The following is a 137,609-nucleotide window of genomic DNA, read 5'->3' on the forward strand; positions in this document are numbered from 1 at the left end:
AGCGCCCCTAGTTGGAAAACCAGCATAAGCGCCACAGGAAAGCGTCAGATCCCAGCCCAGCCACCCAGACCCCGAGACCCATCTGAACCTGGTACAGGTGCCCAACACCCCCCACCACCTCCCGTCATTCTGGCGGGGCTGCCATGGTGACCCCAAGGCCATGAGGGGCTTTGTGGGCAGTGAGTGTGGTGTGCTGGGACCTCCCCAACCCCCTCACTCCCCTGCCCCCGCCCACCTGGTCTCCAGGCCTGGAGGGCTGCTCTGGAGGTGTAAGCTGCCCAGGAACCCACACCTGGTGTCCTGGGTCGGAAGGGATGGCTCCCATCCACCTCCAGGGCCCCTGCTCCCAGAGCCTCGCGTGGGGGTTGGGGGTCTGGGGAGGAGGGAGACAGAGGGCTGGATGGGCCCGTGGCTGTGGAGGCGGGGCTCGGACAGTTCCGGGGCTGTAGGGAGGCTGTCCTGCAGGCCTGCCTGCCTCTGCCCAGGCAGGGAGCTGGCCCAGATGAGGCCTCTGGTGCCTGGCACGGGTCCCCAGGCTCTGTGCCTGGAGGAGAAGTCCCAGTATCAGACAGACGCCAGGGTTTCTCTGGCAACATCAGGGCGGCTTCCCTCCCAGCCTGGCTTCCCTCCCAGCCTGGCACCTGGCCTCCCATGGGCCCAGAGGCCTGGGTGCCCTGGCCCCCGCGTTCCGCTTGCCGCCCGCCTCTGGGCCGTGGACACCGGCTGGTGCCCTCCCAGCCTTCCAGCGGGTGAGTCCTCGGGGGCTCCGCCTGAGCCCTGCCCGGCCTCCCCAGGCCCTTCTCCCTGGGCTGGGCCCAGTGCAGACCAGCCTCCCCTCCTCCGCCCTGCCCCCAGGAGGGGTCTGCGTGCCTGCGGCCCCACTGAGGACTGGGGGCCTCCTGGGGGCCGAGCCAGGCTGGGCGTGTCACGTTCACAGCTCCTGTCTGGGGTCGCTGGCGCTGCTATTCTGAGAGGGAGGTGGTGCCCAGGCAGGCAGGTCTCTGGGCTGTGTGGCCGTGGGCAAGGTGATAGCGCCAGGTTGCCTGGGGGACGCACTGGGCCTGTGTGTGTCATGCGTGTGTGTCTGTGTGTGGTTGTGTGGTGTGTCTGTGTATGTATAGTGTGTTGTCTGTGTGTGTGTTATGTTGCTTGTGTGTGTCTGTGTCCCTTGTGTGTCTGTGTTTGGTGTGTGTGTGGTGTATGTCCATGTGTGATGTGTGGTGTATCTGTGTGTGAGGTGTGTATATTGTGTGTCTGTGTGTGCTGTGTATTGTGTTTCTGTGTGTGAGGTGTGTGGTATGTGTGGTGAGTGCTGGTATATGTGTGTGAGGTATATGTATTGTGTGTCTGTATGTGAAATGTGTATATTGTGTGTCCAGGTGTGCAGTGTGTGCTGTGTTTCTGTGTGTGAGGTGTGTGGTGTGTGCTGTGTGTCCATGTGTAAGGTGTATGTATTGTGTGTCTGTATGTGAGGTGTGTATATTGTGTGTCTGTGTGTGTGTTGTGTTTCTGTGTGTGAGGTGTATGTGTTGTGTGTCCATGTGTGTGGTGTGTGTCTGTGTGTGGTATGTGCTGTGTGTCTTGTGAGGTGTGTGTATTGTGTGTCTGTGTGGTGTGTGTGTCTGTATGTGAAGTGTGTGTGTTGTGTGTCCATGTGTGTGGTGTGTAGTGTGTGTCTGTGTGTTATCTGTCTGTATGTGAGGTGTGTGTGCTGTGTGTCTGTGTGGTGTGTGAGTCTGTGTGTGAGGTGTCTATGGTGTGTGTCTGTGTGTGTGCTATGTCTGTGTGGTGTGTTGTCTGTGTGTGAGGTGTGTGTGCTGTGTGTCTGTGGAGATTTGTGTGTTGTGTGTCTGTGTGGTGTGTGTTGTGTGTCTGTATGTGTGTTGTGTGTGCTGTGTGTCTGTGTGTGAGGTGTCTGTGGTGTGTGTCTGTGTGTGTTGTCTGTATGTGAGGTGTGTGTGCTGTGTGTCTGTGTGTGGTGTGTGTCTGTGAGATGTGTATGTTGTGTGTCTATGTGGTGTGTGTGTCTGTGAGGTGTGTGTGTTGTGTGTGTGTCTGTGTGTTGTGTGTCTGTGTGTGCTGTGTGTCCGTGTGTGGTGTGTGTCTGTGAGATGTGTATGTTGTGTGTCTATGTGGTGTGTGTGTCTATGAGGTGTGTGTGTCTGTGTGTTGTGTGTGTTGTGTGTCTGTGTGTGCTTTGTGTCTGTGTGTGGTGTGTGTCTGTGTGAGATGTGTATGTTGTGTGTCTATGTGGTGTGTGTGTCTGTGAGGTGTGTGTGTTGTGTGTGTGTCTGTGTGTTGTGTGTGTTGTGTGTCTGTGTGTGCTGTGTGTCCGTGTGTGGTGTGTGTCTGTGAGATGTGTATGTTGTGTGTCTATGTGGTGTGTGTGTCTGTGAGGTGTGTGTGTCTGTGAGGTGTGTGTGTTGTGTGTGTGTCTGTGTGTTGTGTGTGTTGTGTGTCTGTGTGTGCTGTGTGTCCGTGTGTGGTGTGTGTCTGTGAGATGTGTATGTTGTGTGTCTATGTGGTGTGTGTGTCTGTGAGGTGTGTGTGTCAGTGTGTTGTGTGTGCTGTGTGTCTGTGTGTGCTTTGTGTCTGTGTGTGGTGTGTGTCTGTGTGAGATGTGTATGTTATGTGTCTATGTGGTGTGTGTGTCTGTGAGGTGTGTGTGTTGTGTGTGTGTCTGTGTGTTGTGTGTGTTGTGTGTCTGTGTGTGCTGTGTGTCCGTGTGTATGGCGGCTGTCCGAGGGAACACATGTGTCTCTGAGCCTCAGGGCAGGCTGTCTGCAGGTCACTTCCTGACGGGCCGGGGGGGCCTGGCTCAGCCTCGGGCCGGCCTCCTGCAGCCTCTTGGCTCCTTGGCCCTCGGCTCCCCGAGCCCCCGACCTGCTCCTGGGGAGACTCTCGGGCCCCTCGTCCCCAGGGCTGGGCCGGCAGCTGGCTATCGGGTGCCATGGCGACGTGCAGGGCTGTGTCCACTGTCACCACTGCGCCCCCTCTGTGGTCTCTGCCCGGGGCCCTGGGGGCTGTGGGCGTGGTGGACCATGGGCCGCAGCCTGCTCGGGCTTGCTCGGGCCAGCGGTCCTGGGGACATAGCGGGGACAGTAAACAGTGCGGCTGTAAAGAGCAGAGCCAGGCCGGCTTCCAGGAGACAGCGCCTTCCCGCCCTCTGCCAGCCAGTGGGGCTGCTTCTCACGCTACAGCGGGCTGCGGGGGTGGTGACCCCGGCCAGGGACAGCCCCTGGTGGCAGCGAGGGACGGAACCAGCTGCGCGGGCGGGGCGCTGCTTTCTGGCCTGGCTGCCGGGGTCAGGCACGGCAGGGGGCCTGGGCTGGCCCGAGTGTGGACAGAGGCATCCGCTCTCGCTTCTCAGTGGGTGCCTGGCCTGGGGGGGCACTGAGTGCAAGGTGTCTTCTGCCACTCATGAGAGCCCCACCGAATGAAGTGCTGTTGTGCCCACTTTCCTGATGAGCAAACTGAACGCCCTCCCCGAGGTCACCAGCAGGTACCTGACGAGCCTGGAGTTGGGGCCCCACCGCGGCAGCCACCAGGAGCCAGGCAGGGGGATCCGGGGCCGATGGGCTTGCTCTTTGCACCAGCCCCTCCCAGCCGAGAACCCCATCCCTCGTGAGGCCACCCAGCTCTGATCAGACTCAGCGTGGCCCTGGGGAACCACGGGTGCTGTCTCTCCCAGCTCCGGGGGAGCAGCCGGTCATAGAGACTCCTGCCCGGCTTCCGGTCCTGCCGGGGCCAGGACACGAGACTCCGGCTGAGCCTGTCTGAGCCACCAGAGCGGGGTTCCTCCCAAGGGACCCTCAGTGGGACAGCTGAGATGGGACCCCCACGCCTCCACACGGGGCCTGGCTGGGCTGGGGGCTCCCGCAGCCATCTGCATCTGCGTTCAGGCCACCACCATCCCATAGTCGTCCCCAACCCAGGGGAGGGGAAGCAGTCAGACAGGGGCCCCCACTCCCAGGGAGGGGAGGGGATCTTCCTTGGAGAGAGTGCATCAGGCCGGCAGAAGCCAGGGAGGGTTCAGGAGGGCGGGCTGCGGGCCCCACACCCGCTGGAGGGGCTCAGCTGAGATGCTTCGGGCACACCTGCCAGGGGAGGGTGGCTGTCCACCCCACACCACAACCTCTGCCCAGTGGCCTTCTTGGAGCCGCGCAGAACGTTACCCCGGGGAGACCTGACACTGCCACTCGCGGCCATCCAGCTGCAGCCCGGCGCAAAGCCCGATGGCCGCCCCCGTGGGAACGAGCGATGTGACATGCAGGGGTGGCAGGAGAGGGGTTCCTGGGCAGGGAGCAGCCGGTCTCCCCAAGTAAGAGGCTGCGTCTGGAAGGGGTTCCGCAGCTGGGTGGGCAGGAGGAGAGGGAACCCGCTCAGGGCTTGTCAGAGCTCACAGGGCAACAGAGCCCATTAGGTTTCATTCCAAGTTCTTCTGCCTTCATGTCTAGGATTGTGCTTTTATCGCCAGCAGCCCCAGTGGCTCGAGAGGTAAAATATCTGCCTGCAAAGCAGGAGATGCAGGAGGTTCGATCCCTGGGTGGAGAAGATTCCCCTGGGGAAGATTTGAAATGGCAACCCACTCTAGTGTTCCTGCCTGGAGAATCCCAGGGATGGAGGAGCCTGGAGGGCTACAGTCCATTGGGCCGCACAGAGTTGGACATGACTGAGCACACACAGGCATGTAGTATGCACACAGAGGGTTTGAAGTGACTGCCCCGCCGTGTTTATGACTCAGCTTCTTCCTGGAGAAGTTGGTCTCCGCTGACCGCTGGGGGTAGCTCAGTCCCTGCTGATGGGAACAAAGAGTCACCAGGCTCATCTGTTAGGAGAAACTTCTCATATTGGGGCTCCTGCCACTTTCTCTCAGAGTGGCCCTTTCTCTCTGCCCTCCAGAGGGGGCTGGGAGTCCAGAGGATGCTGGGAGGATGTCCCCCCACCCCAAGGACCCCAATTGATGGGGAAGCCTGAGGGCCTGGCCGAGGGAAGTCGTTCAGCAATGGGGTCAGACTTCTGCTCGGGTGTGTGATCCTGCGGCCAGAGCGAAGGGGGGCTGGGAAGGGCTTTCATTCTTGCCAAGGTCGCAGGGGGATTTGCCGGGGGAGGGGGCCCTTTGGGAATGATGGAGGTGGAGCTGTCTGGGGGTCCTGTCAGCTGTCCAGGCTCTAGGGGCTATGTGGGGGACACCATGGTCATTCCTGATGACGTCCCCCCACCACCCAAACTTGCAGCCACGTCCTAAGACCTGCCACGCCTCCTGCGTGTTGGGCACTGTGCCACAACACACCTCTGCCTGAAGCCCTCCTGGAGGGGCCTGCTGTCCTGTGCAGACCCGGCTTAGTGTCCCGGGGCCCCAGCCACTTGCAAACATCCTGAATCTATTTCAATTTCACCTGGCGATGTCTCCAGGGGAGCGGGCCAGCCTGGGCAGGGCAGGGCTCCAGGGCAGGGCAGGGCTCCAGGCCAGGGGCACGGGGCAGAGCTGACCCCATGGGGCTGCTGGCTGAGGAAGCTGACCACAGAGGGATAGTCTTTCTGGGCTGCTAGTGTGCTTGAGGGCCCCAGGGCCGGGGGCTGGATCTGGGGTCCGGGAGGCTCTGTACCTGCCCCAACCCAGTGCAAACGGCAGGGGAGGTTGAATCGGGGCGGAGCAGGGCACCAGGCAGGGTCCATCCTGGGCCACTCTTGCTCTGACTGGCAGTGCAAGCTGGGACTGTGTCCCAGTGACCAGAGCCCTGCCCTGCATCCTGCCCAGACGGCAGTGTCTCCAGGTGTCCCTGGCTCCCCAGGGCGGGCCCCTCAGAAGGAACCTCTAGGATGGCTCTCCATTCTCCACGCCTGCCTGGAATTAGGGGGTCTGGAGGTCTTTTGATGCAGACCCCTCACTTTCTTAGGAGCCATTCTGGAAGGAGTGCCTTCAGGGCTATTGCTAATGCTGATAAATATCGTAGCCCCTCAGCCATTCCCAGACGGACCGCTGGTGAGTGCTGGCCACTCTGGAGGGCCCTGCTGTGGGGGTGAACTCACCAGAGCTCACAATACCCGGGGCGGGGGTGGGGTCCCTGGTTGCCCAAGGTTACCCTGCTGGCTAGGGCGGAGCTGGATTTGAACCAGCTCTCCTCCTGGGGGACCATGCCTAGCCCAGGGCCAGTGGACCGCAGAGCCCGCGTCCTCTCCACCGCGCCGCCCCACCAGGATTGTCAAGCAGGTGACAGGAAGCCCACTGGAGGTAGCCAGGTGGGAACACTCAGGCCTCTGCGGCGACCATTTCTGTGGTCAAAGGGGTGCACTGAGCCTGTGCCGGAGAGCAGGATGCCAGACCCGCCTCCCTGGACCAGTTCACAGAAGCCAAAGCATCAGGGCCGGAGCTCTCAGCCCCTCATCCAGCTGCTGGCAACGTGCCCCGGGCTGGCTCCTCTCCTCTGCCCAGACCCTCAGACTGACCCCAACCCGCAGCTGACCCTTGAGCCCGACACCAGTGTGAGGCTGAGCCCATGCCTGCCCCTGCCCACCCCCGGCCCCAGCCCTCACGTCATCCCTGCTCTGGCCCAGGCCAAGCCTGACCCCAGCCCTGGCCAGCTCACCACATGGCAGCTGCTGGCCCTGGCACCCTAGGAGGACTGGGGTGGGCGTGCTGCCTGGGGGCCAGCAAGAGCTGCAGGCCTGGCTCTCTGTTGCTGCATGACACGAGGTTATTATGCTGTCATGAGGTCACCCGGAATTCTCACCCTCCACTGAGGGTCACTGCATTGGGAAGCCCCCCGCCCCAGGCTTTTGCCAGTCCAGGGCCTGGCAGCCCACTGTGCCCACCCCGTTTCCGTGACTGTCCTGAGAGTTTCCAGCATGGGCCAGGGGACAGGGACAGGCCAGCACCAGGAGCCAGGCAGTGGCCAGCTCACCTTGAGCTGGGGGGACCGCCAGGCAGCTGTGGACCTGGGGCTGCCCCGTGAAAGCACCATCTGGCCCCAGGCCAGGCGGTGACAGAGGCTCACCGGCTCCACCTTCGCTCCCAGCCCTGCTGCCATGTCTGCCTCGGTCATGGTGATGCTGCCCACCTGCCAGGGGGACATGATCCAGCCCCGCCCCAAAGAGAGCCAGAGGCTGTGCCCTGTCTCCCTCGGGGCCCCAGGCGGATGGGCGTTCCGGAGGGCCAGCGCCAGGTCCGGGCCGTGTTTGTGCCAACTTAGGTGTGCGTGTCAGCTCACAGATGTTGAGGTGCCGTCAGGGAGGTGGCCACGCCTTCCCTGGAGGGCAGCTGAGGTGGCGTGGGGAGTGAGGTCATGGGCCAGGGTGCTTCTGTGTGCCTTCTCCCTGAGTCTGTAAATTGGGCTGACGGTGGTGCCCCCCCGAAAGAGGTATGGCTGGGATTCGAGACAGGGCGTCGCTGCACTGCCACCCACGGAGGGGGGTGCCTGTTATTGGCCCCTCATCCCTTTCTCCAGGGATCAAACCCCTGGTGGCTTAGACGGTAAAGCGTCTGCCTGCAATGAGGGAGACCTGGGCTGGGAAGATCTCCTGGCGAGGGCAATGGCACCCCACTCCAGTGCTCTTGCCTGGAAAGTCGCATAGACGGAGGAGCCTGGTGGGCTGCAGTCCGTGGGGTCGCAGGGAGTCGGACACGACTGCGCGGCTTCCCTGTCACCTCTCACCTTTCTCAGTCTGAGACAGGAAAACGGAGCGGGAGGCACTGGAGACCGTGTGCACGGGGGGCGCATGTGACACATTTTGCTCAGCAACACCACGTCTCTGCACCTGACAGGTTGTGTCTGCCTCTCTCCCCCAAGGGAAGACAGGCTCTGTCCACCGGCAGCCGAAGATGATGGCATGGCGGCCATGAGGTGGCCCGAGCCCCGCCGGCAGGCAGGCGCCCTGCAGGAATCTCCCCCCGCCACCTGGTCTGACTTCATGGAGGAGCCTGGCCGCCGGGGGCAGGCCTGCAGTGTCCCCACGTGGTTGACTGATGAGGAAGCCAAGGATGGGGACAGCTCCGTGTCATCGGGCCGCCTCTCTGGCTCCTCGGGGGGCCACGAGTCGTGCACCCCCCGCCACAGGACTTGGACTGAGAGGGCCCCCCAGGTGCCAAGGCCACCGCGGCAGCCGAGAGAGAGCAACCCCCGGCTGGAGCAGCTGAGGGACAAGATCCGGGCCCAGGCCCAGCGGCAGACAAGCTGCACCTCGCTGGGCACCTCGACACCCTCCAGCGCCTCACACCTCTACAAAGCCCCCACACCAGCGCCTCGGAGGAAGGCCCGAAAGCCGTCAAACCCCCCACCAGCCCCGGCCTACCCAGGTCAGTGGGGCAGCTCTCCCCGGAGAGGGACAGGCAGGGAGAGGGGAGAAAGCGATGAGATTGGGCCGCTGCAGGCCGGGCCCCACCTGGGCTGGTGGCCCCCTGGGAGGCTGGGGCAGTGTGCCCCGCAGCCCTAGAGGGTCTCGGAGTCTGGGAAGCTGAGTAGAGATAGAGTCCTCCTGGGGCTACATTCAAGCTGGGTTTAAGCACGAGGAAGCATTCACTCATCCAGGACATGGAGACCACCTGGTGGAAACAAGAGGGAGGGTGGGTGCAAGGGCAGGTGCAGGGAGGCTAGAGGGTGTGCAAGGGGCATGGATGGGAGGAAGGCCTGCAGAAGGCCCCCGAGGGGCTCTAGGGCCCTCAAACCAGGGACTTTTGAGCGGCTGCCAAAGGAGGACCTTTCCTTGGACATTTCCTCGTGGGTTCACAGTCCTCACGATGCCCCTTCTGCTGCTGCGCCGGGCTCAGGCATCCTGTCTGTGCTGTTCTCAGTCGCTCAATCATGTCTGACTCTTTGCAACCCCATGGACTGCAGCCCGCCAGGCTCCTCTGTCCGTAGGAATTCTCCAGGCAAGAGTACTTGCCTCCTCCAGGGGATCTTTCCAACCCAGAGATTGAACCCAGGTCTCTCGCTTTGCAGGCGGATCCTTTACCAGCTAAGGCACCAGGGAAGCCAAGGCCTTGGACGTGGACTGTATAGTCCATGGGGTCGCAGAGAGTCAGACGCGAATGAGTGACTCACTTTTGCTTTCACTTCAGGCATCCCGAGTGGAACTGAAAGTGGAGTCGAAGAGAAGGCAACCTCTGGCCAGGGGCGCGAGGCCTCCAGGGTCTCCCAGCACCAGGCCCCAGGTTAGTGGGCCTGTGGCCAGCCATCCCAGCACCCCCCACACCCCTGGACACTCAGGCCAGGTGTGGGCAGCATGGTCATGGGGCCAGCAGTCTCCAGGCAGCCTCTCTGTCTGTGGGATTGGCTCTGTTACCTCCCTACTCACCGAGGAGGATACTGAGGGTCAGAGAGGACCCCAGCAGTGAAGGGGCCAAGCAGGGATTTGCTCTCAGCCCGCCATTCTCTGGAGACCACTTTCCAGTCACCAGGGAAGGAATCCAGATGGGCTCTGCAGGGCAGGCTGGGGCTCAAAGACAGGGGCCCTGGGCAAGGACACCCACTGGCTGAGCTGCTCTGCACAGCACAGTCACAGGCCGGGCACAGTCTGGGCTTGAGGCTGTCAGCTCCTGTCAGCTCCTGGGCTTGCTGGTCCATTCTGCAGGCAGGAGGCATTGCCGACCTGCCCCACAGATGGCCTTGCCCAGCCTGGGAGGAGCTGAAGGGTCGACAGTGGGTTGGCAGACTTCCAGATGGGGGAGGAAGGGTCCAGGGGCTCAGGGAACCAGTAGACTGGCTCACTCAGCAAGTAGGAGGGGTGAGTCTGAGTTGGGGGCTCGACTGGAGCCACTCCCAGGGCTAAGGAATCTTGGCATCGCTGCCGTAGGACAGTTGGAAGGTTCTGGGCAGGGAGACCTCAGCAGGTCTGGGCATTGACTGCTTGCTCAGTTTGTGGGGTGGGCACCAGGTGGAGGGGCCGTCTCTATAGTCCAGCAGGATTCTGGAGACCCCAGAAAGGGGCAGGGAGAGAGCTCAGGAGCTGAGGTCAGGCTGCCCTGGAGGCCCGAGGCTTTGGGGGTCTCTGGCCAGGGTTTTCAAGAGTCAGGCCCTCAGGGGTCCGTCACGTATCCTAGCGGCGCTGTGGTGGGTGGGGTGGGATGAGGGTTGGTCGACACCTGAGTCTACATCCTCTAGCTGGCAGCCACAGACCCGCTTCCGGTCTGCCCAGCCAGAGGTGCGAGCCAAGTGCAGCCCCAGGCAGAGTGAAGGGCGCCGGCTGTGTGAAGCCAAGAGGCAAAGCCTCTCTCTGACCCGGCTCTGGCCCGATCGTGGACCCTGGAGGCTCCCCGGAAGTGGCAGTGGCTCACGTGAGCTCCCTGGTCTCTCCCCTTGGGGACAGAGGACCTCGATGGCCTTGGCTCATCCCACAGGGCACTGTCTGCGTCTCCCCACACAGAGGCCGCTGGGGCCTCTTGGCTAAAATCACGACCCGGCCATGATCTCTCAGGGAGCTCAGTGCCCAGTGGCATCAATCATTAGCCCCTCCTCATTTTAGAATCCTCTGGAAGCAGGGCATGGGTCAGGGCCTGGGTCTTTTTTTTATTTTAATTGTGGCAAAATACACATGAAGTTTAGAGATGCAGGTTTGATCACTGGATTGGGAAGATCCCCCTGGGGTAGGAAATGGCAACCCACTCCAGTACTCTTGCCTGGGAAATTCCATGGACAGAGGAGCCTGGCGGGCTACAGTCCATGGAGTCTTAGAGTGGGACACAACTGCACACTCGCGCATACACACACACACACAGTTTCCCATTTTTACTATGTTTATGTACAAAGTTACTTTGTTTCCAGGGGTTTGACCCCTCTAGGGACTTCATATGAGTGAAATCCTACTGGGTTTGTCCTTTCGTGTGAACCTGGGGCTTGAGGCCGCTCCTGCTGAGGGAGTGGTGGAGTGCCAAGGCCGGGACCCCGCTGCTCTGCAGAGGCCTGGGAGTCCCTGGGGCCTGGCTCCTCTCTTCGCATGCTCCCCAGGCCTCCTGGGGGCCCACTGGGCCGGGCCTGGCTCTCATGGCTCACCAGCTGGGTGGCCGTTTGGTGTTTCCCAGATGCTGCCCCCACCCAGCAAGGGACAGAGACAAATAAGGCCAAACAGAGCGGGGCCTGGCCAAACACTGGCCTTTGGGCAACCAGCCCCTGTGCCTGCTGGGGGACTTGATTCTCCTGTCCCCGCCCATCCAACTGGGGCAGCCCCGCCGTGCCAAGGCCCCTCTGGGTCTGGTGCACACTGCTTTCCCTGAACATTCGGGAAACTAAGATCATGGTTTCCGATCCCATCATTCATGGCAAATAGATGGGGAAGAGTGACAGACTTTATTTTCTTGGGCTCAAAAATCACTGCAGATGGTGACTGCAGCCATGAGATTAAAAGACACTTGCTCCTTGGAAGGTTTGTCTATGACAAACCTAGACAGCATATTAAAAAGCAGAGACATCACTTTGCCAACAAAGGTCCGTACAGTCAAAGCTATGGTTTTTCCAGTAGTCGTGTACAGATGTGAGAGTTGGCGCTTAAAGAAGCCTGAGTGCCAAAGAATTGATACTTTCAAATTATGTTGCTGGAAAAGACTCTCGAGAGTCTCTTGGACTGTGAGGAGATCAAACCAATCAATCCAAAAGGAAATCAACCTTGAATATTCACTGGAAGGACTGATGCTGAAGCTGAAGCTCCAATATTTTGGCCACCTGATGCGAAGAGTTGACTCACTGGAAAAGACCCTGATGCTGAGGGTAGGAGGAGAAGGAAGCAACAGAGGCTGAGATGGTTGGATGGCAACACTGACTCAATGGACATGAATTTGAGCACACTCCAGGGGATAGTGGAGGACAGACAGGCTAGCGTGCTGCAGTCCATGGGGCCGCAAAGAGTCGGACATGACTGAGCAACTGAACAGCAACCTCTCCCTGATGAGCTGATGTCCCATCTGGCTAGCTGCCTGCCACAGCTTTGCTCATGGGCTTATGCAGCCATTTATTCACTCAACAAACACAAGTGCTGTGGGCCAGCTCAAGCCAGGTGCTGTGCTCAGGGGCTCTGGGGATTGGTGCATGGTCAAGGCTGTGAGGGAAGGCGAGGCGAGCCCAACCCTGCAGGGAACCTCCCCGGGGGGCAGGGGGGGCGGCATGCAGGGACAGTCGGTCTGGAGAGCAGGCTGACCGTGTGCTGTGCTGCTACTCAGCCTTCTCTCCCCTGCTTCCCTCTTCTCCTCTCGGTGAAGTTGCACAGGAAAAACCCAAAAGGATGAAAAGTAGTTCTTGCAAAACAGAGAAGGCCCCCAAGACGCCTGCCCCTAGGAGAGCTGCCAAAGACACAGGTAGGGTTGGCCCAGGCAGGGCCCGGCAGGGCTTGGGGACAGGACGTTACGGTCCAGGCTCAGGAGGCGGGCACATGGCTCGTTTCTGGAGCCCGGACGGCGGGTGCTGCACTGGCTGTGCCTTGGAAAGGCGGGCATGAAGCGGGGGCAGGCGAGGTGCTGGTTGACGGACGTGCTTGCTTTCTCGTGACTCAGCGTCACCGGGCAAGCCATGGCCGTTTTATTGTCATCAACGGCGGGAAGCATGACTGAGAGATGAGTCTCCCTGTCGCCTGGTTTGGAATGTAGACACCAGGCAGTGAGCCTGGGAGGCCAGCTTCCCCTGGGGTGCCTGGAGGGAGGAAAGGCAGGGCAGTGCCCACTTCCGATGATCCCTCGGAGAGGACGCGTCAGCTGCCTGAGAGTTCTGTGCAGGGGTCTTGGTGGTGCTGGGCCGCTCGGTCACAGAGAAATTCCTAACTCAGGAGTCTCCCCTGAGGGTGCGTCGTGAGGTTGTGTCCAGCGAAGACCCAGCTGCCCACCCTGGCCCCTTCGTGGAGCTTGTGGGGTGAATGAGCTGGATGTGGGCTGTGGGGAGCAGAGCGGGCAGCCTTCCTCTGGGCCTTCCTTCAGAACAGCCTGGGTGGGATTGGGTGACATGCTCAGGGCTGGGCTCCCTCTGCCCGTGTGTGCCAAGCACGCAAGTGACAGCGGCTCATGTAACTTCGCACAGCGCTCCTCCGAGGCAGACAGGCTTGCTCCCATTTTGCAGATGAGGAAACTGAGGCTCAGAAAGGTTCACCAGCCTGCCTGGGGTCACACAGGCCAACCACGGTTGGCTCCAGCCCTGTGCTCCCCGCCTGAGAGACCCCAGCTGTGCACACTTGGACGCACGCCTGGAGGCCTTCTCCAGGTCACCCTCAGGGGACCACAGACTTTGGGGACACCAATGGAGAGCCCCCCTCCAGGTGGGGAGAGCCCTGGGGGGCTGAGGCCTGCTCTGTGGGGACCCCTGGCCTTGCTCGGATAAGCAGCACTGGCGCTGGAGCTGTTTTCAGTTTCCCCCGGGCATGATATCACAGCCCTGGACGGGACTGCCAGTGTGAGGCCTGCCCACGCCTTCAGATTCCTGCCGCCTCTGCCCTTGGGCAAACCCGCAGTCCCGGCGGCCTGAGTGACTGTCCTCCTCCTCTGCGCCTCAGTGGAGGTGGGCCCAGAGCAATAGGGAGACACATTGGCAAAACCCCCACTGGAAAGACGGTGATACAGAGAAGATTCCAGAAGGCCACTGAAAAAGCACAAAACATAACAATTTTCTGCATCATGCTTCCCCCTGCTCCTGGACCTTGGGGTTTGTTTTATTTTAATGGCTCCTTTGAAAAATGACCTGCCTCCTGCCTGACACTGGGTCAAAAGGGCGTGCCACGGGCTGCATCCATCACCGCAACCGCCGTGTCACCCGACGGAGTTGACCATTAGTTTCTGTCAGTGACGAAGTCACAGCTGGGCTAAGAAGAGATGAGTTTGGGTTCAGAGGTCAGAGCCACAGGACTTGGGAATTGGATGAATTAGAAATTTGCTGTAGTTAACAAAAAATTAAATCACAATAGTTATAAAATATTCATCCATCCGGGCTGAGGGAAAATGAAGCCCGATATTTAATTTCAGATTATAGCACCTCACTTTGCATTTTTTATCATAGATTGGGTTGGCCCTGGAACTTTGACAGGGCACTTGGGGACTTCATCCATTTCCACAGATTAAAAATCCTCTCATAAAAAAATTAATTGCCATTAAACTGCTCTGCGGAAGGAAAAACGTGCCCACCAGGGCCCATTTATTGACCTGGACCCCTCTGGCTGGCTAATGGGGAAGCCAGTGATGTCGGGGCCTGTGGGTGGGGGTGCTCAGAGGGGCCTGCGGCCCCCTCCTCACCCAGTGTGGTCCCTGCTCAGTGCCCCACCCAGCGAGTGTGGCCTTTTTCATGCAGTGCAGCAGCTTTGGGATCCAGGGTGCAGGACCCGTGCTGGGGAGCCCACCCCGCAGGTGCCCCTCATAGGTCAAACGTGGCAGGCAGGTGGGCAGTCCCGAACTCAGCCCTGGTCAGTAGAAGCCTGACCTTTCTGGGAAACTCCTGCAGTGGGGGTGACTGCTTCACTTTTTCATCCTGTGGAGAGACGCGTACAGATGGGGAAATTGAGGCACAGGAAAGTGGTCACTTGCTCAAGGCCTGTGGCTGGAGAACGGAGGAGCGGGGATTTAAACCCATGTCTTGTGGCTAAGCTGGTAAAGAATCTGCCTGCAATGCAGGAGACCTGGGTTCGATCCCTGGGTCGGGAAGATCCCCTGGAGAAGAGATAGACTACCCACTCCAGTATTCTGGCCTGGAGAATTCCATGGACTATACAGTCCATGGGGTCACAACGAGTCGGACACGACTGAGCGACTTTCACTTTTTCAGTGGTTGGACAGGGGCTTCCCAGGTGGCGCTAGTGGTAAAGAATCCGCCTGCCAAGGCAGGAGACGTGGTTTGATCCCTGGGTCGAGAAGATCCCCTGGAGAAGGGAATGGCTTCCCACTCCAGTATTCTGGCCTGGAGAATCCCATGGACAGAGGAGTATGGCGGGCTACAGTCCATGGGGTCGCTGAGAGTCAGACAGGACTGAGAGCCTAGCGCTTTCACTTTCCTGGGACTCCGCCTCCGCTACCCCAGGAGCCTGGTGCGGAGGGCGTGGTCGCAGAGCGGGGCGTGTCTTGGAGGACTCTTCCAGGGGCGTGCCTTTGCAGTGGGCATGGCCACGTCTCGCTCCTTCCTGGGGCTTGGCCTCTGGAAGGCGTGGTCTCTGAGGGCGTGGCTCTGCGTCGCCCTTCCCTTCCATGGAGCTGCATCCTCAGGCCTGTGACCCAAGTCTCAGTCTGGGCTGGGGAGGGCGCCGAGTCTAGGGAGCAGGGTGTGCTAGGTGGGTGATCTCTGCTGTGAGGCGCCGTCTTCGGGCAGAAATGCCCCCAGGACAAGCCTTGGTCTGGGTGGTTTTGTTTTCCTAGGGCGCTGCCTGGGCTGGCTCCCTGCCGTCTGTGTGCGTGAGCCGTGTGTGTGTGTGTGTGTGTGTGTGTGTGTGTGTAAGCGTGTGCGTGAGCCGTGTGTGTGTGTGTGTGTAAGCGTGTGCGTGAGCCGTGTGTGTGTGTGTGAGCGTGTGCGTGAGCCTTCAAGGCCGGTCACTGCTTCCTGCCTCTGCCTCTGCCAAGGCCCTTGTGGTTGGGTCTGTAATGATGGTGGGGCTGTTTATGGCATTTGGTGAGGGTGATTTGGGATTATGAAGTAAAACCTTGATAAATGATGTTTATGACGTGATAGCATTTATTAAAGAAAGTGTTTATGTTTGGGATGTGGCAGCTGTTTGTTAAAACACACTGTCCGGACCCCTCATCCTGCCACCCTGGGTGGCTTTGCTGCTGCCAAAATCTTAGCTTTCTCTGCCCAACAAAGCCAAAGAAAAACAGACGGAGCCAGTTTGTCTGGAGGAAATGGAAGGGTGGCTTTAATCCTCAGCGGGGGAGGCGGGGAACACAGTAGGTCTGTGCCCCACTTCCATGAGAAATCTGGGGATCAAAGAGGAGGGCTGACAGTCAGGGGTCGGGATGAAGAACAGACGTGAGGATCCTGTATTCTTGCTCCTCTTGCATTGTTTCAAAAACAGTCGCAGGCTGGCGTCAGGTGGTCCAGTAGCTGGGTCCTTTGTCTTTCGTGTGTCCCACTGCGACCTCCTTCCTGTAATGTGAAAAGAGACCTCCAAGAGGTGGTCTGCACGAGAGTGCTGTGAAGGGGAACACCCAGAACAGGAGGCGATCAGCATAGAGTTAAGGGAGAGCAGGGCTTCCCTGGCGGCTCAGACAGTAAAGAATCTGCCTGCCGCGCGAGGGACCTGGGTCCTGGGTTCGATCCCTGGGTCAGGAAGATCCCCTGGAGAAAGGAATGGCAACTCCCTCCAGTATTTTTGCCTGGGGAATCCCGTGGACAGAGGAGCCTGGTGGGCTGCAGTCCATGGGGTCACAGAGTCGGACACGACTGAGTGAGTGACGCTAAAGGACAGTAAGTTCAGAAAGAGCTCCTGCAGAGCTAGAGGCGGAGAAGCAAGCTTGGTTGCAGACTACAGACTAGGGACCGTTAAGAACTAGGAGTGGCCATGCCCGCTCACCATTCTCTTTATCTTCTTTGTTCTCAGGGAAGAAAAGAGAAATTCAGCCTTCTGTTTCCCCTTTTCTCGGCAACAGCTTCCTTGATTCCTACCCTGATCCCTGCTCTCACCAGTTTAAAAACAAACGAGTTTCCTCTGGTTCAGGGCAAGTGGTTATCGACAGGGCCGCCCCCACCCTGCGAGCTCTGTGTGTGCTAGTGATTGTCTTGGCTACTGAGCAGCCTTTACGGAGCGTGTGCGGTGCTCCAGGGCCTGTGTTGAATGTTCCACAGAGAAATCCACAGGGAGCGTGTTTTATTACCCCTGAGGGTCAGAGAAATCAGGTCACATGTCCGGGTCATCCTGAGACTCAACTTTGCCCAGGATGCTGGCTAATGGCTGGGGTATGGCCCAGCACCAGAGTGGCCTGCACCCAAGGGCTTTCACCCTGTCCCGTCCGGGAGCATGTGACCTGGTCTCCTGGCTCTGCGAGGAGCTGCCAGCCTTCCCCTCTGGGCCAGCATGCGGAGGGCCCTGGCCACCTGGCTGTATATTGTGTTTTCTCTTTAAGATTCTGAGTTGGTCGGTGTTCATGCCTGGAGGAAAAGACAAGCTCTGGTGAGGGTGCTGCTGGGGCCCCCACCTGCCCTCCCCAAGCTCCAGAGCAAGGCCCCCTCGAGAGACCAGGCCTCTGTCGCAGAATTAGGTATCTTGTGCCTCCGCCTTGACTCTGCTCCACTCCGTGTGGCATATTGGGGTAGGGATTGGGCACCGGGGGAGAGATGCCCAGGCGGCAGTGGCATCGGGGTGCAGGCACGGCACCTATTCCCCTGGAGACCTGTCAAACGCCCGCCAAACCTGTCAGCAGACAAGGGCTTCGGGGAGTCGCTGTGTTTAAAAAAAAACAAAAAGAGGATTTCTGTCCCTGAGAAGCAAATTTCTACTCCTGGAAGGCAGGGCACGACCACCAAGCTGTCCTGACTTAGAGAATGCAGGCCTGCAGCCACAGTGGCTCCCAGGAGACGTCTGTCACCAACCCCTCACACACACACACTCAATTTTTGACATGTTCAGAGAGGGTGACTCTGTGCCAGACGCCTGGGCACAGCCGTGAGTCACCCAGATATGGCATCTGCCCCCAGAGGGCTTCTGCGAGTGGATGTTGAGTGCAGAGCCAAGAGGGGGGTCTCTGGGGAGGCTCTGTTCCTCCTGGCAACCCTGCAACTGCCTGTCTTTGCAGATCACAGCAAGAAGGTTGGAGCCGCCGAGAGCTCCCCTGTCCACCCCCGGATGCCAAGTCCAGCCTCTGTCCGCAGTGACCGGCAGATGCCCTCAGCCAACGTGCCCACCCTGGCTTCCCGCGATCCACCCGTGAACGTCCAGGCTGCTATGGCCGTCCTTCGAGACCTTCGCCAGCAAATCCAGGCTGGGCTGGAGCTGGCCCGGGCCCGCCACCCAAGCCGAGGGCTGGAGCTGCACGACTTGGCAGGGAGGAGGCGGCCAGACCCCTGGAAACCCCCAGATGTCCGGAGCTCCTTCTGGAAGAGTCCTGGGGCCCCGATGGATGGGCTGCCCACCTCTGAGAGATCTGGGAGCCTCCCTGCCGGACAGCGCTGGAGCCCTGTGGCCGGGTGGGAGTCCTATCCACACAGGACCTGGGCGGCCCCAGGACAGGACACCTCCTTCCAGAGATGTGTGAGCCCCACTGAAGGGCTGAACTCCTTCCCCCAGCGGCCCTGGAGTGCCTCGGCCAGGCATGTCTCCTGCCCACCGAAAACCTGGGCGTTCCAAGGACGAGACCCCTCCTTCCAGAGGCCTGGGAGCCCACCTGAAAGGTGGGTCCCCTTCCTACAGCGGTCCTGGAGCGCCTCGGCCAGGCAGGCCTGGGGTCCACAGAGGGCCTGGACTGCTTGTGAAGACCCGGCGACCCCCGCCCTAAGGCCATGGAGCCCTCTGGAAAGGCCGAGCCAACCCACTTGGCGGCCCTGGAGTGCCTCCTTCATGCAGGGGCCCAGCCCCCTGTATCAGGGCAGGGGTCCACTGCAGACGCCCTCGGGGGCCAAGCTCGCCTGGCCGAGGCCCAGCCAGGGTGCCCTTCGGAACACGCCTGAGAAGAAGAATGAGGTGCGGCCACCTCGGCCTTGCCCCAAGCCCCGGGGGGCCCTGGGCCCCCTCCATGGCTCCGAGTCCCTGCGTGAGTTCATGCGCCAGAAGACTGCAGCCTGGCGGCGGCAGGCCCTAAAAGAAAAGGCCTCAGCCATGCACTCGCTGGAGCTCAGAAACCAGAGGCTGCAGGGCGCCCACAGGAAGCAGAGGGAGGCTGTGCTGGGCAGAGCCGTCCCAGTGATCTCCCAGACAACTCCTGGCATTGTGACCTTCGTCCCGAACGCACCACAGTCCCGGGTATGCGGCAACTCGGACACCCACCTCCCCTGGCCTCCATGGGGCTTTGCGGGGACCCCATTGCCTCTGTCTCTGCCCACCCTCCCCCCGGAAGGGACCAGCCTGTGATTCCCGTGGAGGCCAGGGCCAGCTCCGAGGCTGAGACAGGGTCTGGGGTCTTGTGGCTGGGCTGGGCTGACAGCATCCTTCTCTGCTTTAGGATCTGGAAGCTGCCGCTGGGCCAGGGGCGCCAGTGCTGCAGTGGAGCAAGGTGACTTCCGGTATGGTGCTGGGGGACCAGGAGGCCCCGGGCAGGTGGGTGTGCAGGGGCCGGGGCTGGACTTCCTGGGGGGCTCTCCCGGGCAGGGGTTGGCTCGCTCTGTCCAGAGCCTGTGATCAGGGCTGCGTCGGTTTCCATTGAGGTGGGATTGCTGTCATGTAACGTTAACCTTTATAAGCTGAACTATTCAGGGGCCTTAGCACATTCACAATATTGTGAAACCAACCACCACCTCCGTCTAGTCCCCAAACATTTCATCACCCAATAGGAAACCCAGTTCCCGTTCGCAGTCAGCACCCCCCACTCCTCCCCTGAGCCCTGAGGCATCCCCAATCTGCTGTCCGTCCTTATGGATTCACCTGTTCTTTTTTTTCCCATGTACTATGCAGGAGGTCCTTGTTGGTTACGCATTTTAAATGCAGCAGCTGTCCATGTCCATCCCGAGCTCCCTAACTATCCCCTTCCCTCGTCCTTCCTCTGGGCAGCTGTAAGTTCATTCTCTGGGGCTGTGAGTCTCCTTTTCTGTCAGTGAGCTCCTTTGTGTGACTTCTTTTCAGACCCCTCATATGAGGGACGCCATTCGACCTTTCTCCTTCTCTGTCTGACCTTCGCTCAGCGTGACGCTCTCCAGGTCCGTCCACGTTGCTGCGAGTGGCATTAGTTCATTGTTTTTAGGCTGGGTGACATTCCATTGTGTATACATACCACACCTTCTTTACCCATTCCTCTGCCGATGGACATTTAGGTCACTTCCACGTCTTGGCGACTGTAAATTGAGCTGCAGTGAACACTGGGTTGCGTGTATCCTTTTGGATCACGTTCTTTTCCCCCAGATTAATGCCCAGGACTAGGGTCGCAGGGCCATATGGTAGCTCTGTCCTCAGTTTTCTGAGGAACCTCCGTACTGTGCTCTGCAGTGGCTGCAGCAATGTACATTCCCACCGACAGTGGGGCAGGGCTCTCTTCCCTCCACACCCTCTGCAGCGTTTACCGCTGGATTTTGTCGATGGTGCCGTTCTGGCTGGCTGGATCCACCCTCCTGATGTCTCGTGTCAGCTGAGACAGCGCAGGGCCTCTGTGCCTGACTCCTTCCCCTGAGCACGGTTTTCAGGCTCACCTGTGTTGCAGCTGGAAAAGACTCTGATGCTAGGAAAGGTTGGGGGCGGGAGGAGAAGGGGACGACCGAGAATGAGATGGCTGGATGGCATCACCGACTCTGTGGACATGAGTTTGAGTGAACTCCGGGAGTTGGTGATGGACAGGGAGGCCTGGCGTGCTGTGATTCATGGGGTCGCGGAGAGTTGGACACGACTGAGCGACTGAACTGAACTGAACTGAACTGTGTTGCAGCCTGCGGCAGGACTTCCTTCCTGTTCGTGGCTGAGCCGTACTCCGTTGGGGCACCTCCCTCAGTTTGCACACCCATGGTCAGCTCACGGACTTGCGGGCTCTTTCCCCCTTTCGGCCGCTCTGATTGACACATCTGAGCGCCTGTGCTCCGACCTCTTGTGCGCGCACCCAGGAGGAGAGTTGTCTGCTCACGTGGCACCTCTGCGTCTCACTCGCGGAGGAACTGCTGGGCTGTGCTGGCTGTGGCCACAGCGTCTCGCGCCCCCACCAGCAGTGCGGGAGAGATCCGGCCCCTCCCTGTCCTCGCACACACGTCTGACCCGCGTTTCCCCTTGCTTTCATTTTCTCTTTGCTTTCACTGCCCTGTGTTTTCCTTTCCTGGGGGCAGCTGTTCTGGCGGCGCCTCCCCGGCAGCACCTTCAAGTGCAGGGTGGCAGACCGTCCGCCGCCCTTCTGGGGGACTGCGCATCCAGGCTCCCTGGGGCTGCCCTTCCCAGTGCTCGTCCCCGTGGTGAAGGGCTGTGGGCAGCACCTTGTGGGCTTCAGGCCAGGGTCAGCCACTTCCTGACCACCTGCCTGATGACGAGGGGAGGGCAATGTGACAAGGAGCTCCCAGCCGGGTTCCGGGAGCGTCGTCCGCTTGTGGCCGGCGGGGGGAGGAGCGGACCCAGAGGAGCTGAGGACAGGTGTCCCCGCAGGGCACCACCCCACCAGGAGCCGCCTGCCCTGGGCTCGCTCTGAACCTGCGTCCTGGGTGCACCTTTGGCAGCCAGTGTTCTGGGAGGGGGTTTTGGGCTGAATCCCTTGGAGCTCAGCACCCACCCCTCTTTGCAGCCACTCACCTCAGTGGATTGGACACCCTCCCCTGACCCCTGGCTCCTGGAAGTTTCTCTCTCTGGCTCCTTTTTGCTTCCTTCGTCTTAAAAGTGCGTGTCTCTGGGCCACTTCCCCAAATCCGGGACCCACAGGGCAGCCCGGGGTCTGCATCTCTTTTTAACTTCTCAGGGTTGGTGACTGGGCACACCCGGACGAGGACACGCGTCCAGAGTGTGCACACACCGTGTGCACGTGTCACCTGCACCGGGGCCGAGAGACCCATCACACCCCGAGGGCAGCCCCCATCAGAAAGGCTGCAGGGTCCTGACCGTGCGGCCCCGTCGGCTGGACACGGCGCTGGGGGGGCAGTCATCTCTGCGGGTGGGGCGGCTGTCGGTCCTCCATCTTGCTTCGCTGTGTCCTTTGTTTACGCTTACACACATTTCACTTAAAATACACATAACACCACCCTTCATGGATCACAGCCTTGTCATGGTGAAGAGACTTGCAAAACTCAGTGAAGCTATGAGCCATGCCGTGCAGAGCCACCCGTGATGGACAGGTCACACTGAAGAGTTCTGACAAAACGTGGTTCACTGGAGAAGGGAATGGCAAACCACTTCAGTGTTCTTGCCCCGAGAACCCCATGGACAGTATGAAAAGGCAAAAAGATAGGACACCAGAAGACGAGCTCCCCTGGGTCAGAAGGTATCCAATGCGCTACTGGGAAAGGGCAGGTACTAACAGCTCTGCAAAGAATGAAGCGGCTGGGCCAAAGCAGAAACAACACTCAGCTGTGGATGTGTCTGGTTGGTGAAAGTAAAAAGTCTGATGCTGTGAAGAACAGTATTGCATAGGAATCTGGAATGTTAGGTCCACGAATCACGGTAAGTTGGACATGGTCAGGCAGGAGATGGCAAGAGTGAACATCAGAATCTTAGGCATCAGTGAACTAAAATGGACAGGAGAATTTAACTCAGATGACCATTCTATCTACTACTGTGGGCAGGAATCTCCTAGGAGAGATGGAGTAGCCATCAGCGTCAACAAGAGAGTCTGAAATGCAGTACTTGGAGGCAAGCTCAGAAACAAAGATCTTGGTTCGTTTCCAAGGCAAGCCATTCAACGTCACAGTGATCCAAGTCTATGCCCTGACCACTGACGCCCAAGAAGCTGAAGTCGACTGGTTCTGTGAAGACCTACAAGACCTTCTAGAACTAACACTATAAGACGATGTCCTTTTCTTCAAAGGAGGTTGGAATGCAGAAGCAGGCGGTCGAGAAGGCTGTGTTTTCATTCTGTTGATTGGGTCTTTTGACACATGCATGTTTTTAGTTCTGAAGCAGCCCGAGTTGCCTGTTCGTCATTTTGTTGCCAGTGCTTCTGGGGTCGTATCCAAGAAATCACTGCCAACCGGTCTTCCTTCTAACAGGTGCGCGTGCGGTCTGTCGTGATGACCGCGGCCACAGATGGACTCAGTGAATAGACACTGGTCCTGGCCCGGAAGCTGCTTCCATGTGCATCCCTGCCCATGCGTGTCTGCCACGCGCATGGGGATGGTCACGCCCCCCCCAGGCTGACCCCTGTCCCTTCTCTCCCTGCAGCTTCTGCCTGTGTTTGAACAGAGCCTTGAACCCCACCAAGACTCTGGAGGTGGGAGGCCCCCAAGATGGCTGGGAGGGCACGCCCATGCTGATGCCAGCCAGCTCCTCCCTGGGGCCCCTGAAGTTCCAGGACCTGAGTACGCACTGCCGGAGCCCAGGGCTCTGCATCTACCTGGACCCTGAGGAGTCGGAGCGCCTGGGCATGCCGGGCCCCCTGCACTTCCGGTACAAGCAGGCCCGGCTGCAGGCCCTGGAGACCATGGCCAACATCCTGAAGCAGCGGATCGATGTCCTGACGGACAAGCTGCGCTGCTCCGAGGCAATGGACACGCTGGTGGGGCCTGGCCCGGGGCTGCTGCCCTCCAGCTCCAGCACACCAGCCTGCCCCAGAGCCCTGGTGCCCAACGTGGGCCAAGGGGTGCCCTGGGACTGGGCAGGGCTGCGGGCCAGGCCGCTTCTCTCCGCCCCTGGCTTCCCGGACATGGAGACCATGCGCTGGAGCCCTGGCTGGGAGCGGCCGCAGAGCGCGAGCCCCAGGGCCCGCCACGCCAGCGAGCCCATAGGTAGAGCTACCCCCAGGCCCCGCCAGCATCCAGGGGACCCCCACTTTCTCCTTGCCCCTGGGTCTCTTCCCCTCGAGGGGGGATGATGACTAGACCCCAGCCACTGTCCCTCTGTGCCACCTTGCCTCTGGCGGGGGAGGGGTGGGCCCGGGCCCTGAGGTTGACATCCCGCCCCCTCCCCACCCCGCCTCCACAGAGGGGTGAGAGCGCAGGGCCCCTGTGCCTCCTGCCATGGGGATGCGGGGGGACCACCTCACTCCCTGCAAAGTGGCGGCCCCTCCCCACCCCACCGGCCTGTAGGCAGTGAAATCCCAGTGCTCCTCTCTCGAAAGGCTTCACGGACAATGGACGCTCCGAGCTGGACGGGAGGCTGCCAAGAAACGTGGCTTCTTTCCAGGCCCTCAGCCCCGTCGCCGGGAGGTAAGGCTGGGCGCTGCCCTCGAGCACCCTCGTGCCCCTGGGGCGGGCGCAGCCAGGCCGGCAGGGCGACACAACTCCTGGCCTGTCCCTGGGGAGACGCAGGCCTTGGACGCCTCTGGCTGGGCTGCGCACAGTGGGTCACGTGGGGCCCCAGTCGCCCAGGCGTCCCTGGGGGGTTGGCAGCCTGGTCGTGTCCGGGGTGTGTGGAGGCAGGGGGCCCTCCATCTAGGTCTCTTGCCAGTGTCAGATCCTCAGGACCACCTGCCCATTAGCCCTCGAACAGGCCCGTCTCCAGCCCTGACCTTGTCTGGGGCCACTTCACACAGGTCCCTTTTCATCAGTGGTTATGGATGGATGACCAGCCTGGGGCAGGGGCACTGGGGGTCCTCAGCAGCCCCACTGTCTACCAGCCCAGCCCGGGCCTGTGAGGCCGCCTTAGCAGTCACCATCCCAGGGATACTCTGCTGGGCCCAGCCTCACATCAGGCCCCCCAGCCGTCCAGCTGCGGCCACCCCTGGCCTCTCTGTCCCCCAGCTCATCGCCCCCCAACAGCCAGTGTCGCTGCCCAGTGCCCTCAGCCCTGGGGCCTTTGTCGGCCCCTGGACTTCACTGAGCAGCTGTGCCGCATCTCCTCCTGCAAGGACTGCCCACTCCCACCCCAAGAACCATTCCCTCAGCCCAACTGCCTGGCGGCTCCCACAGGCAGGGGACCCTGTCCAACCCTCCTCCCCAGTCAGCAGTGCCCTCCTGGCCCCCAGCCCCACCGGCTGCCTTCCCGGTGCTGCCCCAGGAGGGTCTCAGACACCCCGGCCCCGCCCCCTCTGTCCTGGAGCAGCCGTCCCCCCCGCCCCGCCGGGCAGCCCCTCGCAGGATGCCTCCTCACCTCATGCGGCCACAGGTCCTCTGTGACTTCAGGCTCCACAGCTCAGAGCCAAGGGGGAGAGGGGGTTCCAGAGGGGGACAGGCCAGTGGGGGGGCCCAGAGGGGGCCAGGGTCTGGCCAGAGACACTGGGAGGGGATCCTCACCACCTACTTCGCCAGCTGTGTCCTGGGCTCGGTGCCCGGGTTGGGGCCCCGGGGGCCGCCTGGGGGGTGCAGTGCTCGTGAACAGAGAGGATGGTGAAGGGTGGGGACTGTGGCTGTGGTCAGAGAGCCAGGAATCCAAGTGGGGCGGGGGGCCCTCACAGGGGGCCTGTGCTGAAAGCATACCCCACCCCCAGCCTGCGTCTTCCCTTGGAGGTGGGGGTTGCCCGCATCCCCCCACTCCCCCAGCACTGCCTCACCCTCCTCCCCTCCCCGGCCCAGCCTCAGTCAGGCTGCGTATCCTCTGTGTGTGTGCTCAGTCGTGTCCGACTCTTTGTAACCCCATGGGGTGCATCCCGCCAGGCTCCTCTGTCCATGGGACTCTCCAGGCAAGAGTACTGGAGTGGGTCGTCCCGACCCAGGGATCCAACCCAGGTCTCCTGCATTGGCAGGCGGGTTCTTTACCACTAGCGCCACCTGGGAAGCTGGAATGGAATTGTTGCCACCAGTAGGGGTCAGCATTGGGCCAGACTTGGCCGCCTTCAGCCCCTGCCCTTCCCTCTCGCTCCCGGTCTAGACCTTGAGAAGGGGAGGGGGGATGGGAGGCTCCAAGGTGGACAGCCTACATCTGTAGGTCCCGCCGCTGGATGGCCAGCAAGGTTCTGTTCTCTCATCAAAAGTCTCAGAGCCGGGGAGCCTGAGCACCCGTGGCACCCCCCAGGTCATAGAGCCTTCCCACCAGGCACACGGTGGTCCCCCTCCCCAACCCTCCCACAGCCTGCCCAGGCACAGAGAGAGCGCAGAGGTGGAAGTCATTCAGAGTCATGCCCTGGAAGGCCCAGTGCCCTTGGAGCCCAGGACTGGGGCCTCCACGAAGGCCCCTGGCCCGACCCCGCCTTCTAAACTAGCGGTCGCCACTCACTGCTCCCCGGGGGTTGCTTTGCGGCTGTGCCTCTGGCCACCTCCCTCAGTGCCCTGTGAGACCTAGGCTGCAGGGCACAGCTCCGCTCCCCAGGGCCTGGCCCATCCTGCCGCCTCTCAGGCCAGTTCCTGAGTCGGGATGGGTCTCCTCCACCAAGTTGTTTCCTTGCTGGGAACACGGTGCTCAGTGGCCAGGTGGGGATGGAGCTTGTTACCAGCATCACGTGGTAGGGACATTAGGGCTTCCCGCCCTGCCCCCCTACCCCCTACGGAGCTTGGGCCCCTGATGCCCAGTCCATCCCCAGCCTGTCTGGAAGGAAGGATGGGAGAGTGCGTGGCCCAGCTGTGTACCTGCCGTCACCCCGCAGGCCTCCCTGAACCTCAGACAGTGCTTTCAGCACCCTGAGGGGTGTGTGCTCATCCCTATTTTACAGATGGGGAAGCTGAGGCTGGCGGAGAAGTGACCTGCTTAGGGGGAGGACAAACCGAGGTTCAGATCCAGGGTTTGGACTCCAGAGCCCATGGTTTTTCCACTACACCCCTTCTCTGGCCAGTGCTTCTCAAATTGTTCCTCAGGAATTCGTTAGAAAATGCAGCATCCTCCTCCGTCCTGGCCCTCCTGAGTCTGATATGCTGGGGGTGGGCCCCGTGATCAGGCGATTCTGGTGAGAACCACTGCCCTAGAAAAAATCTAGACCTGTGGTCAGCAAGCCACCACCCCCAAGACCCACCAACAGTCTTTGTAAATAAAGTTTTATTGGCGCACAGCCACACTCATCACATTTACACAGTGGGTGTGGCTGCTTTCCTGCCACAAAGGCAGAGCTGAGTGGTTTCCATGGAGACAGAGACCCGGGGGCCCACAGAGCCTGAACACGGATGGTCTGTCTCTCTGCGGGAAATTCTGCAACATGTGATCTAGATAATGGAGGGCGACTGGCTTGGGGACTGATGGCCTTGGAGGACGTAGTTCCTTCCTGCCCTTTGCTGATCCCAGGTGGGGGTTACTGCGGCCCCCAGTACTGGGTTGGGAAGGAGGGAGCGAGAGAGTCTGGAAAAGACCCTGCAGTGGCCTTGCCCCCCATGCCTCCATGCCCACGCATTCCTGGAGCAGCCCCTGTCGCCACTGCCTCTAGGAACCCTCCTCCCCTGACCATCGGGGAGCCTGCGGTCAGTACTCCCGCCCCTTCTCCCCTGGAACCATCCTGAGATCAGCCCCTGGGCCAGCCCCTCACCCCCACAGCATCTCTTGTCCAGTCCCAGGCCTGCTGCCTCTTTGTGGAGCTGTCGTCTTATGTCAGGGGCTAAGCATGGCAGATGCTTGGCAAACACCTATGACTGTGGATCCGGCGGGGCTGGAGGAGGCCACGTCTCCATGCCCCACATGTGTGGCCGTGTCTTCAGTCACCCGAGGGGGTCCTGGGCTGCTAGGTTGCAGGAGGGAGAGGCGCATACGCTGATGAGACGCGAAGCAGGTGGGCTGTCAGCACTGCTCGTCTGAGCCCAGCACACACGTGTCTGGGCCGCAGGTCCCTAACCCGGGGAAGCTGCCGCCCACCTGTGCTCAGCGGCTCTCCTGCCCGACCTGCACTGCTACCCTCTCAGGAGGGCCCAGGGCCACGCCTTCCTCCTCTTCCTGAGGACAGACATGCCAGGCAACTCGCCCTGATGGAGGGCAGGTCTCTGACTCCAACCAGACCAGTTTGACTCCAGCCTTCTTGGTCACCCAGCCAGCTGAGGTCCCTCTCCGACCAGGGCGGCAGTGCAGGGCACAAGAAGACGGTGATGGAGTTAGAGCTCGGCTGTGGGCCCTGCTCTCCCATGGGCCTGGTAGACAGTGCGCCCTGGTCAATGGCCGAGGGGGCGGGGATGAAGGACGTGCCCGTCATGAAGCAGATGAAGGACTGCCCGTCACCCCAGAGCGTTTTGAGCGAGACTCAGGACGGGCGAGGGCTTTTGGGCGAAGGACATTCTGACGCGGGCCCCGCACCGGACAGTGACCGTGGACACCAAGCGCTCCTGCCAGGAGCTGGTCCTCCCGCAGGAACGAGCACTGAGCCCCAAGTCACTGCTCACAGATCAGGCCCTGCCGAGCCAGGAGATCCTGCGGGTGCAGCTACCCGCCTGGGTCTCCGGTCACAGGCCCAGCCCCTCTCTGGCTCTTGGGTCTCCCTGGATGCTGGGCCTGCAGGAGCCCAGCCTCCTGGCCCTCCCCGGCCCCCCAGCTATCTCCTGCCTTGAGGGTGTTTGCTGCTCACACAGGTGTTTGTATGTCTCCAGCTCACTCGGGGTGCCGGCCACGCCGGACTCCCGCGGCGGCTCCTTGCAGCTGGAAGAGATGCACTCGGCCAGAGGGGCGGGCCTGGTCGCACCCTGGACCTTCCGGAGCTGTGGTAAGGGCGAACCTGTGGATAGGCCCTGGGCTGGCTGGTCGGGTGGCCAGGGAGGTCCTCTGGGGACCCCCTCTGCTGCCTGATGTTCGGTGAGGCTCTGGGTGTCGAGAGGAGCGTATCCACACATCGGTATTAAAGCTTTTTGGAGGCTTTTGGGGCCCAGCTGCTTGCTCTGTGCTGCTGCAACGCCTCTGCCATGACTTGACCCTTGCCCTCACGAGTGTCGAAGGCTTGCTTCATCCACAGCTCTGCTCCCGGCGCCCAGCCTTCTGCCTTCTCTTCTGCTGCCAGAGGGTTTTCGTTTCCAGTTACAGCTGAGACTTGCCCAGAACCCCAGAGCTGGTGCATAACTGGGGCCATGGGGGTGGGGCGCCCGCTGGGCACCCTCCTGGGTTCAGGCTTTCGTCCTGGCAGCGTGCAGAGTAGGGCATGAGTTGGCCTGTGGGATGCTCTGCCCAGTGGGGGCTCAAGAAGGGGGACAGCTGGAGGGCTGTGGCCTGGTGCTGGAGACCAAGAGCTGTTCTGAGAGGTCTGGGATGCGCATCCGTTTTATCTTCATTTTTCAGTTGGTTTTCTCCAAGATAAGAATAAGACATGCTCACATCTGTAGGAGAATTGGGCTCTTGCAGGTGCATTCAGAGTGAACCCCGAAACCTGCCCCACTCAAGAGCAGCCCCAAATAAAACCTGCACCTCCTTATGGGCCTGGGAGGCGTTGCCCGTCTCACAAGGAGGGTGGTGAGGCCTGTGGGGTCCGGTGGCCTGTGAAAGGCCTGGGGGGGGGCAGTTAGCAGTTCCCCAGATCCCCCTGGTGCCTGGGGGAGAGGCGGGCAGGAGGAATTTCAGCCTTGCGATCTGGCGTCCCACTGTCCTGGGTTCAGAGCTGCCACCAGGCAACAGCGGGCATGGGGGACCCCTCATGGATGAGCAGCTTCCCAAGAGGTTGCCCGCAGCAGTGCCCCCAAGAGACACCTGCCCCTCCCTGGAAGACAGAGGGCTCCTCAGGCCAGGCTGGGCAAGAGGCGGGGAACAAAGCCCTCTGCGGACCAGGGGTGGGCACGTGTGAGCGTGTAGACACACGTGTGTGTGTAAGGGGGTCCCGGGTCCTCTGAGAAGGAGGGCTCTGTGCCACTCCACCCTGCAGTCAACCTCCCCTCCACTGCCCCAGGGTCTGGGAGACTCTCCCGGCCTGGGGAGGGGGCTGCCTGGGAGCCCGCTAGTCTCTTGGCTCACCTTCCCTCTGCTCACTCAGAACCAGCTCACTGAGGACCTGCCAAGCCTGGCATGGACCAGGCACCAGGCCCTGCCCTCAAGCAGCCTGCCTTTTAGGAGGTGGTCACTGGAAAAGACTCTGATGCTGGGAGGGATTGGGGTCGGGAGGAGACGGGGACGACAGAGAATGAGATGGCTGGATGGCATCACCGACTCGATGGACATGAGTTTGGGTGAACTTCGGGAGTTGGTGATGGACAGGGAGGCCTGGCGTGCTGTGATTCATGGGGTGGCAAAAAGTCGGACACGACTGAGTAACTGAACTGAAGCAATCAAAAGATGCCCCGGTGACCACCTGCAGCTTTCAGATCCTAGGCAACCAACGCCCAGGGGGAGAGTCTGCCCAGAAGTGGGTGGACGCTTCCAGCACCAGTTTCCAGGAAGTGTGGCCCAGTGAGGGGCACGAGCTGCCTGCGGTGCCCAGGACAGGCTAGGACCAGGACTTGACCTCAGGTGCCAGCTGTCCACCCCTCTTCATTGTCTTGGCTGAGCAGGAACTGGGAGCTGGAGCACCTCTGACTCGGGCAGCCCTGGCCCCTTGGGACCATCAGCTGTGCCCGGTCTTTCAAACAGGGTCACACTGGGACTCAGGGGCCGTGACAGAAAGCAGGCGGTCCGGGCAACAGCAGTCCCCTTGGACTCCACTCCTGCCGGTCCGCAGTGCCAACCCACTCCATCCTCTCGGGCTACACAGCCCCCGTGTGCCCTGTACTTGTGTCTGCCCATGCAGGGTGGGCCATGCCTGGGGTGGTGGCAGGGAGGTGTCACAGTGTCTCTGGGGATGGGCAGACCCACCCGGATCCCACGGGAGCCCACCTGGATCCCACGGGAGGTGTCACAGTGTCTCTGGGAATGGGCAGACCCACCTGGATCCCACGCGGAGGGCAGACACGTGCATCCTCCTCTCAACATCCCAAAGGGAAGGGCCATCCACTGCTGGTGGACAGGATGACACGCCTGGATGGTGGACCACACGTCAGGGGTGGGGGCGGTGTGAGCTTTCCCACGAGTCACCCCTCGAGTGGGTGGCCTGGGTGGGGTGACAGGGGAGGGCAAAGGAAAACAGATCAGTAGGTCCTTTGTGCCGAGCTGCCTCTTCCCCAGGGGTGCCTCTTGGTGGGCAAGGGGCTGGGCCACAGACCTCCCGAGGAAGGAGGGGCCTGGCGCAAGGGTGCCCAGCTGCAGCCCGCCAAGGGGCCCCCGCTCCCCCACTGTGCCCCCTAAGTAGCAGAGTCGAGGCAGAGTGCTCCTCCCCACCCCGCTCCCTCCCACAAAGACGGCCTCCTGGAGCCTCTGAGGTCTGTGTGGGCAGAGTTGTGGGCCAGGCCCCCATCCCCCACTCAGCTGAACCCTAGCAGGCCAGGTGCCAGGCCAAGTGCTGGGTCTTCCAGAAAAACCTGCTCCTCTCCCAGCTCTGCCTGCAGGCCGCCTCGCTGGGAGGCCGGGAGCCAAGCAGGATCTTGGGAGCCCGCCACCAAGCAACAAGCACAACCCAGAGTGCCGGCACTGGGCACTCCCACCAGATGCCTCCTCCAGGAAGTCTCCCGGATAACACTTGGGCTGGGTCAGGAGCTCCGCTCACCCATCTCAGCGTGCTTGGTGGGAGTGAAACTCGTGTGTGTGCCTCTCTCTCTGTGGGCCACGAGAACCTGAGGGTCTGGCTCTCCTTGCAGCCCCGGCTCCTGCCCGGCCAGGTGCTTGGGGAATATTTGCTGAACACATGAATGATTTCCTAAAGGCCCTGAGGCCCCTAGGCCTGTCTGTGTCACACATGGCAGCTCACTGGTGTCACCCTGCCTCCAGGCAGGTCCCAAGCTCATGCCCCTGTTCACGGAAGACGAAGCCAGTGCTCAGAGAGGCATAACCCCCACCGCCCAACAGTGAACGGCAGAGCGGGGACTGGGGCCCCGCCTTTCCCACTGGCAGCAGCGCCGGCCCAGCAGAACTTTCTGCAGTGACAGAGATGTTCTAAATTCTGGGCTGTCCGATCTGGTGCCCACCAGCCACGTGTGGCTGTGGGGGCCTCTGGGACGTGGCCAGTGCTACTCAAGAATGAAGTTTTACACTTGTGTTTCCTCTGAGTTTAAATGTGAGCAGCAAGGGCGGCTTGCCATTGGACAGCGAGGCTCCGGCCCTCAGACACGGCAGCCTCTCGCCCGGGCAGGGCCCCATCGGCTTTGTTCTGGTTTGAGGCTGCGGGCCCCCAGCCGCAGTGCGGCCAGGGAGAGCACACCTGGTCCTCATTGTCCCCATCGCCGCTGGCAACAGTAACAATTGCCATGTATGTGTTTAATCGTCCCGTTGGAGCCACAAGGCCACCAGGCGCTCTGGGGTGGCAGGTCATGCTGGATTCTTGGGGCCCCTCCCCAATGGTCATCAGGAGTCGGGAAGTGAGGCCAGTACCATCCTCTGCTCAGCAGGGCAGCTGCTCGGTTGGCCCAGGCCGCATCCGTCTCAGGGAACACTTGCTTTCTCCCCGATCGCAGCTCAGAGCTCGGGGACACACAGCCCGGGGTCTCCCTGGTGACCTGTCAGGGGTGCTGGCCTGGCTAGGGATAACCATGAAAGGTCGCACCTCTTGGAGCAGCATCTCTGGGGGCCTTGGCTCTCTGAAGCTTCCAGGCTCCTGGAAGAGGATCTGCAGGAACTCAGTGGAGGACTGGGGCACCTTCTTTCCAGGCCACAAGCAAAAATAAAGGAGGAGTGGCCCCTTCTCCAGGGAACTGCCAGGCAGCTGGGAGCACGGGGGAGCACACCAGGCATCCCCCAAGTGCCCCGCACGCCAGCTGGCCAGAGCCCCCGCCCCTCCCCGGGCTCCGTGCTGCAGTGCCCTCAGCGACCGTAGAAGCGCCCGGGAGCCGGTCTGTTGTTCACAGTTCTTTGGCCGCTCTAACGTGGGATGCTGAGCCGCTCTGTTCTGGGAAGCAGGGCACCATCCTCCTTTCTGCACAGTCACCAGGGATGACCCAGGAGCTCGTCCAAGAGCCACCAGGAGGGCTTGCCGTCCACAGACCCGAGGCCTCTCCCGGGGTGGGGAAGCTCCCATTCTCCTTGCCCTCCTCTGCTGGCTCTCACGGGGGTCCAGCCAAGAAGACGGAGGGCGGGGCCAGAGGAAGCGACACTCGCCGCCCCCATCCCTGACTACAGTCACCCCCCGCCACCCCCAGGCAGCCTCCGAAGGGCCAACCTGGGTCCCTGGGGCTCCCACCGGGAACCAGAAGCCCTCGGCCGCCCGGGGAGCCTGAGGTTTCCGAGCCTGCACTCTGGACAGTCCCAGGGAGGCCGCAGGGCTGTGCCCTTCAGCCTGGGTCACCGCACAACCATGGGGCTGCGACCCTTATTAGGGCGGCCACTAGGTATCAGAACATCTTACCACAGGGTGTCCCTGCGGAGGCACTCATGGACTAGCGCTTTTTCCAGGGCACCTGGCAAGTGAGCGATGAGCCAAGGCCTGTCTGGCAGCAAAACCTGTGTTCTTGGACCCGGCCATGTGTCTGCAGCCTGGGGTCCCTGCTCCCAAGGGAGGGTGGCCAAGGGTCAGGCAGGGAGAGCCCCCCCACCCCTGTGGGGGGGTAGCAGGGTACGGTAAGGCAGCAACCTGTCTCCTTGCCCCTCAGGCTGGGGGCCCTGCCCACCCTCCCTGGACATGCAGGGAAGGGGTCCTCTCCCAGTGTGTGTCCTGCAGGCCCAGCACTGAGGCCGGGCAAGGGGAGGCTGCCCAGCCACCCCTTCTTGTGGTTTCTACAGGTCTGCTGTCTGACGTCCAGCAGAAGTCACTGAGCTTCCTGGAGTCCCTGAAGGTGTGTCATCTTTAGGCCGCTTCTGTTTGGGGGTCCACCGGGAGCAGCTTTCACCCCCTGAGGCTGAGTGCCAGAGGCCCCAGAGTTGAGAGCGAGGGAGGGGACCCTGGAGCAGGAAGGAAGCCCAGGGCCCCAGCCGGGCCGAGGCGGGGAGGCTGCGGGCTGGGGAGCAGGGTGGTGGGCTAGACGGAGCGGTCCTCCTGGGGGGATGCTCTGTAAGGGTCCAGTCCTTGGAGGTGACACCGCCTGCCCTCTGAGGTGGGGGCCTTGCCAGGGAGTGGGGGCAGCAGGAGGGGACAGTAGGCAGGGGCCCCAGGGAGTCCTGAGGCTGCTGCTCTCCTCCCTGTAGATGGACCGGCGGGAGCAGGGGCAGGCACTGGCCCTCCTTCGGCGGCAGTCAGAGCTGGAGGTCTGGGAGACGCAGAAGGCCCTGGGGGAGCTGCTGTCCAGACCCAGACATGAGGTCAGCCAGCCGGCCCGCCCCCTGCGGCCTGGCCCAGCCTGGGGAAGGCTGGTGGGAAGCATGGGTCAGGTCAGCCTGGGGAAGGGGGGCCATGGGTCCTGCCCAGGCCAAGGGCCTTCGAGTGCAGCTGCCCTCAGGGAAGGCCCTGAGGTCGGAGACTCACGTGGCCTTGGCTCCTCCCTGGGACCCCGCCTGGTCCACCCTCCACAACACACGCCTTCCTGTCTTTGCAGCGGTTGCAAGAGAAGCACTCGACCCAGGCCAGGCCAGGGGCGGCCTTGGAGCTGGAGCCGCCGCAGGTGCGTGTGGATCCGGAGCCGAGGACCTCTCAGAGAGCTGCGGCAACCAGGCCCAGGTGTGGCTCCCTCCCAGCGTATGAGGGGGCCGGGTGGGGGTCTTGGGCCACGTGGACCACAGGATGCAGCGCTCTCTTACCTGGCAGCTCTCACCCACTCCCGGGCCGAGACGCGGCTGCGCCCTCCCCGAGTCCCCAGGATGGAAAGAAGAGTTGGGTGGATGCATCAGCTCACGCGGGTGAGTGGTCTCAGAACCGACCCCCAGCCACCCGGACAGCACAGCTCGTGCCCCGTGTGGGCCCCGAGGGGGTGGCTGGGTCAGGTGCCCAACAGAGGGGCTGGGGAGGGGTAACGCGCCCACGGCCTCACGGGACAGGTGGAGCTGGGATTTGAAAGTGTTCCAGTAGTCATGCATGGATGTGAGAGTTGGACTCTAAAGAAAGCTGAGTGCCAAAGAATTGATGCTTTTGAACTGTGGTGCTGGAGAAGACTCTTGAGAGTCCCCTGGACTGCAAGGAGATCCAACCAGTCCATCCTAAAGGAAATCAGTCCTGAGTGTTCATTGGAAGGATTGATGCTGAAGCTGAAACTCCAATCCTTTGGCCACCTGATGTGAAGAGCTGACTCATTTGAAAAGACCCTGATGCTGGGAAAGATTGAAGGCTAGAGGAGAAGGGGACGGCAGAGGATGAGATAGTTGGATGGCATCACTGACTCAATGGAAGTGAGTTTGAGTGAACTCCAGGATTGGTGATGGACAGGGAGGCCTGGCGTGCTGCGGTTCATGGGGTCACAAAGAGCCGGACACGACTGAGGACTCAGCTGAACTGACTGATGCCACAACACACCATCAGGTATCGCTGCCTCCTGCTCGTTAGGGCAAGCAGGGAGCCAGCAAGCCAGTTAGCAGACACACCACACCCACCCACCCAAACCTGGGGGCAGTGAGCCCAGACTACAGCAAGAAAGCTTTTGGGTAGATGCCTAGAGAAACAAACCAACAGCGTGGGGCGTGGCCAAGTAAGGAGGTGTGGTGGGTGGGTCATCCAGCCCCGTCTGTACTGCTCTGGGCAGACCTTAAGGGTGACCGTCACTGTCCCACTGAAATCTTGAATACAGCTCATCTCTGTCCCTTGAGGAACAGGGAAGCCCACATTCTTCCCAGGTCTGCCAATATGCCCACCTTAGTCCCTATGAGCGGTCATTCCTTGAGGCCTCTCAGTGGCTGGCCCCGGGAATATCCAACAATCTCTGCCTTTCACCTGGAGTGCTGAGCTATTTCCATTTAACAGAATTATCATTATTGCTAGAGTTTTTAAAGGTTTTCTGTGTGGGCCACTTTCTAAAGTCTTTGTTGAATTTGTTGCTATATTGTTTCTCCTTTGTTTTTGGAGTTTTGGTCACACAGGCAGGTGGGATCCCCAACCAGGGATTGAAACCCCATCCCCTGCATTGGAAGGAAAAGTCTTCTTTTGTTGTTTTGTTTCTCTTGTTTAGATTTTTTTGGATGGCACAGTCTTAACCACTGGACCTCCAGGGAGTCCCACTGCTTTTAGGCTTTGAATCGGTCATCCTGCTATTGTCTTTTGTCTCAACTGGGGTTTTTTCCTTTCTCTTTTTCTGCCTTCTTTTGGGTCAAACAAGTATTCTTTTAATCATTCCGTTTTCTCTCTGCTGTTGGCTTCTGAGCAGTAATTGACTTCAGTGGCTGATCTAGGATTTACAGCGGCACCTGTGGTGTGCCTTCGCATGGCATTCTGCTGGCTCACCCGGAACAGGAGGACCTTACGGTCCTCCATTTCTTTTTCTCTGGACTTCAGGCTATGGTAGTCATGCATTTTACTTTATAACTCCACAATACATTGTTGTTTTTTTAAACATTCAGGGACCTTTTAAAATTTATATGTTTATGTATATACCCATACATACACACGTATTTATGCCCATACGTGTATACGTGTGTGTATACGCATCAGTTCAGTTCAGTTGCTCAGTCGTGTCTGACTCTCTGCGGCCCCATGGACTGCAGCACGCCAGGCCCCCCTGTCCAGCACCAACTCCTGGAGCTTGGTGAAACTCATGTCCATTGAGTCGGTGATGCCATCCAACCATCTCATCCTCTGTCGTCCCCTTCTCCTCCCGCCTTCAACCTTTCCCAGCATCAGGGTCCTTGCAAATGAGTTGGTTCTTCGCATCAGGTGGCCAAAGGATTGGAGTTTCAGCTTCAGCATCAGTCCTTCCAATGAAAATTTCTGTATTTTCTTCTCTGATTACATTTATTCTTTGATTAAAGTCTTTTTTAGATAAAGGCAGGTCAGGGACACGACTGGGATTGGGGTGTGTGTGGTGGGGGAGTGGAAAAACCATACAGTCCTGCTCCGTTTCATGGCCTCTTGAAGATTTGGCTGAAGCTATGTGTCTGGGGGCGGGGTGAGCTATGGTGGTGTGGTAGATTAAGTTGCTCAGACACCCTAGCTCGGTGAAGACTTCCTGTAAAAAAGGCCCCTGGAACCTTATATGACCAACCATGCCTGTTTTTTGTCCTCAGAGCCCGTGCAGGAAGGGAGACCAGCCCAGACCCCCTCCCAGCTGCCCCCAGCCAGGCTCTACCCCTGGGAGGAACCCAGGCTCCAGGTACAGAACCCCGGGGAAGGGGCTCACAGAGGGCCCCAGGGGAGGCACTGGCACGGGGTAGGGGACCCAGTTCTCCGTCCCTGGGGACATCAGGTGTTGAGACCCACCCCTCCTACAGCCTGCGCCCAGGGGGCCTCCACCGCAGGTCCTGTGCGGAGGGAGGCTCTCCCTGCCATGGGTACCACCCACCCTTCCAGCTTACATCTGCTCAAGCCCCTTCCTCACGGCTGGGGTGGCAGGTGACATCGGTTTGGGGCGAGGCTGGCCCAGGCAGTGCTGACTGCACATGTCAGGGAGGGGGGCCCAGTCTTTCCTAACCCGTCCAGAGCACAAACAGGTGGCCGGCTTGAGTGCAGGGCCAACATGACAAGGACCCCACCCTGCCTTCTTCGGGAGCCACCAGCTGGGAGGAGGATAGTAACGTGTCCCGGGGAAGAGGGGCACGACCTGGAGAACGATGGGGTGGCCAGTCCGGGAAGGCTCCCTGGAGGCGGCGGCCTCCTCCCCGGGGAGTCGGGTGCTGCTCCAACTCGGAGATACGCAGTGGTGGTGACACAGCCCCGGTCGGCCTGCCAAACCGCAGGGGAGCCGGACGAGGCCCCGGAGCGCGGCGCCGGTACCCTTCAGCCGCTTCACGATCCAGATGCTGGAGCAGAGCCTGCGGGAAGAGGACCTGCGCGCGCGCCACCAGGCCGCGCTGCTGCGCCTGCGCGAGAAGGCGCTGGAGGAGAAGACGCGCGCCGAGCTGGCGTGGCTGGAGCATCAGCGGGGGTGAGCGCATGCGCGCCGCGCCGGCCCCGCCCCGCCCCCACGCGGTACCCCCAGGCTGGAGCGCCGCTGCCTAGGGTAATGGGCGTTTGCAGAAACTTTGATGCGACCAAAAGTACCGAAAGGTGAATACAGTGGCATTGAAACCTCCCCTAGCACCACGTCTGTGAAATCCTCTCTGCCCATTTTCCAGGCTGTCTTGGCAGGTCATGTTTAGGGAGATACACACATAGCTTTTTAAACAGCATTTGGAGTAGACCAGTCCATCCTAAAAGAGATCAGTCCCGAATATTCATTTCGAGGACTGATGCTGAAGCTGAAACTCCAATCCTTTGGCCACCTGATGCGAAGATCCGACTTATTGGAAAAGACCCTGGTGTTGGGAAAGATTGAAGGCGGGAGGAGAAGGGGACGACGGAGGATGAGGTGGTTGGATGGCATCACCGACTCAACGGACATGAGTTTGAGCGAACTCCGGGAGTTGGTGATGGACAGGGAGGCCTGGCGTGCTGCAGTCCGTGGGGTTGCAAAGAGTCAGACACGACTGAGTGAACTGAACTGAACTGACACGCCGTTGTAACTTGAGTTTTTGTTTAAAAGTCGAGAAACCCTCTCCCCGTCCCAGCCTGAGCCCTGCGACACCCAGGGCACCCAGCGCAGAGATAACATCCCCTCACCCAGCCCCTCTAACTGGACCTCTGGGGTGTCTCCAGCTCCGTGTCCTGAGTCGTGAACATCCCAGAGATGAATTCCCTAAGGTAAATTTCTGGAAGTGGAATTGACGTCAATAAGGACACATTTTTTACAGCTTCTTGTTATTTCCGTATTGGTCTCCAAATAGCTCATTTCAGTTAAGATCACCGGCGGTTTGCAATTGTGCCAGGCTGGGGGTCTTCTATCATGCTGACTCCCACCTCCCCCAAAGGGCCCTCTGGCTGCACTGGGGTGCCAGCATGGGAGACACGCTGTCCTCCCTTCCTCGCTCAAGCCCAAAGGTGGTCATAAGGGAATGGGAAGAGTGACAGTCTGGGCTGGGGCCACTGGACCGCCTGCCCACGCACGGCCATCAGGAGGAGATACAGGGACAGTCCTGTATCTCCGTGAGAACCGGGCATGCCAGGTCCACCTGGATGGCTCGGGCTGGCCAGGACTGCGGTTTTCCACACCCATGGGCAGGCCCCAAGATCAGCAGTCAGTCCAATCAATCCATCTCCTCTGCCAGGTATCTGAACAGCATTGGCAGCTACGCAGCGCTGGTGGCCTTGGCGGAGAAGCAGCACCAGGCCCTCAGCCACCTTGAGCGAGAGCTGGTAAGGGGGGCTCCCAGCGGGCGGCCCCAAGGGGCTCCTGCTGCTCTCCGTGGGCTGGGAACACAAGCACCCCCACCACAGAACTCCTGGGTGCTTGGCACCCTCCAGGGCTGCTCAGGGTTGCATGGGGAGTGTTCAGAGCTGGTGGGGGCAGTGCGGTGCTCTAACCCCTGCAGCCTCTGTCCAGTGGCTGGGCCTCTCCGAGCCTCATTAGGGGAGAACTGCAGCCATGAGTGTTTCAGTGGGGTTGTTGTAGGGCTTGGCCCAGCTAGCACTGACCTCTGACCTCAGAGGGGACTTGCAGCCTCTCTGAGCACAGTTTCCTCATCTGGGGTCATGGGCCACTGTGCTGGTGTCCTTTCATTTTGGTCTCCAGACACCCCTGTATGGGGTGAGAGCTGGTGGTCCCTCTCTTCATCTGGATGAAGAAACCGAGGCTGGGGGCTGGGGGCTGGGGTCCCTCAGCCACGAAGGGAGGGGTGGTGGTGGACTTGACCTCCATCCTAGAGGATCTGCGTGGACCAGGGAGCTGGGGTGGCGGGTGTGGGGCTTTCCAGGCAGAGGGGGCAGCGGGAGGAGCCCAGGAAACCATGAGGAAGGGATGGAAGGGTTCCAGCTATCAAATGAGGCGGGGACCCTGGGGTCCCTTGCTGTGGGTGGAGACATTGGTGGACTCTGGGTCGGGGCCCTGACCACTGGGGTGAGGGGCTAGCTCTGCCGAGCCTCAGTTTCCTCCTCTGACCTGGACAGGTGTCGCCTCCCCTGGGGGGGCGTGCTCCCAGCAAGGTGGTTCTGCCAAAGGGTGGCCATCAGAGACGCAGCAGGAGACAGGGGACAAGTCAGGGACAGAGCCCAGGACCCGGTGACAGGGAGGACGGTGGGGACTGGCGGGGCACAGCCAGCCAGTGCCAGCCTTGCTTGGAGGTGCCTGAGGAACGAGCACCCCAGCTTCCCTCCTGCCTTCCACCAGAGCCCACTGACGGCCAAACCCAAGGTGTGGGGAGGCCAAAGTGCAGGGTGGGGGGGCTTCCTGACTGAGCAGGATGAGAAGAGTAGGGACATCTGCAGGGGCCAGGGGCCCCTAGCGCCAGATCCGCCCCGCCCCATCCCCGGGTGCTGACGTGTGCTCCTCTGGTTCAGAGGGGCATCCGGCACCTGTGGACCCTTCACCTGTCCTCCCACCGAGAGAGGAAGCTGCTCTTGCAGCAGCAGAAGAACATCGTCTCCGTGCAGAGGTCCGCGGCCCTCCTGCAGCAAGAACTTCAGGACCGGACGCGGCTGCCTCAGGTGGGCATTCTCACCTGGCCTGGGGGCTTGGCCCACGGCCAGAAACGCTGCTCACTGGCCGCTTCCTGGGCACATGCAAGTCCTGTGTAAAACACCCGTGACCCAGGGTGGGAAGGGATTCGGAAGGGTCAGGCGGGAGGGGCGGCAGCTGCTGCGGGGGCCAAGGGAGCTTTCCTGGCCTGGGCTGCCTGGCTGGGCCCGGAGAAGGAACCAGACTCCCCGGGGTTGGAAAGTGCTCTGGCCCGGAGGTAGGGAGCTTAGTGAGCAGGGTTGGGGTAGTGTGGAGAGGGCTGGTGGGGCCGGTGGGGGCGAGGCAGGAAGGAAGGAGAGGCCCAGGCCCCTTGAGAGGCCGGACCCTCGGGAGCTGAGTGGTGGTGTGTCCTTGTTCCTGAAGCCTGTCCCCACCATCACAGGGAGGAGGCGGTGAGGACAAGGTTGGGCGCCTGTCCCCAGGCCGAGTGTCTCTCCCACAGGCTGGGGACGGTGACTGTCTCACCTGACGGATGGCGGAGGGTGGTGGACTGGGTTCTGCGGAGCAGCTGGGGTAGTTTAGCAGTCATCCCAGTCATCCCATGCCAGCCTGCAGGAGAGGGGCCCAGGGCTGCCAGATTCCACAGCCCCCACCTCTGTGGGTTCCAGCCTGGCTACCCGGGCAGCCTCAGGCGAGGGCTCCCCCAGCTCTGGGCCTCTTGTCTGCACATGTCGGGGACTGTTAGCAACAGACCATGGAGCTCCTGCAAGTTGAGGACCCCTGTTTCAGCCAGCCTGATGCCTCCTCATGGGAGCAGGCTGCCTGCCAAGCTGCTGGTTGCCCTGCTGTGGCGGCTGCTGCATGAAGCCACCTCCTGCTTTTCCTAAGGGGAGATGGACCAGCTCGCTCTGTGCTGTTTCTCTTAGAGTTCCAGTCCCGAAGTCAAGGCCAGGCGGGAGGAGGGCCCCGAGACAAGGCCCCAGCAGCCGGAGGGGCTGACCCAGGGCTCTTCACACGCTTGGGACACGCCTGGCAGCCCCCTTAGCCAGCACCTGCAAAGGAGCGAGAGCCTGACAATCCCACAGTGAGTCGTCACGGGCGGCCCTGGCCCTGGCGCTTGCCATTAAAAGCCTTGCCTGCTGGGTGGCCATGGTGTCATAGCCGCTGGGCCCTGAGCACCTGGCCACAGGGAGGAGTGGCAGGGATGCTGGGGGACTGGGAGGGGATCCTGCCCCACCGGCTGGCCCACGGGGCTGGCGACTGAGGCCAGAGCCTCCTTGGCCTACTGGGAGAAGTGCAGGGTTCCGGCTCATTCCCAGCCGGGCCACTGGCCGGGGTGTGTCCTCCCCGCTTGTCTGCTGAATGGGGAAGGGGTGCCACCATCCCCAGGGCTGCCATGGGGCACAGTGACACAGGGCAGGTGGACCGACCTGGGTGGGTGGTGTGTGCGTGGGACCCCTTAGCTGCCAGGCACCCCTTTCGAGGCTGGCGTGGGCTGTTCCCCCGGCCGGGGCGGCTTGGCCCTTTCTGAAAGCTTGGATGCGGGGCCCCTGGCCTCGGCTTGCAGCTGAAGGCCCCTGGGGCCGAGTCATCTGGGGCAGGGGCCAGAGTCTTGGCTGTGGGTGGGAGCGGGCCACTTTGTTCCCATCAAGAGTGTCCTGATGACCCCGCACTGGGGCCCCTCCTCCTCTTCCGTCTTCATTAAAATGGCCCTTGAGAGCCCACAAGGCCCCCTTTCCTCCTACCAAGCTCCCAGCTCCTCCCCCGAGGGCTGGCCGCCCACCAGGCTCTAACCTGAGCACCTCCCACCGAAAGCCACAACCTGGGGGTGAGGCCTCAGAGGTGACCCCTAACCCTGGGAAGGGGCTGGCCCCTCAAGAGTGGCCTTCTCAGGATCCCTGCCTGCCCTTGGGGGCACCACTGACGTCCAGTGGCCCCTTCCAGCAGGGGGGCACATTTTCATGCCTCTCCCAGGAAAGGGGGTCATCGCATGCTTGGCCCGGGACCCGGCTCCACTCTGGGCCCTCTGAGAGCGCTTTTCACATGCTGATCTATAGTTCACGTGACTATTGATCGCCTAGCCCAGGAATCTCTGACAGGCTCCCTGGCTGACTGGACCCTCTTGATACCAGGAGTTTGTTTAGGGCACTGGGGCTGGCTGCTCGCCCTGAGGGTGGGGGGTGTGTTCTGGAGTCGAGGTCCTGGGTGGGGGCACATGGCTCCTCATCACACCAGTGATGCAAGTCAGAAAGCAGAGAAAAGCTGTGTCTACGAGAGAGGCTTCAGAGACCTGGAACCTCCCTGGGAGGTCCTGCCACGTGGAGGGACCGCTTCGTACTTTCGTTCCCTCGAGAGAAGCTCAGTGGAGTGCTGAGCTGCTCAGGGCTGGGGCGCATTCCTGACCCAGGGCCTGCGGGGGCCCTCGCTGCCCTGGCTGGGGGCTCCAGGCTGAGACTCGTGTGCGCTGGGGAGGGCTGGGAGGGACGGTACTCTTTAAGGAGGCAGGGGGCGGGGCCTCCCATTGTGGTTCTGTTAGACCTGGTTCTGGGCCGGGCACACTCCCTTCCCGTCCTCTGCATCCTTGCTCCAGGGTGGGCCGGACCCTGCGTCTTGACACACTGGTGCGGACAGGTGTCTGCTGCTTCCTGCCCCGTAGGTCAGAACTCCAGTCCCCCAAGAGGTCTCCTCCTTCAAAAGCCCGAGACCTGGTTTCTCGGCTTAGATGGCCCTCTGACCCTGGTCTCCAGTCCACACCCTGCTATGGGTGTCAATTCCAGGGAGGGGGACACTCAGGGCCGCCCTGGGGGAGCAGCTGGCTGTGCCCAGTTACAGCGAGTGCCTGGGAAGAAAGGGAACAAAAGGAACACCCTGCTGTACCTGAGAGGGAGGAATGTTCTATAACAAGGCTCCCCGTGGGCATGACCTTAAACCCAGAAGGAACCAGGAAACCTGGCAGTCCTGTTCCCAGCTCCCCGCCTTGGGGCTGTGATGGAGGTGCTTCTCCTGCCGTCCATGTGCCCAGAGCTCAGTGGGACCCAGGCACGTTGAGTGCTCCCTCAGGCTGGGGGGGGTCGGGCTCCACGCAGAGGTCCTGAGGGAACAGGGGCACAGACAGAGTCTCCCTCCCCGCACATCCCCCGCCACCCCCAGCAGTGGCCCCATTTAAGGGTGCAGGCAGGCCCTGCTTGAGAAGCTGCCGGGCAGGGAGGGGCCAGGGCCTGTCTTCCTTCGCGCGGTGCTGACCGCTTGGCCACTGCACGCAGCTGTCCCCTGGATGTGAGGTGATGTTCCACTGGTGGAATGTTCCGGTCAGGGCTGGCCACTGGGGAGTGGGGGGCAGCCGGGTGAGCAGTCACCCCACCCTGCACTGCCTTGCAGCCTGCTCAGCGAGCCGCAGGATGGGATACCCCCTCCGGCAGCTTCGGCTGCGGACGGTCACCCGCTGCCTCCGAGGCTGGCGTGGGACGAGGACGCACCCACAGCGGCCAGCCGACCTGATGCCGGAGGCCAACCCCCGGAGAGCCACAGCTACACTGGCCAAGGTAACCAGGTGGGGCGGCAGCGGTGGCAGCTGAGGACAGATGCCACCCCCTCGGGGGCCCCGGCAACTCATGCCCGCTTCGGACTTGGGGTTGGCTCAGGATTGGACACACCTGCATCCTGCTGGGCGTGGCCAGAGCTGTGTGCTGGGGACGACCCGGCCTCCCTGTCCCTGTGTCTGGGCGCTCAGGAGGGCTACCTTTCCAGATGGCGGGGGCTGGCTGGGGTGGGAGAGGCCACCCAGACCAGCAGCTCTTCCTTCTGGTGATGAGACGACTCAGAGCAGCCGGCCGGGCTGCGGAGGGTCACCAGGCTAGTCCCCAGAACCTCAGACCTGCTCAAGAACACCCCAAGACACACTGCCTGGCTGAGCCCAGATGTTCGTGATGCTGCCTCCACCAAGGGTGCAAGGAGGGGCCCGCCAGGCCTGCCCCAGGCTCAGGGCTGGGCAGGCTCTTGGGTCACTCAGGCCTCCAGGCAGGGGCCCTGTACAGACAGGGAGCTGGACATGCCCCCAGGCTGCCCCCATCTCCCGCACTGTACCCCCCAGCCCACGGACACCTGGGGAGCCCCTGGAGCAGCTGGTGTGTCCCCCGCCCAGCAGGGTGCCCCATCCGGCTCCTCGCCCGCCCCTCTGTGCAGTGAGGGGCCTGTGCCCTGACAAATCACCAACTTCGGTGGCTTAAGAGGACAGAAACTTCCTGTCTCTCAGTTCTGGAGGCCACAAGCCTGAAATCCAGGTGTAGGCAGAAGGCGCTCCCCCGTCTTTTCCAGTTTCGGGGGCTTCCAGGCCTCCTTGGCTTGTGGTGTGTTTGCATCTGCAAATAAGGGTTTGCAGGTGCTGAGGGTTAAGACTTGGACCTGCCTCTTAAAGGGACAGCCTGCCCTCCACCCCTGTCCCCTAAAAAGCCCCGTGACTAGAAGCCCTGCTCTTAGCACAAACCGCATCCCTGATGACACAGGTTTGCCAATTCCTCAGCGCTCTCCAGGCAGCCACACTAATGTAGAGGAGGTTCTGTAAGCAGACAACAGGGCGAGGGGGTGGGGGTGAATTTCAGGGGGGCTCCGAGCTCCTCCGGCCCCCCAGGGTCACCCTGGGAAACGTCTCGGAACCCCAGGGTGCCCTGGAACCCCGTCTGGGAAGCACGGGGAGGAGTGCTGAGGGGCCTGTGCAAACAGACCCGCTGGGCAAGTGAAGGAGAGGAAGGCAAGGAGGGGTTAGGAGCGCAGCGCTGAGGTCCCAGGGGAACAGTGGGGCGTGGGTGTGTGTGGGACTGGTCTCTGAAGACAGAGGGGCAGGAGGACTGGAGCGTCTGTGAGACCTTTCCTTGGACACCAGCTCTGCTTGCTCTGCAGGTCTGGGGGCTCCCCCACGCTCTGGAGGGTTCTCTGGAGGGTTCTCTAGAGTTTCTGGGGTTCCCCTCAAGTACTGAGGGTTCTTCCCAGGTTCTGGGAGCTTCCCTCGAATACTGAGGGCTCTCCCCAAGTTCTTGAGGACCCCCTTGAGTACTGAAGGCTCTCCCCAGGTTCTTGGGGGTCCCCTTGAGTACTGAGGGCCCTCCCCAGGTTCTTGGGGGTCCCCTCGAGTACTGAGGGCTCTCCCCAGGTTCTTGGGGGTCCCCTTAAGTACTGAGAGCTCTCCAGGTTCTTGGGCTCCCCCCAGCTCTGGAGGGCTCTGCCTGAGCCCGGTGGAAGCCACAGTGTATGGGTTTGTATGTCTTTTAGAGCCAAGGGGGCAGCCTGGTGTCCCTCTGCTGGGCTTTCCGCGGGCGACCTCCCTGGACACAGGACGGCCACCAAGCCCAGCCTTTCCTGTACGCACACCCCCAGAAAGCCCTTTCACCTCTTTGCCTGCTTGGGGGGACCGCCCCTGTTCTGCCCACCTGCGCCTGATCTTGGTGGGGCCCCGGGCTCAGTTCCTATCCTGATGGGTGGTCCTCAGCGCCCTCCCCGCAGGTAATTCCTGCAGGATGGCTGTCTCCCGGCCCCCCTTGTAGACACAGGCGGGCGAATTGGAGGGGAGCCTCCCTGCTGCTCAGATCCGGTTCCTGCCAGTGAAGGAGCCGCCCCCAGGTAAGTCCTCCCATGCTTAAGCCTTGCCAGAAGCTCCCCCAACTCAATGTGTCTCCCCCCAAGGCGGTGTCAGCCCCCAGACAAGGACAGGGAGGCCTGGGGGAGACCACTCGAAGCCTGGCACAGGCGGGAGATGCCCCTGCTCTGTGCCTCTTGGGGCAGCGTGGCCCCTTTTCTGCTGAAAGGCAAGCCCTAGCCTGCTCTGCTTGTTGTAGTCCCAGCTTGGTTTATCCGGTACAGACCTTTAATGACGTGGGAACCGGTATGCCGGAAGTGTCTTCTCAGGTAGAGAGAGCTTTTTGCACGCACTGATTCCCAGGGTGGAGCAGACTCATTCCTGGCTCTGGCCAGCCCCAGTATTGTGTTGGGGACAGCAGGCTGGACAGACCAGGGGGGATGCCCTGGGGCCCCGCCTTGTCTCAGTGCCCGGGTGCCGCCTCGGAGCTCTGCTTTCAGGCCTGAGTCCATGCCTCAGGCTCAGAAGCCCCTCTCAATAGCCACCCTCGGGAGCAGCAGAGAGGTTGTTCAGACCAGCCAGTGTATGTACCTGGGGCTCCCTGAGGTCTGGCCTGGGAGAGAGTCCTCAGGACAGATCAGGGCGGATGGGAGGGGGCCGGAACCGCTCTGGGGCATTGGCCTGCCTGGAGAGCTCGTGGTGGGGGTCCAGGGCTGGCGCTGACTCTGTCTGACCTGGCACTGAGCCTGCCCAGGCTCCCTGGGTGACACCCAATCACAGTCCTTTGGCTCAACCCACAGCACCTTGCCCTTGCAGCTTCCCAGATGGCTCAGTGGTGAAGAATCCACCTGCCAAGCAGGAGATGCAAGTTTAATCCCTGGGTCAGGAAGATCCCCTGGAGAAGGAAGTGGCAACCCACTCCAGTGTTCTTGCCTGGGAAAGCCCATGGACAGAGGAGCCTGGCGGGCTCCAGTCCACGGGGTCGCAAAGAGTCAGACACGACTGAGCGACTGAACAGCAACAACAAGCTTGGCCTTCACCGTGGTCCACGGACAAAAGGGAGGCATTCCACAAATCTAAGCTTTAGCCAAAGAGCTCTGGTCCCCTCGGGCCTGTGGCTTTGGGACCAACATGGATCCCCGGGCCTTACTGTCCCTGCCGGGTCCCAGCGTGGAGTGAACGTGGAGGAAGATGGTAATTCCCTGGGACTTCTTGGCAGAGACCCCACTGCACCACCCCCTGGCCCGTCCCCACTTTGCCGACCTTCCAGCTGTGCGGTGGTGACCTTGACACGTCCCACACCTCCTCCCTCCTTCCCCCGGCCCAGCCCCCAAAGAGTGGATGCGGAGGAAAAGAGCAGCTGTGCAGACTGTCTGCAGGCTCCACCCAAAAACCACCATACAGAGGGTTTTAAAATCTACCTTGTAAATGCTGTCTCTATAGTTTTTTCTGAGTCTTCACATCTGTAACTATCCAACAAGAGGGTAATTTTAGGAGTAGCTAACCACATATTTTTCTGTCTTCACTCTAACCATACACAAGCAGGTGTGGTGGCTGTTTGGGATGCTAAGGCTGTTTGCACGGGGCTTCGGCGTTCTGGGACGCTGTGCCTGCCGCGTCCTCTGCCTTCTGTGCCCGGCAGCACTGATCACCTCTGTGTCCCTTAGGAGACCCCCAGACCAGCCCCAGCCCCCAGCCAGTGGTGGAAAAGGCCCGGGCTCTGACGGGAAGCCCAGCATCAAGCTTCCAAGGCCAGAGTCGACCCTCCCTGAGTGCAGGGCGTCCCCACGGCCCCCAGGAAGCCCATGTGAGTCTGGGCTTGGCCCTGTGCTCTCTGCAGGCCGGGCGGGAGCCCTCCTATGTGGCTTTGGTGCGGGGGCCCCTAGTCCATCAGATGCAGGCTATTGATGGGTGGGACCTCTGAGCCTTCTCAGGGGAATCTTGTCTGCTGACAGGTCTTCGGACCCCTCTGGGAGAAGGGAGATCTGATGGGTGGGTCATCGTGGCCCTCTTTGGGGGATGGTCTTTGTTCCTTACTATGCTCACAAGAACACAGGGGCTATGTCCACAGCTAAGGGACACGGCCTGAGGTCCAGCAGAGGCGGCCCCATCCTGACCATGGCGTTTCTCCAAAGTGTTTCCAGCAGGTGGCTGAAGGCAGCGGGAGTCCAGCAGGGCCCGAACCAGGGCTGGACTTTGCTGGCAGCTCCGTGGAGGGGCCTGCCACCATGGAGGCTGCTCAGAGCTGCTCAGGGGAGCAGAGGTATGGGGGGCCTGGAGGGCGGCTCGGGCTGGCAGGGGGGCCCTGGGGCCTGGAAACAGTTTGGCCAGAGCATCCTGCCATCTTACTGGGAGACACTCACCTGCTCCTGGTGCCCTTCATCCTGGGCTGGGGTCGCTATGCACCCCAGCCCACCTGCGTGCCCTCTTGAGTCTGACCCCACACCTTAGGAAACAAAGATGCCCCAGGACACTGGGTGGAGCGGCTGTAGGGGTCCCTCGAGGGAGCGCTGCCTCTGGATCTCTCCGATGGTGACTCCTAGCTGCCTGATCCAGCGGGGACTGAGGCTAGAAGCCCCTGAAGACAGACCCCGCTAGGGGAGCGCTGGCCTCTGACAGTCACTTCCCCTGGGGAACAGACAGCTGGCAGGAAGGTGTTTTAAGCATCTGCGGTGGCTGAAGGCCCCCTGCGGAGACTCTGGGCCCAGGGGGGGAGGCTGGAAGATGGGGCTTCCTCTGGGGGCACCCCAAGATTTCACGCTGTGTTTACAGGGTAGCGACCTGTCAGCAGGAGAACCCCCACGCCCCTTTCTCCTGCCCAGAAGCTGCCCCACCGACCGTGTCTCCAGGTGACGCCCCCACCCCTTCAAGGGCCCCCCACCCTTGCGTGAGGCCCAGTCCCCAGGTAATGGACCAGCTTTCCAGTCAGAGCCAGTCCATTCCCACAGCCCCTGCCCTCCCCACTGCCTGGGCACTCTGTCTCCGCCTGGGGTCTTCTACTTTTGATCCATCGGCTTGGGGGCTGTGGGATGTAGGCTGTATCCTTCCCAGGGTTGGTGGAACGTCCTCAGCGTAAAGGTGGTGACGTCGTCCCTAAACTCTCCTTTCTCTGCAGCAGCTGAGGTAGCGGCACCCCCAGCCCCGCACGAGAGCAGCCCCCCGGCCCGGCTCACGGCCCCTTGGGACCTGGGCTCCGAGCCCAAGTCCACCCCCAGCGCCTACTCAGGGGCATCTTCTCCACGGTCCACTGCCGCCTCCTCAGGGAGCCTCCCGTCCTGCCCTTCTCTCCAGGAGTTTCAGAAAGCATCCGCCATCCTGGTCCAGCTTTCCGAGAGCCCCACCTCCCTCTCGGATGGGGAAGCCGGGGACACTCCGGACACAGACCTCAGCTGGGCTGGGGGGCTCCCCGTTCCAGACTCCTGGGGGCTCCACCAGGGTGGAGGGCTGGAGACCTGGGAGGAGCTGGAGGGCACCGAGGCCCTTTCCCGGCGTGGCTCTGGCACTGGGGTGGGTGGCCTGGCCCCGGCAGGAGGTCTCCCCGTTGCCCAGTCCCTGCGGTTGGGGTCGGAGCAGTCCGAGTTGTCCAGCAAGGTCTGGAGCCAGGAGAGCCCCTGGGACCCTTGCGCCGGCGCCAGGCCAGCCCCAGGCTGCTGGTCGCCTGCAGGACGCGCATTCCACTTGGGACAGGCTGGGATGCCCCTTGCCCTGCCTCCCTTCCTGGGCCCAGGGGAGGGGCAGGAAGATTCTGGAACCAGGGGGAGCCCGACCAGTGGATCAGACACAGGAAAAGCCCAGAGGAGGTCCCGGGAGGCTGTAGGAGCAAGGCTCCCATCCCAAACCTCTTCCTCGGGTGATTTCCACTTGACCCTTTCCTTCCCCTCTGGGACCTCGGCCTCTGAATTTGGCAAAAGAGGAGAGACGGGGCCTCCGCAGGCCTCAGGTGGCTGCCCAGAGGGGCCCTGGGGTGCTCACCTGAGTCCATCCACTGATGGGAAACCTCTACGGACCTCCTCAGAGCCTGAGGTCCTCTTGATGCCAGGGGCTCCTCCTGGAGACCTGGGTGGGCAGGCAGCCCAGACATCTGAGAGCCGGGCCCCTGGGCATGGGGGGAGCAGAGCCCCCCCTGTCCTGGAGGAAGCCTGCACTCCTCTGGCCGGCGGTGTCTTGCCTGAGATCCTGTCCCCGGTGGACAAGTTGCTGTCCCACGGCAGCTTCGATCTCCTGTCCTCCACCCAGAGGGACACTCGCCTCCCTCCTCTGCCTCCCATCCTCCCAGCAGACGGGGAGGCCGACCCTGCCAGCCCCCAGTCAGAAGACTTCCCCACCCCGCCCGAAGTTGCTGTGTGTCCTGGGAACTCGCTGGACACCCCAGGGGAAGCTGCCTCCCTCATTATGGGAGACTGGTCCTCCTTGTCTGGGGAGGGTCTGTCTGAGTCACCATCCCCGGGGCCCCAGGAGGAGGCCGGGCTCTGCCTTGGGGTGGCGGGACAGGGCAGAAGCCTTGGGGAAGAATTGGGTGAACCAGGTTCTGTTGGGAGGGACCAGGCCACTGACAGCTGGTTGTCTGAACCAGTCAGCTTGGGGTCTCCCTGGTGTGGGGGAGCAGGGGATGCCCCGGGGTGGCTCCCAGTGCTGTCAGCGCAGTCCCCGACCCCGTCCAGAGTGGCCTGTGCGTCTGTGGGGAGTCTGGCGGCTGGAGACCCAGGGCTGCCTGACTCCGGGCAGGGGGACCCTGCTCCAGCTCTGGGTGCCAGACCGCGTGCTGCCCTCCTGGGCGTGGAGAGAGCTGAGGTGGTGGACTTGCTGTCTGCCCAGCTCAGCAGCAGGATCCTGAGGGACACCCTGGCCGTGCTCTCGGAGGCAGCCCCAGCAGGCAGCCTGGCGACAGAAGGGCCTGCAGGGGCCAGTCAGGTCACGCGGGCTCACACGGCAGCCACTGGGTGGTCGTGGGGAAGCCTGGACTTCTGAGAAGACAGGGCGGTGGCGGGGGGCTGTGGGGACACAGACGTTGTCTGTGAGAGCCCCCTGCCTGGCTGGCGGTCGAACGAGGCGGCCTAGATGCAGCGAGGCCCTGGACACGATGTTGCCACATGCCTGTGCGTTAGCATGTATGTCTGTGTGGGCGTGCCCGGGGCTTCAGGAAGCCTGGACTCTCCCTGGGTGGGGCCACCTGTGGGCGGCTGGCTGACACAGGGCCATCGAGTGGACGTCAGCTGCAAATTGGCTCTGACCCAGAGATTAAGGTCAGAGGGTGAGTGGGACGCATGCAGAGCTGGCCGGCCAAGAAAAGGTGAGGAGGTCACCGACCGGAGGGAGACAGTCCCAAGGAGAGGGGCAGGGAGCAGCCCCCAGGGACGAACCTAGAGACCACATGCCAGGATGGGTTGCTGTGGGCCTCAGGAGAGGCCAACAGGAGGAGAGCGCGGCTTTGGGCGGTTGGGGAGGCCAGATGCTGAGGCTGGGGGTTACGTCTGCACTGACACGTCCTCTCAGATTTGCCTCGTTGGGAAACCGTCAGTGGGGATGTTTGCCCGCCTCTGATTTCTGAAGGATAAACCTGCCACCTCCACGGTGTCCAGCTGGCGACTCCGGGCTGGGAGGTCCATGTGCGCCCCCTGTGCAGATTAGAGGAGACGGCAACTCAGGGAGAAGGTCATTTCGCCCGCAGCCAGGTGACCCTCCGCCCGGCCTCTGGGCTGGAGTGGACCCCCGCCTCCCCGAGGGTGCTCAGGACGCCTCCCGGAAGAAATGAGAGTCCCTTGCCAGGCTGGCCATCGAACAGGCCCTCCTGGACGTGGCAAGGCCCCAGTGGGTTCCAGAGGTGGTGGCGTGTGGGCTCCTGCACAAGGCGCTCCTGCAGGGACGGCCTCGCAGGCGTCCCCTTACGAGAGCACCTGTCTCCCTCAGCACCAGACTCAGGTGGGCGTCCAGGAAGTGGATGCTGAGCCAAGCGTGAAGAAGGGTTCCCGTGGGAAGGAAGTGGGCAGAGACTGAGACGGGAGGATGGGGTGAGACCGCCGGGCACAGGCCCGCAGGGACGCGGGTCTCAGTAGACTGGGCAGGGGGAGCCCTCGGGCCACCTCAGGGTGAGACCAGGGCAGCTGACCTTTAGGGGCTGAAGGAGGGACTGCTGCAGCACTGACCTCTCCCCACAGCAGCCGCCCCACGAGCCACTGATGGGCTCTGAGGGGTCCCTGCGGCCCCTTCTCCCCCAGAGCCGTGTGGAAGCACCGTCGCCAGGGCACAGGCCGGTTCAGCCTGCCCCCACGTCCTGTCGCCAGTTCCCTAGCGTTTTCTGCAGCGACAGTGAGGGCCTACGCCCCGCCCTCCCCAGGAGCAGAAGGCTGCTCCTGTGTGTGTGTGTGTGTGTGTGTGTGTGTGTGTGTGAGCCTACGCCCCGCCCTCCCCAGGAGCAGAAGGCTGCTCCTGTGTGTGTGTGTGTGTGTGTGTGTGTGTGTGTGTGTGTGTGTGTGTGTGCACTAACGCGAGAGCGCCTCAGAGCCAGCACAGTGTATTCCCAAGCCCCTGCTCTGTCCCTGTTCTCATGGGGCTGTCTCATTTCAATATTGTCAGTCTTTCTCTCCTGAATTGCTGTCATCTGTGCACTGGGAGAAGTAGCTCTTCAATGAACCCAACAATCAGCTCTTTCATAAAAGGTAGCAGGGACTTCCCTGGTGGTCCAGTCGTTAGCGCTCTGCACTTCCACTATGGGGCGGGAGGGTGGTGTGGGTTCAATCCCAGGTCGGGGGACTAAGATCCCACATGTCACATAGCGTGGTCAAAAATTAAACAAAAGGAACCAGCTTTCAGATCGGCTTCTAAACTTCTGACGTGGTTAGGATTTCTTGAGATAAGGCTCACTTACACTGTGCTTGATCTCTCAGAAGTTACCCTCCGTGTCCTACAGCAGTCTCTCTCCCCGTCTGTCATATAAACCGTCCATCAGTTATCCGTATGGGCTTCCCAGGTGGTAAAGAATCTGCCTGCCACTGCAGGAGACACGGGAGACCCGGGTTCAATCCCTGGAAGACCCCCTGGAGGAGGACATGGCAACCCACTCCAGCATTCCTGCCTGAGAAATCCCGTGGTCAGAGGAACCTGTCAAGCTACAGTCCATGGGGTCACAGAGAGTCGGGCGTGGCTGAGCGCACACACACTTATCTCCCATCATCTATTTATTGTCTGTCCATCGTCCATCATCCATATCATCCATCACTCATCTGCCCGCATCAGCCATAGCATCCGTCCAGCCATTTCCAGTTTTCAAATTGGAAAATAGCCGCTCAACAGGAAGCCCAGAATCAAGCAGTCGGCGGCGTGTTGGCCTAAGGGACATCGCTGTCCTGGTGCTGGTCCAGGATATGACCCCCATGAGATCCTGGGAAGTCGGCTGTCAAGTCAGAATGACAGGAGCCCCCATCTCTTGCAGCCCTCCCTGCACTTTAGGAGAGGAACTCATTCACTTAGCATTTATAGGACCCAGGGGAAGAGACCCAGACTTTCCAGCACTTGTTTAGAGTGGGCGGCGTCTCCAAAGCTGGCCTGGCAAAGCCCCCAGGTGCTGCCTCTCAGACCCCGTGGAACTCTGCAGGCCAAGGCAGGAACTGCCTACTGTCGTCCCCAGGCTCCCACTCCGGGGCAGCCACTCCGAGGGACCAGCTCACCGGCCCAGCCTGAATCACACCCCAGCTAATGCAGGACGGGGTCACGGTCCCAGGGAGCAGTAGTCATGACAATCCATGTCGACTTGACGCCTGATGTCCCCAAGCCTGCTTGAGAGCACAGAAGAGGTTTGGGTCCATTGGGGGGAAAACGTGTGTGCATACTCTGTGTACATAATTTCAGAACAAATTTTGAGCTACAGCTTTCTTATTGATTTCCCCCTAGTTTTCTGAACAAATTAGTCTGTGATTTTTTTTTTTCTATTTATCGCTGACCCTTTTGGATTTACGAGGCCGTGTGAGAGGAATTATGTATTTTACACATATCACATTCGGTCATAAATCTTCCACATCGAAACCCAGCAGATTTGCCTTAGATTTGATAGTCCTGGGTCTGGCTGCTACGGGCGGGGGCTGATAGCTGAGCATCAGGCATGGCCATGCCCACAGCTGGACTCGGGGCCTCCTGGGTGCCCAGCAGGCACGTGTGTCCTTGGAGTCACTTTGTGGCCCCATGGCCCCTCGCCCTTGAAAGGAGTCTGGTCAAGGAGGACTTATATGAAGACCCTGGCCTTCTCCTTCCCATGAGAGCTGGATCCAGGGAGCCTGGGGTTATCCAGTGACTGGCCAGAGGAGGAAGACTGTCCACCGATGCTGTCGGATGTGCTTAATCTCCGCCGACATCATGTGTGTGGAGCTGAGGGCTGTGGCATTCAGATATATTGACCTGAAGCAAGACTTCAATTTCAAGATTGCTCTCTCCAAGGTCTCACCGTGCTCGCCAATCCCTGTAGCCTCTTGGGCCAATAAATCTTGATACCAGCCTCCAGAGAAGTCATTATCTTTCATAGAAAATGATTATTTCTCAGTTAAACCCCGCACGGAGTTTTCCTGTGATCTGTCTCCATCAGCCTCCCTGCTCAGCCGTCCCCTCCTGCGTCAAACGCCCAGGACCCCCAGTGCCTTAAATTCCAATCACCAGACGAGCTTTACGAGTCCTTCTGATGCCTGGCCCTGCGCAGCCCTAAGAGCCACATCATAAACTACAGACGAAGGCCATGGCAGCAGCTGGGGGAGGCCGCACATCCGCAGGAGCACGCGGGTCCTGTTGGATGGTGCCCGCCCCACCCCCTGCAGGGGCGCCTGGCTCCCACAGGGCGGGAGGTGAGCGTGCTTCCAAGGGAGCTGGGGCCACTGGGTCAGGTTCACCTTCCGCTGAGGGACAAGGCCGTCCTGTGAGTGCTCGACAAGTGGCATCTTAACACTGACTCCCCTGCAGCAAGAGGTCCCAGAGGGTCTGCAAGCCCCACGTCTGTCCCCCGTCCCATGTCCTAACCGCCCACTCCACCCCAGCCGTCCACTGCCAGACTGCTCCTCTGCCTTGGGCCCTACCCAGCGGCCCCCTGACCCCCAGCCCAGTCTCTTAATGCCCGTAAGCGCAGCGAGGAGTAGACGTGTTTGCAACACGTGACTGCAGGCCGAGGGGCAGGGCAGAATCACACATGCACCCGGCACCCCAACCTCCCTTGGGGGCTCCCTGGGTCCCCCCCAATCTGTCCTGCCTCTCACCTGACAGATTAAGGGGTTTCCCCTCAGCCATGTCCGTTCAGGTGGTGACGTGGACATTTAATGCTGGGGCCAGCTCCATCTGTCCCTGGGGGTGTGGCAGGGACGCCCACCCCCACGCCTCCATGGCTACAGTCCCTGCCCTCTTCACGGCGTCTTTGTGAGGACACACAGGCCTGTCCCGGCCAGGCTCTCTCCCCGACACGTAGCAAGCACTCAGGAATAATCCTCCCGTAAATTTGCTGGAGAACGGCTGGTGTCCTCAACCAGCTGAGCCTGAAACCAGATGCCAGCCGAGGGGTGTGGAGGCGGCACCCGCTCTGGGGCCGGGCTGCAGGTGGAGTTCGCCTGTCCCTTCGTCCTCCAACCTCGTGCAGAACCTGCCCCGTGAGGGGGCGCTTGGAGAAGGGACAGCCGGCTCTGACCGCCAGGGCTCACAGCCGGCATGACGGGACGACTACCATGGGGGAGACTCGGGGTGGGGGGACGAGAGTTCTGCCTTTGTCCCGTTCAGGGGCATCAGAAGAGCCCCTCCCAGGTGTTGGAGGCACCCGGGTTGGAGGGTCCCTCTGCCACATACGTGCTATGGGTCCTCAACCACTGCCCTGGGGCCTCCGAGGCCCAGATGTCCCCTTTGTAAACAAGAATGTGCACTTCAGTCGTGTCTGACTCTTTGTGGCTCCACAGACTGCAGCCCGCCAGGCTCCTCTGTCTGTGAGATTCTCCAGGCAAGAATACTGGAGTGGGTTGCCATGCCCTTCTCCAGGGGATCTCCCCGACCCAGGGATCAAACCCGTGTCTCTTATGTCCCCTGCATTGACAGGTGGGTTCTTTACCACTAGTGCCACCTGGGAAGCCCTGTAAACAGGAATACCAATACCTCATTTCATCAGCTCTAAGATGCAAAACTTCCTGACATTTTACTCCCTTTGAAATCAGCGTGCATCTCACAAATCTGAGAATCACCTCTGGAACGTGCCGACCACCTGGCAGCACAGACAATTGCCCAGGTGGGTCTCAGTGTCCCAATAGCAGGCACCCCCTCCCGCTGGGAGGAGGGGCAGACTGAGGAGGGTATGGGGTGGGGGCACCCGGCTTCAAGCAGGGAAGTGGGGCCTGGCTAATCCGTGGAAGCTGGTGTTATGGTTCTCAGACACAACCCACCACCTCATCTGAATGTGTGGCTGTATTTTGCAACTGAAGCATGCTTTTCCTAAGAACTTTTCATTAAACCAATTGTGTGCTGCGGATTGAAGACACTGTGGTGGTGTTTTCAAGGTCAGCCTCCCAGTGCTGGGCTAAGCCAGCACATATGACCACTGGCTGCCCCAGAGAGCCGGGGTCCCGGAGACCCTCCCTCACCCTCCTCAGCACCCAGACGGGGGACACAAGAGCCCTAGAGGAAGGGCTGTGAGTGACAGTGGGACTTACACCTGGAGCTGGAAAGGGCCACAGTCCTTCCAGGGGACTTTGAGTGTCTGCTAAGGCCCAAATTGGATGGCATCATCGACGCAACGGACATGAGTCTGAGCAAACCCCAGGAGATCGTGAAGGACAGGGAAGCCTGGCGTGCTGCGGTCCATGGGGCCGCAGAGTCAGACAAGACTAGCGCGTGAAAGATAACAAGGCCTGCACTGTGTCCCCGCCCCAGAGCCCTAAGCCCCGACGGGATGGCGGCAGGAGGCACCTTCAGGAGGTGATCAGGGTTTGATGGGGTCACGAGGGTAGGGCCCCCACGATGGGGTCGGTGACCTTGCGAGACGAGACCATGGAGACCCCTCCCTCTCTCTCCACGTGCAGCACAGTGGAAGGGCCAGGTGAGCACAGGCAAGAAGCGGCCACTGTCTGCAAGCCAGGAGTTGAGTCCTCACCAGAAACTGACCATGCCCGCCCCGATCTTGGACGTCCAGTCTGTGAGAGCTATTAATAGATGCCCGTCTGTGGTTTAAGCCACCTGGCCTGCAGTGTTCTCTCACGGCAGCCTGAGCAGACGGACGCGGTGTTCAGAAGCTAAGCCCCGCCTGCTGAGGGAAGCAGGTGCGCAGGTGAGCTTAGACTCCCTCCCGACAGCCCAGCCTTGACCGCCTTTGCCAACCGTGCGACCAGATCCTGGTCTGTCTGCCTGACAATCACTGTGCGACCGGTGGTCATGCCTGTGGTCAGTGGTCTGGGAGGGAGGACAGGGAGAAGGAAGCCTGGGCCGCCAGGGAGCCAACCACCCCACCCAGACCAGGCCCACTCACCGCGTCCCTCCCACCCCGGATTTTCACTCTTGATCTCTGCGTGTCCTTCCATCTTATCCCGCCACCCTCCCGCCTCACTGTTGCTCCTTCCCGCCCGCTCCTCCTCAGCCCGGCATCTGGAGGCCCGGGGCTCAGCGTGCGGCCAGCCCTCTGCAGTCCTCACTGCCTCCCGTGGGGACATCTCAGCCCCCACTTACCGCCTGAGCCCCATACTCATACAGCCAACCGGCGGCCTGGTGCCAACCGCAGATGGTGCCAAGGTCTGCGGATCTCAGCAGGTCCAAGCGCACCTTGGCCTCCACTCTCAGCCCTTCATTGCTCTCCCAGCGCCTCCCCTGCAGTCCTTCATCTCAGCCAAGGGCGGCCGCATTCTTCCAGCTGCTCGGGCCGAAGCCTGCAGCAGGTGTGACCTCTCTGTTGCGCGCCCTGGATTGAAGCCACTGCCTGTGCCACCTCTCAGTTCAGTTCAGTCGCTCAGTCGTGTCTGACTCTTTGCGACCCCATGAATCACGGCACGCCAGGCTTACACATATGCGAAGTCCCACCCTTACCACCAGCACTGCCGCCCGCCTCTTGGTGGAGCCCCACCATCTCTTGGAGGGCTGCGACAGCCTCTCGGGGGGCTCCCCCTCCCGCCCCTTCTAGCCAGCAGTCAGGGCAGAGCCACACAACCCTGCTCAAAATCCTCCCTTGACCACCTTCACATTCGGGGCCAGGGCCCTCCTCTAGGGAGGCCTTGTGGGGTCCTGCTCTCAGACGCGTCTCCAGCTCCACGCCCCCCTCCACTCGCTGTCTGTCCAGCACACGCACCCCTTCTGCCTCAGGGCCTTTGCACGTGCAGCCCTCTGCCTGGGCAGCTTCCCTCTCTTCTTACCGCTCTCACCCACAGTCTCCCTCTCTGGGGGGACTTCCTGACCCACCCTGTGCAGCGGCCCCACCCTACTCTACTGCTTTTTATAGCTCTTATCTCCACCCCACAGGCTTGTTTGCTTTGGGTCTCTCTCCTGGCCCAGTGACACTTGGGCTTGGCTTTGTGTCCAGGGCTTGACGTGTCGTAGAAGCCCAGAAGTATTAGTCAACAATGAACGGGGAGGGGGCACACGTGCCTGCACCAGGGAGCTCTAGTCTGGATCCCCTTAACCAGGGTTTCCTAACCTTCAAAACACAAACAAAACCCTTTTCAGACAAAATCTTGCACAGCATCCCACAATGCAAAGAGCAGAGGGATGACCGCATGGCTATAAAGTAGTTTGTGTTCAAATCATATCATTTACGTATTTAACTGTTGATCCCCTATGATAGCAAGGTGGCCTGGAACATGGGAATCTGAACTTCCAGGCCCACAGAGGACGGATGCTGACTCATGTCCGTTCTGTGGTCCACTTCCTTTCTTTTCTGTTTTCGGTCACACAGTTCAGAGAAAATCTGATATGCGCAAAACAATTAGGAATAGCAATAGAAAAAACAGATCTCGCGTTAAATTAAGCAAACAAATCATAGGACGCTTTCTTTCCTAGGTTTGCAGGGCGTGAAGGTTCTCAAGTTTAGCTCTGTAACACATCCGCGGGGTTTGTGCGGTAAGTTTTGCAAGTTTTCTAAGAGTCAAAAAATCTCAGATTAAAAAAAACAAAGTCAGGGTTGCAGACCCTCCGATGCCCCAGGTAGGGTTGCCAGATATAACACAGGAAGCCCAGTAAAATGTGAATTTCAGTTGAACAGCGAAGCGTTTTTAGTCTAAATGTGGCCCATTAAATTTGCATTTCAGGTAAAATACATATTTAGACTTACAAACACCTCGCTGCTTATCTGAAACTCACATTTAACGGAGCTTCCTGTACCTTCATTTGCTAAATCTGGCGACCCTAACCCGGAGCAGGGTGGGGCGGAGGGCGCGGTTTGGGGGGTGTCAGAGGAGCCGGTGAGGGTGGGGGCGGGGCGCGAAGGGGCGGAGCCTGCGTCTCGGAGGCGGGGGGGAGTGGGCGGGGCCTTGTTTGGTGGGCGGGGCGGGGCGGGGCAGAGCCTGGAGCTCGGGGTCCGAGGCCCAGGGGCTCCTGGGAGGCGGGGCCGAGACGCGCGGGGGCGGGACCCGGCCGCCGGCGGTGGGGGCGGGGCGGGGCGCTGGAGGCGGGGCCCGGCGCGCGCGGCGCTCGTGACGGCGGTTGCCAGGGTGAAAGGTCAGGCGCGGCGCGGCACTCCCAACATGGCGGCGGCCGGGACGGCGGCGTCGGCAGCGCGCAGCCCGGGAGCCCCGGCGGCCGCGGCGGCGGCCCGAACCCGGCGCCCGGCCCCGGCGCGGCCCGCGCGGCTGCCCCCGCTGCTCGTGCTGCTGGCGGCGGCGGCGGCGGCGGGGCCGAGCGCGGGCGGCGCTGCGCGGCTGTACCGCGCGGGCGAGGACGCCGTGTGGGTGCTGGACAGCGGCAGCGTGCGCGGGGCCACCGCCAACAGCTCGGCCGCGTGGCTCGTGCAGTTCTACTCCTCGTGGTGCGGCCACTGCATCGGCTACGCGCCCACCTGGCGGGCCCTGGCCGCAGACGTGAGAGGTGAGGCGCGCCTGGCGCGGGGGCCCGACCCCGGCCGCTGGCCTGGCGCCCGCGACCCGCGGGTTCTCTCCTCAGGCCCCTCTCCCCTGGCCCTCTGGAGGTAGTCCGCTTCGGCGGCCGCTGGCCTGCGCCCCGGGTTCATTCCTCCTATGACCCCCCGCCCCGCACCATGGAGAGCTGGGAAGTCGGCTGTCAAGTCAGGGTGACAGGAACCCCTCTCCTGCCGCCGCCCTCACTCAGCTGGGGACGTAGAGGCCCTCCCCGTGCGTCCCAGCCCTCCAGACCCTCTTGTTGAGCCTCTGAGAGCTTCAGTAACCGTCTCCGCCCCAGCTCTTTATCCTAGCTGTGTCCTGACGTTCATCTCGTCCCCAGTAACTCCACCCGGCCGCCTGGAGCCCCGGTTCTTGAGACTCCCCGTTCCCGCCCCGGGCCGCTTTCCCTGTGGATCGTTTTTCATTCTCCTTTGCTGTGGAGAGCTGAGCATATGTGGTGGCTACTCAAAGAGGTCCAGCTGTGCTGCAGACTTCTCTGTGGAAGCAGAAAAAGACCTTCCACATTTCATTGGTTGGTTCCTTGTGCGTGGACACTCAGCCTTGGATCAATCTGTCACCCACCAAACTTCTGGTCACGTTCCCACACTTTATTGACGCTTGGCACTATCTCATCACGGTGCGAATTGCCAATCAGCCACTAAGTTCTTGGCGTGCTCTAAACTGCACAGTTGTAGCCGTTTAAGGGTTTTGCAGCAGCCTTCCTACAAGCCGGCCGCGCTTCAGAAGAGAACACGAATTGCTCTGAAGTGGGAGCCTGTCCCCAACAAGAGCAGGGTTTGGCAGGACTTTGCTGAGGCTGAGCTGACCTCTAATTATATATTTCAGAGGGCGAGAGAGTAGCAAATGGGCTCTCTTCGTGAACTTCAGTTTTACAGCCAACCCTGTTGTGATTTTCTCATATCTAGACAGATTCTTAATGAAACCAAAAAATAGTCTAAATCGGGCTTTTGTACGTGATTGTGATTATCTTTAGCGGCTTCTCTTGCCTCAGAGTATTGGGATTTCTAGATTCTAAAGTGTCTGTTCTTTGATCTAGTGTTTTCTTGAGCCTTCGCCGCTGGTCAGAACTGAAGTCAGAGACTTCATGAAATGGACAGTCTGCTCCATAATAGGTGTCCTTTAAGCCTTTGCTTTGTTATCAAACAAGTACTTCTAATAATAAGAGAACTTTTCAGTTTTGTTTTGTTATTGGGAGGCAGAAACACAGATACGTAAATTTTAATGCTCGTTGCTCTGGCAAGATGTTGTCATCATTTGTTTTGTGCATATTTTGATTTTTTTCAGCTTAGTGTGTGAAATACAAAAGTTGTAAATAGGATTTGAATATTGCAAACCATTGCATGGTTGAACCAGCATGTAAGGAGCCTTGGAAATTGTCCTTGCAACTCGCAAAGTTATTTTTGTTTTTTTTGTTTGTTTTTTTCGGAAAGTTATTTTTGAAACGAAAACTATTGGTTGCTGAAAAAGTTCATTCAGGTTTCTCTGTATGTTCCAAACACACTTTTTGACCAATCTAGTAGTAAAATCCATTACCTAATGGTGTGATTAGCCTAACTATTGGCTAAAGAAAATTATCTTAAGAGAGTTGGGGGCTTCCCAGGTGGCACTCGTGGTAAAGAACCTGCCTGAGGTGTAAGAGACGCGGGTTCAGTCCCTGGGTGGGGAAGATCCCCTAGAAGAGGGCATGATAGCCCACTCCAGTATCTTTGCCTGGAGAATCCCATGGACAGAGGAGCCTGGAGGGCTATGGTCCCTAGGGTTGCAGAGTCAGACACGACTGAAGCAACTTAGCACGCATGCCGAGTTGGGCATTCTGCAAGTGAAGGCATGAAGAGCAGGCCTGAGACAGAAGGAGATGTGGCCGAGAGTGAAAACCAGCCGTGGCTCCAAAGAGGGGGGTGGACGGGGGTCCTGAGAGCCGGACTGCCGGGGCTCCCTGAGCACCAGCTCTGACGGCGGAAGAGCCTGGGCACTGGGCAGTGTTTCACGTCAGGTCCCCAGAGAGAGCTAACCTGGGGCCTTGTGGGCCCAACCCGGGCAGGCAGAAGCAGAAGCCCTGGGCGTGAGGCCTGGCCTTCTGTCAGCGTAAGTCCCAGAGGTGGAGGAGCCCTGTCTTGGGGCCACTGACCGCACTAGGCACCTGTAGGAGAGGGCCTGAGGCTTGAGGGGGTACAGGGACCCCCCCGTGGCTGTCTGCACACGAGACCGCTCCGCTAGAGGAACCTGCTACTCGGATCCTGGGCTCCCACCTGACTGACCCAGGGTCCTTCCCGTGCCTCGTCTCTCTGAAGGCCCTGAGGAGCGTGTTGAGAAGAACTGCCGCACCCTCGCTGAGGAGGCTGGTGCAGCCCCTCCGCCCAGCACCTTGCTTCTGGCAGGGGCAGGGGCGGGGGTGCCCAGCGCCCGCACGGTCCAGTCTGAGTGCAGCCATTGCTCCCATTCTCACTGCTTCAGGCCCAGTCAGTCTCCTTGAATGGGGGTACAGTGAGCCCCTGGGGCACGCAGACCTTGGCCTGGCCCGTCAGGTGCCTCCTCCCACCCTTCTTCAAACACCGCGTCCAGCCCACTCAGCTAGTCTACCCTCCACCCCCAGTCTCGACAGCAGCGTGGCTTCTAGAAGGTGGCTGGTTACAGTACAGCCTTGCTCCCTGACTTGAGGTTGCCGGTGGTTGGGGCTGGTCACTGAGCTGGAGGAGCGCCTGCTGCCCCCCCCCCCCCAGCGCCTCCTGAGTGGCCTCCTCCACTTGCTCAGGGTGGGCAGGGGTCTGCAAGTGGCCAGGGCTCCTTCCCTTGGTGGGGCCTCTCTGTACGCAGCGTCAGGGCACCTTTGTTTTCCTAAAAGATTTGGATTGAACTTGAGCTCTTTGCTGACATTTTTAAGATTTTGAAAATAATTGTTTTTGCTTCTATGAAGGTGGCTTAAAAGACAAAAGAGGTACTGTGGGTGCAGCCAAATGTCCTTGCAGTGCTCATGTAGGTCTGACTTAGGCCTGTCACTTCTAAGTCCTTCACAAGACAAACCCTCCTGAGCTCCTGAGCATCCTCTCGCCCGGAGCTGTGGTGTCAGCTCACTCTCTGTGCCACCCCCTTCTGAGGTGAGAGCGGAGACGCCTGGTAGGGGTGGGCACCTCCGAGACAGCCACGGAGACTTTTTCAAGGCACGAAGTGCCCCTGTCAGGGCCACTGGGTCCTGGGCGTCTGTTCCAGCCCGTGTCTCCTCCACTCCGTCCTGGCGAGGGACAGGGGAAGGTGTCTGTCATTGGCCCCAGAATGTTTTTTTTAAAAACAAGATCATTATTTTTTTAAATGTAATTTTATGTGTTTGTTTATTCTTGGCCACGCTGCGTCTTTGTTGCTGTGCAGGCTTTTCTCTGGTTGCGATGCTCAGGCTTCTGACTGCAGTGGCTTCTCTCGTTGCAGAGCACTGGCTCTGGAGCACAGACTCGGTAGTTGTGCACGGGCTGAGTTGCTCCACGGTCTGTGAGATCTTCCTGGATCAGGAGTCAAACCCGTGTCTCTAGGCAGGCACATTCTTTACGACTGAGCCACCAGGGAAGCCCACCCCCAGAATTCTTGATGAGAGACTCAGAGGAAAGCAGGACCTGGCAAGCAGCACCACCGCACAGCACCCGTGTGTGGCCACGCCGTTGAGTGGTGGGCCGCGGGTGCCAGGGCCCCACGGTGCGCGCCTGGTGTGTCCAGGGCTGGCCAGGCCCCCGCTTGCCTCCCACCCACCTTGGTCACCAACTGGTCTTCTCGTCCGCGTGGCTGCAGGCTTCATGCACGTGAACTAGACCAGCTGATGATCCCCACAGCCGCTCCCTGTCCCCTGGGAGAAGGTGGGGGTGGGGGGCGGGGGTTGCTGATGGAGCAGGACCCCACCTGGACCCTGGAGAGGCAGGTGGGTGGGGGCTCCCCTGCACTGAGACTTGTCTGTGAGACCCAGGCTTCACTGCAGCCGGACCCAGAGGGACACCGCCGCCGCGTGCCCCTTGGGACACTGAGCGGAGGAGCCCCGCTGGCGAATGTGCTGGCATCATGGGCAGCCGGGGGACCCTGATCTCAGAGCGGTTCCCGCCTGCGGCCTGTGCTGCGCGCCCCCGCCCCAGCCCGCAGAGCCGGCAGCATTCCCACAGGTGCTGTTCACAGCGAGCGTGCCGCAGTGCCTGCGGGACCGCAGACAGTGCTGGCTCAGCACACGCGCGTGCACGCGCAGGGGTGAACCGGCCCTGAGGCCCGGTCGCGGCCCTCGGCCCCCGGAGGCGGAGCCAGCGCGCGACTCCAGGCGCGCCCCGCAGCACGTGGCTTCCCCTCTGCCCAGGCTGTGCGGCCTGAACTTGGAGCTTGCCTGAAAGGCCCTGTGCTCGGCCTGGAGGGGCCTCTCGGGGGCCAGAGCGCCCTCCAGCGGCGCCAGTGTGGGAGCAGGAGCTGCCGCCTCACCCTGACCGCCCTCCCTCCTGAGGGCGAGGGGACCAGGAGGCTGCAAGGAAGCGAGGGGCGGGATTCTCTGAAACCCGAGGGGTTAATTAATCTGAACTGTAACCGTTTTCTTCAAGTGATGGATGCTTTACCATAAGTGTGACTTGTATAGACGTTCTATTAGAACTTGCCAAGTAATGGTGGGAAGTTTAATCCTGTGAGGATAAATAATATAGTTACTTGACAAGGAAACTTGAGATAAATTGTAGTCCGCTGTGTAGACATGCTTAGTTATTTCAGGGGTATTTTTTTTTTAAGTCTGTGATCCTAAAAATAGATGGGCTTGTAAGCGGAAGTGAGGAGCGGGCTGCGGCTCACCGCCACTCCCTGTGGAGGCCCCCCGCGGCCCGGCTGGCAGTTGGGGGTGGCGGACGCCTCCTAGTCCTGAAAGCAGGCGATTTGCATTCAGTCGAGCGCTTCTCTCCTTTGTGTGTGAAGTCCCGACAGGTGGGAGAGGCAGGAGGAGGGGAGGCGCCAGCTGAACGAGCGTAGACCCCGAAGCTCGCCCTTTGAAACCGTTTGCATTCTCCTTGATAAAGCAGACTGGCTCCCTTTTGTGCTGCCGTGAAAGCCGCCCATCTGCCGGGATGCCTGCAGTGGCTGTTGGTGCCCGCGTCACCGAAAGCTCCCTCATCTGCCTCCTTCCCGCGCCGCACAGGAGGCCTCTTTCAAAGGTGGACGAGGGCCACGTGAGGCCTCGGCAGGCCGGGCACTGGGCCCTGCCCCGGGCCGCCACCTCGATGGGCGCATGTGTGGGCCCCAGAGTCCTCGGCCCGGCAGGGGCTGTCCTGTCCCCGCCGCTGTGCGGTGACCCGTGTGCGTCCCCTGTCCACGTGGACACCGTCCTTCAGAAGGGAGGACGGACAAGATGCAGGAGCGCCAGCAGCATGAACAGCTGGACGTGGGGGCAGGTCCTAGGAAGGTGAGTGGGACGCTCGGGTTGGCACCAGGCAGGGCCGCTGAGCGAGGGGCCCACCATGCAGAGGGCCAGCAGGTGCCGCGTCCAAAGAGCCCAGCCCAGACAGCTACGCGAGCTGCAGGAGCGGCTTCCAGCAGAGGCCCCTTGTCAGGTCTCTCCATGGAGAGTGCCCGGCTGCTCCCTGCAGGACTGAGGCCCAGAGACTTGCTGGCTGGGGGGGGTGCTGGGGGGGAGGGGAAGCACCCCGTCTCTCTTCGTTGGGGGGCAGACGGGCTCTCCAGGGCCGTCGGCCATTCAGAAGCTGGTGTCAGCTTGTGAACAGGAGGGACGGCCCTCCAGCTGGTTTGCACCCTGGGGCCGTTGGCTGGGGCCAGTTCCCAGGGCACTGCCGTGACTGCCCCTGGCCGGTGACCGCCCAGGGGGCTCATTTTCTTCCGCATCCTCCTGTCGGGACACATTTAAGACTTGAGCCAAGATGGGGCTCATGCTCTCTCAGTATCACACGGGCCTGCTCCCCAGGCTGGGTCCCCAGGGCTGCACCTGTGTTTGACTTTAGCTTCATGACTGTCAGTTAAGGGCTCAGACCCAGGCTGCAGTGAACTCACAGACCTCACTGGGGAGCGATGCAAATCGTTTCAGTCCAGTGGTAAAGGGAACCCGAGGGCTTCTTGCCGTCTGGCATCGGCCAGCTCTGTCCTGAAGCGCTGGTCCTCTCTCACCCCAGCCGGAGCCATCAGTAAGCAGGTTGAAGGCGTGTGTGACTCCTCTTTCTGCAGTGATGAGTCATGCTCTTGGCTTTTTGAAAATTACACCCTGATGCTGACTTAGGAAGGCCTTGGTGCAGGGAACCCTCACGCTTGTAAATTTACGAAGTGTTTCATTTACTAGAGATGTCCCAGGAAAGATCAGCCCAGTGTAACTTTTTCTTAAGCACAGAGCATTTCAGCGCAGTTGGACTGATGCTGGGGCACTGCTGCTGTTTCAGGGAATGCCTCAGCCTTTCACTGTTCCCCTGGGAATAAGCAGGTGGTTAAAAACCCGGGGAAAGCCAAGGTCTTTCCTTCGAGGCCACTGGCAGTGTACCCTATTTTGAAGGGCAGGACCCACCTACTGGGTGCCTGGGATACTTGAAGGCGCTTGGGAGGCTGGAAAAGCAAAGCTGGTACCAAGCGTTGCCCCGTCTCTGCTGCTCTGCCCTGGGCATCTGTGGCCAGGACCCAGCGGTTCCCGGAGCCGGGTTGTCCCTGCCCTCCTCACCCCGGGAGCAGGGCTGGGCATGGGGGTTGGTTGCCTTTCAGGAGGGGCGCCTGGCTGGGGTGGCTTCATGACTTTGAAGAGGAAGGCAGCTGAGCACAGGCCAGTGGAGTGTCCACCCGAGGGGTCTGTCCTGTGCTGAGAGCAGGGCACGCCGTGGTGAGGATGGTGTCACCCGCTGACCGTGGGGAGACTCGAGGTGGGGGCTGGGACCCCGGGGGCAGCTTGGAGGTCGTGATCACGCCCTTGCAGGCCTGCAAGCCGAGTCTGGCATGGCGGGGCAAGGCCCTGGAGCCTGCGGTGCTCCTTCACGGTCACGGGGCTGTTGAACCAGGGCCCCATGTGAAGCCAGCGCCTCTCTGGAGTCAGGAGGGCGGCTCCCGGGCCTGGGGCCTCCTCTCCCTGAAGCCAGTGCGCCTGGCAGCCTTGCTGGGTGCTGTCTGTGGCCCTCTGCCTCTGGAATCCGGGGAGGCACAGACTGGGAGCAGGACACAGGTCCCATGGTGCACAGACGTGGAACATATGGTCTGCACAAGTACCCTGAGGGTCTCCATTTTCCTGCATTTCATAAGTAGCACATGCTTATCAAGAAAAACCTGAAAAACAGAAACGTGGGGCCAAGTCCCACCATGAAAACGGCACCCTCGTGAGCGGCTCGAGTGTTTCCCTGTCTCTCTCTGTCTGGGGCCAGCTCCACGTGTGTGAAGTGTCAGCTCCTGGAGTCTAGTTCCATCTTCTCTCTCTCTGGTCCTGGAGCACTTTTTTTTTTTTAAGATGGAGCAAAAGCTTGTCATGGAAGCTCTCAGTAAGCCTTGAATCCCTGTGTTTGTGAGCTGGGAGGAGGTCGCAGAAGTGAGATGCTCTGCCGGGATGGACAGGCCACCGAGCGGAGAGGCCGGGGCTCCCTGCTCACAGTCAGCCGCTGGGTTGGGGCATGGCGACCCCTGGCCGTGCGTTCTGCCCGTGTCTGCGCTCTGGCCTCACTGATGGGATGAGAGTGTTAACTGTTCTTCCTTAATTCCTTGTAATTTGAGATTCCAGAACCTGTGATGCAGGAGGGCTCTGTGATTTTTCCATCCTTTCAAGTGCCTTCAGGATGAACTGGCTTCACTGCGGCGACTTAAGTGGAGCGCTGTTCTCTGTCATTGATTGTGAAAGATGGAGCTGTGTGTTTTGTGTTTTTTTCACTTGATCTTTTGCTTTAAGATTAGTAAATACGTTTTACAATTGCAGAAAAAGAAAGCACGTATTTTTAAGCATAAGTGTAATATTAGGTGGGACAAAAGCAGTTATGAGTTGCTGATGTACACAAGCCTTCGTGTCTGTGTAGTATTTAGTGAGGCTGTCCTGTCTCCTTCCAGGCTTGTCTTTACTATAACCTCTGAAGCCTTAGGCTTAAGCAGCACTCAAAGAAAACTCATTTGCCACGACTTACAGCCAGGTGACTGCTTTAGACTGGTGGTGTCTGTCAGAACTCACCACAGCTCAGGGACGGACAGTCTCAGGTTCCCCCTCAGAAGTCACCTGACTGCAGGAGGTGGTGAGCAGAGCACGGCCTGGCCCGTCCCTGCCCATCCCCCTACTCAGGCACTTCTCTGTTCCCCTGTGTGCGCCCGACCACCAGCCCTCCTGCTTCCCCTGCAGGCTCTCCCCGAGCTGGCCGAGGAGCCAGGGAAGGTTTGGGACTCTTGCTGTCCCGGAGAAGGGAGCAGGTCTTCCAAAGAGAGACCCTCACCTGGGGATGTTGGGGAGACCCTTCCTCTGAAGCTGGTGACTAAAGGCCAGAGCCCCTGTCCTTGCCCTCGCCTGTGTGAGCTGTGCCTTGGGGTCTCCAGGGCTCAGCTCCCCCGGTCCTTGCCAGAACGGGGCCCCACTGACAGTCTTGCTCCTGCTTTTCAGACTGGGCGGCCGCCATCCGCGTCGCCGCCCTGGACTGTGCGGAGGAGAAGAACCAGGAGGTGTGCCGTGCCTACGACATCCACTTCTACCCCACCTTCCGGGTGAGCGCCCGCGCTCGCAGGGCCTGGGGGCTGGGGCGGGCATCTTCCCGCTCAGGGGCTTCTGTGTGCGGGGGGCCACCTCTCATTGCACCCCGTGGGATTGCAGGGTCACACTGGGACTGTGCGTACGGCGCCTGTGCACACCCAGTGAGGGGAGGGGAGCGAGGCCTGCAGGTGTGGGAGCGGCCGGGCACTGCCCTGAGAGCGTGTGCCTGAGTGAGGCAGGGCCCACAGGCGCCTTGCCCGGGGGTGGGGGGTCTGGGTGCCAGCTGTGCTGGTAGCCGTGGCCACCCTGCAGGCAAGCCTGTCCCCATCTCTCCCGCTCGGGGGCGACTGGAACCTGAGCAATGCACCCAGCTCTGTGTGCGTGCAGAGTGTGTGTGTGTACACGTGCCCGTGTGTGTGGTCACTCGCCTCACTGGAGCGCATCTGAGGAGAGAAGCCGTGCCTTTGGAGGCGACCTCTGGGAAGCTCGGGGGCCCCCTCCCTCTCAGCCCTGAACCTGCGCTCTGTGTGCACAGCGCCAGCTGCTCCTCCCCACCGCGCTGACCTGGTGACCTCATGTGTCCATCCCTGGCCGGGCCCTGCCCCCCGAGGCGCCCTCCCCTGGGGCGCGGGTCCAGGCTTATGTCCCCTCGGCGCCTTCCTTTTGGGTTTGCCTGTTGTGTCTTGGCTCTCCCCACAGGGTGCTGTGCTGCGTGTGCAGGGGCCCCCCTCACCTAACAGGACGCTGCTGGGACCCCCACACGCTGGGTGTGGCTGGGACCCCACGTCCCCATGTCCCGGCAGCTTGGTGACTGCAGGGGCCCAGCCCTGGAGTGCAGTGCTGACGGGGGCCAGGGCGTGACCTCTGTTCGGTCCTTTGCCCGTCTCCTGCTGTTCCACTGTGTTCTCCGGGCTGGTGTACAAGCCCTGTGTGTCTTCATCACGCCCCTTCGTCCAGATGTTGGGGGGAGGTGTCATCACCTCAGCCGTCTTTCTCCATTGTCTTCACTGAGTCTTTTAATGAAGGTTTTTAATGTTCACGTAAAGTGCTTTTCCTCTGCTGGAAGACCCTTGTTGCAGGGCCTGTCTTCCTCCCTAGGAGTCTGTGCACTGAGAGCCTGTGGGGGCAGTGCCGGCCACGGGGGTCCCAGCCCTGTTGGGGTCCCAGTCCCATCGGGGCAGAACCCATGTGTGCCCGGGTCTGGTTGGTACTCAGCAGCCTTCGTGAGTCTGGAAGAAACACTGCCTTGCACAGAGGCCCATAGAAGCATGGTTTCATCATCAGTCAGTGTAAAGCTCCTGGCGCAATTAGACTGAAGCTCTCAGACATGATGGCCATTTTGTTGCTTGAAGATTAGACGTTTACATAGATGCCAGGCAAGGCTGTTTCTTACTTGTTGTTGGTTTTTTTCCCCTTAGTATTTTAAAGCGTTTACAAAGGACTTTACAACTGGAGAAAATTTTAAAGGTAAAGACACACACATCGTCTTTTACTCTGCTAGACTCCTGTGTCCGTCACAGCGCGACTGGGGCCTTGGCGGCCTGCCCTCCCCGCCTCGGCAGGTCCGCCTTGATGCTGTCCGTCCTTTCTTCCCCAGAAGGGTTCAACAGCCAGTTTCAGCAAGAAAGTTTGCTTTTGGCAAATACGGTGGTTAAATTATTTTAAGTAAACTTTTTTGAAAACAAAAGTTTGGAAAAGTGCACACATCACAAGGGCACCCCGGTGAATTTTTGTGAATGACACCCCCGCCTCGGAGCCCACAGGTGAGGTTGGTCATTCGGCCTACCTCTGAACTTGCTGTGGATGGACATGTGCCTGTGGCCTGTCTCCACCCCAGGGGGCTCTGGAGCTCCCCAGTTCCCATGCTGGTCACTGTGAGGTTGTCTGCGCATGACTCCACCGTGTGTGCCTCGCGCCCTGGGGGCCCTGGGGTGGGGTGGGCGCTCAGCACGGTCGACTCGCCTGTGACAGGGGTCCTCCCCGCAGGGCCTGACCGAGAACTGCAGACAGTGAGGCAGACCATGATCAACTTCCTGCAGAACCACACGGACGGAAATTGGCCCCCCGCCTGCCCATCCTTGGACCCCATTAGGTGCGTACTTCTGTGGAAAAGGCGGCACATTTCAAGTTGAATTTAATTTTGTAGAGTAGAGACTTGCATTAAGTGATGTGGGCATTGGTGTGCGATGGCCTTGAAGGCATTAAAAGGCTCTGTTCCTCTTAAAAGGCCCAGTGACGTCTTTTCTCTCATCAACAAGCGAGGTGACCGGTACGTGGCTCTGCTGTTGGAAGACGACAGCTCCTACGTCGGACGCGAGGTACTGTCTGCACCCCTCCCGTGTTGGCGCTGTGGGTAGACTCCCGTGACAGTAGCGACTTCCGCTTCAGCTCTTGGAGCGTGTGTTTTGCACTCATTAATTCTCGGAATTGCCTGTGTGTTATTCAGCAGACTCGCTAGAGAAGACTCGTTTACAGAGAAGACGGTTGGGACGGGGTGAGGGGCTACCTCCCAGGGGAGACAGAAGCATCTCCCGCGTGCCGCCACCTCCCCTGGGGGGCCAGGTGGGCTCACGGCAGACATGGTCCCCAGGACACACAGCGTCCCTGAGGGTGTTCTCTGTCTTGTAGGCGTTATGGTCCAGACTTTCTCTCTGCTGTATTCTGGACTCCCAACTTTTTGCCAAATCCAGTGCCCTTCAGCTGGCTGACCGGGAGGGGGTGCTATCAGCCTCCCAAAGCAAGCCCTGTGGGTGGAAGGGAGGCTGGGGCGTGGCCCCCACTCGCCTGTGGGTGACTGGCCCCGTCTGACAGGGTGGTCTTTGGAGGGTGTGTGGGGAGCACAGCTCCGACCCCTCTGAGGGTCTGCACAGCTGCTACTGTTCCTGACCTTGCAGCCCCGGGGGCCTGACAGTGCAGCACAACGCGGGTGTCAGTGGTGGTCGGCCTTCGGGGGTGATGGGCTGAGAGGCGGGTTTAGTTTCTGTAAGAAGGCATGCTCGTCAGCGCAGCATTCCCTGGGACCCCGCCACCCACCAAGAGGGTGACGTGCCGTCTTGTCGCCCAGGTGATCTTGGACCTGATCCCGTATGAGGGCGTCGCGGTGAAGCGGGCTCTGGGTTCCAATGCGGCCCTCCTGCAGAAGCTTGGCGCGCCGTCCCTCCCCTCGTGCTACCTGATCCACCCGAACGGGTCGCACGGGCCGGTCGCCGTGTAAGTGGTGTCCGCCGCCCTCCCGCACCGCGTGCGCGCTCACTAGCCTGGGGGACTTGCCACCTGGTCTCTGGAATGGAGAGCGGGGGGACCGCCTCTGGCCCCGCACGTGGCACTCACCTTGTGAGACCCACAGAAGCAGCAGGATGCCGCTGGTCTCTGTGGTGGGGCCCGTGCACTGTGGGACAAGCTCGGCTGGGAAGGAGGCGAATTGAGTCGAGGCTGGGAGGGCATCACGGTGGGGGAGGGGTGCCTCCTGGAGCCTGAGCTGCCTGCCGGGCCCCTGCTGCAGCCGGTGGCCAGGGCCAGCCCCGCCTGCATCCACGGAGCTCTTGGTGAGTCACCACATGTGGACAGGGCCTCCCCGCCAAGAAGTTTACTGGGGCACCGAGAGCACCCTACCCAGGAGCCTCAGGCACGCGTGGTTCCTTGGCTGTCTGGTATTTTCTAAAAAATAATGGAATTCAGGGTAAGCAAGGAGGTCTCTGGGGTCGTGCCTGAGCCCCTGGGCTCGCAGAGCTGGGCACCCAGCTCAGCAGACCTCCCCTGAATACACCCCTGAATACACTGCCATCTCATTTCAAGGAAAAACGCTCATTTTACATTGGAAGCGTCTCTGTAACCTCAGCGTGAAAAGACAACATTTTTAGCGATAGCTGCTGCATCTTCTCTTAGGGAACGGAAATAGGCTCTGGACCCTTCGGGTGGCCCCTAAGCCACCTCAGGAGGGTGGAGGCCTCCAGTGGCCCCACCCCTACCCCCGCCCACAGCGGAGGGGCTGCACCACAGTGCTCGGGAGCCCCTCGCTGCCGGACCCCAGACACCCCGAGTGGAGCTGGCAGCCTGCGGGCAGAGGGTCTGAGGTTGAAAACCACAAGTTTGGACAAAAGCGATCCTGGCAGATGCTCACAGCAGCTGTCCAGGCTGTCTCAGCCTCCCCACCGAACAGACAGGAGCCCTCGTGGTCTTTGCTCCTGTGGGTCGGCGCTGATCCTGGGTTCGGCTCATGTTCTCAGGCGGGGGCCAGCTCCCCGAGGCCCGGGCTTTGCCACCATTCTGCCCGCCCCCTGCCTCCAACACCTGCAGTGAACGCTCAGAGAATGACTGGTCTGGGTGGCCCACATCACCCTTGGGATGGGGGGCTGGCTCTGACCCTCTTTCCCTGAGACACCTCCTGATGGGCCAGGCCCTGGAGCTGGCTTGAGCCTGTGCCTGCCCCCTTCTTGCAGTGGGAAGCCCCTCCGGTCGTTTTTCTCCTCTTACCTGAGGTCACTGCCAGGAGTGAGGAAGAAAGCAGGTTCCCTACCTGGGAGACCCATCAAAGAGGAGAGCTCAGAAGCTGTGGTCTGGAGGGACTTTGACAGGTGAGTGTTCTTCCCCAGGAAGCTGCAGGAGCAGCCGTGGGTGGGGGTCTGGGCCCAGGGCTCCTCTGTGCGGCTCGTTCAAAAGCCCACCACCCGCCTGCTGGCCTCTTGGGGGTTCTCCCCATTGTCTGCTGGTTGGGCATCCTGGGGGTGTCCCTCTGGGGTCGGGCTCAGGAACAGAGGGGGTTTCTAGAGAGAGGGGTGGGTTCCCCTGACCTGGCACCGCTCACTCCCAGGTCAAAGCTGTACACAGCTGACCTGGAGTCAGGGCTGCACCACCTCCTGAGAGTGGAGCTCGCCGCACACAGGTCCTTGGCCGGCGCCGAGCTGAAGACACTCAAGGACTTCGTCACTGTCCTGGCCAAGGTGCGTGGGCGTCTGACCTGGGGCGGGGGCCCCCGGCTGCAGGGAGCCAGGCATGCCTGGGGACGAACGTGGCAGGGACTAAAATCCCTGCTCAGGTGGAGTCCCTGTGTAGGGTGCTGGAGACAAGCGCTGGGTGGGGGCATGTGGAGCAGAGAGGAGGGGATTGTGCGGGAGCGTGGCTCAGTGTGGTCTGAAGGGTTCGGTGTGGTCTGAAGGGCTCGGTGTGGTCTGAAGGGCTCGGTGTGGTCTGGAGGGGGCTCAGGCCAGGCCAGTTGTGAGTGGGCGGCAGACAGCAGGATGAAGAGGGAGTGCCTGGGGAGCAGGGAGTGGGCGGGAGGCCTGTGTGGGGGCCGGTGGAGGCGGAGGATGGGGGGCTTACAGGGAGGTGACGCCTGTGGCTGGTGCTTTGGGTGGGCCCCGGGGTGGGCCAGGTTGGCATGCCCACCGTTAGTGATAGGTGGGGCAGGGGGTGGCTTTGTGCTTGCTCGGGGCTAGAGGTGAGGCGCTGTCGGGCGGCATCTATTTCCTGCTGAGAATTCTGAGCTCCCGAGCTAAGAGTCTAGGCTCATGGTCTGTGGGCAGAGGTTCAGGCAGTTGGGCGTCCCTGCCCCCTGGGGTGGATCTGCACCCTATTCCGCTGGCCCAGCAGCCCTGCTATGGCCCTCTGCTCTCCAACCTCAGAGAGAGCCCAGGCCCTTGGGCCACCCCCACCTGTTGGTCACCTTTGATCCTGCGCTGCCTCGGGAGGAATCTGCTTCCAGAGGCCGCCCTCTATAGCCTCTGACATGATCTGACAAGATCTGAGTTACTGGTTATCATTACCTGAGAGAGAAGGAGGCTTACTTTGAAATGATTCCTCTTGCCAAGTGTGCAGCCCCTGACACATGTGCACACGTGCTCAGTCGTGTCCAGCTCTGTGACCCCGCCAGGCTCCTCTGTCCATGGGATTCTCCAGGCAAGATACTGGAGTGGGTTGTCATTTCCTCTTCCAGGGGATCTTCCCAACCCAGGGATCAAATTCGTGTCTCTTATGTCTCCTGCATTGGCAGGTGGATTCTTTACCAGTAACGCCACCTGGGAAGCCCCACTGATACAGTAACTCACAATCAATACTTTGGATGGTCAGAATTTACTTAGGAAGATCGTTTAAAAATTAAAGAGCTAGAACTTATGTTTAAGGGAATGGAAAGCTGCATGGTCTGTTGCAAATGAATAAATGGAAACTGTCGAGACGGTTCTCGCCCCACGATGACCTCAGGGGTCCGAGCTCTCGTGCCGTTCTCGTTCCTTTGAGAAAGCGCCCCCCCGGCGGCCCAGCTGTTAGCGCGTCGAGACAGGGGTCTTGCTCTGCACACGCGTTCTCGGTCCTCGTCTTGTCAGCGTGAGGCTGGAGGGCACGCACAGCCTGTAACATCAGCACCGTTCTTCTTATCTTTTCTGAGGTTTCCTTAAACTTGAAATGCTGGTCAGTTGACACTGACGCTCTGTAACTGATGGAGGAAAAGCCCAGACTTTGCGGAGCTGAAAACATGCCGTCTCTGCTCGGTCTCTTGGTCCCAGCACTGTTGCTAGGGCGGCGTCAGCCCTTGATTTGCACGTGTAATTGGCAGCACCTAAACGAAGCTCTTCATAGGACAGCCGCGGGCTCCTTGCTTGAGGCTTCCCTGGTGCCATGGTGCTGCCAGCCTGGCCTGAGTGTCTGTGTGCAGCTGAGCAGCGGGTGCCACTTGTCTGCCCGGAAGCCTCGCGTGTGCACGCCTCTCCAGCCCCGTGGGCAGAGCCAGTGGGGGCGGGGAGTGAGGAGAGCGGCGGGTGGGTGTAAGTTCGCTGAGGCACGCGGACTGAGCGAGTGGCGTGACTGCGGAGAGGCCCCCGGAGCCCTTGGTAGCGTGAGGAGCGAGGCCCGGGGCGGCCGTGGGCCTGTCGCTGGGCGTGAGGGCCATAGGGGGCTGGAGGCAGGAGAAGGTGCAGCAGGCCGCACCTCGTCTGTGTTCTGGGGAGACCCCTCCTGGTTTTCCAGGGCCGCTGGATGGATCGGAGTCCCTTCTCCCTCCAGCCAGTGGGTCGGGTTGGGTAGACCTGGTCTTAGCTCCCGGGAGGCCATGCCTGCCGGGGGGATGCTCCCTGAACAGTCCTTGAGTGTGGTCCTTCCTGCCCAGCTGTTCCCCGGACGACCACCGGTCAGGAAGCTGCTGGAGATGCTGCAGGAGTGGCTGGCCAGCCTTCCACTGGACAGGATCCCCTATGATGCCGTGCTTGACCTGGTCAACAACAAGATGCGGGTGAGGCGGCCCCTTCGCAGAGGGAGGTCTGCCCAGGGGCCCCTCGCCGCCCCCCTGTCCCTGGTCTGCATTCCCCAGTTTCCATGATGACCTCCAGTCACTCCGTCGGCCGGGGTCTGGGTCAGCTGACTCAGACGATGGGGGGTTTCCGCAGGGAGGTAGCATTAGGCTTTCTTTTTTAATTTTCAGTAAGCTTATCTAGATCTCATACCTGAAGAAGTGGTAAATAAAGACACCGTGTCCAGCATGGACACCCTGGTTGACCTGCCAAGCAGGCCAGGCTGCTGGCCGGGTCTCAGGCCTGGCCTCTGCAGCCACAGGCCCAGGGTGTGGGCTCCCTGGGGTCTGGCCTGGCCTCCCCTCCATGGGCCCTAGGCCGAGTGACCGGAAGGTGGCTGAGAGCAGGACCACAGCCCTGGGGCCAGGCCTGTGTGTCGCCTGCAGGGCCTGAGGGACCGTTTGCAGCCTGCATTCCTGAGCTGTTACAGGCTCAGCCCCAGCAGCTCGCTGCTCATTAAGTGAAGATTCTGTTTGTTCTGACTGAGGTGTGTATGACAGTTGAAATCCTTTGTCATTATTAGTCTTCTGTAAATCTCGTTACAACTAATTCTAGCCTGAAACAATGGAGGGTGTCCTGCATGCTTCCTCATGCTGGTTCATCGTGGCCCAGGTGGACGCTTCTCTACTCCCAAACACGAAAGACCGGGCCACGGCTCCATGTTCTGAGAATTCCATTAGTAAAAGAGAGACTTTTTAACAATTCAGTATCTCTCCTTCTGTCCATACCCCTCTCCGCCCAGATTTCTGGGATATTTCTCACTAATCACATAAAGTGGGTTGGATGTCAAGGAAGCCGACCAGAGCTGAGGGGCTACTCGTGTTCTCTCTGGAAACTGTTCCACACTCTGACTGTTGGAGCCGGGACCCACCCGAAGGCCCTGGACGGCACAGGTGAGCAGCACCCCCGCCCCAGGCCACCCGCACCGGCTTAGGGCTGCCTGCAGGGGTAATGGGCCCTGGGGTACAGGTCTGTGCTGCGGAGGCTGGAGGTGTGCGCCATTTCAGGAGCCCTGTCAGCCCCTGCCCCAGCGCACGAGGCACCCACGTGTGGCCCCACCCTTTGCCCTGGAGGCCAGGGCCTGGCTGACCCATGGGCCATGCATCTCAGGGCTGGGAGGGCGCTGGCCAGGAATGCCTCTCCGTGTTGGAGCCTCTTTCTTTATTTTTTTTTTGCTTTAAGGAATGTGAGACCCATTTGGGGAGGTATGTAGTGTCTTGTTTATAACAAGTTGCCTGGAGCAGTGCACACTCTGTATGCCACAGCATCTCTGGGCAGGCGCTCAGGTGTGCCCTGGCCAGGGTCTTCAGCCTCAGGTCCCCCAGAGCCTGAAGGCAGAGTACCAGCCAGGGCTGGGGTCTCCTCTAGAGGGCTGGCGGGGGACGAGATGCCCTCCCCATGCTCGCGCCCCACGTGGGTGGCGGCCGACCCTCGCCGTGTGGCCTGCCTACGGGCAGCAGCTGTCCCAGAGCCCTTGTTGGCCTGTCCGTCACCTCTGCCATGTTGGTTCATTAGAAGGAAGCTCCCAGGCCCACGAGGGGCAGGGGTGACAGACAGGGCGGCAGGAAGTGGGCCATGCTGTACCCTTCAGATCACTAACACTGTGCTGATCCCTGGATGCTCTCTGGACCGGGTGGTGTGTATGGCGCAGTTGGCGCAGGGCCCTGACAGCCTTGGGAACATCTGCTCATCTTGTAGTTTTGTTCTTTAATCATCAGGTTCACTGACATCTGTATTGAGTCCGAGTGGAGTCTTTGGACCCACATGGGTCAGTATTCTTTCCAGTAACACTGTAAAATTATTTTAGAGTTATCCTTTGATGTATAACAAACATACCCCAAATGCTATGGCTTGAGACCACCGCCAGGTTTTTGCTCCAGGTTCTGGGGCTTGGCTCCTGGGACGAGCTCACCTGTGGGCTCGCTGAGCAGGTGGGAGCTGAGAGCTGTAGACGCAGAAGCTGGGGCCCTGGGCAGTGCAGCTCCCCTGGGGGCCCAGGAGGGGCTTCGGGGCCTGGGTGTCACTTCCGCCACAGCTTGTGCCTCAAACACGTCTCCCCTGGCCCAGGCTGGGGGGTGGGGGTACATAGCCCACCTGTCAGGGACGCAGCAAGGGGGTCCATGGCCTCTTAAGGCATCCCTGCCCCTCCCCGCTTCCAGGGGGCATTGGATGTCTACTCCCTGGGGCTGGTGGTGGGGAGATGCTTTAAACCAATGCTTCTCTTGAGAATCACACAGAAGAACATGTCGGGTGTGTTCAGGAGAAACCTGGGGCTCCAAACAGCAGGTGAGCTCAGAGACTTAGTACTGCAGGCGGGCGCCGGCCGGGTCTCTGGAGCCTCTGCTGCCCAGACCTCGTGCTAATGGGGGACGTTCCACAGAGGACACGGAGGTGGTGACCGAGGAGGGAGGTCAGCAACAAGGACACTCTGTAAAAACACGGCAGGGCTGATGCCCACAGCCTGAGGGCTGCAGGGGGACAGGCGCACAGTCTGCGAGCTCTCGGGCGTCTGTCCCTGTGGTCGGCATAAGTGGAAGCAGTACCCGAGGAGTCTGTCTGACACTGAAAGAATTGGGTCAGGCTGAGGCCCGGATTATGTCTTGGAAGGTTTTTCCTCTCCTTATTGCACGCTTAAACCCCATCGACTAAAAAGCCTCCGTGCCTCTAATCCGCCCCAGGTAGGGTTTATGGTTCTTGTCCACTTTAAAGATTAGGGCGGCCCGAGTGTGCAGAGGTTCGGCGGGGACGAATGGGGAGGATTACCCGCCGGTCGCAGCAGATGTCGGCCAAGGCCCGCGGCTGGGAGCGCAGCCTGGCCACAACGAGTCCTCAGCCCGTGCGGGTGGCCTTGCACTGGGCACACCCGCTGCCCGCGGGAACACGGTGCGCCAGGTGGCGGCCACATGCTGCTTGAGGCCTTCTCTGAGGGACACGCGCAGGGCCCGCCAGGCCGATGCCCCCGGGGCCTCTCCTGGCAGGCTGGCTCCCCGGCCCCTGCCAGCCATGGGGAGAGAGGGCTCTAGAGGGCCTGCTGTTAAGAAGGATTCAGTCTCTGGAACCACGTCTTTTTTTCCCTCCCCAGTTATTTTGCTGCCTTTCTTTTCGTGCTGACATCTAATCTGTTTTAATCTCACGGGTCTCTTGTGTGCACACTCAATCCCCTGCATTAGTTGTCTGGACAGGACTCTGGTCCCGCCCCACGCCTGCCCCCCAGGGGCTCCTCAGGGCTTGTCCATTCAGCACGGTGTGTGCTGCGCCCTGCTGTTGAGGGGTTACTTTCTTCAGATGGGGTGTCCCCCATCCCCAGGGCCTTTACGCAGGCACCGTGTCCTGTCCGAGTCTGTTGACACACAGGGGTGAACACCATCTGTGTAGCTGGTGGATAAGAGGGTTTCCTCACATTGAGAGGCTCAGGCTGTTTGAAGGAGGGCAGGCCTACACCAGCCCACCACCTGGAGCCCCGCTGCTGACCCACCAGGAAAGACCAGCCACAAAGAGCGGGCCTGGCATCATGCCCAGAGGCACTTTCTGAGGCCATATCCACACTCAACAAGTGTCTTGCATGTAGCAAGAATTTCAAAGCAAAACAAACGAGATTTCAAATGAGTAGCCACCACAGCCCCAGCCTTCGGGGTTGCTTGTAGGGCAGGAGAGATGGCAACGGGATGTAGACCCTGGCCTCTGGGATGGTCTTGGGGCTGGGGGTCCTGGTGGACCTGGCCGCTCTAGGCCGCTGGCTCGTTCCCTGGGGACCAGCACAGGCTTTGGAGCAGGTCCAGCAGCTGGACACAGGCAGCCGCCTGCCCGTGGGGTGCACACGTTTGGCGCGGTGTCGGGGGAGTGAGCAGCCAGCGTCTGGTGGTCATGGGCACCTGCGAAAGAGCTGGTTTCTCCCTGGGGGGCTGGCCCGTGTCCCGCATCAGACACTCACTCATCCCCAGCTCCCCTGATGGCTCCGCAGACCCTGTGGTGCTGGTGGACACTGTCGGGTGCCTTGGTCCCTCCGCAGGTCTCGAAGACGACCCGCAGGCTGTGCTGCAGACCATCAGGAGGTACGTCCACGTCTTCTTTGGGTGTAAGGAATGCGGTGAGCATTTTGAGGAAATGGCTAAAGAATCGATAGATTCCGTGAAAACCCCGGACCAAGCGATTCTTTGGCTTTGGAGGAAGCATAACCTGGTCAACAGCCGTTTGGCAGGTGAGCAGAAGCCACTGGGTGGCCCAAGCCCGTGTGGGGCCTGAGTGTGGGCAGCGGGGGCGTGCCTGAGTTTCACCCCGCGCTGCAGGGCTGCTTGCCCGTGGGGCCCACTCCTGGTCATCTGTCCAGATCAGGTGCCAGTTTCTTAGTGACCTTGGCTTGTGGCTGGCAGGCCACAGCCATTCCCAGCTCCCATCCCTGGCTTTCCAGACATTCTCACACTGCAGGGCTCCCAGCTGCGTGGACGTGAAAGTGCCCTTCCCCTGGGGAGCCCACTAGGTCCCCGAGTAAATGGGACAGTGGAAGACTTGGAATACAATTCATTTTCAATAAGGAATTGCATCATCATTAAAATCTGCCCTCAGATCGTAGACCAAAGCCCTCAGAGTGGTTTTGTTTGAAAAAAAACTGGGGCGCACGTATTTTCTCAGAGTTAAGTAACTCAAACTGTTCCTAAATCACTGGCAGATTAAAATTAGGCTTAAACATAATCCGTCGAGAAATAAGTCTTAATAGAGATGAATAGAAAACGCCACTGAACTGTTGGTTTTTATTTAATCCACTGTATTATAAAAACATTACAACTAAAGCACTAAAGAAAATTGGTTTTTCTGGACGTGGGGCTGAGGCTGCGGGTCCGGTCACGTGGGAGCCGTGCCTCCCCCACGGCCTGCTTCCGACGGTTCCACGTCCAGGGCATCAGGGCCCTCCTGCCCCAGCTGCCACCCCCGCCCCCGCCCTCACAGGGGCCTTGTGGTGACCCCGTCGTGGCAGCGCTCAGCCCTGGAGCAGCCGGCAAGACCCCAGCCAGGCTGCCCTGAGCGGGCACCATGTGCCGTGTGCGATGCTGCGTGAAGCACGCCTGAGATGGGGTCACGCGTGAGACTCCACATGTCCTCCAGCCCCTCCGTCCCGCCTCTGAGTTGAGGTCTGTGCAGTTCTGTGGGACACGCTCCAGCAGCTCCTCTCCATCTTGGGGTGTGTGTGTCCAGACCCCAAAGGGGAACGCCCAGGCCATGAGGTCCACATGGCTCTGTGGCTCAATCCCAGCGCAGCCTGTCCAGAGGAGAGCACCCCACTAACTAAGCGGCTCCTTTACGTGTGCTTCCAGAAGCACTTCTGGGTGGCAAGGCATGCCCGGTCAGGTCAGAGAGTCCCGGGAGCCCACGGGGCCACACTTGCTGTCCCCCGGGCCTGTGGGAGCCCCGGGATCCAGGGCCGTCACTGCATTGCAGGTGAAAGAGAACTGGCCACTCAGAAGTGCAGCTGTGCGTGCGGGGGCTACACCGCTCTGCTTCCAGGTCTTGCCCCCAAACGACGGCTGACAGCCCAGGCCGTGCTCTGCCCTCGCGTGTGCTGAATGAGGGGTGAGGGAGCTGGAGGAAAGGCGTAGGAGAGGGTCCTCTTGGTGGCCTTTGTACCAGTGGGGCATCTTAGGGAAGGGAGGACCACACCTCGGGCAGGGGCCAAGGTCAAGCGTGCCGAGCCGGGGGCTTGCCCGGCCCCTTCTGGTGTTTGGGGCAGGGTCTGGCCAGGGGAGTGGCGGTGCCCACATGAGGACACTTCCTGTGCTGCAGGCGCTTCAGGGAAGCGGGCGCCGTGCAGGGCGGAGAGGGAGGGGTGGGAGGGACAGGGTGGTGGCCGGTGGGGGAGACGGGGAAGGCCCTCAGGGTGCGGGGCAGGCGGCCGGAGGGTCTCTTCACCGCGGCCCTCCTCCTCCTCCTGCAGGCCATCCGAGTGAGGACCCTAAGTTCCCAAAGGTGCCGTGGCCCAGCCCAGACCTCTGCCCAGCCTGCCACGAGGAGATCAAGGGCCTGGGGACCTGGAACGAGGGCCAGGTGCTGCTCTTCCTGAAGCAGCACTACAGCAGGGACAACCTCGTGGACACGCACTCCGCGGACCTGGGGGGCCCCGGTGAAGGCGCCCCGGCCCCAGGCAAGCAGCAGGAGGGCAGCCGGGCTCCCCCAGAGCAGCCCCCTGCAGACCACGGTGCCGAGAGCCTGCGTCCGCCCAGCCTGCTGCCCCGCCGGCCTCACCTGTCTGAAAGGTCGCAGCCAGGCCTGGAGCTGCCGCGCGGGAGCCGGGCGGGGGACGAGGGCCACCGGGGCGCCGAGGCGGCCGTGGCCTTCCTGGGGACGGGCTTCTCCAGCCTGGACATGAGCCTCTGCGTCGTGCTCTACGCGGCCTCGGCCGCCTTCCTCATGGTCATGTACTTCTTCTTCCGCGTGCGCGCCAAGCGGTGGAGAGTCCGGCACCACCACCCGTCCGTGTAGGGTGCGGCGAGGCGCGGCGCCGCCTCCAGCAGAGCTGCTGCTTTGCTCTTCAGAGCAGGGGCACCGTCCACACTCCAGACCCGGCGGCCCCTCGAGGGGTCCGCTCCCCGCCTGTGTGGCCCAGACGTGTCCCCTACAGATCCTAGAGCAAAAAGACTGTGTTTTCACTATTCCGGGTCTGAAAACAGAAGTGGGTAGCCAAGCCCCAGGAACCGGACTTTCCACCCGCTTTCACCTCAAGTTCCTTGACTGCAGGGCCTCGCTCTGGGAGTCGGCGAGAAAAACCCACACCCTTCCCCCTACCGCTGGGGCCTGCTGCCCTCCGTGGCTCTGTGAAGCGGGGCTCTTAGCGATTCCCTGCATTTGCGCCACTCAGCTGCTGGTTGTCTCTCTGGGGCGCTGAGGCAGCTCAGGACCAGGGAAGGGAAGCCCCCCGAGCGTCGGGGGTGTGGAGGGGAGGCAGGCCTTTCGGGGTGCTGTCTTTGTTCGCCAGCCTGGTGACACGAGGCTGTAAGGGGGCCCTAGTCCACCACGTGGACCTGGAGCGTTGAGCCCCACCGTGGCAGGGGGTGCTCCGCGGGTCTCCGAAGGCACCCTCATCCTGTGCGCTCACCCCCCAGCACGTGCGAGTCCCCGCCAGAGCCGCATTCAGTGGGAGGGAGATGGTGGCCCCCAGCCGGGCAGACTGTGGTCTCGGGTCTCTAAGGTCTCAGCCAAGCTTCATTTTCTTGGAGCTGTTCCACCACAGGCCCCTGGGGCTTTGATGATTTAATTGTCTAACATTGAATGGTTTTAACACATTATTTGTAAAACCCAAAAAGCTTAGAAGTAAATTTGCCTCTGAAAATGTAAACTGAACAGAAACAACTATGGCAGGGACATTCCCTTTGCGTGTGAGTGTGTGTGTGTGTGTGACTTTGACGGTTGTCGCAGTGTCCCCCGCCACGCCTGGTCTGCGCTCCAGTTACTGTTTAGTTAGCACCCTGACCGCCCGACAGTTTGGGGAAGAGGGGTGGCCGACTCCTTGGACAACTGCCTTTAGCTTCGTGGTCCCCTTCAGTGGAAGGTGTGACCTGGAGGCCTCTGGGCAGGGAACGCTCCACTTCTCTGCCGAGAGCTCTCTTCTGTTTGACACTTTTTAATCCCTGGAAGCCTTTGTGTTTTAAAGGCCACGGGCTTGTCTTCATGGCTGAGCTGTGTGCCTGGGTTACTGAAGACACCTGTTGTTTCTTTTCAACTTGAAAACGGCTGATTTACACACAGCCCAAAGGGATATGCTCAGAACCCTTAACTAAACTGCCTTTGGTTCGCGCCAAATGTCGTTTTCTTCCCTAAAGTACGTTTTTTCAACAGCGGGAACTGGGACGGTGCTGTGAGTGGATGGTCTTGTGTACTTGACAGAACCCAGTGAGGGGCGACATTGGCGTTCAGGGTTCCTGATAATACTGCAGGTTGAGGGGTGGCAGGTCAGGGTGGCCGCAGCACTGTTCGTCTCGTCGCTGCTCAGAACTGGACGCTCCCTTAAGACAAGGGTTAAGTTCTGTTTTCTAAAGTTGTAAGTATTGAGACTATTAAATATGATAGTTCAGTAATTTAAATGTATATTTATTTTTAATGGAAGGATTTTGATTAAAAAGAAGCTAATTGACATGGAAGTGTCACTGAAATTTCTTACCTGCAAGAAAAATAAACATTTTGTATTTAAGTAAACTATAATGTGCACATTTTAAAAATAAATCCGATATTTGAAAAAATTGTAATTATTTTGAAGTAACACTGGTAGCTCTACCAGTGATGGGGTGTCTGGCAGGGGTGTATGGACTGGACCTCTGAAATTCCACAATGTCCAGTATTGAATCACAAACTCTTTGGAAGACAGCCCAGGGACAGGCAGAAGGTGAAAGATGGGCAGTCCCCAATAGTTGGTCTTCTCAGGGCCAAGCTGGACCAAGGGAGCACAGCACCACAAACCCCCTCCCGCAAAGGGGACGAGGGAGGGGATGGCGACTGAGATGCCTGGGAATCCTGCTCACAGGTACCACAGGCGCCAATTCCAGGGAACATTGAGGACCCCCAGACCAGAGTGCCTAGCAGCGCGGTTGCCCCCTCCCCTCAGCTTTGCCCTGCACCTACTTACTGCCCCCGGTGCTAAACTATTTTGATTCTACCGCCTCCCCACACCTTGTTTTGTGGTGGAGAGGCTTCCAGCGGTCAGTGTAGCTTGGGGGAGTTCTGGCTAAAGTTTCTGTGAATTCACCTTTCCAGCTGGGCAGCAGGCTCAGTCGGGGGAGGTGGGCGCGCACCGCGGACTGCGCCTCCACCCACCCACCCAGCCCTGAGGGTATGGGCAGCCCCCTGGTGTGCCAATCGGACAGGGCACTGAGTGACCAGCGGACACTCTGCCCCCCAGCCCGGGACTGTGTGGTGCTGGTGCCAATGTAAGTGTAACATCTGGTAACCCCTGTCACTGGGGGGTCTTGGCGCTCTCTGCCCTTGGGTCCTTCTGAGTAGTTTGTTGGAAGTGGCTGCGGCCTGAGACCTAGGGGCATTGCATTCTGGGGAGGTCGTGAGTGCAGAAAGTTCCTCAGGCCCGAAGCAACAGTTGAACAGGGCAGTACCTGGGGCCAGAGCCTCAGCAGGAGCCTGGACTGGAGGCGGATGGGGGTCTGAGGGCCGGCGGCCTGGACGATGCTTCCTGGAGGCCGCAAGCGGGAAAGAGCAGGAGCTGCAAGGTGGAGCACCCGCTTGGGGCGAATCCCCGGCCTCGTGCAGGAGTGGAGCTCAGGGCGGAGCTGCCCAAGGCTGCCTCCCAGGGACGGGCGGGGGTGGGGCGGGCGGAGGGCCCGGGGACCTGAGAAGGTGGGGCGGCGGGCGGCGGGACGTGGGGGGAGGGCGGGCAGGAGGAGCTGAGGGCGGCAGTTGCGGTCGGGGAGGTGGGCGGCCGCGCCTCCTTCAGCACCGCGGACAGCGCCCGGCCCAGCGGCTCACTCGTTTGACCACGCTCCGCGCGCCGGGACGCGGGGAGGGCCCAACCTTCCAGGGGGTCGCAGAGGAGGAGGAGAAAGAGCGCTGCCCGGGCCACTTAGGTCCGGCCTGGCCCCGAGGGTCCGATGCTCCTGGAAACGGATCTCGAGGGCGACCGAGATCGGCCCCGGGCCCCCGCAACCGCGGGCCTCTGCACCTTCAGCGGGACCAGGGGTCAGAGCCCCGCATGGCCTCCTGCAGTCTCCAGACTGGGCAGGAAGACCCAGAGGGGAAAGCGGCACGGATGGGCAGAGGCCAGCAGAGGGACGAGGGAAGGAAGTGTGCAGCACACTAAGGCAGGGCGGCAAGAGCCTGGAGGGGCCTCTGGTGGGTCCTGAGATGGGAACCTGGGCGAAGCTGGCAGACCCCTGAGTGAGTGAAGGCCTGGAGCCCCCCTGTGTTGGCCTGGGAAGCCTGGAGCCACACTGAAGGGCCCGCAGCTTTTCACAGAGCGCCTGGAGGACAGAAGGGACCTCGCAGGCAGGTCTAGTGGGGAGGGGATGGGGCAGAGAAAGGGCTGCCAAGAAAATCTGGAGACCCCCAGCCTCTCAGCTCCCACACAGCCCAGTCCTGCCCCTCTAGCCGGCCCAACTGCACAGCGCCGAGAGCCCTGGGTCGGGTCTCCTGCCCGAACTGCACTCCCCAAGGGCCATTCGGTCACAAGGACGTTGGGAGATAATGGAGGCATTGTTGGCCAGTCGGCCAGATGCCGAGCACATAGGCCCGCCTGCCCCTTCCCCAGTCAGACCACACATGGCCCCTCTCAGGCAGGCCTCCACAGCAGCTGACACTCAACGGCCGACACCCCTAGGCACCCCACACCCGCTCAGCTCCCTGGTCTGGACGCCCTTGTCCTGCACTGGGGAACAAACGTAGCACAAAGTGAAGGGGCACCTTTACTCACCCGCGTGGGGCCTTGGCTCAGACTGAGATGCGGGGTCTGCTTGGAGCTCAGAGGGGGTTGTGTTTCTCCTGCCCGGGTCCTTCCACACCAGCCTCCAAGTTAGTGTACGGACCAGGCACTGGAGGCCAAGCAGAGGCAGGGCGACTATGGGGCATCACTGAGGGGCTCCCAGGTGGAACCTCCTGGAGGATGGTACCCACCCCTAGGCCCCCAACACTTTCTGGGGGGCCCCTGCTCCTGCCATGCTCTGTACTGCCGGGACCCACACTGCTGTGTGCTGACTGTGGGTGACGCAGGGGTTTGGCCTGGCCTGTGGTGGGCACCCTCTGGGCTAGGTGTGTCTCTACGTGCAAGGGTGGTGGGTTCCTGCAAGTTCACCTATTTGGACTGGGGTGGGGGGCAGAATATGGGAAAACGGGGGCCAGGGCTTCCTCCCGTACTAGCGGGTGTGGAGGGAAGAGAGTGGATCCCGGCATTCCCAGCTCCGTCCCTCCTGACCTGGAGTCTTGGCTGCATCGTGGAGTCCGAGCCGAGGACACTGGGCTCCCTCCGGAGACTCGCCCTGCTTCCTCGCTCCTACTTCTGGGCTGCAGTGCCCTTCCTGCTCAGAGCAGGAAGGTCTGAGGTCGGGTCCGCTCCTGGCAGCTTCCCTGTGAATCCATGGGCGCCACACTCAACCTCTCTGGGTCTTGGGTCTCGCACGTGCCACCAGGCACTGTGACCAAGCCTCCCAGCTTGGAACCTCTCGGGCCCGAGCCTCAGCAGCGATAGGATCCAGCTCCCGCCCTGACCGACAGGCTACCCGCGGGGTTTCGCTCCGGAGCCCAGGCCTCAGCCCCGAGCCGGCGCCGGGGCAGGAAGCTTCGGGGCCTGGTCAAGCGCCCTGGGGCAGCGCTGACACGGCTCCTCCCCTGCCCGTCCCTATCCCTGGGCCGGGCAGTCGGGGCGGTTTCCCCGCACCGCAGTTCTCCCGGCAAAGGCGCGCAGAGTCCGCGGACGCCAGCGGCGCGTCTCCGCGACCCCGGCCCCGCCCCGCGCCGCGGCCCCGCCCCCTGCCGCTCCGCCTCCGCGCGGCCCGAGGCTCCGGGCCCCTGGGCGGCCCGCGGGCGCAGCGCCCAGCAGCGCCGGGAGTCGTGCAGACGCCGGCCCGGGGCCATTGAGGCCGTGGTCTCGCCGAGCCCCCAGAAAGTTCAGGACGGGAGAGCCTCGGCGGCGGGCTGCGGGACCCATGGAGGCGCGCGGGGAGCTGGTCCCGGGCCGGGAGTCGGCGGGCGGCGACCTGCTGCTGGCGCTGCTGGCGCGGAGAGAAGACCTGCGCCGAGGTGGGTGCCCCGGCCGAGCGGCTGCGCCCGGGAGGGCGGACCCTGTGGAGACCCAGCGGTCCTCGCTTACTTCCCAGCCCGGCCACGGAGGCGGCGGGAGCCAGGGAGCGCGGGCGGGAGTGGGTGTGAGGGCCCCAGTACGGCGCGTCCCTACCTGAGCATCCCAGCAGCGGGCTCGCCTCTGGGCCCCTGGAGCTGTGTCGTCCGGCGTTTCTCGCGGCGCTGGTGCCGCCCAGGCTGGGGGCCCTCTGGGTCCTAGGGCTGGTTTGGAAAATACTCTACCTTTAGGGAGAGTGTGCAGAGAGCAAACGTGTGTCCCAGTGTCGATGGAGTAGGAGAATCTCCATGAAGGCTGCCTGCACCCAGACCCGCCACACTTTCCAGGCAAAGTCAGACACAAGGGCCAGCACGGAGCTGGACCCCGGTGGCCGAACTCGCTTAGCTGGAGTCTTGGTGTCTGCACTCGCAGGCACCTGCTCCATTGGCAGGGCTGGTCCTCAGGCAGGAAAACCCCCAGCTCACCCCCAGCGCCTCGGCTTCCCTGTGAACAGGGATGGTCCTCCACGCTTCCAAGCAGGCGGGACCCGCAGGATGGGATGGAGCTGGTCCTGGAAGGGTGGGCAGTGGCGGGGTGGGAGCAGGCGGGAAAGGGGTTACATCCAGGCTGTGGGGGTCTCCTCCGTCTCCTACTTCTTTATTTATTTATTTTCCGATGGTTCCTGGGAGGGGTGGCCACGGGGGCTGGGAGGAAGGGGTGGGAGGGCGGAGAGACAGGAAGGGAGGGGCGCGGGCTCTGCGTGAAACGTCTCAAGAGAGCCGGAGGGGATCGGGCCGGCAGGCAAGCGCAAGGCTGTGCTGGGCCCGCCAGCGCCGAGGGCAGGAGACCCCGCCAAGGCTGGAGTCGCCATGCAGCGTAAGGCCCGGGTCGCCAGGGCTTCGCGAGAGCGCGAGGGGCGCGGCGGGAGAGGCTTTTGCTCGACGCGGGGCTCCGCGGGTAGCGCGCTCCGGGAGCTGTCCGAGCCGCGGTGCTGAATCCGCGCCGCGCGGGCCTGTCCAGCCACCAGCTCTAAGACGGGTGTCCTCGCCAGCCGCCCTGCCATCGCCGCCCGGGGTTGGGGGGCCAGGGCAGGCACCAGATCCTCAGGCTCCGCACCCAGGGCCGTGGTTTTGCCCAACGCGGGACCCCGTCCTTCGTGGTGCCCAGGGCTGTAGGAAGGAGGTTGATTCCGTTTCTCTCAGCATAGGGCAAAGGGAGGTCCCTCGCTGGTCCTTTCACCGGCTGTCAGGCCGGCCTGGGGCTGGAGGGGGTCCACCATCAGCGAGGTGAGTGTGCTGAGGTGGCGATATATTTGAGTAGGTTCCAGCTCCTGCTTGAGGCTCTCTGCCCTCGGGAGACCTTCTCTAAATTAACAGGTAGTCCTCACGCCCTGAACACCCTGCAAAGCACCCCCATGGACCTGTGGCTCTCAAAGGCAGGCCCTGCATTTTCCCAGCCTGGTTCCCCCGGAGGCCTGCAGAACACAAGTGTCTCTGTGGGGAAGGCAGACTGCCTACTGTGTGTGCTCAGGCATCCATGCTTGAGCAAGAGGATAGAGCGTCCATACATCCAGTCTACACACAAGTACCCCCAGGGCCACCCAAAGTCAGGCAGGACATCAGTGTTCATTTTGGTAGCCTGGGGACAGGGCCACGGGGCCAGGCAACCACACCTGCCACAAGTCTCTGGCTACCATGGTGCCTAATTGTGCGAGGAAAGAGGGCCATTGGGTGGTGGATGCCCCATGGTCCATGAATGCCGGGCCTCTGGTGAAGCAGCGTTTGGCCAGCGGCGCATGGACCTGGTTTCCAGCCCAGCCTCTGAGACAGCCCCGGGAGTGAGGGTTTCATTTGAGCTCAAAGTGCGTCCTTTGTGCACTGGAAACATTTTGCAGTTGAGGGTATCTGAGGGGGTGGCCTGGGTACCCTCCCGCCCCTGGGCACATTTCTAAGCCTAGTTTCAGTTGTCTTTGATTTCTGCTGTGGGCCAGGTGCGGACTTCTGAGCCACACTCTCCCTGAACTCAGGGAGCTGGGCAGCCACCCAAGCCAGCCGGGGATGAGGGTGTGCTGGGAAGGGGGCCTCCTGACAGCCCGGTCCTGGGAGCTGGGTGGGATGGGGAGGCCTCTGGCTCTGTGAGGCGGCCCTGACCGCGGCGGCTCCTCCCCACCTTCAGAGATCCCGCTGTGTGCCGGCTGCGACCAGCACATCCTGGACCGCTTCATCCTCAAGGCTCTGGACCGCCACTGGCACAGCAAGTGCCTCAAGTGCAGCGACTGCCACGCGCCGCTGGCCGAACGCTGCTTCAGCCGTGGGGAGAGCGTGTACTGCAAGGACGACTTCTTCAAGTGAGCCCGCCAGCCGCCTGGGAGGGAGGGGTGGTGCACCCAGGGGGACCCCCGGAGCCCCCACCATAACCAAGTCTGGAGCCCAGTAAACCCCCATCTCCACACCCCTCCTGTTCCCCAAATAGGGCACCCCCAGGGCCTCTCTGGTGGCGGCTGGGCTGGCCCGCTAACAGTCTTTTAAAGTAATTAATTTTGTGAATCATTGAAGCAGTCGTTAAAAAGATAACCCCAAGTTTATAAACCTCTATTGGACGTGCTCCCTCTTCGTTTTGGTCTTGTATTTGTGCTTAATGATGGGGATGGGGCTCCTACCCAGCAAAGGACTCATGGGTTTGCAGGTCGGCCCCGTGGCCAGGGCCCTGCCCTTCCGAATTCACTCCCCCATCCGGGCACAGAGGACAGCTGTGTTCCCCAGGGCCTCCGGATCCCCTTCTCTGTAGTCCCTGCGGGTAGTCTCTGCCACCAGGGGCAGGGCCGGGGAAGTCTTCCTCCAGGAAACGCCCTGCGCCGCACAGCGCTAGCGGTTCTCCGACCCGCTCCGGGCGAAGGAGCGGCGGCCGCTCTGAGCCGCGCCGTGTGCGTCCTGCAGGCGCTTCGGGACCAAGTGCGCCGCGTGCCAGCTGGGCATCCCGCCCACGCAGGTGGTGCGCCGCGCCCAGGACTTCGTGTACCATCTGCACTGCTTCGCCTGTGTCGTGTGCAAGCGGCAACTGGCCACGGGCGACGAGTTCTATCTCATGGAGGACAGCCGACTCGTGTGCAAGGCAGACTACGAGACAGCCAAGCAACGAGGTCAGTGGGAGGGGGCGACGGTCACGGGGCTCGGCCTGGGCATGTCCCACCCTCCCCTGCAAAGCGGAACTAAGGCCCGTCCGGGTCGGGTGTGGAGGGATCCTTCCCTCCAGGTTCCCCGGCGAAGTGCTCACTAAGCGGCGAGAACTTAAGCGTCTTCTCTCTGGGCGGGGCCGTTGGGGGCGCCCCCGCCTCCAGGTCCGGGAGCCCGGAATGGCGGGGACAGTTAGCAGACCCGCTCTGGGGAAGCCGGGTCTGGGGTCTTAGCAGCCGCCTCCCTCCCGTGTGCAGGGAGATTGGCCTGAATTACGTGGATTAGCTCTGCGGGTCTGAATTATCGTCCTAAATCCTTGACTGTGAAGATCCGACCCTACCCGAACCCTTAGAACAAAGGACCGAGGAAGGGTTGGGGGGCGGGCAGCGCTTGTCAGTGGGGGGCCGAGGCTAGAGGCACCTGCGCCCGAATCCAGGGCGGCTGGGTCGCTAAAGAAGGCCGCCGCAGGGCCTCCCCTGGCTGTCCGGGACCCCGCCCATCACGTTTCCTCCATCGCTCCGGGCACCGGAGTCCCGCAAAACCCTCTGGCCTCCCCGCCGCGGCGGCGAGGCGGGCGGTCGCGGCGGCGGCGGCGGCACCTCTGGCCCCGACGTGCGCGCGCCCCGAGGGAGGTGGGAGCGCCGATCGGCCGGAGGAGCAGGCCCAGCCTCACGCCTTCCCCGCGGTGCAGAGGCCGAGGCCACGGCCAAGAGGCCGCGCACGACTATCACAGCCAAGCAGCTGGAGACATTGAAGAGCGCCTACAACACGTCGCCGAAGCCCGCGCGCCACGTGCGGGAGCAGCTCTCCTCTGAGACCGGCCTGGACATGCGCGTCGTGCAGGTCAGCGCCCCGGCGCCCCCTGCGAGCCGCTGGCAAACAAGGGCCACCCCGGGTCCCAGAGCGGCGGCCACTCATCGCCCCCACCCCCAACTCCAGGTGTGGTTCCAGAATCGCCGGGCCAAGGAAAAGAGGCTGAAGAAGGACGCGGGCCGGCAGCGCTGGGGCCAGTATTTCCGAAACATGAAGCGCGCCCGAGGCGGCTCTAAGTCGGACAAGGACAGCGTCCAGGAGGAGGGGCAGGACAGCGACGCGGAGGTCTCCTTCACCGGTACGGGCGGAGTCGGGAAGAGCGCTGGGTTGATTGACTGCCGGAGCCTGGGAGTCAACGTCCTGGGTCCCTGTCTCTATAGACCCTCGTGCCCATCCCCAAGCCCTGTGGTTTGGCCACTCAGGACCATTGCCCTTCTTCTGGAGGGGGACAGAAACCCTGTGACCTGCAGGCGTGCCCCTTGGCAGGCTTTGTCCTGGAGGGAGGGTCTGACCATGCCCCCCCACTGCCCCCGCCCAGGGCACTTGGCACTTACAGTGATTTTTTCGGAAGGCAGCAGCATACTTTTGAGTTGATAAAAGGTCCTAGCTGCTTAGAGTTGGAGGAGGGTCCACCCTCATCTCTGGAGGCCAATTACCTCCTTTTTCCAAAGCAGGGAGCCCTCCCCCAGCCTCCACCAGCCAGCTCTTAAAGTCCATCCTCAGAGAGTTTGTTTAGGAGATTCTCTGGCTGCATTGTGACCTTAGGCTACTCACCTAACCTCTCTGAGCCTCAATTAACTTGTCTGCAAAATTGGGCAGCCTTGGGATCATCCTGGATCCCTGGGCGCCAACTGGACAGTTCTTGGCCCTGACCCCAGCACAGGAGCCCACAGTTCCATAGGAATCGGGTGGGATGGAGCTGAACAAACTCAGGGGTGAAAGGGTGAGAGATGTGGGCTGACCTGTCCTGCTGGGTCACGTCGCCCCTGCAGGGGGCACTGAGGGGGACCAGAGGTGGCAGCAGGTGGGCGCTGAGCAGTGCCCTCTGCTTCCACTGCAGACGAGCCAGCCATGGCCGACATGGGCCCCACCAGTGGCCTCTACGGCAGCCTGGGAGAGCCTGCCCCGGCCTTGGGCCGGCCCTCGGGGGCCCCGGGCAGCTTCCCGCTGGAGCACGGAGGCCTGGCCGGCCCTGAGCAGTACAGAGAGCTGCGCCCCGGCAGCCCCTACGGCGTCCCCCCCTCACCTGCCGCCCTGCAGAGCCTCTCCGGCCCCCAGCCCCTCCTCTCCAGCTTGGTGTACCCCGATGCCGGCTTGGGGCTCGTGCCCACGGGAGCCCCAGGTGGGCCCCCACCCATGAGAGTGCTGGCAGGGAACGGACCCAGCTCCGACCTTTCCACCGGGAGCAGCGGGGGCTACCCCGACTTCCCTGCCAGCCCCGCCTCCTGGCTGGACGAGGTGGACCATGCTCAGTTCTGACTTGAGTCCCCACACCCTCGAGCCTCGGACGGGAGGAGTCTGGGCAGCAGCTCTCCTGCCTGAAGCACGAACTTCTGCAGGACGCAGTGCCGTGGGGAACAGGATGCAGACTCGGGAGGGCTCATTTCTGGGAGTGCCCCCTCCCACCCAGGCAGAGGGACTCTCCTGGTTTGGGTCTGAGAGGCTGCTGCTTGGACTGGGGGCCGCTCGCAAGCCTTGTTTTGTAAGCAGATTTTTCCCTTTATCGACCAATTAACTGAGTGCTTGCCGCTGTTTCCAGACAGGAAATGTCACCCCGGGGAGGCCCGGCCTTCGCACCCCTCAGGGGCCTCTGCCCAGACCAGCACAGCCCTCACGCTGGAAGATGCTTTAATTTCTAAAATTAAAAATAATACTAATTGTGCTTTCATTTCCCAGGTTCCATATGTTTGAGTTCTCTAGCCCCCTGCTTCCCCCGCCGAACCCTCTCTTTAGGTCAGAGATCAGGCTGTACGTCCAGGCAGGAGGTGGCTGTGGGGAGGCCATGCCTGCGAACTTCCTCATCCCCCCGTGCCACCAATTCCTGTCTTCCCCTCCCCACCCCTCCCCCGGGGTCATTGGCTCTAGATCTTTCGATCCCTCTGGACCCCACTACCCTGGGGGGAGAGGAAGACTCTTGAAACCCTTAAGGAGCTTCCTCCAGTCCACACTGGGTTTTCGTCCCTGCCCCCCTCCCCCATCACAGCTGCCCTCAGAGCTCAGGCTAAGCCCAGCCCACTGATTTCCACTGCCAAACATCCCCCAGCTCCCGTTCTCCCCGTGGGCTCTGACTGCCCAGATTGGACGCCCCACAGGCAAAGGAAGGCCGGGGCAGGGGCTCCTCCGAGCTGCCTCCCCGCCAGATGCTTCTGCCGCTGGCCACCACGGACACAGAGGCTGGCCGCGTGTGGATTCAAGTTATTCCTCAAGCCTGCATCCCCAGCCACCTGTTGTTTGTGACCTTCCCCGGTCTTTTGTTTATTCTCTGGCCATCGGGGCTTTCCCAGACTTCAATAAATTTGTCAGTTACAGTCGCTGGAAGGCCTGTACGTTCAGTGAGGCTCGGGGTTGGGGGCGGAGAGGGCGTTGGGGATGTGGACAGATCTCTGAAAGCTGGAAGCCCCGGTGGAGTAGCTGTTGGCTTCTTGCCAGGGACGACACCTGGTGTGGATTGGGGCCCTTTTGTCCCGAGATCTCCGCCAGGCTTCAGAGCACTGGACAGAGACTTAGGAGAACAGACGGTCCAACCGTGGGTGGAGGGGCTGGGCCTTCCCACTCTGTCCCTGGGAGGCGGGTGCTGGGGTGGCCAGGTGACAGGACCAAGCAAAACTGCTCGCCACTTGCAGCAGGCTTCAGCAGGGAGAGGCGGACTGCAGGAATCAACTAGTCTGGACATTCAGGAATGCGGTCACCGGGGGCTCTGCAACTAGGATTCCAGTCCCAGCGACCTGCTAACTCGCTGTGAGATGCTGAGCAAGTGACCTGGCAAGAAGGGGAGCTCCCCAGATGTCCCCCCTCCCTCCCCGACGGCCAGGCAGCCCAGGGGGCTTTGGTCAAGCCACTTGTCCCCCAGTCCCGCCCACCCCAGCAGGGTCAGCTCCCTCGCCAGCACCTGCTGTTGCCCTGAACCCAGAGCATACCCGCCCCTCCCCCCAAGAATGTTGCTGGCAGCCGCCAGGAGGAATGGCAAGGAATTTCCTCAGGAGGAAATTGGGGAATTGATGGGTGAAGTGGCCCCATCACCCTTCATTCTGGGAGCTCGTCCAGGGAAGAGCCTGGCTGAGCGGAAGTGGGGGTGGGTGGTGCTTCAGCGTCCCTGGTGAGCACGGGCCTAGTGGCTGGAAGTGAAGGGTGTCCCAGGCTGGCCTGGGGGTTGGTGGTCCGGAGATCTCGGCCTCCCAGGGGTGTGGCCCAGCCGCAGGTGGGGCGCGGTCCTGGAGGGAACCACTTTGGACTCTGTCCGGCAAGGTGCGCCCTCGAGGGGAAGGAAGGCAGCCTGTCAGGGTGGGATTCAGCGTTTCGGGAGAGGGCCTGGCGGAGGCGGGACCGAAGCCGCGGCCTCCGGCAGCCCGAGGGGAGTATAAATCCTCCAGTAGCCGCGGCCCCCCCACCCCCAGCCTGGAGACCTCCCCCAGGCCGCCAGGGACCTTTCAGGCACTGACAGGTTAATAAAGTGCCAAGTGTGCCCGAGGGAGCCTCCGCCTGGTCGCGGGCTCCCAGCTGGCGGCGCGTCCGGGCGGCAACCCCAGACCCCAGTCCTGGTGGGGGTGGGGGGAGACTGGACCCCATCGGGGCCGCGCCCCGCGTCCCGGCCCGTCGGGGCGAGCGCTCAGCTGAGTAGGGCTCGCGGTCAGCCGGGCAGTGAACAGTGCTCCTGTGCACGCTTGGCGGGTCTGTCTCCCCACTTGGGCGGAGCGCCTGCCCCCGGGTGACCCCCTTCCCGCGGGCCCCGCGCGGGCAGACACGCGGGCTCCCAGGTACGGGCCTAGCTCAGTCTGGGGACCTGACCCTGGACTGGGGGGGGGCAAAGCCCGAACCCGAGGCCCAGTGAGAAGGCGGGCGGGGCCGATCTCAGCCCGGGAGGACCTCGGGCGGGTCCGCAGAGGAAAGTGGACGCCCATCTTGCGGGCCCCCGCGGGGGTCACCTGGAGACCACGGCGACTTGTTTCCCACGATGGACCCTGTTAACCGGGCGGGGCATCTAGAGGCGCGTGGGTGTTGGCGCAGGATGCGGGTTCCGGCCTCCCGGCGGATCCAGGGGATGGGCGCCCAGCTCAGGGTCGGGGGCGCGCCCCGAGGCGTTTTCCCGCCCAACCGGCTCCTGGCGCCGGGGCCTCGCGAAGCGGGTGGGCGCAGGGCTGGGGGCGGGGCCGGGGGCGGGATGGGGCTGCCTTCCCGAGGCTGGAGCTGGGGGCGGTGCCGCGTCCGCCCGGGACCCCCTCGAATTGCGGCCAGCCGGGGTGGCAGGCACCCTGGCGGGGAGGCGGGACACACCTGAGCGTTTTTTCCCTGAGGGGCTAGGGCTTCTTCAGTTTTGAAAAACAGCAGCCTCTGTATCGTAATACTTAGAACTTTAAATTTTAACATAAGCGGAATACTCATCTTGACCACGTTATCACATTCTTTTAATTTTTGAACCCGACGGTCGCATACATTATCAAAGGCAAATACCCGAATGATAAAAAGAATAATTTCGACCAGTCCGTAAAAGGACTTCTTTCCTTTCAAATATAAAATTTGCTCAGGGCGGGTGAAAGCTCCGGAATCAGAGGCACCCCTCCCTGGCCCCTCCCCCTCCCCCTCTGCAGACCTGGGGACCCACTGGCTTCTCTTCCGCCGGCAGATCCGGCGGGTGTGTCTTGGGGACTGGTCCCCGCCTGGGGCAGGAGGGGGTTGGGGACCCAAATCCCAGGAGCTCGCCTGGTTGAGTAGCAAAACGATAAATCAGTGGGTTTTCAAAGGACTCAGTCGGGAGCTCTGAATCCCAGGGGCTGTAATGATCAATTCTTTAAGCCCATAATTGTTCAAATTACTCTGAGCAACATAAAACATTAATTTTAAGAAATTTAATAGAAAAAAGCTCTTCAAATCCTCAACGAGATAAATGACACCCAGCATTCCGACCTTTTTCCATACCTTGGTGACATTGAATAATCTGAAAGGTATTTACATTTTCATTCTTCGTGGGAAGTGTTGACAAGCTTTTGGCCGTGGGCGAGGTGCGCAGCCCCCCTCCCCCCTAATTAATGGGGGAGCAGCGACTTCATAAGCAGAATTTTCATCAGTCTGCCTGGGTGACCTGCGGTGACGGCTCCCACCCCCCTGGCACTGATGCAGCACGGCTCATTTTTTACCATAAAAATATTCCCTCCTGACCAGCAGAGCCCCCCTCGGCATTCAAAAAGAGATAGGAGCCTAAGAAGCAGGTGTCTCGGGGGGCATTGCAGGAATGCAGTCCAAGGCCAGACATGGGAGAGAAGTATGGAAACTGCAGACTCCAGAGTCAGGGAGGCACACGTGTGCGTGTGCGGGAGCGTGTGTGTGTGTGTGTGTGTGTGAGAGAGAGAGAGAGAGAGCGTGTCACAGCAGGTGCGGAGGCCATCCTCGGAGGAGTGGCCATAAGCCCCAGATGCTCACACAGTCCTCAGCTCCACAGGCTTCCAAGAGCCTTCCAAACTGGGACATGCCCCCTGGGGTAACACCTGCATAGCGGGGCTGGAGTTAGGCCCCGGGGAGCACGAGAGACACAGAAAGAGGACGCCCAGGGCTCCCCTGAGCCCCACGCCTGTGTTTAAGGGCCTGGTAGAGCACACGGGCTCCAGTTACGGGACCTGGGACCCTCCCCTCTGTCCTACTCACTCGCTGTAGCTCTGTGACCACGGGTGAGCTGCTCGACCTCTCTGAGCCTGAGGAGTAGCAAGTACAACCTCCTCTCCGGGTTTGCTAGGACACTTCCCAAGGCAAAGCCGGAAGCAGACACCACTGAAACACCCCGCGCACCGTTCAGAGGGCAAATCCCACTGACCAGGAGGTCACTGTTCAGAGGGCAAATCCCACTGACCGGGAGGTGGTAGGACCCACCGGACCCCAGGGAGCCACATACACTCAGGACACAGAGCTCTGTGAGGCACAGATGCACACACCAACGATGCTCCTACGCACACACCTTCACCCACTCCACACAGCTCACACTCAGCGCCCTGTGACCCCACGCTCTCTGAGGGCAAAGGCACGTGAACCGAGGTCGGACGGGGGATCCCAGTCTGTTGTTCCAGATCAAATGCCCCCCTCGGTCAGGCTTGGATCAGACCTGCTCCGAGGCAGGGGCGTGGACAGGGTTGCCCCAGAACTTCCCCCTACCTTGCAGGTCTGGTTGCTGTGAGGGGAACCCCACTTACCTCTCAGGTTCTGGAAGCCCTATTGTGCCCTGTGCTGCTTTTTTTTTTTTTTTTTTTGATGTGGACCATTTTTAAAGTCTTCATTGAATTTCTTACAACCTGAAGCTCTGTGTTCGGAGTCCCAAGTACGTGCAGCTACCTAGGGTCCGGTGGGTAGCACCGCCTCCAAGTCAGTGGGATTTAAAACTGAAGCAGGTTTTATGCTTTGTTATTTGGGGCCAGGAGGCATGTGGCATCTTAGCTTCCTGACTAAGGATTGAACTCGCACCCCCTGCTTTGGAAGGTGAAGTCTTAAGCCACTGGACCAGACTGCCAGGGAAGCCCTTCTGTGCTTGAGAATGGAGGGGCGGGGAACCCAGATGGAGTCAGGGGTGGCTCATACCCATCTGCCCTGCTCCCTCAGTGTCTGCCCCGCTGGTGGGCAGGCAGGGTGAGGAGTGGCTAGAGGAGGTCCTTGTCCACTTAGACCCGATCCGAGAACCTGGCGGTTTCCCTGCTGTCTCAGATGGTAAAGAATTTGCCTGCAATGCGGGAGACCTGGGTTCAATCCCTGGGTCGGGAAATCTCCGGGAGAAGGGAATGGCTACCCACTCCAGTATTCTTGCCTGGAGAAGTCCATGGACCAAGGAGTCTGGCGGGCTACAGTCCATGGGGCTTCAAAGAATCGGACACAGCTGAGTGACTAACACTTTTGCTTTCACACTTCTCACACTAGAACCTGAGGGCCGGGAGGGATGCCGTCGCCCAGCCCCACAGTGGTGGTCCCTGCTCAGCACCACAGTAAATCCTGTGTCCTAATCCGTCAAAGGGGTGATCCTGGTCATCACGCCCAGGAGGAGGCGCTCACAGCCCCGGCTCCAGGGAAACAAGGATCAGAGCCCTGGAGATGCTGCTCCTCGCGGTCAGGATGATGGGAGGGGAGAGATCAGAGCCCCTGGCACTGCTGGTGGGAATGTCCACGGAGCAGCTGAGAACTGCTTGATGGGTCCAGAGATGGAAACCTTGAATCACCACGTGATGCCGCCGTTTCACTCCTAGGTCAAACTCAAAGGACCCGAAAACAGGGACTCAGATAAGCACCTATACAAGCGTGTTTGCTCCAGCCACAAGGAAGTGGCCCAAACATCCATCCATGCGTGCATAAATGCTAACGGTGGTCCATCTCTACCCTGGAGTGGGGCACAGGCTCGCTACACCTCGGGAAGTCAGAAAGGTCGTGCTGGGTGAAGGAGTGAAGTGTCACTCAGTCGTGTCCAACTCTTTGCGGCCCCATGGACTGTAGTCCATGGAATTCTCTAGGCCAGAATACTGGAGTGGGTAGCTTTTCCTGTCCCCAGGGGGTCTTCCCAACCCAGGATCGAACCCAGGTCTCCCACATTTCAGGCAGACTCTTTACTAGCTGAGCCACTAGGGAAGCCCAAGAATACTGGAGTGGGTAGCCTATCCCTTCTCCAGGGGACCTTCCTGACCCAGCCAGACACAAAAGGCCACACACTGTATAATTCAGTCTATACCAAGCATCCAGAACAGATGAATCCACAGAGACAGAAAGTGGATTAGAGGTGTGGAGTGGGCGGGATAAGTCGTGACTTACCCAGGGTTTCTCTTTGGGCAGGAGGGAGGTGCTTTGACTTGGGTGGTGGCTGCACCTTGTAAGCTTTAAAATGATTCATTTTATGTTGTGTGAATTTCACCTCAGTTATACAAAGGGTGCCCACTCACCCCTCCCAGGCAGGGCTGGCTCACAGATAACACGATCAGCTAACATGAAGAATAGGAAATCCTCTGATTAGGAGAGCAAGTGGGGCTGCGTTAGAGCCCCTCCCCGCCCCCCTCCCCGGCCCAGCTGGCTCCTGGAATCAGCATCAGGGTCCCACCCCTTCAAGAGCTCCTTCTCCCCAGAGGGGTCCCTCAAGGGACCTCCCAGAGCCTCTGCCCTCTGCCGCCTCCCTCCAGGGTGGCGCACTCAGAGGGTCCTCAGCACTGCTGCAGGGACAGGGTGACAGTGTGTCTGTGCCTGGTGTCCCCGGACCCCACCTGCAAGTCAGGGGCCTGGCCACAGAGGCACACTCCCCGGCTGAGGACAGCGGCCTGCTGTCACCAGCTTCCAGCAAGTGATGGGAATGGATGCTACTGACCTGCTCCCCGTCCTGGAAAGGGCTTGTCAGGACCGGAGCGGGATGTGGAAGACCCCACTGCTGAGGGGAGGCCTTCTAGGCCTGGTGGTCATTTGGGGAGTGGCTCAGTTGTGTCCCCTGGCCATTGTCCCCAAGGCAGCCTGCCCTGACCGCCAGCCTGGTTTGAACTCCAGAAAGGTCAGGGGTTAAGACCTGTGATGTTCCCGGGTGATATGGTGACATGGTGAAACACACATTCCCTTCACATGCTGCCCCGCCCCCACCCAGTTTCTTTCTTTGCTGGGGGAACAAAACTGGCTGTAGGCTGGGTGAGTGGCCGGTGCTGGCAGTGGCCGCTGGGGCTTCTGCACTCTGGAGGGCAGGGGAGGCCGGCCAGCCAGCCACGGCCAGCTCTGAGCTGCGGGAACAGGTCCCCAGGTGATGGCAGGCAGGTGAAGGGAGGGATGACGGGAAGGAAAGGGTCCCCAAGCCTCCACGCTGCTCGGGCACCTCACGTGACACTTACTCCTCCCGATAACCTGTGGCCAGAGTGTTAAGCCTGCAGACGGGGCCCCCAGCCTCGTTGCACCTGGCATCCGGGTTGGGGGGAACGCGTTCCCTCCATGGGGGTCCTTGGATGCCAGGCTTGTCCTGGGGCCGTGCGTGCTCAGTTGCCTCAGCCATGTCTGACTCTTGTAACCCTATGGACTGTAGCCCATCAGTCTCCTCTGTCCATGGAATTCTCCAGGCAAGAATACTGGAGTGGGTGCCATTTCCTTCTCTGGGTCATTTTCCCAACCCAGGGATCAAACCTGCATCTCTTAGGTCTTTTACATTGGTAGGTGAGTTCTTTACCGCTAGCGCCACCTCGGACTTTCCTGACCTGGGACAGGAGTTTCCTATACCTTCCGGAAGATTCCATCTTGGCTGGTCAGCCAGAAGCTGCTGAGGCAAGATTCTCAGCTAGTCTTTTCTTGCAGGGAGGGGGGCTCCCTCTCTCCAAGACAAATGCTCTCTGTTCAGAGTTTGGCTAATCTTTAGAATGACAAGGCTTAAAGTTTAATTAGCAAGTTCCCCTTATGCAAACTCTCCTCATTAAACTAAGTGCCCCATTAGTTAAAAGGACGACTGGTGGGGGTAGGCTCTGGACACACAGCTGGCAGGGCCGAGGGGGACCAGGAAGCCAGGAGTTTTACGGGCTGCGGCCTGAGCTGGCTGGTAATTGAGGAGGGCAGAAGTTCTCTCCTCAACCTTCAGGTGACACCAGGCTTCAGAACGGAGCGGAGGTGGGGGGGCTGGCTGGCTGGAGAGATGATGTCACCCATCAGGACCACCTAGCCCGGGCCCTTCCAGGGATCTGAAAGATGGCCGGCTGGTGAGAGCTTTTGGGACCCTCCCTGGGGTCTCCTGGGGGTCCCTGGCCTCATGGCTAGGGTCAAGAGGGCAGAGGCCGCTGCCCTAGGCTTACAAACTAATGCTGACGGCTCATGCTCTGCTTAGGAAAGTGATGTGTGCTCATCCTGCAAAATTTGACAAATGTAGAAAAACAAATCTCACCCCACCCCCCCCACCCCCACCCCCAGTGCCCTGAATTCCTCTAACTGAAGATGCCGTGTTGGCGTAGCTCCATCCAGATTTTGTTCACTGTGGCTCGTGTGTCTGGGGGGTGTCACAATCATACACAACTGCTTCGTGACCTGCTTCTTCTCTTTGGTGTCACAAGCCTGGCCGTTTCCTGGGCCATGAAGGGTCCTTTCTGAGACGTGTCTGCTGGTGGCCTTATCTGAGGTCTGACTGGCCAATCAAGCCCCTCCCGTTGTTTGTACTGGGTTCCTGAGGGGTGTCAGCTCCCGGCAGAATCGACACAGTCCAATCTGGGCAGGAGGGGTTCGCTTGCCAAGCTGGCAGGGCCACACTGGCACGGCTGCCCCTCCCTGTACGTCTCTGAGTCCAGGACCCACGGGGAAGGGTCAGCCTCTTCCTTCTCCAGGGGCTCCTCCCTGACTGAGGGACCAACCCTATGCAGACTTCTTCTCCTTTTCTAGAAGGTTCCCATACCAAGGCTACTCCCATCCCCAGCTATTCATATAGCCTTCTTGTCTCTGGTGGGGCTCTGAGCACCGTCGGGGGCCCCCGCCCACTCCCGGCGCTCCTCCCCCGGGGTCCCTGGCTCGGTCCCGCGGAGTTTCTCCAGCTTCAGTCCGGGGACTGCTGTTCTCGGGGGCTCCTGGGCGCTCTACCCGAGTGTGTAACGCTGGGAGTTGTGCCAGCGTGACGGCTCGGGCCATGGGGTGGGCGAACACGGTTGTCGGCTTGGGGAGGATCTCGGTTGGCGGGGGGTGGGTGCTGAGAGGAAGCAAGGCTTGTCTCTCTGGGAGCAACTGGGTGGACTCGTCCCGGTTAGAGGAGGTTCACATCTGGGGTTAGATGTTGGCTTTGGGCAGCTTTCAGCCACAGTCTCCGGAGGACACAGAGATGGAGGGGGCGCCCTGGGGACCAGCTGGGGAGCGGGCAGGAGGTGGGTCCAAACCAGGAGGGCTGGGGGTGCAGGAGAGTCATGAGGCCGCCCGGGACCGAGCTGCTGCTGCTCCTCCGGTCACTCAGAGACGGCCCCACCTTTCCACCTTCCCCCACCTCTGGGCCATGCTGAGCCGCATGGAGTTCTCCCCTACCGGCTCCCCGCCCCTCCTCCAGCCCAGCACGCGGGCATGCAGCCTCCCTGCTGGCTGATGAGCTGGGGGCTCCAGTGGGCCTGGGGGCCGATTCCAGAGGGCTGACCCTGAGAAGAAGCCGTGCAGCCCCTCACCCATCCCGCTGGCCTGTGTCGTCCACCCCTACATCTGGCCACGCATCTTGTCCATCTGGCGCTTTGTGCGTGGGCTAGAGGCAGCCGGTGGGTGGGCAGGTGCCCCACGAGGGTCTAGGCCAATGGGAGCCCCCTCCCCAAGAGGCCTGGCCAGCCAACCTCCTGTCATGTCCTTTAACAAACCCTCTGAAGGATTTTTTCAATGGAACTGTCTCCTGGCTTCCCCAGTCGCTGGCGATGAGATGAAAGGGGTTAATGTTCACGAGGTTGGGGTCAGGGGGCAGCTGTGGGGGTGGGGAGCCCAGGCAGCCTTAAGGGGCTGGACGAGGCTGCCTCCTTCCTCCTGCACCCTGCCGTCCTGGGTCCAGCTTCACCATCCCGGGGCCATCCGGAACAGGGGGACAGAGACCCAGGGCAGTGGCCGAGAGACGGGGGGCCACCGCAGAGCCCATGGCCTCACCGCCTGTGTCTTCAGGAAGGGAGCAGCTTCAAGCCAGGAAAATGCGGAATTCCGCGCAGACTGCGTCCCAGATTGGGCTTCAAGGAATCTGCTACTTGCTGTTTTCTGGTTTCAATCTTGGCCCGTCAGTCATCAACCAGCCTGTGATTCCAGCTGATGTGCTCAATTAAATGTCGGACTCAGACTTTCAGATCAGTCTCTTACTGACTTTGCAAACAGCATTGGGAACCTAGGAAGACATGGGTCGCCCTGTTTCTAACTCTCCTACGCTTTCTATTTTTTCATTTTATTTACTCATTTTTGGCCACGCGATGCATAGCATGTGGGATCTTAGATCCCTGAGCAGGGATCGAACCCTTGCCCCCTGCGTTGGAAGCACAGTCTTAACCAGGGGACCACCTGGGAAGTCCCTGCTGTGTTTTTTAGATACGTGATGGTTTATGCTTTGGGGAGTTTTTCTTCGTTATGTCCCAAACCAAAGTTATGAACAAGGAGATAAAATATTAAGGCTGTAAGTGGAGTTTAAGTGTTTAAGGGAGTTTCATAGAGTTGTAAGAGTTCCTTAGCATTGTTCTCAGAATTTGCTAAGCTCCATAATAGAATCATATTTGTAAACTGAATTTACAACTTAGCAAACAGCTGGAGTTTTGTTTAATTGAGTATTTTAAAAACCAAATTACACCGAATCATCTTTTCTATGAGAAGAAAAGTGTCCAAGAGCACAGAATAAATCTGATTTTGCTGTCCAGCTTCACACTCAGGCTATTCCTTCCTCTGAGCGTCCTCTGGGTGTGAGGTGGCAGCCATCCCCCCACCCAACAGCTGTGGGCTGGATCGTGTGCCCACAATACAGGGGGCCACCTCTTATCCTTGGCACCTATGAATGGAACCGTGTTTAGAAACGGGGTCTTTGTTTGGGGTGTGACTGTGTTGAGAGGAGGCGGGTGGGGTGGGCCCTGACTAGAGTCCTTCGGAGATGAGGGAACCTTGGACCCGGGGACATAAGGAGACCAGTGGGAAGATGGTTCTGGCATCTACAAGCCATGGGGGACCGGGGACTGGGAGCCCCACCAGAAGCTCAGGAGAGGCCTGGAGCGGAGTGTCCTGCCGAAAGGACTCGGGCACATTAGGCCTGTGGCCTCCAGGGCTGGGAGGGGCAGATGTGTGTGTGTGTGTGTGTGTGTATATGTGTCCTCAGGGCCCTGCTCACCCCGGGGGGGGGGGGGCGGGGCAGGACGAAGTGAGTCAGCTGGGAGCGGGGTTGGGCCCCGGGCACCTCCAGTGTCCTCAGACCTTCTCCCGTCTGGTGCCAGCCTCCCTGCCACCGCTTTGGCTGCCTGGCCTGGGTGGACATCTGCAACCTCACCTCCTGCCCACCGGTTCTGACTTCTGTGTCCTGTTGTTACAGGCAGAGGGGGTGGGAAGCAGGCCCCCGACTGCCCCCTCTCTCCCCAAAGGCCCCAGCAGCCCTGCCCAGCCCTCCCAAATCCGCCGATATTAGAAAGGATTTGTGTCCCCGATAAATAATGCAAAGTTAAATTACATCCGCTCCGGCTTAAATTTTCATATTTCTATGTCTCATCTCCATAAAGAAATTCTCCTTGCCGGCCTCACATGGTGGTCTCTGCCAGCTGCCAGGGCTCCTAATGAAATTGCTCCTCCAGGCTGGGCGCCCAAGGGGCGTGGGGCCGGCCCGCCTGCTGGGGGAAAAGGTAAAAGGCCAGAGTTCAAATTATTTATCTCCCTAATAACCAAGCAGATCGTGTGCCTTCTGTGGTGGAGGCCAGAGCTGCGCGCGGGGCGGGGTGGGTGTGATATATGAGGGGCGGGAAGGGGAGGGCGTGCCATCCTTCCAAGGCAGTGACCCCACCGCAAGGGCATAGCAAGGACGCGCCTTTTCAGCATCCCCAGAGCCAGGGGGACCCACTAACGGAGTGGGGAGGAGAGGTGGGGTCAGCCCTACCCTTCCGGGGCCCAGCACGTAAGCGCTGACCCCATGTGCCCTTCGTAAAGGGTCGGGGTGAGAGCTGACTTTTGCAGACCTTGCACGGCTTTCCCCAGTGTGGGAAACGGTGGGTTCTTTGAGGTGTTAGGGGTGCAGGGAGGAGGGACAGCCTGGGCCTGCCTCGAGGGGCCAGGGGTCCAGGCAGAATGGACTGGAACCCCAGGCAGGGCCAGAGAGGCCCAAAACGGTTGGCCTCCATGGGAGCCAACCTGTGTGCAGCCTGAGTGTGGGGAGGAAGTGGCTGGACAGACGGTCAGACAACTCCTTCGGAGACCCCAAAACAGCAGGACAAAGATCTGCAGCTGGATCTTGAATACTTTGTTACAATTAAAAACAAGGGTGCCACATAGAACCTATTATACGGAGTGAAGTGAGTCAGGAAGAGAAAAATACCGTATTCTAACACGTATACACGGAATCTAGGAAAATGGTACTGGAGAATTTATGCGCAGGGCAGCAGTGGAGAAGCAGACGTATAGAACAGACTTACGGACCCGGGGAGAGGGGAGGAGAGGGTACGGTGTGTGGTGAGAGTAACGTGGAAACTTCCATTACCATACGGAAAATGGAGAGTCAGCGGGGATTTGCTGTCTGGCTCAGGAAACTCAAAGAGGGGCTCTGTGTCAACCCAGAGGGGTGGGGTGGGGAGGGAGACGAGGGAGGGTCAAGACGGAGGGGATAGATGTATACCTGTGGCTGACTCATGCTGAGGTTTGACGGAAAACAGAAAACTTCTGTAAAGCAATTATCCTTCAGTAAAGAATAAATTAATGTAAAACAAGGGTTCCCCCTGTTCCCCTCCAGCGTCCTCTGCCTTCCCCACCTCCGAGGGATTGGGGTGGGCCAGGGGCCCTCACCCAGCTGAGCCCCATATTCACTCCACCCGGGCCCAGCACCTTTGGTGACCCCCTGCCCCCGGGGCCCCAGGAAGTCCCAAATGGACAGGCAGCCGGCCGGTCTTCTGCCTCCTCTCCACTGGCCGCCCCCACACCTCACATTTATGGCTGCTTAATCTGTGTGAGCCACCGGCCCCCAATATATCTCCAAGTATTGATCAGCTTTAGGCTGATAGAAGTTCAAGCTCATGGGGTCCCGCTCTTTGACCCCCAAATAGGGTATGAATTTCAATTGAATAGACTGGGATCTACACGTGGCTTCTGCCCGGGCTGGGAGCTGTGGGGAAAAAATCAATGAAGCGTGCTAATGACTCACGATTTATAGAACACCTGCCATTTTAATATTAGAATAAATGTTATACTGCGCAGGGAGGGGGACGCAGGGGGTCTCCAGGAAAATATTTCTTAGCCTTTTCTGCTGGAAAATGATGTGCGTGGAATTTTATGAAGTCAAATTTATGGACCTCATTTAGGCTTATAATTTAAAACTCCTTATGAGAAAGACATTAAGTAGAGTGCTGGGCGTGGGGGAGGCAGGGGCTGGACAAGTGGGTGGTCCCGGAGCGGGAGGGCGGCCCAGGGTGCGGCCCTGTTGGGAGGAGCAGCGGGTGGGGGGCCCGCTGGGAGGACCAAGTCTTCCCCTCTCCCGGGGGTCTCAGGACTCCGGAATGTCATGCCTGGTGAGCTCCCCTGCAGGCATCGGCACTCGCCCCAGTAGCGCACACACGCTCTAACGAGTGCGACTTTGTGCCGTGCTGACACACATGTACACGGCCACATAGGGCCACTCGTGTGCCTGGGAACGTGTGCCCGAACACTTGTGTCTGTGGGGTACACCCCCAAGTCCACACACATGAGCACCCAGGCACACGCACACCCCCCAGCCTCCCCACCACTTCCTGCTTCAGAGCCGCTTCTCCAGTTTCCCTGCCGGAGGGGCTCAAAGTCACCAGGGTCCCGGGCAGAGCAGAGGGCAAAGGGACACCCTGCATGCTGTTATTTGGATAACCCGGCTGGGTGACTGGGGGGCGTGCGCTGTTTTGTAGAAGTGGGTCCCGATCAAGGGCAGAGCCTCACCCCCGGGGCTGAGACCCCCATAGCTTCACCCCCAGGGCATGCTCGTGGCTTGGCCAGCAGGCAGGGCCGCCCCTCATGTCTGCAGGGGGCCAGGGGGCCGGGGCCGGGCCTCAGAGGGTCTCTGGAGGACACTTGTCCCATCCCGGCCAGGGAATCAGCTGCAGCGGTCTGTATGTCTGTGGTGGGCTGCCCGTGGCAGAGGGAACCCCACCCCCTCTGGGCCTCAGTTTCCCAGCTGTAACTGGAGAGGTAGGAGTTGGCAGTCTGAGAACCCTTGACTCCTGCCAGGGAGCACAAGGATCTCAGATCTCTGGGAGGCCTGGCCTGGGAAACGGGCATTTCCTGAGGGCGGATTAAGGCCGGAGGGGCAGGGATTAGCTTTTCTCCTAAGGCTGTCGTCTTCCCAGACAGGACCCCTCGAGGTCAGGGGTGCTCCACTGAGAGCCAGGGAGGTGTTTCCAGGGGCAGGGAGGAGCAAGCGGAAGTGGGGGTGGGGGAGCCCCTGCCCATCCCCCATTCAGGGCTGCCACCTTCCCGGCCCGTTCCAGCTCCGGGCAGCTGTCACCTAAATCGTGGACACCAGCCATGGCCTGGGAAGTCCCCTCTGCCTCTCTGAGTCTCCCCGGAAGGATAGGGTGACGAGAGACATAAGTTACTTCCCTCCATAAACTCATGGGCCGCTGCCCACAGCGCCCGGCACCCGGGGTGGGACAGATGTATTTTACATTTTCAACTTTATTAAAGGAGCAAGTGTAGCTTGGGGATGTTGCCTTCTCTCCGTGGTCAATTCCACTCCTGGAGGCGATAAATCTCCAGGCCTGTGATTTGTGGCTCCGCACTCCCAATAAATTAAATCTTTCTTGATGAAAAGGTTGGGGCTCCGGCTGTGCTTTAGGTCACGGTGTTTGTCCAGAGTTAGTGGCTGAGGAGGGGCACCGGCCGGGCCCCCCGCTCCCGCAAGCCCCCTTTCCACAGCCGGGAGGTGGGCCAGGAGATGGTGCGGGAGCCTGGGGCACCAGGCAGGGAGGACACGCAGGTTGTGGCCAAGCTGGGTACCCACCCCGCCACCCCGCAAGGACTTGCTCCCAACTCATGGCCGATTCCTTCTGGTCCCCCAACCCTGATGGACATGTTGGCTTTGGGTTGAAAATTTCTAGAAACCTCTGCAGTAATAAAGGGCTTGTCCTCTTGCCCTTCTCAGAGGCAGGGTTGCAGGTGGACAGGGGCCATGCTGGTAAAGCCCCTTGGAGTGCCTCCCGGGCCCTGCTCTGTTGTGCAGCCTTAGGACTGTGCCAGGTGTGACCCTCCGGGTGTCCCCTGTCGCTAGTAGGGCCATCGGGGGGAGTGGGCTGAACATAGGCCTTGGGATCAAACTGGGGGCTCCCGTGGCCTCCCCCGCCTGCTCTCCGAGCCTCATCTCTCATCTAAGGGATGAAGATACAGCCACTAGAGAGGAATGGCATGGCCCTTGCAGGCAGGGAGCATTCAGCCAGCTGACTTGCTGTTATGTGAGGACTTGGGACTATTTCAGAACAGATAGGGCTGGATCATGAATGCCAACCCCCTGCATGGCGGCTTCCAGAACCATCGAGGAAAGTGATACCCCTGCCAGCTACTCTGGTCAAGATTGGAGGTGGCACCTAGGACGATGGCTCTGGGCAGAGGGAGGCCTGTGTCCTCTCGGACCAGGAGGGTGGAGCTGGGCCTTTGGCCCTGGGAGGGTCCTTGTCGGCTGTGGTGCCATCTGAGGGGGGTACGGTAACCTTGCCACGAACGCAATTCACAAAGTCATCTAGGACTTTAAACCCCAGCCTTGGTATCCCTGGTCTAATATGCTGCAAATCTGTGGCAGAAACCAAAAATAATGAGGTCTGCATTTTGGAAGAAAAAGATTTATGGCCTCAGTGAAGAGCTGATCCCAGGGAAAGTGCTGAAGAAATTGCTGGGCCGCAGAGCAGAATCCCGCAAAGCTGAGAGGATCGGAGTCACCGAGTCACCGGGGCAGAGGTGTCGGATTTCGCTTCAGGTGCCCCGCCAGGCCCACATTCCTGCCGGGCAGGGGCTTAGGCGCTGGCACCTGAGACAAAGCCGGAACCCGGCCTCCAGCCTCCACCGCAGAGCCATTATGCTGATGAATGAGTGTTTCCCAGGCGCTCAGGCCTTTTTGGCTGATTGCATTTGGACAGCCCGCTCCTTCAGCACCCCCTCCGAAGCCCCATCTATTTATTTTATTTAGTTTTGGGTTGGGGGGTGGGGTGCCATCCTTGGGTCACCAGGAGTAGGGACGGGGGAGGCCGGCAAGTCTCCACCTGTCTGAACAATAGTGTCTCTGTCGAGCCCACGGAGGGAACGGGGGGGCAGGAAGTAGACTGGGCAGGGGTCAAGGATGAGGAGGCCCTGGCGTCCAAAGCCTCCTGCTTGGGCCCTCAGCCCCCGCCCCGCAGAGCTGCCCTTGGGAGGGAGCTCGGTCCTCAGAGCCCCGGAACCCAGGTCTGCCCCTGGCACAACTGCCTTACTAGACAGCCTGGGCGACCTCAGGTGGGCAGGAAGTCTGGACCAGCTGCCCAAATAGCCTGTTGGGCCTCTTGACTGGGGCTTTCGGCTGCCCAGGGGCTGCCCAGAGTGGAGACCTGGGAAGGCCCCTCCCCTGGCTTCCACAAGGGTCTCTTCACACCTGTTACCTGGCTCCTAGGGGCCCCCAGGCCTGCCCTGCCCTCAGGGAGCTCTCACTGGGAGCAGGTGTGCCAGCCGGGGGCAGCCATTAGGTCCCTGCGGCCAAGAGATGAGAAAAGACTGGGTGGTCCCGGGGCTGGGCTTCTTTCTGGTCCTCCACCAGTGCTGGGGACAGCGGCCCACCTTCTCCATCCCCACTCCACCCCGCTCCACCCCGGGACCTGGCTCCTTCCTGAGTCCTCAGCCTCAGGACCTTTGCACCTGCTATGTCTTCTGCCTGGCACACTCTCCCCCGGCTCCCCGGTCTCCTTCCACACAGCTGACCCCACTTGGAACCACTGGAGAGTGGTCCAGGCCTGTGCTGGAGAGCTGGGGCCCTTGAGCCACGGTGGGAGTGTCCAGGGCCTGTGCATGGCTGAGGCACTGGGCGGGAGCCTGCGATGGGGTTCGGGACACACTGCCCCGAAGTGCAGCAGCTGTGCTCCATGAGCGTTCAAGCTTAAGGAGCTGCATAAAACAGTGGAAGCAGGACGGTTGTGCTGACCTTTCCCTGCCTTCTTCTCCCTCCTCATCTCCAAAGACCGGGGTCCCTGGGCAAAATCCTAACTGGCAGGCCTTGCTAAGCTCCCCATTTACTCTGCTCGCCGGACACTCCTGCCCCTCCTGGTTCCTGCAGGACTGCCTGCCCCCCTCACCCCCCCGTCGCCCCCAGGGCTCACTGCCTCTCTGGACGTTCTCTTCCTTAGCGGGAAAACTTACACGAAGTAGATTGTTGGCTTTTCTCTGTTCAGCCATCCTTGTCAGTTCATTTTTCAGATCCCGCCAGGGGTCCCGAGATGGAGAGGAAACGTCTTCCTCCCCCGATTCCTGCGGCAATGGGGGTGGGGGCTGGAGGAAGCGGGGCGCAGACACTTGGCCGGAATCGCCCCTGCCCCGGGTAGGGGGGGCTTCTGTGACTCAGCGTCGCTGATCCCTTGTAACAGATGTCTGAGGCTGGATGGCGGAAAGCAGTAGGAATGGACTCTCTCCCAGTTCTAGGGGCCAGAAGTCCTAAATGAAGGTGTGGGCACAGCTGTGCTCCCTTCGGAGGCTGCTGGGGAGGGTCCCTCCTGCCTCTACCTGCTGCTGGCGGCTCCAGGCGTCCCTGGCTTGTGGCCGCATCACTGTGGTCTCTGCTCCCCCTTCACACGGCTTCTGTGCATCTGTCTCAAATCTCACTCTGATTTTCTCCTATGAAGACAGCAGTCATTGGATGTGGGGCCACCCACACCCAGGACCACCTCAAGCTCCTGGGCTGATCACATCTGCGAAGACCCTGGGTCTGCCGCTCGCTGGCTGACTCCTGGCCTCCGTGTGCCTTCTGGAAGGTGATGTAGCTATCCTCCCTGAGAGTGGGGACACCAAACTCAGGGGTTTCTACAAGGCTGCCTGCCCACCTACGTTGACTCAGGACCCAGACGAGTGCCCTGGGTCAGCTCCCTGCGCACTAGCTCTCTCAGGGCTGAGCTGGTGGTTTCTGCTCTCCCAAAGGAAGGATTTCAGGCTTCCCTGGTGGCTCAGCTGGTAAAGAATCTGCCCACAATGAGGGAGACTTGGGTTCGATCCCTGGGTCGGGAAGATCCCCTGGAGAAGGGAAAGCCTTCCCACTCCATATTCTGGCCTGGAGAACTCCATGGACTGTCTAGCCCATGGGGTCGCAAAGAGTCCGACACAACTGAGCGAGTTTCATTTTCACTTTCAAGGGAAGGATTTCAGTGTCAAGGGTGTCTTTAGTGTCAAGAGTGTTTCCAAACGTCCCGTGGATGCCCCTGAGTCCAGCTGGCGGGAGAGTTCTTGACCACAGTGACTATCCAGCTGTGCTTGAGCTGTGTAGAGGGAGATGCACGATCTCATCAACAGGGACCCCAGGGGGTGTGCTCCCTGTCTCCTGGGTCGTCAGAGGGGCTCAGGCAGACTCCGTCTGCAGGAGCCAGAGGGCCTTGCCCTGGCCGCATACCTGGCTCTCACGCGTGGAGTCTGGATGGGGGTCCAAAGCTGTGCTCAGGCCCTGCCTTCGCTCACCGCCGCAGGAGGGTCATCACTGGCCCGGCACTTCTGACCCCGCCTGGCCCACCATACCCCCTCGGCCAGTCTAGAGGCCGAGGCCCCAAGGGGCCACATGGTCAGCACTGGAGCAAGGCCAGGGCGATGCCTCCTCGTTGGTGTGGGCATCCGCCCTCCAGCCTCATCAGCGGTGCCAGTGTGGGGGTCCCCTTCCCACTTCCAACCCCCCCCCACCACTGCGCCTGGGGTCTTCTCAACTCCGTCACTATGAACACTGCCACCAGGCACAGCTTCCGGCCAGGCGGCCAGAGACGGCCAGCACCAAGGATGTGGACCTCTCGGCCAAGCCTCCTGACAGTCAGCGCCATCACCCCGGTGACTGATGAGTAAACGGAGTCTCCCAGCGGTGAGGTCACTCAAGTCTCCAGGTAGCTTCAGGGTGAGGTTCCGGGGGGTTGGCCAAGCCCAAGGTTGTGATCAGCTGATGTCAAAGACATGCTGCCCTTGCTCGTCTTCATGCCCCGCAGCCCAGTGGGAGCCCCAGGGTGACCAGCGCCTGCCTAGAGGCCCCCACCAGCCAAGCCTGTGTGGTGGGGGAACAGACAGGCTCCGGGGCATCGCCTGGGGAACAGATTCCAGGGGACCCTTGAACACTGTGTGCACGAGGAGGGGGCCTTCCACAGCCCAGAGTGCACCCCCCAGGGCCGTGGCTCCCTCAGGGACCCCTCCTCATGTCTGACCACCCAGTACCTGAGGGGTGGGGGTGGGGGGGTGCTGAGTGGGGGTAGATGGGAGTGCTGGAGAGGGGTAGGTAGGAATGCTTGGCAGGAGGTGGGTAGGGGAGGTGTGTAGGGGTACTGGGAGGGGGCATGTGCAGATGCCATGTCCCATCAGGGGTGGCTCTGCCAAGAACCGTCAGTGCCAACCCCAAGTAGGGGGACTGCCCCCGGTTTCCAGGGTGGCGTTAAATTGCACAGGATGGAAATCAGACTCCAGGCAGCCCACACCTGAGAAGAGACCTTCTTTGTCTGCTCTTGGGGGTAAATTCCAGCTTCCCAGCACCCCGACTGCAATTCTGTCCACTTAATTTGGCTTTTGTCTGGGTGGCCCCCAGAGGGGATTACCCGGGGTCCTGTTACAAGGCCCCCGTCTCAGCCACTAATGAGTTCTGGGGTGGGTGGCAGGGGCGAGCTTGCGGCCTGTTTCCACGTGGTCCTGGTAACAACGGGCTGCTGCCGCTCCCAGGGCAGGGAGGGCAGTCAGCCTGCAGACCACGGACGTCCCTGTGCTCGTGGGGCAGAAGGTCCGCAAGCCGGGAGATGTGTCAAGTGGTGACAAGTGCTGTAAAACAAAAACACACAGGTGGGGTGAGTGTCCCCGGGACAGGAAGGAGGCTGCCCCCATGGAGGACAGAGGACGGAGGGAGGTGAGAGCCGGGAGGGCAGGTCAGAGAGGAGGCGATGAGATGAGCCTCTGCAGGGGGTGGGCAGGCTTGAGTGAGCTGTACTTCGTGGAAGGGGAAACTGAGGCTCAGAGCGGCTCAGAGGCAGTGCCCTGGGGGCTCCGTCCAGCTGACAGGGGCAGGGCTGGGGTCTGATCTTGATCCTGGGATTTCAGCCTGCTTTCATGACCACTCTGGCCTGAGTCCACCCTTCTGGGGGCCCCTGACCCAAGCGGGAAACCCCATCGCAGCTTCAGACACAGGACTCCTGAGGCAGTGGGTTCCCCGGGGAAGGCACACAGTGGGTCTCAGCCCGGGCCTAGCTGTGTGTCCACCACCCTACCCCACCCCCCATGGCTGGCTGGCCTCTGCCACCCCTGGCTGCCACCTTGGCGGGGCCACACGACCCCACTGTGTATTACCTGGAGGCTCCAACCAGCACCCAACCTGGGATTTTGCAAACAGGTTCACCAAATTGTCAATTAAGTGAAAATCAATCCTGAGTCATTCATCACAGGCTGCTCAGGCCACGCATGGGCCTCCATCGATCGGGGCCCCCGGGGAGCGATTGAGGCCAAGTGCAGCCCCGCACCCGCTGCCTCAGGGCAGCCTCTGCGATCCATCATCCAGAATGTCCCTGCCCCCTACCTGGGGCTCAGGGCCTGCCCCGGGGATGGCCGAAATGGGTACAGGGCCCTCTGCCCCAAACCTGGAGGCTCCTCTCCCCGTCAGTACCCTGAGCCTTGCCCCTCCCCTACTACCCAGCCTCCCCTGGGACCCAGCCCCTCCCTGCCAGCATCACTGCTCCAGGAAGACTCCCCTGTCTCTCCCTGCTGGCCCCCACAGCCCTGCCCTCTCCTTCTCCCAGCACCTGGGGACACTGGGGTCTCCTCCTCACAAGGAGCCATGGCCCTGAGGTCACGTCAGGGACCAGGGGAAATATGCAGAGGAGACCGCCTCCCCCCAACCTCAGCCTCCTGTTTCTAGCTGGCCTCCCTGCACCGGGCACCCTGACCTTGCCCCCATGACTATTGCCCTCCCTGCAGCAGGGGGCTGGGACTTGCCTTCAATGTGCTGAGCTGAGCTCCAGGCCCCCTGTAGGGACAGAGTCCAGTGGGGTGCCCGCCTAGGGGCAAGTCCCCGGACAGCAGGCTGGGGTGCTTCTCATGACACCAGAGCTCCTGGACTGCCCTGTGGCTCCCTGCGCTCAGTCAGGAAATCTGCAGGCCCAGAAAAGCCTGAGCCATAATTCCTTTATAATGCAGCACTCAGGCCATCATTTGATGTCAACAGGAAATAAAGCTCCTTCACCCCACCTGCAGACAGCCTGTCCCCAGCCTCCTCTCTCAGGAGCTGAGCCCAGATTCCTGGGCCCTCCCGGCAGGCACCTCAGGACCTGAAGAGCTAGGACTGAGACCCTGCGCAGCCGACCGTGGGTGCCGGGCGCCCTGCCCTACGAGTCAGCGGTGGCTCCCTCGCGCGGAGGCCAAGCACATGGCTGGGATGCCTGGCTGTCTCCACTGGGCAGAGGAGCACATGCTGGGAAGAGCTCCCAGCCCTGCTTCCTGGGCTTCAGGTGGAGACCAGCAAGGGCTCATCGCCACCCAGAGCCCTTCCTCACCTCCCCTCTCCCCTAGAGCACAGAAGTCCTCGCTGCACGTAGGGACTGTTCCACGAGGACTTGGAAGGAAGTCAGCCCCCCGGGCTGGGGTTTTACGATTGTCCATACCGGTTGACCTTCCAGTGGCACTTCTGGGGGTCAGTTCACAGCCAGTATCCCTGCCTACCTGGGTCAGACGCCCCAGCTCTCCTGGAGCTGAGGCAAGAGTAATCAGCCTAAGTAGAAGGAAGGTTCTCTGCTCAAAGGCAAGCTCAGAGCATTACTCATTCACTTATCCATTTAATCACCTAGAAATATTCATTAAACTATTGGAGGACTTTTGCTTCTAACTATGAAGGAGTAACAGGGACTGAAATGTCCTTCACACTGGGAAAAAAGAAAAACCAAGAGAAAAATACGTGAAATGTGTAAAACAATGGTTGTCCAACCCTGGAATGTAGGCACTGGTGGACAGTGATCCTCAAGAGACAGGGAGCAAGCAAGGTGAAGGCACGAGGGCCAGGCACCACAGAGGCAAGGGCTGTGTGGAGAGTGGGGGGGCTCCAGAGGCTGCAGGGCGGCTCCTCCGGCCCCAGGGGGACCGATCCCCACGCGAGCGTAAGGAAAGCACTCAGCCCTAGGAAAGAGCCACGGGAAAGGAACACGAAGAGTAATTCTCAGAACTCACCCTGGGAGTGGTTTATATTTCCACCATCTACAGTGAGACGATCCCGCGACACACATGATATCCAGTGGGGCATTCGAGCGGGTACTGCTTCAGGGTTGCTGCAGAAGTGTCCCCAAACTAGCAGTGTTCTGGTTGAACAGACTAACAGAGCTCAAAGGCCAGCCTCCAAAGGAGCAAACTCTTCTCAATCATGTAAGCACACCCTGGGAAAAGCTCAAGAGGATCTACAGGGACACAGAAATATCCAACACACAATGTCTGGCATGCACGCAAGAATTACTAGACATGCAAGGGAAATGTGAACCACGATGAGGAGGAAGCTCACTCAGTACGAGGACTCAGAAATGACACAGATGAGTCACTAGACACGACCGTTAAAGCAGGTGTTATCCCGCTCCCTCCTTGCAGAAGGGAGAGGGGAGACTGAGCACGCCATGGACGAACGTGGACGATATGAGAAAAGAGCCTCGTCACGTTTCTAGGCACGAGCAGCCCTGGATGGGTTATTAGCAGAGTAGGCACCGAAGAAGGAAAGACGGCGAGTTAACTCGACGACGTAGGAAGAGAAACTGCCTGAAACCAAACGCAGAGAACGGCCAGGAAACGTGGGGCTGAGGCGCCTGTCACTGGAGCCCTGAGAGAGCAGGTGGAAAAGTGGGGACAGAAAAGTACATGAAGAAATAATGGCTAAGCTTTTCCGAAACTGACGAAACCCATAAACCCACAGAGTCCAAGAAGCTCGGCAAACCAAACACAAGAAATGCGAAGAAAACAATACTGAAGCACATTGTTTCTTAAAACCAATGATGAAGGACGGGCTTCCCAGGTGGCGCTAGTGGTAAAGAACCCCGCTGCCAACGCCAGACACGTAAAAGACGCGGGTTCCATCTGTGGGAAGATCAGGAAGATCCCCTGGAGGAGGGCACGGCAACCCCCTCCAGTGTTCTTGCCTGGAGACTCCCATGGACAGAGGAGCCGGGCGGGCTTCAGTCCATGGGGTCACAAAAAGTCAGACGCGACTGAAGGGACTTAGCATGGTGACGAAGGTTACATTTAAGGGCAGTGAACGGGGAAAGCACATAATGGACAAAGGCAGGAAGAGGGACAGACAGCAGCCCCCAGAAGCAATGCAGGTGGCAGACAGTTGAGCAGACTCCTTCCGGCTCTGGAAGGAAAGGAAGGTCCGTCAACGCTGAGTTTCTATGACTGCTGACGGCTCTCTCAAAAGTGAACGTTGAAGCTTTTCAGGCGACCAAAGCTAAAAGAATTCATCACCAGCAAACCCACGCTACAAGAAATTTTAAAGGAAACCCTTCAGACAGAAAGAACATTATTCCCGATGGAAAGAGAGGTCTACACAAAGGAATGAAGAGCTCTGGGAATGGCAGCTGCACGTCCAAACATAAAATGCTTTCTTTCCAGTTAAAAAACAATTGGACAGGAATTGATTGCTTAAGGCAAAAAAAATTGTGGTAATGTATTATGGGGGTTTATGACATAACTGCTGCTGCTACTGCTGCTAAGTCGCTTCAGTCGTGTCCAACTCTGTGCAACCCCATAGACGGAAGCCCACCAGGCTCCCCCGTCCCTGGGATTCTCCAGGCAAGAACACTGGAGTGGGTTGCCATTTACCTTCTCCAGTGCATGAAAGTGAAAAGTGAAAGCGAAGTCGTTCAGTCGTGTCTGACTCTTCGCGACCCCATGGACTGCAGCCCACCAGGCTCTGCCATCCATGGGAGTTTCCAGGCCAGAGCACTGGAGTGGGTGGCGTTGCCTTCTCCTTATGACATAACACGAAAGTATGAAACAACGGCACACAGGTTGGCGGGGAATGGAAGTCTGCTCTTGTGAGGTTCCTATGTGTACTTGAAAGGGCTTAGCGTCATCTGAAGGTAGACTGCGATAAATTAAAGATGCGTAATTCTTAAAGGAAGCCCCAAACGCACAGACGAAAGCGTGAGGGCTAATAAGCCTACAAAGGGGATAAGCTGGAACAGTAAAAGTTCTCAGCTCATCCACAGAATGACAGGAAAAGAGGAAAAGTGGAACAAAGAGCTGTGGGAGGAAGACAGGATGAGCAGCAGGTGAAAGCAGTGATCACGTTAAATGTGAACCCCCGACTCAGAGGAGATCGTGCTATTGGGTCACTAAGGGCGTAACATTCTAACCCGGGCTAGACTTGCTGAACCTCGAAAACTTCGCACTAAGTGAAATAAGCCAGAGATAAAGGCCTCATATTGTAGGACTCCATTTACACGATATACCAAGAATAGTCAATTTTATAGCAACGGAAAGTAGAAAACAGTTTTGAGGGGTTGGGGGCGGGGAACGGGTAGTGTTTAATGAGGACAGGCTTCCAGATTGGGGGGATAAAAATAAGGATAGACTTCCAGGTTCAGTTCAGTTCAGTCGCTCAGTCGTGTCCGACTCTTTGCGACCTCATGGACTGCAGCACGCCAGGCCTCCCTGTCCATCACCAATTCCCGGAGCTCACTCAAACTCATGACCATTGAGTCAGTGATGCCATCCAACCATCTCATCCTCTGTCGTCCCCTTCTCCTCCCGCCTTCAATCTTTCCCAGCATCAGGGTCTTTTCCAATGAGTTAGTTCTTCACATCAGGTGGCCAAAGTATTGGAGCTTCAGCTTCAGCATCAGTCCTTTCAATGAATATTCAAGGTTGATTTCTTTTAGGATGGACTGGTTGGATCTCCTTGCTGTCCAAGGGACTCTCAAGAGTCTTCTCCAACACCACAGTTCAAAACTTCCAGGTTGGGGGGATAAAAAAGTTTTCAAAATCGAGGTGATGGCTGCACAACATAGTGACTGTAATTAATGCACTTGAAGATAGCTAAAATGCGGATTTTATTTTAGTTTTTTTGGGGCATCCTTTTTTTTTTCCATTTTGGCTGTGCTGGGTCTTTGCTGCTGCACAGACGTTTCTCTAGTTGTGGTGAGTAGAGGCTACTCTCTAGTTGCAGTACACAGGCTTCTCACTGCAGAGGCTTCTCTTCTTGAGAAGCGGGGGCTCTCGGGGAAGAGGGTTTCAGTAGTCATGGCTCCTGGACTTTAGAGCACAGGCTCGATAGCTGTGGCGCATGGGCTTAGCTGTTCCATGTGCGGCATGTGGGATCTTCCTGGCTCAGGGATTGAACCTGTGTCTCCTGCATTGGCAAGCAGATTCTTTACCACGGAGCCACCAGAGAAGCCATGAATTATATATATATAATTTTACCACAATTAAAAAATCAGTAATGTAACACAGCAAACCTCATGGAAGTTTGCAGTTTAAATGGGTGAGTCGTACAGTATATGAACTAGATCCCAATGCACTGTTTAAAAGGCGGTGATTGCCAGAGTTGATATAATTTTTTTGACACATTTTAATTCACTTATCTATCTGGCTGCACTGGGTCTTGGTTGGGGCCTGCAGGATCTTGTTCCCTGACCAGGGATTGAACCCGGGCCCCCTGCACTGGGAGTGAAGAGTCTTACCCACTGGACACCAGGGATGTCCCCAGAATTGATCTGGAAAAACCCTGTGTGTCAGGCAGCGTTGTTGATAGTGGCACTAAGTACCACCCAGTCTGGGCCCTGTGAGCTCACCTTCCAGAAGAGACGGACGATGAAGAGGGAAGGCTGTGAAGGGAATTATTGGGAGATGGGAGGAGGGAGACCTTGAAGAGGGGCCTGGGGGGAGGGAGGCAGCCCCGTGGGCATCAGGGAAAGAGGTCTGCGGCCGGAGTGGCCGGCCTTAGGGACACTATTTATAATAGCAGTGAATAGCAGCCTCCCAAATGTCTAAATGTCAAGGAAACTATTGGGGGTTTTATGCTACAACCAATCCATTGAGAGTTTTGCAGCCATTAAAAACATATTTTTCAAAAAATGTGTTGAATAACTTGGGAAAATGTCTGTTACAGTGGGTAAAAAACAGGAAATAAAGCCAACCGTGTGATACAATTATAACAGGGCACAGGCAGTGCGCGCGCGCACACACACGCACGCACCACACCACACATCTGACACCGCCCCGTCTTTGCAGATGAGGAATCAAGACCCAGGGCGTGTGACAGCTGCTTGACCAGGGCTGGCCGGCAACCCTGAGTCGGCCCTGGGTTTTTACTCCCGAGCTGTTTCCTGCTGCTTTCTCCCGAGGTCAGACCAACCCCATTTGGTGACATCTCCCTGCTCCCCCTTCCCCCCCCACCACCCCAGTCATCACTGCCAGGTGCCTGCAGCCCTGCTCGTGGCCCCGTGTAAGGGCAGGTAAACAGCAGGCACTCAGCTGTGCCCTCTGTACCCCAATCCTGCGTCCCAGGGACAAATGAGACTCTTGCTTGAATCCTCATAAATCGTCCATTCCTGACAAACCAAAGGAAGACCCAGGCGAAGGAGGGCGGGGGAGGGGAGAGAATCGCGTCCTCTGCTAATTCTTTCCAACTGCTGTTTATTGAAATGAGGCACCAGGGATAAACCGGAGCCAGATCAATGATGCTCTGTCTAATACAATCAGCTGAGGGCTGCCAGCCTCCTGCCCCGCCCGCAGCTCCTCCTCCCAGGTGATGGCCCGGAGGAGAGGGGCCCTGGGAGCCACCCGCCTGCCCACCCACCCACCCCGGTCCTTCTGCCACCATCCACCATCTAGGGGAAGCTGCTGCAAGGCATCTGTGGGGGCCATCTGTGGACACAGAGTGAGGCTGATCCCAGCTATCTCGTCCCCCTGCCCTCCTGCAGGGACCTGCAGAGAGGCGAGCGTGTGCCCCAGGCCTGGCCACAGGTGCGTGGGGTTCAGGGCTCTGACTCAGTCCTCTGGCTCCTGCAGCCCCCAGCCAGCCTGCGCCCTGGAGCCAGCACGGGTCTCCACCCAGCATCTTTTCCCACATTACTTCCCACTGCCGTAGCCCCCTGGTACCCATGGGGCAGGGGGCAGGGGAGTGCTTGTGACCTTGTGTCTGGGCCCCTCCTACACGAACCCTGCAGGCCGACCCTCAGCCCGGTGCCTGACCCCCGGGAGGCGTCATGTAACCAGAGGCTGACAGGGGTCTCCGCCTGGCTTGCAGGTGGCAGAATCACCAGGAAGTTTTAGCAAACATGGGTGCTCCGGAAACCGACCACACTGGGAAAGAACCCCCCCATGGGGGGGTGGCAGGGTGGGGGGGCTCTGATCTGGGGAGGGATGGGCGATGGGCTCACTCAGGCTCCCGCGTGGATCGATGTGGATCTGACGGTGGAGCTGACACAGGTGTCCCGCAGCCCTGCGCCCACCCGCCCCCCGACATGGGACGTCCACCAGCTCCTGTGAGGGCCAGGCAACCCCACCAGCCTCCTGAATCTGGAGACCCACGGGCGGCACTCCTGGGCCCCAAAAAGCCCGGGAAGTAGGCAGATGTGGGCTCGTCAAGGCACCAATTTTTTGGGGGTAGAATTGAGATGCGCCCAGCTCCCAGCTTCCTAGTGAGGAGCCTGCATTCCGAGCTTCTCCCTCACCTTCACAGCTGGCATCTGAAAGTAACTGTGATTAGTGACCTCAGCCAAGTCGAGAATTAGTCTTTTTAAGAGTCTTCTTGGCTCCACCCATCAGGTGAGAGCCATTGAAGGCGGGAGGACGTGGGCATCCACAAGGTGATGGACAGCCTAGAATTCGCCTCGGAAACCTTCAGTGGCTTGAAAAACATGCCTGGGTAAGTGGCCAGCCTCGCCCGGCTGCAGACTGGCCCCATCCCCTCATATAGAGGCAATGGAAATGGATCATGGTTCTCAAGGTGCCTGCATCCCCCAGCCCACCCCCAGTGTGAGGAGGCGCTGGACACATACCACCGAGCTTGGGGTGTGGAGTGCCAGCCCATGGGGGTTACCCCTGGAGCTGCTCCTGGTGGGGAGCGCTGCTCCTTCACAGGGAAACGGAGGGGGCTGCTAGAATCCCCCATCCTGCTCTGTGGCAGGGTCAGGCCCCCAGCGCTGCTAGGACCCCTTCGTGGGGGGGCTTCAGGAATGTCAAGCACAAGGTGGGTTCACTCACGCACTCAAAGAAGCCTGGTCCAGGCCTCACCGGAACATGATGCCAGGACTCTGTGGGCCCTTGACCTTGGCAGGCGAACCACTCAGAAGGCTTATTACCAGTCCCCTCCTTCCGCGTGCCTTTACCTCAGGGGCACAGCCTGGCTTCCTGGCTGCAAAAGCTAAACAGGAAATGGATTGAGTGCCCCCACCCTGGGTTTAACATCTGTGGACACAGCCTTTCTTGGGGGCCCACTGACTGGGAGCCAGGTTTGCTCGTGTCCCCTCTGCACAGCCGGCCAGCGAGGCAAGAGACCTGGCCTCCACAAGGTCCCAGGGCCGCTGCCCAGCACCCCGCCCCCGGCTTTCCCTTCCTCCAGGACTGTCCTCCCTGCGGCTCTGACACACAACTCCCCGCTAGAAGAAAGGCTCCGGACGGTGGCGTTGGAGAGACCCTGTGACCTCAGGGAGGAGGGAGGCCGTTGGGCCGCCTGTGACCCCATCACCCACCTCTCGGCACCTCTTCTGGGGACCTGGGCTCCAGGGCCCCTCTCACAGGCATCAGCCCCGGGACCCTGAGAAGCTGGTGGCTGCTCCCTGGGTCACGCTATCAGCAGCAGCACCCCTGGACTCTTCCCCGCAGCCCTTCATCATGACTCTGGCCTGAATCCTACGTCTGCAGATCCGAGGTGATGTCACGGTGTTCGCAGGACGTGCTAGGCAAGGGGCTTCTTTGGGGCGCGTGGGCCACCTTGCCCCCCGAGAGACCCTGACGCAGGTGGTGGACCAGAGGTCTTTGGTCCCATGAGCTCCAGGAGGGGGCAGCCCTGACCCGGGTCCTCCTGGACTCACAGCTCTGTCCCTCCCAGAGGCTTCGCTAAGGCAGGTGGGGGACTATCCGTGTACAGCCCCTTGGGGCTGGAGACCAAGACTGTATCCCCACCTTCCACAAAGCCCAGCCCTCATCCCCCGGGTATAGTTCTATTTCTGACTCTTCCTGACGACCCTCCACTCAGGCCTCAGTCTCCCCAGCCGCAGAGGGAGGGGTCCGTGCTGAGATGAGCCGCTAATAGAATCGGGGTGCAGCAGGCAGGAGAGGAAAGGTAGTGTGGTCTCTGCCAGCTCTCCCAGGAGACTTTGATTCGATTTTGTGCTTCATTTTTGAAAGTCCCCAGCTCGGGGGATACTGAATGGGAGGGTTGGAGGCCCACGGTGGGGGTGGGGGGACGGCTGAGATGGGCTCTGTTCACCGAGGAGAGACCCTCACTAAGTAGCCCTCCAGATACAGTGTGGACTTAGCCCCAGTGGACAGGGAGCTCGGGTCTCCTGGATGGGGCAAGCCTGACCCTCGCCTGGCTAGCTCTGGGGCTCCCGCGCGGGGAGAGGAGCGGCAAAGACTAAGAGGAAATCAAAAGCAAATTATTTTCGGGATTATAGCTCTGGAGCCCTGGCAAGATCGTGCCCATTTTTCATAGCAGACAAAAACATTTTCCAAGGGATCAATTTTGCCTGTAGAAGTCGCCTTCTTTCAACCCACAATCCATCATATTTCCCCATTTGCAATTTCTCGGTGTCTGAGTGTTTTAAGTTTCCTATGAATTATTTTATAAAGCTTCCTCTCTCCTGCTGAAATGAGGTGCCCTGGCCCAGTTCGGTGTGGACCGAGGGTCCGCCAGTCCAAGGACCTGGCAGGCTGGGCTGGAGGGAGGATGGGCCTTCCTATCACAGGGTCCCCATCACCCATTGGCTCTCCCGGGTCTGGGCTGGCTGCAGCCGCCAGAGCCCCAGGGTGGATGCAAGCCCAGCTGGGTGGGTGCGAGCCCAGCTGGGTGGGTGGGGAGCTGGTGGGCCCGCCGGTGGGGGGACGGGGAGGCCACCAGCCACACAGGGGCAGGGGGGAGGCGCTCGGGAAAGTTTCTGAAGAGATTTATTCTGATGTGCTGCTGAGGGAGGGTCATCCTTCAAGAGGCAACGTGTATAAAAATCTCCCGGCCTGTTGATTGGTCTGTCACAGTGATTTGTGGCGCTTCCCCCGAGGTGGTGGGGAGCAACTGGGCCCGTGAGAGGCGGCCGGACAGATTGCTGAACAGAGCAGGCGGGAGGCTGCGGCGGCCGGCAAGATTTATTGACCTCGGCCCACCGGGGTCCCTTCAGCGCTTTTAATCTGGCCTTTCAGCCTGTCACCAGTGCTGATTACCGCCGGGCCGGCTCCCCGGGGCCCCGCGGGGCAGAGGCATGGGGAGGATGCCCCCCGGCGGCCCTGCCATCTGCCCGGCCGCCCCTGTGGGTGCCCCTGCCCCAGGCAGAGGAGAGGGGCTCCATCCACCGCTGCCCCGGGTCTCCATCAGCTGCTGAAAAGATTTAACAAAAAAAAAACTTTCTTGAGACGTAAGTCACATCCTAGTCCATTCCCCCACGCAAAGCGCACACTTCAGGGATCTCCGGGTATTCTCAGAGTTGTTCAACCATCACCACAGTCAGGTTTAGAACTTTTTGATCACCCTAAAAGGAAACTGGGAAACAATTTGGCAGTTTCTTACAGAAGTGCACCCTTAAAAAAAAAAAAAGGTATCTATTTGGCTGCATGGGGTCTTAGCTGTGGCAGACAAGATCTTTAGTTGTGGCACGAGAACGCTTAGTGGCGGGATCTAGGTCCCTGACCAGGGATGGAACCCCAGACCCCCTTCACTGGAAGTGTGGAGTCTCAGCTGCTTGACCTCCAGGGAAGTGGCCCCGCAAAAGCACTCTTAACCATATAATCCAGTGATCATACCCTTTGGTCTTTACCCAGAGGAGCTGAAGATGTGTCCATGCAGAGCCCTGTGCGTGTGCTTTGATAGGAGCTTTATTCCTAACTGCCAATACTTGGAAGCAACTGTGATGCCCTTCAGGAAGAAATGAATAAATAAACTAGTGCATCCAGATGACAGAATATTGTCCAGCGCTAAAAAGACATGTGAGACCCAATAACACTCAGCTGGTAAAGAATCTGCCTACAATGCCAGAGACCCAGGCAGATTCTTTGCCCCCTGAGCCTTTTGCATTGTTGGTGAAAATGAAAATTGGTGCATCCACTAAAACGGTATGGTGGTTCCTCAAAAGATTAAAGATGGGATTACCACACAATCCAGCAGTTCCACTCCTGGGGACAGGAAGACCTTGGTGATGTCACAGGTTTGGTTCCAGACCACAGCAATAAAATGAGTCACACACACACACTCATATATATGGTATATATATATATATTATATACATGATATATGTGAGTTATATATGTATTGTATATAATATGTATATAGTTTTCCCAATGCATCTAAAAGCTGTTTACCCTATACCATAGTCTATTAAGTGTACAATAGAATTATCTCTAAAAAACAAAGTATAGACATTAATTTTAAAATATTTTATTGCTAAACAATGCCCAAGTGATTATAATCGTCACATCAAAGATCACCAATCGCTGTCACCATAATAAGTATGATAATAATGAAAAGTTTGAAAATTGCAAGCATTCCCAGAATGTCATACAGACACACAGTGAGCAGATGCTGATGGAAAATGGTGCCCAGAGAACGGCCGCCCAAAGCAGGGCTGCCACAGACCCGCGGTTTGTGAAAACAGTGACTGTGAAGCAAAACGGAGCGAGGTCTGCCTATATTCATCTGAAGGACATGAAACCAGCCCCTCAAGAGAAGGTCCTCAGAACCCCCTGTTCATCGCAGCCCGTGTGCAATAGTCAAGACATGGAGCCAACTGGTGTCCATCAATGGGTAAACGGATAAAGAAGATGTGGTGTGCACACACACACACACACACACACAGTGGAACATCGTTCAGCCATAAAATAGGGAGAAACTCAACCATTTGTGATGACGTGGGTGGACCTTGAGGGCATTATGCTGAGTGAAATAAGTTAAAGAATGACAAATCCTGTATAAACACACTTATATGTGGAATCAAAAAAACCAAACTTAGACCCTTTTCATGAAGATGGCGCCGAAGGCGAAGAAGGAAGCCCCTGCGCCTCCGAAAGCTGAAGCCAAAGCAAAGGCTTTGAAGGCCAAGAAAGCAGTGTTGAAAGGTGTCCACAGCCACAAGAAAAAGAAAATCCGGACGTCACCCACTTTCCGGTGGCCCAAAACACTGCAGCTCAGGAGGCAGCCCAAATATCCTTGGAAGAGTGCCCCTAGGAGAAACAAATGACCACTATGCCATCATCAAACTCCCCGTCACCACCGAGTCAGCCATGAAGAAGACAGAAGGCAACAACACACTGGTGTTCATCGTGGGTGTCAGGGCCAACGAGCACCAGATTAAACAGGCTGTGAAGAAGCTCTGTGACACTGACATGGCTAAGGCCAATACTCTGATCAGGCCTGATGGAGCAAAGAAGGCATATGTTCAATTGGCTCCTGACTATGATGCTTTGGATGTTGCCAACAAAATTGGGATCATCTAAACTTTCACTTTTCACTTTCTACTTTCACACATTGGAGAAGGAAATGGCAACCCACTCCAGTGTTCTTGCCTGGAGAATCCCAGGGAAGGGGGAGCCTGGTGGGCTTCTGTCTATGGGGTCACACAGAGTCGGACACGACTGAAGTGACTTAGAAGCAACAGCAAACTGAGTCCAGCTGGCTAATTCCAAATATAAAAGTTTTCACTATGTAAAAAAAAAAAGAAAAGAAAAGAAAAAACCAAACTTATAAAAACAGAGAACAGATTGGCATTTGCCAGAGGCAGGGGTTGGGAAGGAGAAGGTTGGTCAAAAGGTATAAGCTTCCAGTTACAGGATAAACAAAAGAGTCCTGGGATGTAATATTCACCATGGCAACTCTAGTAAACATTGTATATATTTATGTCAAGAGAGTAGACCTTAAAAGTATTCATCACAATAAAAAGAAAGGTGTAAGGATGTGAGGTGATGGATATTAACCAGCCTTACTGTGCTCATCGCGTCACAATACACACATGTATGGAACCATCACCTAGGACTAATACACGCTGCATGTCAATTGCTTCTCAATAAAACTGAGGTGGGGAAAGACTGCAGACTGTGTGAACTCTATGTGAACGCAGACTGTGTGAAGTTCTGGAAAAGGCAGAACTATGAGACAGTGGCAGGATCAGGGGTTGCTGGAGGCTGGAGGGCGGGAGGGAGGAAGAGGTGGGCACAGAGGATGCTTAGGGAGTGACACTGCTCCAGGCGAGGCTATGACGGGAGGTGCGTGCGATTTAGCGCTTTTGTCCAACCCCACAGACCGCAGGGCAGCGCACCCGAACGCAAACCACGGACTCTGGGTGCTGTGGCATGTCAATGCAGGTTCACCAGGTGTAACAAATGGAGCCCTCCAGTGGGGCATGTTGACGGCGGGGAGGCTGTGCGCAGCGGGGCAAGGGGCACCTGGGAAATCTCTGGACCTTCCGCTCAACATTGCTGTGAACCTAGAACTGCTCTTAGTCTTCCCTGGTGGCTCAGACGGGAAAGAATCTGCCTGCAGTGCAGGAGATGCAGGTTCGATCCCTGGGTCGGGAAGATCCCCTGGAGAAGGAAATGGCTTCCCACTCCAATATTCTTGTCTGGAGAATTTCACGGACAGAGGAGCCTGGTGGGCTATGGTCCACGGGGCTGCAAAGAGTCGGACAAGGCAGAATGACTAACACTTTTCCACTAACACTGCTCTTAAAAATAAAGTCTATTTTTAGGAAGGAGAAAGGACTCTTTACTGCTGTCACCCCTCGGCACCCACATCCATCCCCGTCAGCTTCCGACCTGCTTTCCTTCCCCGTGGACGCCGGCCCTGAGCGATCCACACAGACCATCAGATGGGCGTGCTTCTGCTTCTGGCTCCTCTCCCTGAGCGTGACGCTCCTGAGGTTCTCATATGTCGTAGAGCGTGTCAGCGCTTCGTCTCGTTCACGAGTGAATACTGTGCCTCCTGCGGACGGTCCACACTTTGTTTGTCCGAAATCTGTCGACGTTCCCACCTCTTGACCACTGTGAGCAGCGCTGCCTGGACAGCCCTCAGGAGCGTTTGCGTGGAGGGCAGCTGTCATTTTTCTCAGGCACGCACACACGGGGGGCACTGCCAGGCCCCTCGCTGATTCTGTGTTCAATCCTTTGCGGAACGACCAGATCGTTGGCGGTTTATTCTTCCATTTTTCCCTCATGATTGAAGTCAGATGTGTTCGTCGTCCTAAATTGAGAAGATACAGAGAAGGGTCAAAAAACAAAAACAACAAAAGCCCCCGCTTGAGACACTCCTCGGTTTTCTGGCGGGGGGAGCCCATTTTCACCCACCAAGACCACTCTGAGCACTCTCTGCCTTTCCTCCTGGAGGTTAAATATTTAGCAGAAGGTGTTCCCTGTGGTGGTGAAAACCCTCCTACGTGGTGTTTTACTGTTTCCTGGGACTTCCCTGGCAGTCCAGTGGTTGAGACTCTGCACTTCCTTTGCAGGGAGCACAGGTTCGACCCCCGGTTGGGGAACTAAGATCCTGCAACCCGTACAGTCAGGCTGTTAATGAATAAATAAATACAGTTTTCTGGTATCCCGGGCAGTGTGGGGGGGGTCCCAGTGTTTACCCTACTTACTCTGGAGCTTCTGGGCACAAAGAAGATCATGTGCCGGGGGCATCTGATCAGAGGCTGCCCAGCAGGCACTGTCCACCCTGTCATAGACGCCCGCTCAGCGCCTTCTGGGGGCCACAGCCCTGGCCTTGGCATTGGCTGGCTCAAGGGTCCAGGGACGGAGATCAGGAGAGACCCTTGGGGCCTGAAATGTGGCCCAGTCTGGCCGCTGCCCAGCCCTCTCTCCAGGAGCAACCTGGACCCGCAGAAGTCCCTATTCTTCCCTTTGGGTCCCCAGCTGACCCTGGGGGGGTGGTCTGGGGGGCATGGTCAGCTCTCCCAGCCCCACCCCGTAGGCCCCCAGGAGGTGAGAGGCAGCAGGGAGGGGCTGGTCTGCTCCCCACTCATCTCCAGCCCAGTCCTGGGGAGATGGCAGCCCAGCTTTAGCGAGTGGCCCCAGAGCAGATTCCACTGTGTCCCCGAGGAGGGGCTCCCTCTCTGGGACGTGCAGGGATGAGGCCGTGCTGGGAGCAGAGCCAGAAGTGCCAGCTCAGTCCCCCCTCACTCTGCTCCCTGCCCTCGACCGTAAGAATCCCACGGACAGAGGAGCCTGGCGGGCTACAGACTGTGGGTTTGTACAGAGTCGGACAGGACTGAGCGACTCAGCTCCACACAGCACAGAGCTCATGTGATGGCGGCGCCCACGAGGAGGGTGCCGATGTTGCCCACAATTCGTGCATGGGACCTGCAGGGTCTCGGGGCAACCCTCTGCCACCTACCAAGTGGCCCTTCAAAGAAGGGGCAGTGGGCCTCATGACAGTCTGGACCTGCAGCCCCATCAGAGCCTGCAGCCCACCCCTGGGGCAGACAGGGCCTGGAGCCCAGCCCCCAGCCCCAGGCGGAGCCCTGAGCCCGGGGGGAGGAAAGCACTGGCTCCTGTCATGAGCAGAGCTGGGCAGGGTCCCCTCACGGTTGAAGAACAGTGGAGCTGCATCCACGGGGCTCTGAGAGTGAGCCAGGGTGTCCAGAGAGTAGGTCCGGATGCCCCCGGGCAGTCCTCACCCCCGGTCCTCTCTCAGGGCCTCCCTGCTGAATCAGCTCCGGGGACAGCCCACTGTCCCACCCGTGACGGGGGCCTGGCTGAGGACAGCTGCCCTGACCCCGGGGGAGCCTGGTGGTCGGTGGTGGTTTCAGCTGTCTCTGTCATGTCCGACTCTTTGTGACCCAACGGACTGTAACCCACCAGGCTCCTCTGTCCACGGGATCCTCCAGGCAAGAATACTAAAGTGGGCAGCTGTTCCCTTCTTCAGGAAGTCTTTCCGACCCCAGGATCGAACCCGTGTCTCTATGTCTCCTGCATTGGCAGGCAGGTTCTGTACCACGAGTGCCACCTGGGAAGCCCCAGGGGAGCCCCTGCCCCTCTAAACCAGACGTGCTGGGCCCTGAGGCCACAGGGTCTAGTGTGGCTTTGGCCCCATGGAGGATGGACCAGGAGGCTGAGAGCAGCCCAGAAGGCAGGGTCCCGTCTGTCCCGACCTCCCAGAAGGGAGGCTCCTCCATGGCCCCTGGGGTGAGGGGGACTCTCGCGCTCCAGATTCTTAGGGACACGGGGAAGTCAGGGCACGATCCATCTGTCACCTTCACTGGGACTAAATTCCCCTTTCTCTAGAAGGCTGGGAAACCTCTAGCATTTAAAAAAAAATCAATAACTCCTGCTAAAACCCAGAGCAGGACAGAGACGCTGAAGGGAAGTGACGCGGGCCGCGCTCATCGCCTCCCTTAGACACTGTCTCCGCGGCTCCTCCCGGCGCGGGCATCCTGCGTGCCGCAATCTATTCCGAGTGTGCGCTTGGAAATTAAATTCCCTTCAGCCGAGGTGAGCCAGGCTTCAATCAGCCCAGGCACGTTTTCCGTCCCCAACCGGCCCCTCCCTGCCCGCAGCATCTTTTAAGTATGCAAATGGGGACACCTTGCTAAATGGCCAGCAGATTGATCCTGCTGTTTCATCAGGGAAATGAAATTAAAGTGGAACCCGGAGGCTGCCGGGTTGCCCCACGCGCCCTGCTCTTCAGCGGCACGGATATTCTTCCGGACATGGCTCTGGGAGGCACGCCTGGCCCCTGACCCCAGCTGTCCACCGAGGGCGAGCGGGGAGCGTGGTTGTTGGCGGATGGTTGTGACCTTGAGAAACTTCTGGAGGGTGCAGGGTGGGGGTGCCTGCTGCAGGGCCCCCCTCCAGGTCAACCCCACCAGCACCCCTGCCCCAGCACGGAAAGGCAGGCCCCGAAGGGTCCCCGCCCGTGACCTGTGGCCCCGACTAGACTGTGAATGTGATAGGAATTCAGGCCCTAGACCCCAGGATGATTCTGGAATGGGGTAGGGGGGTTCTGGGGGCCCAGTGCCCACCCCGAGCATCCTTTCTCACCCACACGCCCATGTCATTCCGTGGATTCCCAGGGCTCCTGCCTGAGCCTCTACCCAACCCTGAGCCGATCAGATTGTGGCTTCCCCAAGAAAGGCCTCCAGGGAGGGTAGGGGGGAAGCTTCAGGACCCACCAGGATGGCTCTGAGGTGGGATTTCAGGCTGGGGAACCAGGGTGGGGGCACTTGTGGCCGAAGCCTCTGCCCAGGGGCCCCACCAGCCACCCACTCAGGGCAGAGATAGCTCAGGACCCGGTGGCCACTGGTCCCAAGCCAGAGCAGACCCCAGGGGCTCATCTGGGGTCATGACCTCACACCTCCCTGCATGTCCCGCTAGCCAGGAAGCAGCTGCTTCTGCAGGCCGGGGATGAGGGTGGCTTCTGAGGACGTGGCCAGCCTTTCCTGAGCCACTCTGGGTATCCCATCCCCACTCAGGCCACCCTGGGAGGCTAGACTGAGCAGGCCCAGAGCCACCCGGGGGCCACAGCGACAAGGCCTCGAGATGAGGGGCGGAGGGTGGAGGTGGGGTGAGCCTGTGCTCCCTGGGGCTGGGGCAGGGGGCAGGATGATGGCAGCCCACCCCACAGGGCTCAGCGCAGCCAGCCTCTCAACCCAGCCTCCCTGGCCTCCCTGGTGCCTCGTGTCTCCACCTCAGGGCCTTTGCACCTGCCCCTTCCCTCCCCCAGGGCCTTGTGTGACACGGTCCTTCCTGCCACTCAGGAACCAGCTCACAGGCCACTTCCCAGGTGGTGACAAGACCAGCACCTTGGCCTCCGTCATGACACCCTGGACTCTCCCAAGCGTGTTTCGCTTGTCTGTCTCCCCCACTGGATGTCAGCCCTGTGAAGCCGGGACTTTGCTGAGAGCAGAGTCGGGCTTCCTGGACGTAGCCCCAGCAGACACTGTCATAGAAGCTGCCCGTGTGTTTCCCAGACCCTCCCAGCAGCCCCCGGGCTCGCCCGCCCTGCCTCATTTCGTAGGCCAGCCCCTCTAGTGAAGACTGGACTGGGCCCAGGGCCCATTCGCCAGGGGGTGGACCAAAGGCATCTTGCTGCCTGAGGCCCCATTTCTCCCAAAGGGGACACACGGGGAGACTGGGAGCAGAGTGCCGGGCATCCTGGGTCTCCCAGGAGCCCCTCTGTGCCTCCCACGCCAGGGTGGGGAGCAGGAAGGTGCCCCATCTTTGATTTAGGGCTGTAATGTTAATTACGAAGCGTGATTCTCACCGCAATTAACCTGATTCATTCCCAACAATCAAGGCTACACTGCATAATATATTTAATTAGCCAGATTTCCTATGCACGTTGGCGGGACAGAACTGGCAAGTTCTTGGTGTAATACACTTAATTCAGAGATAAATCATTGTTTGGAGAGACGCTCACACGGTCCACCCTACCCAGGGGACTGGGGGCATTCGGGGAGGGCTCGCCGGCCCAGAGGCTGGAGTGGTGGGCAATCTGGGGGCGCACGGGGCTCCGGAAGTCCTACCCAGAGGGTGTGGGTGTGGTGAGGAGAGGGCGGGTTCTGGGGCCGGGGGCGGGGTGGAGGGGTGAGGCTGACAGACACTTGGCGACTCCTCTCAGGGGCTGTCATTTCAACAGATCTGAGAGCCGGAAGGGCCACCTTGGTACGTGGACAGACAGGCATCCGGGGGAAGATCTGAGCCCGATGACCCAGGAGTCTCCCCTCGCCTCTGCCCCGAGCCCTCGCGATGGGCTCTGGCCTCAGACCCTGGGGAAGAGGGTGCCTCTGCTGTCCTCGGGGACCACCCCTCCAGCACGCCCACCTCCCTCCTCCCTCCCCTGGGCAGCGCCTCTACTCCTATAACCAGACGGACTTCCATGTTTGGGGTTTCAAAGAAAGGCAGGCCTTGCCAGGCTCTAGGACAGCTGAGTGTGAGCCCCTGGCCCCAGCTCCTCTGGGCTCTGTGTCCTCCCCTGCTGCAGCCCAGCCCTGGCTGCCCAGTTCGGGCCTGAGACCCCCCCGGCCTCAGCCTGCGCACCCTGCCTCCCATCCGCTTCCCCATCAGAGCTCCGTGAGGACCAGGCCCCCACCTGCCAGATCCACGCAGAGAGACAGGGGCTCCAAGAAGCAGTGCCTGGGCACAGACCGCTGGCTCTGTCCCTCACCGAGAGTTCAGGGGCGGTAGGTGCGGGCGCAGCCTTTGTGCCTCCCCTGCCCCCCCGACAACCCCTCCCCCTTCCTGCCCCCCCCGCCCCCCTGGCTCTGGTTACCCTGGGCGCCTCCATCTGCCACTCGCAGGCCAGGCCTCGTGCATAATTCAGGCACCTTGGAGAGGCCCCAGCAAATGCACGCAGAGGAGGCCTGACCAGCCCGATCGGATATCTTGACATCGGACACACGAGGAGCAGGACAACAGTCCTTCGCCCTGTTTGTGCCTCGGTGACCGTGGGCAGGGAGCAGGGCTGGGGGTCTCTTGGGTGTGGGGGCTGTGCAGCTCCAGAGCAGGGCAGTGGGGGGGCTCAGACCCCAGCCCCGCCCCTCCCCTGCCAGTGGCCTTGATTGGGTGACTCAGGCCTCACTTTCCTCATCTATGAAATGGACCCAGGGCAGCACCTGCCATGTGGGGTTGGCGAGGCATGAGTGAGGGCTGCCCCCAGGCACGGCCAGCTGTGGCCCCTGGAGGCCCAGCGGCCAGCTCAGCTCAGGGCCGGAGTCCTGGAGACCTGGGCTTGAACCTGGGCAGCTGCTGCAGCGCTGAGGACGTCCCCTCTGCTTCCCAGGCCGTGCCTTCTCACTTGATGAAACTGGAGACGTGGTTCCCACCCCTCACGTCTGACTCCAAAATAAGATCTCAGACGTCGGTCTGCAGCACCCAGAACCCCAACGCCTGATGTGGGCTACACAGCATCTCAAAGGGGCAGGCGGCTGCGGCCACCGCACTGAGTCTCAAATCCTGTGGGCTCCCCTGGAAGTCTGGGCTTCAGGGCTCTTCATTCCGGCCCTGCCAAGGGCCACTAGGGGATGGGCCAGCTCACTGCCTCCCTCTCCAGGGAGGATACAGGGCAGGGGCCGACCCCCAACTGGCCTTCCTGGCCTGAAGCTCTGGTCTCATACCTGAAGGAGCTCTCGGCCTGGACAGAGGATCAGGTTGGAGCGTGCTTGCTCTGCAATGTACCCCCATCTGCAGCTGGCCAATTCCAGCAGGACCTTGACCTGGCCACACAATCCCAGGACCCCCCAGGCTACAGAGGACCCTTCCTCCAGGGCCACAAAGCCGCCCTGATTGAACCCCCACTAGACACTCGGTCCCAGGGGAGCGTGACCAAGCAGAGCGGAGGGAGAGAAGGGGCCTGCTGTAGCGTGGCCGCCGCCAGTACCCTGCCCGGTCTCTCGCCAGGATCCCCCTTGGACAGACCTTGCGCAGGGGCTCACTCAGGACCCCAGGAAACCCTCCCCGTCCTGCCCGGGGCCTGAGCAGCTATTCCTGGGACACTGCCCCCCACAAATAGCAGCCCAGGGCTCAGCTCCTCCCGGGACCGCCCTTTCTGCGTGAGCTCAGGTAACCTGAGCCCGCTCTCTGCTGCTGCTGCTTTTTTAAGAGAAGAGGGAGCCCTCCCCTTCAATAATTGATGCGAGGTATTAACAATTGACCTGGAGAGCATCTGGCAGGTGGAGGGCTTTTCACTCGGCAGCAGCCGCGTCAGGTTCACCTGACTTTGCAGAGGGAGGGGGTGTGGCTGGGTGGGGGCGGGGGTGGGGGTGTGGCTGAGCTGTGCCCCCTCGCTGCCCCCGCCTCGCCCCCATGATGGGGACAGCCCCCGTGCCACGTGGGGCTTCCTGGGGCAGGGGTGTCCCTCAGCGAAGGGGGCTGCCGGGTGCCTGGGCTCAGACAGCTGCTAGCGGCGCCCACACTCCCACCCGCCCCGTGCACACACTCCAGTGTCACAGACACACGCACATGCAGACACATCCCGTGTAACTCACGCACCGCGCACAACACACGCACACTTGCACGCACGGGCACACACGTCCCGTGAGCACACTGAGGGTTGTGCTTGCACACATGCGTGCACTTACCCCGAGGCACACACATACCACAGACACACAGTGTCTCCTGAGGGCGACCTGCCACCTTGGCTGGCTCGGGGCGTGGCAGGGACCTCTTCCAACTCAAGGGAAGGTTCTTCCTGGCCCCAGCCTGGAGCTGGGAGAGGGGACCAGCGGTCCTGCCTGGGAAGCGGTCCTGACAGACCCACCAGGCAGCCTCTTTCCTGCGGAGGGGACCACAGGAGCGGATGGGCGGCCTGGACGCAGGCCTGGGGTGGGGAGGGCTGGGGGGCCCGGTGACTGCAGGGCGCTTGCAGGGGCCAGAGAGACAGCCAGACCTCTGGGGCCGGGAGTGGGGTTGCAGCCCTCTGGTCCCCAGGGAGGGCTTCACTGTCTCAGACCCATCAAAGTCCAACGTAGGGGCCCACAGAGAATCCCCTCCCCCTGAAGTGGCTGCTCTCAGGACAGAACGAGCTGGCACCTGAGCCCTTTCCTCTCATTTCCCTTCATTTAATTCTCATGACTTGGCATCATCAGCCCATTTTACAGCCGAGGAGACTGAGGCCTGGAGTGGGGGAGAACTTGCTCAGTGCTGCCTGACTCCAAGGGAAGAAGACCCTCTAGAGTCCCTGGGACAGCATGCAGATCAAACCAGTCTATCCTAAAGGAAATTAACCCTGAATGTTCATTCACGGGACTGATGCTGAAGCTGAAGCTCCAATACTTTGGTCACCTGATGCAAAGAGCTGACTCATGAAAAGACCTTGATTCTAGGAAAGATTGAAGGCGGGGGAAGGGGGAAACAGAGGATGAGATGGTTGGATGGCATCACCAACTCAATGGACGTGAGTCTGAGCAAATTCTGGGAGCTGGTGACAGACAGGGAGGCCGGGCGTGCTGCAGTCCATGGGGTTGCGAAGAGTCGGACACGACTGAGCGGCTGAACAGCAGCAACAACCCGGCTCTATCCTGGTGCCCACGGTACCCAGCTGCCCAAGTCCTCATCCTTACCCCCCACTGCAGGCCCCCACCAGGTCACGTGGGCTCCAGACAGCCCAGACAGCTGGCCCACAGGGACGGTCTCTGCATCCGGGCCCCCCTGGAGCTCAGATCCGCCTTCCTCTTGAACTGGTGCCAATCCCCCTTGAGCTCTGCCGGAGCCCAGGGGCAGGGGCGCACCTGTGGGCTGAGGCTGAGGTGAAGGGGAGAACTTCCTGGACTCAAGTCCTAGGTCTGAGAGTGATGTCTGTGGAGAAGAGATGGAAGTGCCCCCCTCAGAGTCAGGCATACCCCTTGTTTGGGGAGAAGGAAGAACTAGAGGGGCTGTAGGAGCCGGTTTGCATCCTCAGCCCAGGGACCGGGGATGAGCGGTCAGGAAAAACAGGCCAACCCCAAGTGGGAGCCTCGGCTGGCACCTCCATATTCCCCGCCACCCCAGGCCCAGGCCCACCTTGGGGGCACCTCTGACACTGGGCCCTGCAGCACTTGCCCTCCAGCAGCAGCGGCCCCACCTGCCAACCCCCAGCAAGAACCCACCTCCCCAGTCCACTCGAGTTAATGATTTCCTCATTACAAAAACATCCCTTAATTGTCCCTAAATTACTGGACTTCGGAGGACATCTCTGGTCGATGTTTCCGCCGAACTTGCCCCCAGGCAACAGGGCTATCTGAGCAAGGGGGCTAAACCGGCCAGGCTTTCCAAGGAAGCTGCCCACCCCAGGAACTGACTGAAGCCCCCCAGGCGTGTGTCAGGATTGGGGTCCCCAGGTGGCCACCAGGCCTGACCACACAGCACCGCAGGTCCGTGTCCCCATGTGTGTGACGGGGCTATGGTCCCCTAAAGCCGTTCAGGGGCAAACATGCGAAACCCCTCTGTCTCCCCTGGTCATTTCTAAGTCTCTCCAACTGTGTGTGCCCCAGGAGGGGCTTTCGGGTGCCACGTGGTCGAGATCGCTGAAGGCCCGGCCTGTTTGGCAGAGGAGGGTCTGATATGGGAGCCGAGGCCACTTGCCTGCCCTCGTACATGTGTAAAATCAGGACTGGGGTCTGAGCGCCCAGCCAGGCTGGCCGAATCTGCCTGCTCATGAAGAGGCGTCTGGACTGTAGCTCTGTAACCCCACGAAAGGGCTTGTGGCAGGAGGTCTGGGGGGGCAGGGTGAGCTTTCCAGGGTCTCCTAGGGTGGGCACTCTGCGTCCACGTGGCCCCCCACCCCCTTCCTCAGAGCAGAGGTCTGCAGACCGTGGGGCTGGGTGGGGAGCAGCGCCCCGCTGTGAGCCCACCTCAGATGGGACCTGTGACCCAGGGGCACCTGGGAACTGCCCGCCACCTAGAAGGGGCGGGGTGGGCTTCTGTGGGGGAGGGCACGACCTCCAAGGCCTGAGGAAAAGCCTCCGCTCGGGTAAAGGCTCCAGGTCCCCAGACGGAAACTTGCACTTTTGTTTGAACTCATCACCGCCCACCCCCACAGGGCAGCCAGAGGATGGGCTAGGGTCGGTGGGCAAAGGATGGATGAGCCCCTAGCCCTGCGCCCGTGGAAGGGTTGGGGGGCTGCCCTGGTTGGGGGGTCCCACCTGGCTCCACACATCCCACCAGCCTCACCTGGTTCAGGGACTCTGATTTCCCGCTAACTGGTCCCAGCTGGGCCACAATCTTTCCAAGAGATGCTCATGTACAGTGAGGGTGGGAGCCGGTCCCGAGAAAGCCCCTCAGGCCTTGACCCAGATCTCTGGTGGGGAGGGATGAAGAGGTGCCCCCTGGGCCCCAGAAGAGGAACAGGCCTGCCTGGGAGAACTCAGGACAGAAGGGGGCCCTGCCAGTCTCCCTCAGGCAGGGTTGGGGCAGAGGGGAGGTGGGCCACTTCCTGCCAGGGGCTGTCTCCTCTCCTGCCCCTGGGTGCATCCCTCTGGCCGGGTTCCCTGCACATCTAAGTGAGGACACAGAACTGCAGAAGGGCGTGCCCACAGGACTGGAGGCCTGGGTGGGGGCCTTGCTCCTAGCCTCAGCGGCGGGGGTGGAGCCAGGACTCTGTCCAGCTTCCTCTTTCCAAGATGGACTGGAGACCCTGGGGTCTGAAGGCGGCCCGGCTGCCTCCAGTCCAGGGGAGAGAGCCGTGGGAGGCGTCAG

General features: G+C 60.1%; 2 protein-coding genes and 1 pseudogene across 7 annotated transcripts; all 3 read left to right on the forward strand.

Moving 5' to 3' along the window:
* Nucleotides 1–475: 475 nt before the first annotated feature.
* CCDC187 (coiled-coil domain containing 187) lies at nt 476–54,038 on the forward strand. 4 transcript variants are annotated; one of them, XM_088841040.1, is made up of 26 exons: nt 476–749; nt 7,791–8,296; nt 9,059–9,151; nt 12,188–12,283; nt 17,009–17,143; nt 17,678–18,840; nt 19,040–19,134; nt 22,870–23,432; nt 23,765–23,852; nt 28,077–28,189; nt 33,208–33,260; nt 33,610–33,723; nt 33,957–34,078; nt 34,166–34,257; nt 36,568–36,653; nt 37,237–37,424; nt 38,644–38,731; nt 39,872–40,018; nt 40,916–41,073; nt 43,368–43,531; nt 45,255–45,343; nt 45,527–45,602; nt 47,226–47,365; nt 47,694–47,821; nt 48,331–48,407; nt 48,674–54,038. In XM_088841040.1, the coding sequence occupies exons 1-26, from the start codon at nt 652–654 to the stop codon at nt 50,524–50,526; spliced, it is 6,525 nt and encodes a 2,174-aa protein (XP_088697166.1). In that variant the 5' UTR covers nt 476–651; the 3' UTR covers nt 50,527–54,038. The 4 variants fall into 4 exon arrangements, with proteins under 4 accessions (XP_088697166.1, XP_055255953.2, XP_088697165.1 ...); XM_055399978.2 differs by lacking the exons at nt 12,188–12,283; nt 17,009–17,143; XM_088841039.1 differs by lacking the exons at nt 12,188–12,283; nt 17,009–17,143 and having other exon boundaries at nt 48,677–54,038.
* Nucleotides 54,039–59,206: 5,168 nt separating this feature from the next.
* On the forward strand, nt 59,207–92,762 carry LOC129539441 (LIM/homeobox protein Lhx3). Of its 3 annotated transcripts, XM_055400051.2 has the most exons (17): nt 59,207–59,568; nt 68,173–68,273; nt 69,678–69,726; nt 70,246–70,351; nt 70,487–70,577; nt 71,324–71,469; nt 72,699–72,833; nt 73,070–73,199; nt 75,359–75,481; nt 76,282–76,432; nt 79,549–79,737; nt 81,466–81,672; nt 89,473–89,644; nt 90,234–90,436; nt 91,162–91,313; nt 91,410–91,581; nt 92,344–92,762. In XM_055400051.2, exons 1-17 carry the CDS (start codon nt 59,229–59,231, stop codon nt 92,760–92,762), a joined length of 2,886 nt encoding a protein of 961 aa, XP_055256026.2. In that variant the 5' UTR covers nt 59,207–59,228. The 3 variants fall into 3 exon arrangements, with proteins under 3 accessions (XP_055256026.2, XP_088697167.1, XP_055256027.1); XM_088841041.1 differs by lacking the exons at nt 59,207–59,568; nt 68,173–68,273; nt 69,678–69,726; ... (7 more) ...; nt 79,549–79,737; nt 81,466–81,672 and adding an exon at nt 85,121–85,208; XM_055400052.1 differs by lacking the exons at nt 59,207–59,568; nt 68,173–68,273; nt 69,678–69,726; ... (7 more) ...; nt 79,549–79,737; nt 81,466–81,672 and adding an exon at nt 87,167–87,260.
* Nucleotides 92,763–125,464: 32,702 nt separating this feature from the next.
* Nucleotides 125,465–125,942, forward strand: LOC129539596 (large ribosomal subunit protein uL23 pseudogene; annotated as a pseudogene).
* The last annotated feature ends 11,667 nt before the right edge of the window (nt 125,943–137,609 follow it).

This window comes from Moschus berezovskii, chromosome 11, assembly GCF_049115385.1.
Source record: "Moschus berezovskii isolate FMDL1 chromosome 11, NW_MosBer_1.0, whole genome shotgun sequence".
Lineage (NCBI taxonomy): Eukaryota > Metazoa > Chordata > Mammalia > Artiodactyla > Moschidae > Moschus > Moschus berezovskii.

What these genes read in the sequence shown, in the direction of transcription:
- LOC129539441 (XM_055400051.2), top strand. Translation starts at nt 59,229, where the DNA reads ATGGCGGCGGCCGGGACGGCGGCGTCGGCAGCGCGCAGCCCGGGAGCC. An exon ending in GTCTGGAGGGACTTTGACAG is followed by an intron (nt 72,834 to 73,069) that starts GTGAGTGTTCTT and finishes GCTCACTCCCAG; the next exon opens with GTCAAAGCTGTACACAGCTG. An exon ending in TCGTCACTGTCCTGGCCAAG is followed by an intron (nt 73,200 to 75,358) that starts GTGCGTGGGCGT and finishes CTTCCTGCCCAG; the next exon opens with CTGTTCCCCGGACGACCACC.
- CCDC187 (XM_088841040.1), top strand. Translation starts at nt 652, where the DNA reads ATGGGCCCAGAGGCCTGGGTGCCCTGGCCCCCGCGTTCCGCTTGCCGC. An exon ending in CGAACGCACCACAGTCCCGG is followed by an intron (nt 18,841 to 19,039) that starts GTATGCGGCAAC and finishes TCTCTGCTTTAG; the next exon opens with GATCTGGAAGCTGCCGCTGG. An exon ending in CCCACCGACCGTGTCTCCAG is followed by an intron (nt 48,408 to 48,673) that starts GTGACGCCCCCA and finishes CTTTCTCTGCAG; the next exon opens with CAGCTGAGGTAGCGGCACCC.